The sequence below is a fragment of the Choloepus didactylus genome, chromosome 6 (genome assembly GCF_015220235.1).
Source record: "Choloepus didactylus isolate mChoDid1 chromosome 6, mChoDid1.pri, whole genome shotgun sequence".
Taxonomy (NCBI): Eukaryota; Metazoa; Chordata; class Mammalia; order Pilosa; family Megalonychidae; genus Choloepus; species Choloepus didactylus.
Window position 1 is genome coordinate 89,733,734 of NC_051312.1, and position 138,277 is coordinate 89,872,010.

Genomic DNA, 138,277 nt, shown 5'->3' on the forward strand with positions numbered 1-138,277 from the left:
AGAAGGAATAAAATCGCGGCCTTTCCGGGATCAGCCACCAGGAGCTCCAGCGAGGACTCAGCCCAGCTCCCAGGAGAGGGTCCCCTAGACGGCCCTCAGCTGGCGCCAGCCCTCACCTGCGGAGGGGTGGGGAGGTGGGACAGGGTATTGTTCACCGGGCGTGGTCCCTCCTGGGTCCCTCCCAGGTCGGAAAGCCTCTTTCGCTCACCAGCGCCCCAGGCAATGTTCTCGCCGCGGAGGGCAGCGGCTGCCCCGGTAGTTGAGCTCGGAGCCAAGGCCCGGGGAAGGTGCCCCTTAAACCGCGGCCGGGGGGCCGGGGCAGGAGGTGCGCCTCCGGGCGTGGAGGTGTGCAAGTGCACGGACGGCTGCGGGCTGGGGCAGGGCCGGAAGCCCGGGCTGTAAGATTCTGCCGAGAGCCAGGTTCGGGGGCTCGGTGGGCCGAAACACCGCGAGTCCGCCACGCCGAGTCTCGGCGACTATGGGAGCGGATTCCGCGACCGGGCCTCGGGCGCTGGCCGACTCCTGTGGAAGTGGAGCGTGCGGTTTCAGTCCTTCGCGCTTGCCCCTGGGCCGGGAGCTCTCACCCGCCAGGCGCCACCCTCCCCCTCTCCCGGCATCCTCCGCGCGGCCCCATCCCGCGCCGACGCCGCTCCGCGCAGGGCGGGGGAAGGGGCGTCTCCTCCCCTCTCTCCGGCAGCTGGAGCCGCCCTCTCCCCTCCCGCAGGCCCGCCCCGCCGTCGGTGCGCGCGAGTATGGTGCGGCCGCCTAAGTTTATCTTGATTCTCCAGGCAGCCGATGGCGGGATGGGGATTGGGAGAGGAGATGATGGATGCTGGGTAGGGGCAAGGCTATGGCTGCGGCAGGGAAGAAAGAGACCATGAATGAAGTCTGAATCTGAGAAGGCCCAAGATAGACAAATTCATTTTCTGCCTCCCCCCTGCTCCAGCCCTTGAGGGGAGGCCCTGAGAGCTGATCACCTTCCCTCTCTGGGCCTTCTTTCTCGGCAACCAAGAGCTGGACTTGATGTGGGGGTGGGGTGCGCGTGGCAGAGTGTTGGTCCGCAGCTCAGAGGACCTGAGCCTTGCAGCTCCCCCTGTGAGCGGAGGTTTCCTGCCCCAGGATCTCCTGTAATCATCAGGACCATTTTACAAATCAGGAAACCGAGGTGACTGGCATTGGGCTGGAGCCCATCTGCCGGGCTCCCGAGCGGAAGCTGCCAAGTCCATCAGCCACTCCTTAATTCTCACCTGCATCATCTTTCTCAGCTTTTGATACCGTGTCTCACTCTCTCCTGGCATCACAGGCCCCTGGTTTCCTCCTTACAGCTTTAGGCCGGCTCTTCTCTGCTTCCTTTGTGCACTTCTTTTCCTACCTCTTAAAAATCTCCAGAGCTTTGAATTGGGCCCACTTCTCTCCATTCTGTGCATTGTCCCTGAGGGAGCTCAACCTCCCCCATGTGAGGTTTTGGTGACAGTTCTCCTTCCCCTTCTCCCCACACACAAGGCAGTAGACTCCCGGACCTTGTTTGCAGCTGGCTCACTCTTCCTGGCCTCTCCCCCGGAATGTTCCGATGTCTGCAGTCAACCTCATTCTGCATCTCAGAGATGCCACCACCATCTGACTGGCCTGTGGGCACACGTGTGTCAGAGGACCAGGTGTGTGGGTCAAAGAGAGAACTGAAAGGAGGAGGGAGGTGGCTATACGTAATAATTTTTAGCCTCAGTGTGGCCTTTTCTTGTCTATAGGTCCTGATCTTTTAGAACTCAGATAGCAGCAAGCTCCAAGAAGCTGTTTCTGTGTTGGGTTGGGAAGAAACCTCAAAATGTGTGTGTGTGTATGTGTGTATGGTGGTGGTGGTGGTGGTGGTGGGGTATAGAGGTGGCTTCTGGGGGCAGAAAACCCTGGTGCTGTTTTAGTTGGGGTAAAGAGGCAAGCTTGGAGCCACTTGGATGGGGAAGACTTGCTCAGAAAAGTGGACTATTTGGAAGTCATCAGCTTTCTGTGATGATTTTGCCTTAAGAACGGGGTTAAGCTCCTTTAAAAGGGAGCCTTTAAAAGAGACTTTTAAAAGGAGTTAGCATCCACAATCGGGACCTAGCTCTTAAAGGATTGGGAATGTTCCCTGGAAGACAGCTTGGGTGGGGACAAAAAGCGAAGCCCTCCTCTCTCCCCCTAACCCCTGAGGGCTCTAGGCAGATCCCAGTGGGATCCTAGTTTGGCCCAAGGCTGAGCTTCAGCTCTGCTGGCAGCTTCTCAGTCTTCTTCCCCACCATCTGGTTGCAGTTCTCCCCAAGCCAGCCAGCTCCACTCTCATGCCCTTAGTGCTGACTCCCTGGCTCTAGTCTCTTCCCTCCCTGAAATCCCAGTTTTTGCCAGAGACCTGCCACACCGCTTGGTCAAGCCCTCATTGCAAACAAGGTTCCTTTCACTCAAGGACTTCCAGAGGGGGGCCTTACCCTGGCCCTCCAACCACACCCATGTTGCCCCCTTCCTTCCCCTGCCCAGGCTGTCCAGCATCCTGTCTGAAGTTACTGCCACTTCCTCTGGGAAGCCTTCCTGGTTGCCCCCGCTAGGTGTTCTCTCCTCACTGTCCTCTTTGAGTCAGGCCTTCCCTTCACATGTCCTAGGGCCTCATCTGGTACCAAGTTATATTGTGTCCTAAGACTGGTACTTCTTTACCACAGTGAGTCAATTAACCTTGCACAAAGTAGGTGTTATATAGAAGGCAGCTTCATGAACGAATGAATGGGGGACATCAGGCTTTTTTTTTTTTTTTTTTTTTTTTTTGAAGCACCTGTCAGAACTGTGCTGGATATTGCATGAGGATCAGCAGATGTTAGGTTCCACCCACATAAGTGTCCTGAGACTTTTACCCAGAAGTAGACGTTTTCTAGTTTTTGCAAGAAGTTTGGCCTCTAGATGAACTTAAAGACTCAGTGCTTGGGCAAACAGCCGTCACCCAGAATTACCTTGGGCCGATTGGGTCCCTGCTCCTGTTCCCTCTGCAGGCTTTAACTCTGACCCACCCAGGGCTCAGCCTGCTGGGATTTGGCACCCCTTGCTGGGTTTTCGTGGGAGCTGGCCCTGCTTTGTTTAGCCCCACTGCTTCATGATGGGGTCCTGTCCAGTCTCCTAGCCCCTCCTGCTCACTCCCATCTCGTGCTGACAACTGATAGGAGCCAGTCATTTTTCAGTCTCCTCTGTCCCAGATGGGCAAATGCAGAGCCCTATGTGCCCATTTTTGAGTGTGCATAACACTCACATGTGTGCATGTGCACACACACATACACAAACAGAACCAGAGACATGACTGAGCCAGAGTGACTATTTTTATTGGATTACAGCAAGACTATATAATACATGTTTCATGCAGGTTAAATATGTTTCTTCACTGCCCCTGGTAGGGGAGCACTTTCACTGCCAGCTCCTTCCTTGGCATGTCAAGGGGTGAGCATCAAGGGGAGCTTTCAATATACTCCACATGGGGGACAGTTGGGATCATGACCAGGGGTGGAGATGAGACAGTGGGCAGCTGTGGGCCCCGGGGACCCTGAATCTTCAGAGGGTCAGTGACCACGGAACCTTGATCTTTTGCTGGTGCTGGCACCAGAGGCTCTTGATCTTTCAGAGGCAATGGGATTGTAGGAACTCGATTCTTCAGAGGTTCAGGAACCATAGGAACCTGATTCTTTGGAGGCTCTGGGACCATGGGACCTTGATCCTTGACAGGTGCCACAACCACAGAATCATGATCCTTCAGATGCTCTGGGTCCACTAAACCTTGATTCTTTACAGCCTCAGAGTCCACAGGAACTTGATTCTTTTCGGGTGCTATCACCATGGGACTTTGAGTCTTCAGATGCTCAAGGACGATGGGGCCTTGATCCTTGGCAGGTGCTGGGAACAAGGGTCCTTGAGTCTTCACAAGCTCAGGAACCACAGGACCTTGATCCCTCGGAGGCTCTGTTTCTGTGGAACCTTGATTCTCGACTCTTGCTGGGATAATAGGAATTTGATTCTGGAGAGGCACTGGAGCTATGGGACCTTGGTCCTTGACTGGTGCTGAGCTCACAGGACCTTCATTCTTTAAAGGCTCAAGGACCACACAATCTTGATCCTTAGCTGGCGCTGGGACCACAGGACTTACATCCTTCAGAGGCCCCTTGACCACAGGACCTTGGTCCTTTGGAGGCTCCGGGACCATGGGACCTTGATCGTCTGGAGGCCCCGGGATTGCGGTGCCTTGATCCTGTGGAGGCTCTGGGAGCACAGGACCTTGATCTTTCAGAGGCCCTGGGACCATGGGACCTTGATCCTTTTCTGGCTCTGAGGCTACAGGACCTTGATTCTTAGGTGAATCAACGGTGGGTTGGACTGGGCTCCTGCAAAGGAAAGAGAGATGGTCATTGCAAAAGGCCAGAGGCCAGGCCAGGGGTAGGGCAGAGCACAGATTGCCTGATAAGTCTTGGCCTAGTAGAGTCCGGGCAGGGCACCTCTTGCTAGAGAGCTGGGAGGAGAATCCGATTTCCTTGTTCTTAGTACAGAACGTGGGGTGGGGTGAGGGGCAGGCTCGGGAATCAGTCATTCAATGTGCTTGCCAATTGATTATAACCTGCACGTGGCACAGAGGGCGGGGCCCTGGGGGTGACAGCATGACTGTAGCTGGACTCATAATCCTCCATGGGCATCCCTTCAGCCCATCTGCCCCCACTCCACCCAGACCCCTCCTTCTTCCTTCAGCATAGCCGAGCCCATCCTGGGAGCCCTTTCTTTAGCTATCTACTCAGCTGACCCCATGGGCCAGGGTGTGCTTTCCCTGTTCTCAGCACCTTCCAAGGTTCCTTCCCTTCCCCTGACTGTGGGAGGGGCAAGGAGTCCATGGCTACCAAAAGGGAGGCAGTGAGAATGTCCCCTCCCACCCCTACCCCCCACAAGGAGAGGAATATTTTATCGCTGACATTTTTGAACTGCTGGCACATGCTGACCGGCATTTAATTGGTTTTATTATTGCTTCTAAATTCTCTATGGACAATGTACCACCTTATTGCCTACCTTCGGTAGGCCACTGGCTGAGACTCCCCTTTCAGGAAGTGAAGAGGCCCTGATCCCCTCACTCCATCCCCACTTCTGGTTTTGTCCTCTGCTTCCCTCTCTCTACTCTCCTTAGGCCAAGCTGTCACTCACTCCAAGGCTCCGGTGCTTATTTCCTTGCAGCCAAGGGTCCAAGCCTCTCAATAGAATCCTCATGGGTTGCTCCATGTGCCTTGCTGTGGACACCTGCCCCATCCCCTGCCACCCACACCATGGACAGCATGTGACACCACTGACACCCAAGGGCATACAATGCCGCACTCAGACCCAGCCAGCCAGGAGCCTTCTAGTTTAGAATGCCCGCTTCTTTCCTGCAGGCCAGGCTAAAAGTCACCATTCAACAGTGGCACTGGTCAGCCAGGTCACAAGCCTTTGCACACCTACAGCGCATTCTGCTTCCAAATCACTTCTTTGCATATCTCATGTCAGCGACACAGCAACCCTGTGAAACACACAGGGAGGATCAGACTATTCCTACTTGTCAGATGAAGAAACTGAGGTCCAAGAGATGGCAGGCAGGGCAAGTGATGTGGAAAGTGAGGGGACCTGCCTGGACTGGAGTCTGGGTCTTTCCATCTCCAGCGTCTGTTACACAGCTGATTCTCAGAATGGGGCTGCTCTTGTTATTACTCTTTGACACTTTGTGGCCAACCAAGTCTTTAAAATGACTTCTGCATTTAAACAGTTCCTATTGGCTTTTAGGACTATGTCTTACCCATTTCTTAAAGCTGGCCCAATAAAACCTCTACATAGTAACACTTTCTTAGTTCATTATGGATTAATCTCTCTGGGCCCAAGTTTGTAGTCAATTGATTGGGTATAATATTTACTCAAAAATTTATGATGTTTAGCTATCATATATGTACAGCACCTTGCACCCTGGTATTATTAGGTAGTATTATGATTATTTTTCTATTCATGTAAAAGTAAAATTACACATATTTGGGCTAATTTTGTTCTCATGTGTCATCCAGATCTAGAAAGATTTTTACTGTATTTATCATCTTGGGCTACTAGAGGACTGATCTCTCAGCAGAGTACACGGTGGCACAGGCAGCCTACCTGTCCAGTCACTCTTGAGTCACTGAACTACAGTGGAGGGGAGAGGGGCCAGGGCAGCCCCGCTGGCTCAGCATGCTGCAGAGCACAGCACTCTGGTGGGACGGATGTGGCTGGCTTCCATCATTGTGACCTTGGTGCTTGAGGAGAGAGCCAGGCAGCCCCTGAGAAGCATGCAAAATCCAAGGATGGCACTAAAATACCTCCAATTGGTGGTGGTTGGCCCACGAGGGAAAATAAAAACATAATTCAGAATAAAGTCAAGCAGGAAATCAGTTAGATGACTCCTGACAGGTAGTGAAGCAACCTGGGTGGGATCACCCTGAAGGGGCGAAGAAGGTGTAAGAGGGGTCAAAAGAAGCTGATGAGGGCTTAACTGGGTATCAGAGGGCTTGGGTTGCAAAACCTACCCTGGTGGCAGGACAGGACGTGGACTTAGAGTCCCCTGATGACAAGGTGATTACAAAGGGCTTCTGCAGCCTGGGTCGCAACATTTCCTCAGATGTTTGCAGCCTTGGCCCCATGGCATGCTCCAAGTTTCTGTTTGATGAGCACTCTCAGCCAGCCACGGGGAAACCCCAACTTTGTTTGGGCATGGAACCCCATATGACTTTGGTTGGTAAACTTGTTTCCTCAGTGGGAAAGTGTCTTTAATCATAGGAAGGTTTAGAATTAAGATGCAAAATGTGAATTAAATCAAACCAAAATACTACCTTTTTTGGTATTAAGTTTAGAAAAAATCTGTCGATTTAGTCTGATAGTATTTGTAATATTTTAGATAATTTGGCATATTAGAATATCTAACAGATTAGCTTTGTGATTCCAGTATAAAATGTATAATAGAATAATTAATTTACATTTGTGATGTTAAGTGGAAAGACACAAGACAGTTTTACAAATTTTGTAAGCAATGTTGGAACTTTTATGACAACCCAGTAACCACCATATTTTTAAGCTTAATTTATTTAAACTTATTTATAATTTAAATTAGAAAATTAATTTAGAAAATGATTTATATTATAAAGTTTAATTACATATTTATAATTTGTAATATATAATTAAATTATATATTATCAATTAAATTCTGAATTTAAATTATAATTTAAATTATAAAATCCCCTTTAAAGGAGGCTTGTTAAATATCACTAGATTTTTTAATTTGCTAGTGCTATAAATTAAACATTCATTTTTAAAACCAAGGTAGTCTCGGTAGGTTTCTCTATGCACAAAAATGCCCTCAAAGGCACCAGAAAACTCTCACTGACACTTAACTGATCACTTGGTTCAGCAGTCCCCTGCCCATTTCCCTCTCTGTGTGCCCCTGCGGCCAGGTAAGGATGGCGGGAGGCCACAGCAGCACCACAGCGCCCCTGGCTGTGAGGCGGCTGGAGGAGCAGAGTCTAGCAGGGCTCAGCCCCGCTCAGCCAGAAGGCCAGCTGTGCTTGGGAATGACCCAACCTGTACAGCTGAATCTGGTGCCCTGGGCCAGCTGCAGCTCTTCACAAAACAGCACATGACACAGGCCCTGTCTCCCTCCCAGCTCTGGGTGCCTCTGAGAAACCTAAATGACTGGGTTTATCACGGCTTCTGTGCTGCTTACTGCCTGTGCACTCTTGGGCTACTCAACCACAACATACCTCAGTTTCCTTGCCTGTACAACAGGGATAACAGTACAAATGCCAGGGATTATGACTACAACAGAGGATGAGCGAACCCTGTTAGGCAGAGGTATGAAATCATAGTCATGATATCTGCAGAGGACTTGTGTATGGTACATAAATCAGTCCATTACTATAATCACTGTAATAACAGTTTACAAAATGCTCACACACTCGCTACCTCATCTCATGGTAGGCATTGCGGCAGGCAGGGAAGGTGGCGGCCAGCCATTGCGGCCTCCCCCTTCTCGTTCTGGCTGCTGGCCATTCCCTTCTATCTGACATATTCCTAATGCTGTGTCTTTGTTTCTGCTTCTGGGATTGCCATCTTTCACCCACTTTTCTCTACTGAAGTCCTGCCCGTTCTTGAAGGCTCAGCTCAGATCCCACCTCCTCACTAAGTCTCCTGTATGTGTCTCTTCAAATGGGTTTGTCTGTATCTCCCTTTCAGCACATTTTATAGTCTCTCTCTACACTCATAGATATCCCAATCAGAAGTCAGTTTCCCCCCACACGCTGTGAGCTAGGCAGGGACTGTCTTCCTCATCTGAAGCCTAAATCCTCCTCAACTGAAGCCACAGTACCAGGGACAAAGAAGGACAACGGAAAGATTTATGAATTATTGTTGTTGAAACCTGGTTCATCATCTATCCCATTGCACCAACCAGAAACCCAGTGACAAAATTCTCACCCAATCCATCAAGTTCCATCTATTCTAGCTCCTAACATTTATCTCCTGAACTTTTCCACTTCTTCCCCCCATCCCTGCTCCATGCCACCATCTCTCTGGACCACTGTAATAGCCTCCTAGCAGGTATCCCCTGCCCCTTCTATTCTTGCTCCTTTCTAATCCATTCTATCAGAATGATCTTTCCCCAAGGCAAACCAGATCACGTCCTCTCCCTACTTAAAATGCTTCAGTGGTCTCTCCTTGCACGGAGTGAAGAACAAACTGTTACAAGGCCCACCTGCTAACCAGCCTGCTCCTACTGCCTTCCCCAACCCCGTGTGCCCCAGCCTCCCCCATACCCTGACCCAGGATTTCATTCTGTTTCTTCAGCATACCCTGCCCCTTCCCACTTCATGGCTTTTGTACAATCTCTTTTCTCCTCCTGGAACATTCTCTTGCTCCCTCATCACCTGGTTAAAGCCTACTCATCCCCCAGCTCTCAGCTCACTAGAGCACTTCCCTAGAAAAGCTTTCCTTGAACCCCCAGACCAGGCCAGCTCCCCTGATACGGGCTCTGGCCCTTCCTTTTCTAGATCTTATTACAGCTAATTATTTGCATTCTTTTGGATTAATGTTTTCCCCACTAGACTGACATGTTCAGAGGTCAGGGACCATGTCAGTTTTACACATCATTGTATCCCCAGTACCTAAAACAGTACCCGACACAGGGAAGGCCCTGAATAAATATTTGTTGGTGAATGAATGAATGAGAGCCTTTTCCATGCCAGGCTCTGTATTATTTGCAAAATTTAATGTTCCAAGTTACATAAGACATCCTAAGTATTAGACACTTCATTTTCTGCCCTTCTTCTGTTTCCATGGAGACAGACAATGCCTCCTGGGTACATACACACTGATGTTAGATCCATGCTTCGTCAGAGTCTGGAAGCACGATGATTAAAGCCTACCCTCAATTATGTAGAGAAACAGCTTCATTCCCTACCACTGGTTCCTGCCCTTGTACACAATCCCAATCCAAATCCCACAATCCCTCCCCATGTTGTCTTGAGATGCACCATCAAGGCAATCCCAGAACTGGGGCAGTGCTCTGGGGGTAGGATCAGTCAGGAAACCTGTGGAAACTGTTCTTGAATTCCCTGCCTTCCATAGCTTGGAAAAACCCTGAGGAAGAAACTCATTTATTGAACAGTAACTATGTGCCGGGCTCTGGGCTGGGCATTTGAACATATACTGTTTCATGTAATTTAATGTAAAGAGCAGCCTGCTGGTGGAGAAAGTGCATTGACGGGGCTTGAGACCAGAAGATCTGGGTTCAACTGCTGACCCAACTATTTCCTAGCCATGGGGTATCATCTCAGTTTCCTTATCTGTGAAATGGGGATTACAGCACCTACATTCTACAGAGGATTCATTTATGTGAACACACATGGCATGCCCCCTGGAATACAGGTGATGTTTAGTAAATGTTAGTTCAGGTGGCAAACCAGGCCCAGAGTGGCCTAGCAACTCTCCCTCAATCACACAGCTAATGGATAGCTGGTGCAGGACTGGAACAGAGGCCTCTCAACAACTTGGTTGTTGGAGGGGAAGGGATGGAACAAAGTCACTCCAGGCAAAGATGGGCAGAGGGTGCTGAGCAGGGTCCAGGTGGGGGGTTGGGGACAAGGACAGGGCTTTTAAATGTTTTGTTCCTCTCCTGCCTGCCTCCATGGGCCCGGTACGTGTGCCCACATCTCCCAGACCCAGATTAAGCTCCTCATTACCGTGATTGGAAATGCGGCCGCCCAAGTGGGATTGTCAAGGAAACTATCTTCAGAAGGCTCATTATTTTTATGAAGAATCCGCAGGAGACAAGGTGTTCTCAAAACAAGAACCCTCACTCCTGCCTCTCTCCTGCCTTACTCCATGGTAACCTCTATTTTAGTAATTATCATGTTGTTTGGTGATTATCTGTCTTTCCTGCTGGACTGTGGGGCTGTGCTTTGTTCATCTTTGCTTCGTGAGTATCTAGCACAGTTTCTACCACATAATAGTACCTGACTGATATTTGTAGGAATTATGGATGTCTGGTGCAAGGCTTTTTCTCTTTACTTTTTTTCTCTTTTATTCATCCATTGGACAAGATCACCTGAGCCCCTGCTCTGCGTTAGGCTCTCTGCTGGGGGCACAGGGAGGAAGGAGACCTGGCTCCTGACTTGAGGAGCTCTCAGTGGGGAGCAGGAGGCAGACCTGTAAACACACACCCTGAACGCTAGCAGGTAAAGGCACCACCAGCAACAGCCCTGGCCTCTGCAGGCCCTGATCAGCTGGTGTCTCCTCAAACCAGAGAGGTGCAAAGTCCCCTTTAGGGGCAAAGGAGGCTCTGTGCTAGAGAAGCCCTCCTTCTCTGTTCCATGAAAGCATAGCTCTGTAGAGCCAAATCAAAGACCCATGGGGCTGGGAGGACAGCTTGATGGGTCATCAGGTCTCCAGAACCTGTGCTGCAATATCCCGGCCCGCTGGCCACCAGCTACTGCTCACATGTAGCAGTTGGGAGGTCAGCACGTGCCGGGGCGAGGCAGCCCACTCCTTGGTGGTCCAGCATTTAGACCCTGAGCAGAAACCTGTATTTCAGTCAGCCCCACTTCCCTCGCCTCCCTGCACTGATCCTGGTTTGTGCTCTGGGGCCACCATTTCAGGTAACACCATGCTGTCTGCCCTGGGATGGCCTTTCAGATATTAGGGACAATTGTGTCCCTAATCTTGGCTTCTCTGGGCAAGACACTCCCCACAACAGCTCAGACACTCGGTTTCCAGAGCCCTCACCATCCTGATTGCTTTCCTCACAGTGCATTTTGGTTGGCCCCCATCCTTTGGAAAGTAGGACCCCCCAGAACTGAAGGCAATATTACAGGCAGGGGCTGTAAGGAGGACCACCCTGCCTCTGCACGAGAGTCTGTCCCCCATTAGTGCAGTCCTCGGCTCCTTTAGCTTTCTCTCAGACACCTGCTGGCTGCCAGAACCCCCACCCTTCCCCATCTGCCTAGTAAACCTCCCATCAAAGATTAAAGATTCAGTTTCAAAGTCGCTTCCTCAGTGAAGCTGCCTCTGATCCTCTACCTCCAAGGAGAAGTCTTTTTTCCCACAGCGCCCCAGCAGTCCCCTCAGATCAATTGCTAATTGTACTGTAGCCACCTCACCAGACTGGGGCCCTGTGAGGGCACGGGCCACGTCTGCTTCATCTGTCTTTCCTCCCTCCCTCTTTCCCTGCCTCCCTGCCTCTCTCCTTCCCTCTCTTTTTCTCTCCTCCCCTCTCTTGTTTCCCTTCTTGTGTCCACAAACATTTCAAAAATGCCTACTATGTGCCATGTTCTTGAATATAGTGGAGAACCAGAGAGCTATAGCAGCGGGCCAGCACATAGTAGGTAGCCTACACCCTGAATGATGATTTTATAACCCACATAAGGTCAAATTCTAACAACCACACTTACATGACATACAAATGTTTCAGTATTTTGAGCTACCTTAGCACCCTTTTTGCCTCCTAAACTATGATGCCTCTGCATGGTTTTCCAAGAGGACTGGACAATGTGGCATATGATTCTCACAGCAACCTTGTCATTAAAAGACCCCATTTACCAAACATGGGAACTTAGAAAAGAAGAGTAAATTGCCAAGGTCACACAGTGAGTCAGGACCTTAACAGAGGATGACAGACTGTTAGTTTGCACTCTTTCCACTCTACAGTACCCCTCAAGGTATTTCCACTCTACAGTACAATAGAATATGGCTTCAAATGCAGAGATTCCAGACTTGTCTGCCAGTGTCTGAACTGGGTCTGCCTTAATGACCTTGCTTGGTTCTGCCTGGTACAGGAGGCTGGTGCTGATGACCTCTGCAGATCAACAGCTCAGAGCTCCCAACTGGCAGAGTTGCCCTCTGGGGGCCAGCCTCCCTGCCCCAACCAGCCCGGCCACCCCCTGCACCTCGGCTCTTCCTGTGGCATGAGCTGTGGACCCACAGGTTTACCTCCTGGCATTCGGCTGACCCTGGCAAAGAAGACAGTCCTCGAAAGCAGCACATCCTGGCCTAAGAGTGCCAGTCCACCCCACCCCGCAATCCCTACCCGTGCAGCTGCCAACTCAGCCAGCCAGCCCAGGGTCACACAGAGTCCACCTGACGACACTGTCATCACCACAGGAAAAGCAACTAGGACCACAGCTTGGAAAAATGCTGCCACCACAAGGCTTAATTCTGAGTGGGGGGTGGGGAACTGTCCTGATCAAACTCAGGATCTGTGACTTTCTGTGGCTCATTTTCCATAGATGAGAGTATTTAGAGTCATTGAAGGATTCAGAACAATGGAGGGACCGAATGAACAGACTGCTGTTTCAGGGGGATGCACATCTTTTTTACAGTTGGGATCCTAAAGGCTGTCTCAAGTCCTGGACAAAGAATGGGTTTCAGAGTCACCTGCACCTGACTCACCACTTACGAGTTGTGTGACTTTGTTACTTATCACCCAGTTTTGATTTCTTTATCTGTAAAATGGGGGTGGTACCTAGACTCTATGGCCCTACTGTGAGAATTAAAAGGGATCAAATATGTAAAGGCCAAATAAATGTTTCTTCCCTTCCTCTAGGCTCTGCCAACTCTGTTGTACAGAATTGGAGCCAGAGACCTGGTTAGATTCCTAGTGTAGAGATCTTTCTCCACCATTCAGGTTCCCTCCAGATTACATGTTCTTTTCAAGTACAGGGTAATGGTTGGACTAGTTGCTTTTCTGTCTTGTGACTTTTATTTGTTTGTTTCCTGTTGTTGAATAACTTTTCTAGATTTGACCTGCTAAGAATTAAATAAATTCCCAGCTGCATAATAAATATTTTTAGACAGCACCCTTGGTTGTTTTAATACCAAGAAGGTAAAGCCAAGGGCACAGATGGTTGTCTTAATGGGCTGCCAGGAATCTGATAATCCTGATAATGACCCTTTTGAAAATGTAAAGTGCTGGACTAAGGCAATCTGACAATAATGGCTCAGTTCTTGTCTGGCTCTGTGCTCCCGGCAACTTGCAAATCAATTTTTGTCTCCTCCCCAACATCTAAAGCAAAGGATGGGATTTTGAGCAATTAATCAAAATTGGTTTTATGTGTCCAGAGGGGATCACTTAAAATGAACATATAATTGCAGAAATGGAATCTGCAGCAGGTGATTTATAGGGTGTTGTCAGAGAGGAGGGACCAGGTGCAGGGCTGGGGGAGGGGAAGTGGGCGGCAAGAACCAGCACTAGAGGGGCTGTATCCCAGGCATTGTGGCAGAGGGAGTCGATTCACCCCCATGTAGCTAGATTTGGCCACACTGTTTGGGACCAAGGATGGTGAGTAACTGGAAAGTGGTTGTCAGTGAAACTAACCACGAAATGAACTATTGGCAAGGGCTTCCATAATGAGGACTCATGAAAACGACAGTTTGCGGAGGGCTTTCACATGCATCCTTATTGGGCCCTCACAACAGTTCTATGAATCAGAAAACAGGTTCCCTTGTTTTGGGAACTCTTACCACCTGCTATTGCAAACTCTGGAACCTAACAGGTTTGGATAACTGTGCATCCCTTGCTGGCCATACTCTTGCTTCCTGAATTTAGGGGCCAAACAGATTTGGATAATGATTGACACTGTACTATTATTTTCTCTTTGAGGCTCAATGAAATTAAGAGACTCAGCCAAGGTCACACAGCTAGTAAACAGTAGGGCTTGGATTTGGAACCCAGGCCTATCGGCTCTAATTCTGAGCCTTTCTTCCTATGACACTTCTCTGCCACCCTGGAGTTAGGGAGTTCTGCACTGGTCAGGGCGTGGGATTAGCCAACCTCTAAAATTACCCTCTACCTAAGAGTCCATGGTTTTATGAAGTCAGGACTGCTTAGAAAAAGTACAGCGGTATGCTGACCCAAACAGAGGCTCGCTCGTGACTTCTCTGGGCTCTGCTGTTGCCATGACCTCTCTCAAAACTGCAGAATAAAGGCTTGTGGAGGCAGCATCTATGGGAACACGCTAGGTGGACCTGGCGAATATCATCCTTCATTCAATCAATCATTTATTCATTCAACAAACACTAGGAGACATTTTCTGTGGTAGGCAATGGGCCAGGAGCTAGGCCTATAAAGATGAACAGAAGGACCCGGCCCTTGTCCCTGGGGAGCACAGTCTAGCGGGGGGACATACATGAGCAGATGACACAATACAGGTGATAAGTTCCATGATGAAGACACACACAGGGAGCATCTTACCCAGCCTTGGATGTGCGGGAAAGGCTTCCTGGAGCTGTCCCCTGAGCAGAGTCTCGAAGGATGAGTAGGAGTTAGCCAGGTGGAGAAGCAGGAGAAGGACATTCTGGGCAGGTGGGACGGCGTGGGCGAAAGCATGGAGGTGAGAAGCAGCATGGTGCACTGAGGGAACGCCAAGCTTCTGTAGGCCACGAGCAGCCCACGGATGGTTTTAAGCAGGTTATGACATGGTCAGATTCGCACGTTCTAAAGATCTCCCTGGCAGCTTAAACCACTAACAGTGGCAGTAATTTATTTGTCTTGGCACCTGAAGCTTCCTTGGCCCCAGATAAGATGTTTCAGTGGAAACAGTTATTTAAATACCAAATTAACAAGCAATTGAGGGCCACTTATATGAGGTCAAGAGACAGAAATTTAAGCTCGGTTCCACTGTCTGAAATAAAATGTACAAAATGGTGATCTGAACCAATAACCCCAGGTAATGGATGCCAGTTTTATCTCAGTATCTCCAGTACAAAGCACATTTATGAATGAAAAATCTGTCAGCCCATTCTGTATTCAATAACCATGCATTTCAGTCACCCATTCAGTTAATTTAGTACCCAAAGGAGGAAAACTAGATGGTTAGCTGAACTGTTTGGTCAATTCAGCCAAGATGTCGGAGCTAGTTGCATGTGAAGATCTGATCCAATTCCTGTTTCCCCCTAGTTTATATCTGGGTCCCAATATTTAAAGAAGATGGTAAGGTAAGCTTGTTGGAGGGCCTGCAATGGCCCAACCAAAGTGTGGCACTGTGGGTACAGGATTAGTTTCAGTCCAGCTTGTTTGAAACCTGATTTATTTCAGGCCAGCCCCAGACTCCTTCAGGCTAGGGGGAGAAAGAGCCCAGACTGTAGGGTCAGCAGACCTGGGCTGTCTCGGTGGTCTTGGCCGCCTCTTCTGACCCTAAGTGGGGATAGGGGTGGGGCCTGGTCCTAACCGTGGAGCGTCCACAGGGTACATCCCCAAAGCAGCTTTTTACAGCTGTGGTTCTGAAAATCTAACCTGCTTCAATGGATCTTAGCATTAAAGGGACCTTGAAACCACAATAACATTCTAAGGGCATGTCAAATGCTATAGCCTTTGTGAGATGGGACTTGACACTTCCCAAATCTGTGAGAGGCAGGTTAAACATTCTTAAACCCTTGTGAAAAAAACGAGACAAGAATTTCACTAAGAACACACAAACTGGAAGGCAGAATTAAAATACATTTATAACTAATTTAGCAGCAATGACCTGTTTTAAAACTAGAGGGCTGGTTTTAACTTTGTTTGCTGTTTTAGGGACGCAACATCAGCGACAGGTTATCTATTTGCCTCCTGGGCCCCTGGCGCCAGCATCAGGGATGCTTGGAGGAAACCTCAGGCATGTGGGGCTTTGAATGAGCCTGATCATGTGGGCAGCGAATACAAAGCCGACAGGCCTCCCCACGGTCCTGCCCTCTCTCTGATTTCCAGCGTATCTCACTGTCAGTCTTAGGCCATTCTCAGTGTTTTCATAGGTGTGATTTTCTGGGTGTCTTTTTCTTTCTGTGCCTCTATTTCTACCTGTCTGTTTCTCTCCTCTCTTTGTTTTCACCATTTCAATTCCTGTTTTGTCTCTCTCTTTTAACTGATCAAAAGACAGCTGAATCATGTACTTTTATGTATTCATTTTATTTGCTGAACAGTATTTTGTGTTTCCTGCCTCATACAAAAGCAGGCAGGTGGATGGAATGTTTTCTTTTCATCTGGAAATTAAACCTCTAGTGGTTTTTCATTAATGTGACCCTTGATAGATTCCTACCACTGCCCCTCCCCGCCCCAAACCCAGGAACCTGGGACCAGCAGTAAAAGTCCCACCCTAGAGCTCCTTGCCTGGAGCTAGGAGGCCCTGTGATGGTTGCCCCATGTGTGGGTGAGGGGAGAAGCATGACGACGGGGAGCATGCCAGGGAGTGGGGTGCAATCTGGGTGTATGGAATGGAGATCCCCGTTAGCAACTGCCCACTCACATGGCACAGGCCTTTCCACGACCAAGCTTTGCCACTGCCCAGCTTTTGCCCTGACCATCCCCCAGTGAACTACCCTGGTGTTTGAACCCTCCACAGCTCTGCTCACGTGGCTCCTTGACCACCCCTGGCCCTGTTCACCAGGTTAACACCTACCCATCCACTGAAGTCCTCCCTGATCCACAGAACCAGCTAGAACTGACTCATTCTTTCTGTCTCCCTAAGATCAGAGGCTGGGTCTCAGTCATCGTGGTTTCCCTAGAGTGCGGCATGGTGCCAGGTACATAACAGGTACGCAATCAACAGGTGCTGGATAAATGATGGAGGGATCGTGTTCAGTATAGCACCTTTTGCTGTCCACTTTAGCAGAAGGGTATCAAAGTAGGTAAAATTGGCCCTGGCTCTAAGGTTCCAACTCAGACCCCCACACTTTCCCATCCTTGCATCTGCTCTCTGGCCCATAGGCCTGTCTCTGCATGCCCTGCATATCCAGATCCCAGTCATTCTCCAAGGCCTCCTCTACCAGGAAGCCTTCTGCGCGTCCCCGCCCTCAGTGGGAAGAAAACACCATCCTTCATCTGAGCTCCCAGCCACCAATCTGTTGTTACCTTATTTGGGGGCTCTCTTATGGTTGTATCAGCACCCCCGTTAGGCGTACATGCTTGTTGCCCCCATGACCCTCACAGTGAGCCAGCCCCCAGAGGGTGGAACATCCAAAATGAATATAGATTAAGTGAGTAAGTAAAGGCATCTCTGCCACCCCTTGGGAAGAGAAAAAGCCAGAACCAACGGTGCCATTGGTCAACAGGAAGGAGGTAGAGAGTCAGAGCCCGGCCTCCCAGCATGGCAAAGGGGTGCTGGACACAGGTGGTCACTCGTCCCCAGCAACATGGGATGAAAACGTTACACTACCTTGTTGGCCAGTGGGTCTCCCGGTCCATCTTCGCCTTTCCCAACACTTAGCTCTGACTGCTTGCAATTAGTATCTGAGAGGCAATCTAAAAGAGTCAAACTGCATTATGGAGAACCCCAGGAAAACTGCAGGGCACAGCTCATCTCGTGGAGAGTGGCTCAAACGGCAAAGGTTAGCTCCTTCACCTACTCAGCTGGGCCTCACCAAGGAAATAAGATCAAGAAAGTGGTGTTCGTCTTTAGCATTTATTTATAATTGGAAAAACTGTTTGTTTGTTTCTGAGCAAGCAGAGACCACAAGCACGTCACAATCAATTGGCTATACATGAATATCTTTGTCATTCTCTAACAGCAGGAATGAGATAGCATTGAGAGAGGTGTGCTCTACACATTACATAGACAATCTGTGGTATGCAACAAAACCCAGGCCACAAAACTGTAATTAGACACTTTCTGTCTGCCTCAGAGAGGCAAAGGCATATGGACTGAATGGGAGCAGGAGACGGATAACAGAAAGCTCTGAGGGAGCCAGTCATGGTTTTATGGATTATTTTTGCAGGCAGGCAAAGCAGACAATAGAAAAGCTTCAGTCCTTGCTCTCTTGCTAGGGGAGCACAGGGAAACCATAGGGAGATGTATAAAAATTTGTGCAGAACAGGCGTTGGAAGCTTGGTCACCTTCAGAAAGGCAAAACCAAAACACTGCTTTTGAAACCAAAGTGAGTTTCAATCAGTGTTTATTTGTAAACAGTAGAAATCAAAGGGAAGTTTCTTGCCAGTGAAGTGACACTTCAAGAGTCAAATGAATTAAAAGCAGGGCTTTCTTGGGTGTGGGAGCTAGGGGGGTGTTTTTATTAAGAAGATTGGGATACTCAAGGGTTGAAAATGATATTGTACAGGCCATCTAAAGCCTCAGGTGGGGGCAGGATCTGGAACTTAGTTCTAGAGCTAAAACTTAGTCTGTCTGCAAGGTGGGTAGAAAAGCCTGTGAGGTCCTTGCAGCAAGATCTACAATGTGGGCAACACCAACTTGAATCAGTCATAGGGATGAAGCCGTCTGCCTCCTTCTGGCTGGGCTGCTGTGGAGACAGACCGACTTGTATTACCCACCATGCCGAGCACAGTGCCTGGCACAAGCATTCAGTAAGCGTCTGTTGAATGGATATTCCCCTGTGCACTGTAAACTTGGATTCACTTGATCTTTCATCTGCCAAAAAATACCTGATAATGCTATGGAGAAATCCAAATTGTGACTAACATCAACGTGTCTGACAAATGCCAAACCTTGAGAGAATGAAAATAAATTCACAGATTCTCTGGATAAAGTTAAGACCATGTCGGAAGAGATCTCTGGTTAGTGTTAAGATTAGCTAGCAAAGAGCTGGAATCAGTACTGAGATCTACTCTAGTCATTTCCACACCTATGTTCAAAATTTGTGATTCAAAAACACTGACACTCACTAACATTTTCCACCTTCAATACTTCTCCCTCCTCACAGCTCCATGTCCTGAGATAGAAAGGAAGATGGCCGCAGGGTTGACAGAGCACTGCCATTCTAGTGTTCCTGTTCTCTTAGGAAGTACGGCCCACATGGCACAACTGCATTAATCTGCAAAAGACTTCTTAGTCAGCTTCAACGTGATACACAGAATGGTGTAAATGGAGACTTTGCTGACTGAATGATCACAATAGTAGTTTGTGGAATCTTGGCTTCCTCCAAATAGGAAGGACCTAAAGGACTTTGAGGTAAGGAACTGTGAGACCTTCACCCTTCATCACTTTACCACAAAAGAAAGGGAAGCCCCAGCAGAAATTTGATGTCTTACAACAGAGTTCAGCAATTTCAGAGTGCTGGGAACAGTAAGGAATTTAAGGACACAAGAAATAAAGCATACTGAGCAATGCACACATCACAATGCTTGACATTTGCAAATATAATTTTTTCTGGTAGACATTTGGGGTCCCTCGTGTGCATTGGGGGTCTTTTCACAACAATTCTCTAATTCCTACAACACAACCCTAGCATGGCTAAAGTGGCACTGGCCACCACTGGGGGTTTTGGCCACACAGACGTACGACACACAGTACATTGAGAGCTGCATTTATTCATCAATGAGGTTAAAAATGCTTGCTAATCACGTAGGAGAAAACTCTCCTAGTCTTTATCTAAATCACAGAAATTTCCCCATGCCCTGAAGTTCAGGCATCCTTTGTCATCTCTGAGGAAAAGAGCAAGAGTTCAGAAAGGGAAGAGTAAAAATTGCCACACTTGCTACTGTGTCTACTTTCCACTTGTGTTTCTCAGAAGCAAGAAAGTCACATTATAAATACACTGTTTCTACACCTTGAACTTCATTCCTCAGTCACTTTTAACCAGTTGCTCTGCAAAACTGACAGCACTGGGTAGGGAGTCTACTGAGGGTAACAGAGGAAAACAATTTCTTCTTTTTTTGTGATCTTATAATGCCTAGAATGCACCTAAAACACCTAACCTTTTTACCACCCCTTGCCTAGTTTTAGTTATCAGGGCATATCTATGAGCTGATATTTAATTTAAAGCCCACTGACAGGAAACACAATAGTCACACATTTCTAACAGAAGATTCTATGAAAAAATCACTTAAACTTAACAGATATAACTCACTCCACTTATTGACATTGAGGCCAAGTTTTTTTTTTTTAATTTAAAAAAATTTAAAACTATGTCCATTAACTTCATCAATTGCTGAAGCCCAAGTTCAGCTTCTGTAGCATATGATAATTTTCTGAATTTGGAAGAAGGACACATTTACCTAAAGTTTCAAATTGATCTCTGAAACACCTGGGGGAAGAATGGGAGGAGGACACCCTACGGACATTTCCAAGCACTACCAGGAGATTTCCTTCGCGGCCAGCTTGGAAAGGCTCTGCGTGCCAAGGCCTGCCTGCCATCCTCAGCAGCATGCGGCCTGACGACACGGGAAGGCACAGCCAGTGAGCAGGGCTTCCTGGTGTTCCGGGGGCCCAGAGGCCTGGATGCACGGCCCCGCACAGGCCCTCCTGGTCTAGACTTGGAGAGAAGGCATGGTATGTACATGCCCAACAGATTCCTCCATTCAAAGAGACCAAACCAAAGAGCTCCTGGAACACTCAGGACCAAGGCAGATGAGAAGCCTCTAATTAATTTTGTGGCCTTTTTTTGTTTGTTGGTTTAAAAAAAGAGAGAGAGAGAAGAATAAAAGGTAAGTGCAGTGAAATTTACTCTTTAGCCTCAGCCAGTTTATTGTTCATCTCTTTACTTTGCTCCTTGTCGTCGGGCTTGACGGTACCAGAGCCCTCCGCCCCCTTTTTCTTGGTGCCTCGGCCCGACACCACCTGTTTGTCTTTGGCCTTCCTCAGGGGCTTATGGCTTGCTGAGGTCTTTTTTGGTTTGGAACTCGGAACACTAGGTTTCTCCACCTGCACGAAGAGACAGACCACAAATACAGAAACACAAAAAGGGAGGGAGCAGGAGAGAGAATTTAGAAAGAAGACATTGTTAGGTAAAGAATAATGGTAATGATAAAATTTGACATGGATGAGGCATAGTGTACAGAGTATTTTCATTGACATTAGGTAACTTGGCTTCTCCCATCTGAACTCCCTGGTCAGTGGTTTTGAACTCTCACTGGCCACCTTGGCTCCCTGGCCCTGCCAGCCCTCAACCCCGGGCCACTCCAGGTGGTGGACTATATACAACTTTGCATCATTTGTTGCCCCTTCCTGTGGGAAGGTTGTACCTCATCACTTTGCTCAACTCAGGCATAGGCAGGTTATTTGCTTTAGTCAATGAAATGTGAGCAGAGGTAAGAGGTAGAAGATCAAGAGGCAGCATGTGCTTCCCAATGCTGTCTTTTCCTTCTGCCACAGAGAAAGTCTGCCCCATCTTTTTGAGTCCCAGACTTAAGATGCCAGGTGGAGTAGAACTGCAGCTAATTTGCGCTGGACACATGTGAATAAGAAATAAACCTTTGTTGTGTGTAGAGATTCTGGAGTGGTTTATTACCGCAACACAAGCTGTCCCGCGACGTGAGTGCACATGGAGACGTCCTCCCAGAGATGCTTTGCTCCAGGAGGTCTCCAGTCTCAGCTGAGCCGTCAGCACTGCCCAGCCTCCTCTCCTCATCTCTGGCTGGCTCCCTTGACTGTTTTCCCCCAGAAGAGCCCTTCTAAGTCCACTTCACTCTCCCCAAGCTCTGTCCCCCTCATTCTCAGGAGGTGGCCTCCCCTTCTCTTTCTCAGAGAACCCTGGAGCTGCTAAAGATGTGTGCCCCACTGCTCCCCACCCACATCCATCTCTAGATCTACTTCCCCCCACCTTCCTCCTCCCCCCTCTTCAGTCCAAGGCGAACGACATGTCCTGGGTCTCATCTCATCTGTGGACCGTGGGCAGTGATGTTTGAGCCTGACAGGCTGGGTCACTCATTCACTGAGGTCCAGTGGTTGTGAGTCACCCCTGACCTGTAAATAAGGTAACCATTGTCTTGGTTTGCCTGGGACTGAGGGTGTCCTGGGACATGGGACTTTCAGTGCTAAGATTGGAAGAGTCCTAAGCAAACTGTAAACTGGTTCTGGACAAAACAGGAAACTACTTGAGTGCAAGATTGTAGGGCAAAAGCAGGAAAAAGGCTATCGAGGTTCTAGAGCAGTGGTTCTCAGACTTTTTCTGCTATTATACACAGGAGAATGGATATTTACATATTTACCAATTCCATGTGGCCTGATATCATAGAATAAGCAAGAAAGGTGGCTTGCATTTATGATTCCTGCTTCACCAGTTGTATCCAACATTTCTCTCCCTCTCATGAAAGCATCCTGGGATGCAAATAAGGCAGAGTTGTGTTATTATAGGAAAATCCCTGAATCCATTCTAATATACTTAGAAATGTAAATCATTCCCACACTGTTTATTAAAGTAACAAATTCCTTGGAGCACATCTGGCAGCTGATGCGACAGGTGTGTTGTGACTGATTCAGAACTGAGGAGGAGGAGGCAGGTATGGGACAGGAAGGAAGCCAGGCAAGGGTGCCTACAAAACCCCAGGCCCATCAGGGACAAAAACACAGTTATTTTAAGACAAAGGGATTTAGGGTGTAGGTGAGATTTTTCTGCCACTTTTTTCCTGGGTTTCTCAAAAATCAGAAGCTAATTCTCTGGAAATCTGTCATTAATCTGTTTATATTTTAGGTAATCTTCCTTTTTATTCCCTTTGAATTAAAAAAAAAAAAAGTTTAATCTTGAAGATGCCCCTCCATGGCAGAGTGCAACAGAGGAAGGAGGGATTTTAAAGGAGCCCTTGGGGTCTGGGCCAGAGGTGGCAGTGACTTCACCCCTCATGCTCTGCTACAGTTAACCCTTCCATTCTAGGCTGCACTGATGGGGTCCCCACAAGCTCTGTCTCACCTTTGGGGGTTCCTTGAAGGGTTCGCTGTAGAGGCTGCGTATTCGTCTGCGTTCAATGACTTTATTATCAGATGTGGGCTTACTGGCTTCTCCTTTGAACTCGGCACTGTAGCTTGTCTCATGAGCCATCTTATCATCTGGGGGCTTGTACTGGGGCTTGGCTTTTATGGGTTTCACAGGCTTGATATCCGTCCATGCTCTGAATTCATTTCTGTGAATCAAAGAAAGTATAAGTGAAATGATACGTCATATGCCTGGAAGCAGTGCTCCTAACACAGGCTTGCAAACATAGCAAGCTCTCAATTAGTGCTTGTAGCAATGATTGAAAGGTGGCTGAAGACTTAGTGTCACTCTGGCATCATGAATATGTTCAAGTTTTCCTTCCTGTAGTTGTGACAATAGCAGTAGCACCTTGGAAAAAGAGCTCAGGCTCCCAGCTCTATGCTACATTGCAGACAGGTAATTCTAATCTTTGGACCCTACTTTCCCAATTTGTAAAATAAGGCTGATAAAACCCAACCCAGTAAGTCATTCATGAGATCAATACTCCTGAATGCCTGCTATGTGCAAGATTAAAGAGTTGTGGAAACTAAATGAGATGATGTACTAAGCATGCTGCCTGGTATACTGTGGTCAATCGATAAATGCCAGTTCCCTTCACCCTTTTTTCATTTTGTTATCCAGAATCCTCAAGGATGATTTCTCCTTTTGAATAGCAGAGGGCATGTTTCTTATAGTGCCAGAACCTTAACAATATCAATTACTTTATATGAAAATCCTTATGAAATATCTAAATGCTTGCAGATCATAAATAAGCAACATGTACTGAATGTAATTCACAAGTAGGGTCTGTATTGGGAGATATATGTGTAGGAGAGTCTTCATGTCCTTTGGTGTGAATGGCTATTGGTCCTTACACTAAATGACCTTAGTCTGCTGCTGTTTCTGAGTCCGTGTGTCAGTTTTCTTGTCCACAACCATTCCTCTTGGGGTTCTAATCAACTGTTTCTGATCTGTTATAGGGCTGGAGAGTAAAATAACAGGGTAAAACAAAAGTAGCTTCTGATGAAGGCCACCTGGGTCTATCCTGTGTGTTAAGTGCATGAGATTCGATGCATGAGTTCTGTGGCCCCCGAGGTCTTTATCAGGTCTGCCCTCACTTGGGGCCATGTTCTTTTATGAGGGTTGAGGCTTGAGAAGCTGTGTTGTAGAAGGGAAGGAGTATATGAGTATCTGTGGAGTTAGGTTCTTCCAATGTTCTTCTTTACCTAAGTTGATAACTCCCTCCTTAGTGGAAGAGGCCAGGTCATAAGCAGAAACAAAGAAGTGTAGACTCTCATGGGAGAAAATGATGCCTCAGAGCATATGGCATGGGCAGGACTCAGGGAAGCTCAGGAAAAGGTGAACAGGTGAGAAGAGGCACGGAGCCTGGGCCAGAGGAGGGACAGGGCTTCAGTGGAAAGAACACAGGCTCTGGAATGAGCTAAGTCTGGGCTCTATCCCAGCCCCAACCCTCAGCAGCCCCTCGCCTGCTCTGAACTTCAGAGAGCTCACGAGGGTGGCATCCACATGAGGCCTACTTCACAGGATTGGCGTGGGGGTGAAATGAGAATGTTCTTTAGATGAAGAGGACCTGGGCATGCATATCAGCATTACAAAGCCCCTGGTGTATAACTGTATAATAAATATGTTTGGTTTTCATTATAGACTCATTGAAGAAAAATTATTGAATATCTTCTATGTTCTAGGCACTGAGCTTGAAATGCCGTGGTGAACAGGCAGCACAGCCTCTGCATCCGCTGACCCTGTGGTCAGGTGGGGATATAAAAACAATTAACAGACAATCAAATAACTGTTCAACTGTTGTATTTCTGAACTAGGAAGATACCATCTGACCACTGCATTAAAAATTCTGGTGCCAGAGCTGGCAAAATCTGGCCAGCAGCTTCCCTTGTCAGGCTTATTTCAGAGTGTATTTCGCATTATATTTGAACAAAGTAGCATTCAGTGAATGTCTGATTAACTGAATCGTCAATTCTGAGGATCCACTATAAACAGACGTTAGCTTTTTAAGACCTTGTGCCACTTAAGCACATTTTCTTGCAGTGATTCAAAAGGAGATCCTGAAAGAGCAATTGTAGAGGGAGAGACTGAGGACAGGCGAGAGGGGAGTGATTGATGAGCCAGGTCCCCACGGAGTGGGGCGGGCACGTCAGGAGCACAAGGAGAGGGACTGGCCTTGGAAAGAAAGTGTTATAAAACAACAGAATGTAAGCTGTTCTTTCATTTCTAATTTGAAAAAGCCCAACATTTACAAAGAACAATGAAATATAGTCACACAAAGAACAAGTTTTCCTGCTGTGAAGAATATTCACATGTTAATTCATACAAATCACTTCTTGATCAAAGTGGTGACTTAGAATGACAGATTACTGCCAACTGCGATCACATACAAATTCCATTTCTCTGCCCATAGGCCCCAGATTTCTTTATTATGTGTGTAAGTCCCTGGGAAATAAAATTCTTTCCCCATTTTCTTGACAACTAAATTTTCAGCAACCATTCCTCTACTGCTTTATGGAGGAAGAAAGCAACACTTTTACGTCTTAACAGTTGAAAATCTTCTCATAGATTTCTATAGGTAATTTTTGCTGTCATGGAACTAATTAAGTCTCCGTTCAAAATCTCATCTACATTTGTTAAATTAAAATGCTCTTGAGGAATGGAAGCAGGCTCCTTCATGAACTCTGATGGAGGCAGCTGATGAGTGCTGTCAGTTGCCAAGTTATTGTCAGGAGGTGGTTAAGGGAAGTATCATCTGTAGATTAAAAAGAAAAGTACATCCCTGAGCCTAAAAGGTCACAGGTGGCTTAGAGAGGCTTCTCTCTCCTTTTAGAGTGGAGTGGAAGATTGCTTCCTCCTGACTAGAAATGACTAGGTCGAGAGGAGCTTTATGTTCTAGGCATGTGTATATGCTTGCACCTGTGAGCTTCTTTTATGTGAAAGGCAGAAAAGTAAAACTTGTAGGAATGCCAACTTTCTAGTCATTTATGTACACTCTTTTTATCCATTAATATCCAATAAACACATGTATACCATGTATGACAGATTTCTAACATGAGGAAAGCATGCACTTAGGCAAAAAAAAAAAAATGTCAGTATATAAAGAAAAGTTTGAAGCTAGTCTAATGAGAAGAGAAAATTCCTTACATGGAAGATCTAACTTGGGTAACAGTTGGCAGTGGTGGCTGTCAGGGCTTGGGTCCTTTGTTAGGTAAGTGGCTCATTCTGCCGGCAACCACAGCCTAAGTCTAGCCATGGCTGCAGGGGGTGCACAGGCCCCTCTGCACCTGAGAAACAGTGCCTCACACAAAGAAAGCCCATGTGCACAATAAGCATAGAATCATGAGGACAGATAGTTAAAAATGAAAACTACTCAAACTAGGAGTCAACTTGATTCTTCACATATTAATTGAAATTGCAGAATTCACTAGGTACTGTGGTAGGAATTGTAAAAAGATAGCAAAATAAGAAACTTAGAGTTGGCAGAGGTGGAGGATAAGAAAGGGGGAGTGGGTTCGTGAAGACAAGTACACATATAAATATACCTTAAGGAGAAAAAGATAAGAGGTTATAAGAAAACTGACCTCCTCCCCCTGTCACTTCTCCCTCACTGTCTGGATTTATCAGCTGTAGGAATGCTGGAATGGTTGAGCTGTGAGACCACAGAGCTATGTGGTTGAGGCTGAGGAGGGAAGGCTGCACTCTTCTGGTTAGTCGAGTTCCCAAGGATCATGTCTATTAACTGGAGAAGGATGATTCTCTAGACAGGAAATGGGAGCCCTCAGGGTGAGCACTAAAAGATGGCAGGGAGTGCAGTCTCTTAGAATTCTGGGAGTGCATTCCTATGAAGGGAGTGGTCTGAGTACCCCTGTTACTTACAGACAGCTTGGTCCCTGGAGGGGATCACATACCAAAAATGAGGGCCCAACTGTTGATACCTGATTACTTGAACTCATGTGGTCAACCTGGGGCTCTGAAAGCAACCAAATCTGGTCTCAGCTGGGCCACGGGGCAGTGAGGAAAGGGTCAAGCAATGGAACCTCCCCAACCTGCAGAAATGGGAACCAGTCTCTTAATCTCTGGGGTTTCCTTTCCTGTATTAAAGATGGTGGTGTCAGTACATGTGCAGAGGTCTTAAGCCAAGATGGCATGCAGTGGAGGAGATGGCATGACTCCAGGTCTAATTTATAAACTGAGTCCCATCAGCACATTCCGTGCTTGCATGAGCTCATTTGGACTTCTGGCCCACCAGGGACCCAACCAGCCCAGTTCCCCAGACACAAAGGAGGCTGGAAAAGCCAGTACATCCATGAAAAGAGTTTGGGGCTTTGGGATTAGGCTGATGGGGTGAGATTGGGTTGACTTCACTATGCACCTAGGCAAGTTACTTATCCTCTCTGGGGCACAGTGTCCTCCTGTGTAAAACATATCTTATAGAGATGAGATGATCTCTAAAAACTACCAACTTCGCCTTGTAAAGTCCCTAATAAATTGAAGTTTCCTCATTCCTTGTTCTGTATATGAAGAGTACTTAAAGAATATTTGTTAAACAAATAAAGCTGGTGCTGAAAAATAACATCATTTTATAGTTTTGTGCACTGCATGTTAATTTACACTTTAAATATAGTTTAATCATAAGGGATTATTATGAACGACATAGCAACAGATTTGACAATATAGGTGAAATGGACAAATTCGTAGAAAGATGCAAGTTATAAAAACTGACTTCAGAAGAAAAAGGAGATCTGAATAGATACATCAAGCAAAGGAATTGAATTAGTAATTTCAGGTCTTCCCAGGCTCAGATTGCTTCACTATCAAACATCAAGGAAAAAAAAGAGACCAATCCTAACAATCTCTTTCAGAAAACAGAGGAGAAGGGAACACTTCCCAATTCATATTGAGGTTAGTATTTTCCTGATACCAAAACCAGTGAAAGACATAATAAGAAAAGTAGACTACAGACTAATATTTCTCATGCAAATCTAAAATTCAGCAATATATAAAAAGGTTTAAACACCATGTCCAAGTGAGCTTTATCTCAGGAATGAAAGGTTGGTTTAGCATACAAAAATCAATTAATGTAATATACCACATCAAGAATAAAGAACAGAAAACATATGATCATCACAATAGATGCAGGAGAAGCATTTGGAAAACATCCAATATTCTTCATGATAAAAACTCAGCAAACTAGGAATAGAAGGGAATTTAACTTAATAGAGGGCATTTATAAAAATCCTATGAATGACATCATGCTCTGTGGTGAAAGACTGAATGCTTTCCCCCTAAGATCAGAAACAAGGCACGGATGTTCACTCTCATCACCTCTATTCAATGGTGTACTGGAGATAGAGTATAGTAAAGCAAGAAAAAAAATTAAAGGGAAACTGATCAGAAAAGAAGTAAAACTGTAATTATTTGCATATGACATAATCTTGCACTTAGAAAATCCTAAGGAATCTACCATGAAAAGCTAGTTGAATGAATAAGTGAGTTTAGCAAGGTTGCTGGATACCAGATTGATCTACAAAAATAACTATATTCCTAGAAACAGACAATGGGTGACAAAATTTTTAAAAAATCATTCAGAAGTATTTTATTCATTCAAAAAGAATAAAATACTCAGGAATACAAAAGAATATAATGCCACTGCACTGAAAACTATGTAACAATGCTAAGAGAAATGAAACAAGAACTAAATAGATAAAGACACCCACCTTGTTCATAGATTGGAAGATTCAATATTGTTATCATGGCAATACTCTTGTTCTGTAAATTCAAAGTAATCTGTATCAATATCCCAGGAGGACTTTTTGCAGAAAGTGACAAGCATACCCTAAAATTTATACGGAAATGCAAAAGACCTACAATTGCCAAAACAATTTTGAGGAAGAGGGATGAAATTGAAGGATTTACCCTACCTGATTTCAAAACTTATGTTAAACTACAGTTATCAAGACAGTGTGTTTACTGGAATAAGAATAGACACAAGGATCTATGGCACAGAAGAGAGAGTTCAGAAATAGATCCTCACACAAAGTGGTTGTGCTGAAGCCAACTCATACTGGTTGAGATGGTGGGATGGTATGAATATTTCTTCCTTGTTGTTATCAGTATGTTTGTATTGGTTCATAAAGCAAGTATCTTTGTTTTCTTCTCTATCTTATCCCCTTATCATATGACATAAGTTGTATTGTTCATGTTGTAGTATTTAAGTTATAGGATATCTAGTTTAAGAGTGAATATTACCCTGACTCCCAGGGAGGAATCTAGACCCGGCATTGTGGGATGGAGAACATCTTCTTGCCCAAAAGAGGGATGTGAAAGGAAATGAAATAAGCTTCAGTGGCAGAGAGATTCCAAAAGGAGCCAAGAGGTCACTCCATTGGGCACTCTTACGCACAATATAGACAACCCTTTTTAGGTTCTAATGAATTGGAATAGCTAACAGTAAATACCTGAAAGTATCAAACTACAACCCAGAACCCATGAATCTTGAAGACAATTGTATAAAAATGTAGTTTATGATGGGTAACAATGTGATTGGGAAAGCCATATGGACCATACTCCCCTTTGTTTAGTTTATGGATGGATGAGTAGAAAAATGGGAGAAGGAAAAAAACAAACAGAAAAAAGGCATCCAGTGTTCTTTTTTACTTTAATTGCTCTTTTTCACTTTAATTTTTATTCTGATTATTTTTGTGTGTGTGGTAATGAAAATGTAAAAAATTAATTTTGGTGACAAATGCACAACTATATAATGGTACTGTAAACAACTGAATGTACACTTTGTTTTGTATGACTGCATGGTATGTGAATATATCTCAATAAAATGAAAAAAAAAAAACAGAAAAAAAAAAAAGAGTGAATATTACCCAAGGACTTGCACCATATTCTGGAGAGATTTAGTGCATTTCCAGTTATACATAAGACAGCTGAGTATTGTTAGGTGAAACATATGTCTGTTATTGTGTTCTATTTAGAGATTAAGTGTGGTTTAAGGTGATGTGTATAGATGCCAAGTTGACAAGGGGTGGACTGTGACAGTTGGGTTCATGTGTCAACTTGGCCAAGTGATGGTGCCCAGTTGTCTGGTCAAGCAAACACTGGCCTAACCATTACTGCAAGGACATTTTGTGGCTGGTTAATAAACCAGAAGGCTGGTTTATTAAATCATCAGTCAATTGATTGCATCTGTGACTGATTACATCTACAATCAACTAAGGGAGTGCCTTCTGCAATGAGAGAATACAATTAGCTGGATTTAATCCAATCAGTTGAAGCCTTTTAAGGGAGAAGAGAGAATTTCACTTCTTCTTCAGCCAGCCAGCCTCTCCCGAGGAGTTCATCGAAGAACTTCATCGGAGTTGCCGGCTTGCAACCTGCCCTGTGGAATTTGGACTTGTGCATCTCCACAGTTGCATGAGACACTTTTACAAATCTCATATTTACAGAAACCTCCTGTTGGTTCTGTTTCCCTAGAGAACCCTAATAAAGATGGGCTGATTGTTAAATTTTCAGGAATTTGGTGGGCTGATTATTAAAACTATTGGTAGCTTGTAATTGGCCCTGTGGAAGTATTCATACTTCAGAAATCAGCAAAAACTGCCTATGAGGCCCTCTTTTTTTCCAGAGAGTTGGTTGTGAAACATTTACTGTCACGCCACTGCTCACACATATGGTCAATTTACTTTTGTTAAAGGTGCTAAGATATTTCAAGGGGAAAGGAAAGTCTTTTGAACAAATAATGCTGGGAAAACTGGATATCCATATTTTTTTTAAAAAAAGAACATCAACCCCTACCTTACACCATACACAAAAATTAAATAGAAATGGACTATAGACCTAAATGTAAATCTAAAACCATAAAATTCCTAGAACATATAAAAGAAAATCTTTGTAAACTTGGGGTAGGCAAAGATTTCTTAGATATGTCACAAAAAGCATGAACCATTAAAGAAAAAAATGAAACATTCTAGTTATAAAATTAAACATATTTATTCTTCAAAAGACCCTATTAAGACAATGAAAAGACAAGTGACAGTCTTAGAGAAAATACTTGCAAAACATATATCTGATTTGTATCCAGGATATATAAAGACTTCTTAAAGCTCAATAATAAGACAAAAACCCAATGTAAAAATGAGTAAAATGCTTGAATAGACATTTCACCAAAGAAGATAAACAAATGTCAAATAAACACATGAAATGATACTTGACATCATAAGTTATGAGGAAATACATATTGAAACCAAAGTGAGATATTACCATACACCCACTAAAATGGCTAAAAAAAACACAAAAAACTGACAATACTTCAGCTGATGAGGATGTGGAACAACTGAATCTTTCATATCTTGCTGATGGGAATGTAAAATGGTACAGCCACTTTGGAAAATATATTTTTAAAAACATTAAACATATATTTATCAAATGTGACCCACCAATTCCACTCCTGGGTATCTAAGAGAAATGAAAACATGTCTACACAACATCTTGCACACAAATATTAATAACATTCATGGTAGCCAAAAAGCTGAAAACAACCCAAAAGTCCAACACCTGGTAAAAGAGTAAAAAGGAATAAAAAGCAATAAAAAAGAATGCAACAACATGGATGAATCTCAAGAACATTGCGCTAAATGAAAGAAGCCAGACAGAAAATACTACATAAAGTATGATTCCATTTATATGAAATTTCTAGAAAAGGGAAACTGTAGAGACAGAAAGCAGACCAGTGGTTGCCTCTGCATGGGAGTGCAGGGAGGACTGCCTGCAAACAAACATGAGGGAACTTTTCAGGGTGATGGAAGTATTTTAAAAGTGGATTGTGGTAATAGTTGCACAATTGTATAAATCTACTAAAGCTCATCAAACTTTACAATTAAAAGGGATGAATTTTATTTTACATAAATGATACCTCAATAAAACTGTTAAAAAATCCAACTGGAATACCATCTTCCCCAACACCCATTCCATTTCAGGGAGGTGATCCCTGCCTCCTGATGCCCTAGGACTTCCTTGTACCAGCTTCTTTTTCTTTACATTGTATTACTAGTTCTTTGTTTCCGAGTCCTTCCCCCCTACTGAACTGTGAAGTCCAGGAGAGAAATGGTAGCTTCTGGTCCATCTCTGTGTCCCTGGTGCCTAGTTTGGAGGCTGGCACATTTCAGCATGCACTCAGTGTTGCTCACAAAATAAATAAACTATCTTTTGTCTTTCTTCTTTAATTATAAAAGTAACATATAACAATTACATTTGTTCGTTTTTCTTTTTCTTATTAATTGTAAGGATTCTCTGTAAGTATTAAAAATAAAAAATAAAAGATAACTCTTTGCAACTATGTTTCCCAGTTTGTCTTTTGGCTTATATCTCTGTATATGAGATCTATATACTTTAAATTTGTATGTGGCAAAATCTATCGATCTTTACCATGTCTGCTCTTGAGGTTATACTGTAGGGATGCTACTTCACAATAATATATCCATATTTTCTTCTTTGCACATATATGTATTCACTTTATACATTTAAATCGTTAAGCCATTGGTAATATATGACTACTTTCACATACGCTGGCAAAGTGGAAAAAGCATAACAGCTCCCCCCATAGGAAGCAATGTGGGAGAAAGTATAATGTGGTCCAACACATCGGGGCACCACTGTAACTGCAGGCTCAGCAGAGTGTCTGGCACATAATAGGTAGCCAATGAATATTTGTTAAATACATGAATTAATGAATGAAGCCTTTAAAATTGCTGTCCTTTGATCTAGCAATTCCACTTCTAGGAACTTATCATAAAGAGATAACTGGACAAGAATGTATTTTCTCACGTTATTACAAACTTTTTACCATCATTATTTGTAAAAGCTGCAAATCATTCCTTTTTTAGAAATATGAATGAATTCTAAGTCTGACAGTGCTGGGGCATGACTAAATCCCAGAAATTATTAAATAAAATTTGAGTGTAAAAATGTTAAATAGGTAATTCCCATGATGCCATTTTTTGTTGCATTTAATGTCACTTTTGTTTCTTGTTGCTAATGATTCATTGGAAGAGACGCCCTTTAAATTCTACCTTATGCTCCTGGAGTTCTTTCTTATCTGAGGCATGGGAGTTTTGGGGGTGTCAGAGGCAGGCAGTCTGGTGAGTGGATTATGGGCTTCTTTTACTCAGGCACAACTAACCTCTCATGGTTTCAATATCCTTCTTCTTTACATTATAATTTTATCCCCAGCAAGTCTTTCAGCAACTGACTGCCCTAAGAGTAGTAGACATACTTTGAGGTGTCAGAGTCTGACAAAATGTGAGACTATTTTTTATATCATGAAATCCCTAGGGGTTTCTTCTTAAACGAGATCTAGAATCCTTCCTGAAGTTTCAGCATAAAACGTGGTCAGATTAGTTACTTGCCTGGGCCAGCAACCAGAGTGACAGTGATTTGGTACGACTGACACTTCTAGAGGCCAATTGTTAAGGACAATAGAAGGGCCATCCTGCATTGCTTCCTCATTTCCTCTCTGTTCACAGGGATTAGGAGGCACTCAAATGCATTCACTCTATAACCCACACTGCAGCTCCACAAGGCTGGAGGTCCCCTGAGGCCCAAAGACTTGGTAAGTCTCTGTCAGTCAGTGGCAGGGCCAGACTTAAACCCAGGTCTATTCAACTCTGCATTTCAAGCTCCATAAGCTGCCCTGTCAAAACTTGAAGCACTTTCATTGATCTGTATCTTGCATGGGCCTGTCTTTTTATTGAACCTTTTTTTTTTCTTTCCCTTTTCCACTGGGGAAACTGCTATTTACTTCACAACACAACTCAAATATAGGCAAAGAAGGCAGTAGAGAGACAAAGGTTAAAGACACAAGCCAGAATAATCTATGGGGCCGTCAGGAAAAGGCATGTATCACCCTCCATGTCAGATCCCTGCCCAACTCTCCCAGTTCTCATTCATCAGTCAGCAAATACTTACTGAACACAACACATGCACATAGTAGAAGCGCAATCAATAATTTAAAAATTGTTTCATGCCTCTGTGCTTCTGAGTGTTTATTCTGTTCAATAAACACCTGTAAAGCATCCTGGAGTTACACAAAGACACGAACTTGCCTTTGAGACACTTTCAGCTGAGTGGGCGCAGTAAGCCATGTGCCCCCCTCCCCCCGAAAACAAAGGTGAACAAGGGCCTGAAGAGATCATGTGCTTGGGGAGCGCAAAGGCATCATAAAGGAATCCAAGGGGGATTTTAGATGAGTGGAGGTTTTCAAGCAGAGAAGAGGGGTACTGAAATTCTTGCAATCCTTCCCTCCTCTGAGCTCCCCAGGAAGAAGAGTGACCCCATAAACTGAGGAGTGTGGCCTCAGTGCTTGGAGTCAGCTTTGGCAGCATTCCTCCAGCAGCCTGGAATGGCAGGCACAAGCTGGTCAGGTCATGAGCTCTGGGTCTATAAACTTGAGCTTCCAGATGAGCAAACAAAACACTTCAAACACCTAGTCTTTGGGGGAAACAATTAATATGTCACAGGACGCCTCCTTCAGATTGGCGCACCTGCATTCTTTATCTGTCACCCTGTCCAGGTCATCAGGCTGGTGTTCTGGTAACTGAAAATCCAGCAACAGGGTAGAGAAGGGGAAGTGGGGGACGTGTCAGCAGCACTGCTTCACAAAAACAAGCTCTTGCCTTTAATCCCCATGGCAAGCAGAAAGACCAGAAATAAAATTCGGGAGTGAATGAAGAACTACAAGTCAGACATTTTCCTATTATTCTACATTAATTAGCTTATGTATATAAAACAACCACCACCACAAAACCCCACCTTTGTCCTCTTATTTAAATATTAAAATAAGATTGGTGACCAATCACATGTGTAGTTTACACTACCAGAGGGGAGGCACAGTTTGGGTCATGGTTGCAGAGATGCTATGGCCTGATTAAAGGAACTCTGCTAACTCTATGTCTGGGGCTCCCCAACAAGGCCTCCGTTTGCAGTCCAGCCACAGTCCTCCTTTCCAGGCCCATTGCCTTCCACTCTTGTCCCCTGAGTGTCTCAGATACTGAAACCCATACCCCCAACTTGCCCTTGGTGTTTGCTTATACTGCTCCCTCTTTCAACAGTGCTCTCCCCTTCCCTCCCACCCTCTCTGCTTGACCCCACTCAAATGTCACCTCTGTGAGGCCATCACCAGTCCCAGAGAAGCTGAGGACTCTCACCCCTGCTCCCATAGTACCTCCTATTCTGCTGCAACATGTCTCTTGATAAGACTATATCCTCCTCTGGACTGGAGGATCCTTGAGGACAAGAGCTGTATCTGAGTCCACAGGCTTTGTTAAGTGAGCATGACTGCAAGAGAATCACAGAGCAGCATAGCTAGCACCTGAGGACTTTCTCACCTTATTTTACAGCTAAGGACTACCATGAAGGACAAAAGAAGGAAATATAGAGGAGAGGTGAGGTGGGGCCAAGTACTGGGGTCTTGGATGCCAAGGTGGGGGAGCTCAGACTTGACTGTGGAGGAGCAGAGGAGTGATGTGATGATGTGGCCTACGCTTTGATGATGGAATGTACTTTGGTGGGGTGACTCAGGCCACTTGGAGATGATGGGAGTAGGGAGAGAACGGAAACTGCTGATTCATGTATCTTTTATCTAATGATGACTTCAATGACACATTTAGTGTCAGCTCTCTGCTATCCAATTATTTAATTCATTTATTGAGTGTCTACAACAATTATAAGATGGTTACCATTTACTGAGGACCTATGAGGTGCCAGGTGCTTTATACTCATTTAATTTAATCCTCAAAAAGGAAGCAGCTCAGAGAGGTGAAGGTACTAAGACCTCAGAGACTATAAGCCAGGACTGTCAGCAACTGGGGATAACAGGTAAGTGAGGGGCAGAGAAGAGAACTCACCAGTCATATGGGCTGAGAGGTGCTATGACAGAGAGAAACACAGGAGGCTGAAAAGGGGCAACATAAAATCTTATTGTGATAGGTAATAGAAAAAATGCTTCACAAGTTGAAAACAGCCTCACCACTTTATTATCTATCTTTTCTCTTTTTGGAGCAAAGTCAGACTATGCAAAGCCTAAGAAGAAACAACTGAAAACAGAAGGAAAATAACACAGAGCATCACTGCATGAGATTCAAAAATCATCTTCGTGCTTATAATCATTTAACAAAGAAGACCCTGCATGTGATTTTCCAACAATGAGATTTGCCATTCTGCCTGGGGAAACTCTGTGGTCATTAGGGAAGCCCCAGGGACACTTGGAGAGAGATGGCTACTGTCCAGCAGCAGATGGGCCCACCCAGGCCCACAGCCTAATTAGGTTGCTGTGAGGAACAGTGTAAAGAGATAAACCAATTAGTGGGGGGGGGGGGCAGGGGCACCAACGGTGCTGGCTGTGGGAGAGCCAGCATCGAAGGGAGTCAGGAACTGAGACACTCCCGAACAGCCACTACCAGACATGTGTGGCTATATTTGTATGTGTGTGTATGTATGTGTATGTGTGTCTATGAGCATGTGTGCTCTGGCCAAACAGAGGAGGGAGGGTTGGTAACTGAGGGACATGACATTAAGGGAAGGGGTGATTTACTTTGAGATTAATCATGATAATGGCAAGGACAGTGAAAGCAGCTGACGTTTTAGGGAAGCTTCTAGGTGCTAGGAATTGTATGGAATACATTCTGAAATTATCTCTTTTAATCTTCACAGAGATCCTATGAGGTAGGCTCTATTATTGCTATTCCCATTTCACAGATGAGGAAACAAGAGCTGAGCGCGGTTAAGTGACTTGATCTTGGACAGCCATAAATGGGATTAAACAAGAATTCTACAATCAGTAGTGTGTCCCATGACGGAAATGGAAGAGTCAGCTGAGGTTCTGAGACAGTATCATTTTCCAAGGTGAGGCACAAGATCATGATTCAGGATATTCAATGGAAAGGCTGCGAACCAGTCTCTTGGCTCTGAAACTCCTCTCACCACATGGAGGGTATTTATAAAAGGCCAGGAGTTGGAGATTGTAGTGGAAGGAGGGAGAGGGTGTTGGTGAGAACTCTGTGTGCTGTGTAGGGGCTGCTTCTCCCCTCACCTGAAATCAAGGGAGGCTCAAGGACACCTGGATCTCGGAGAGCACCGTGGACTTCTACCTGAACTGAGTCATACCTGAAAAATGTAAAGGATGGCTCAGGACTGGCTAGTCGGTCCAGGAGAGGAGTGAAGGAGACAGCTGTGTCAGGGTGACCTGCACTCTCTGTTGGAGCAAAAAACACACAGTGCACTTTCCCCTGTAGCAGATGGGGACAAGGGGTCTCAGCAGAAAGAAGCTGGGTGGACTGTGGGATGCCCAGGGCTGAGGAAGAAGTGTAGGACCAGCCAGGGGGATTCACATTTATCAAGGGACCTGCGGGGTGAGAGCCACAGTGATGGAGGGGGATCTCCAAAGAACGCAGCAAACTGCCCACAAAAGAAAGCGTCCACAGTGCAGAGAGCACTGATCCGTGACCATACCAGTCCAACCCAGAGCTCTCCTTCTCCCCGACTCCTTGCCCTCTCTCGCCCCCCGTACACCAACCCTGGAAATGTAAGAAGCTGAGGGAGGGGAGGTGGGGTAGAGAGAAGTCCCCTTCAAACCCTTCCCCCCACTGCAGGGTTCTCCTCTGGAGCAGGCCAGAGCTGCAGTACTGCAAAGCATTAACTTTAAATAAACTTGTTATGTGGCATGGACATTTTAATGACTGACCAGAGGGCTTTTATTTACTGAAAATTGCCATACAAGTTATGGGACTTGCCCAACATTTCATGCAAGGAAGAACATGCCCCACAAAGTAAGTTTAAAGGAATAGTGGGAAACAAAAATAAAATTATGTCCTGAGTTGTGTTTATTGAATGTAGAAGTTGAAAATTTACTGTGTAAGAAAAGCTTTAAGAATTGCTTTACATGCTTGATCTTATTTAATCTCAAACCATCCCTTCAAGAGAGAAGTTGTTATTCCTATTTTACTGATCAGCACATAGAGACTTAGACAGGTACAGTGACCTGCCTAAAGTCATAGGGCTGGTAAGTGGCAATGACGGGATCCAAACTCACAAGGATTCCAAGCCTGGCTCTTTCTATGGCATCTTTGCCTGGGTTCCCAGGGTGGGAGTTGGCTTGGCATTCTGTGTCAGAAGCACAATTATTCTGAATTAAACTGCTCTCATGCATTCAATAGAGATTTCACTGCAAAGAATAAAAGCCTTTGCTCTAAATACTGAGCCAAATTTATTCTTTTACTTTGAGACCAAAGGGATTGAAAAGAAGACAATTTTTTTCCATATCTGCCATCACTTGACTGTTTATCAAAGGCTCAAGATAAACCACAGTCGTCATCACCCAATGAAACAATGAGAGAGGCTAGATCAAGAGCTAAGTTAAAGTTTGTAAAACAAGGCTGCCAATATACAGGCAGAGGGCAAGGGTGATGTTATCTGCAGGGAGTTGCTCTTGAAGAACAGTAAGGGAATAAGGGGGAGGGGACATCAGCTGACAGGAGAAGAAAGGGGAGAATAGAAGATACAGAGGCAGTAAGAGTAAATCCTGTTAACAGGGAGCAGAAGTCCCATTTTTATTCATGAGATACATACTGAATTTTTAATATATTCTGTTAATACATTTTAAATATCCATTGCAATAAGATATTCAGAATAAGGAAAACCAGAGCCTACCTTGGAGAAGAATGCTTGACAAAAGCACACTGTTGGATTTCAAATCTGTATTGTGTGTGTTTGTGCTGCTGTTACAATAATCACCACCACCACCACTATCATTATCATTACCTTCCTCATGGTGCATTAACTGATCTGTCTTCACCCTCTCCCTGAAATCCACCTGCCAGTGACACACCACCAGCATGTGACTCCTGGGCTTAAATACTTCCTCTGGTCCCCCCACCTCCGCCTGCAGGATAAAGCAACAACCACTAGCATGGCCCACAAGGCCCTTTACATATTAACCCTAACCTCCCTCTGTCTCCTTTACTTGTTCAACTATTTTCTGAGACCCCACTATGTGCCAGGCACCATGCCAGGCGCCTCTTCAAGCCCCTTCTCTTTGGGAACCCTGTCCAATGGCCACCGTTCCTCAATGGCCTCACCCTCTCTGCATCCTCTCCTTCACTCAGAATGCCCTTGTCTGCCATGATCCCCCACAGCCTCTCTCAGAAGTTATCTCCCTTCTGTGCCATTCATTCATTCTGCCAGAATGAATAACTGACTTTCTTATTTGTGTTTCCAAACTGGGAAACATGGCACTTCTTGGAAACCTGCTATAATATTTGTAGTAACATTATTACTTTACATAGTTGTTTCTCCACTAAACTGTGGGGCAGGAAGTGACGGGATGAAATGGGAGAGTCTGACTTGTTTTTTTCAGAAAATGTACAATTCAGTGGCATTCAGTTCATTCATAATGTTGTGCAACTATTACCTCTATCCACTTCTAAAACATTTTCATCACCCCATTAAGCATTCACTCACCGTTTCCTCCTCCCACTGGCTCCTGGCAACTAGTGTGCTTTCTGTCTCCAAGGATTTCCCTATTCTGCATGTTTCATATAAATGGGATCATACAGTATGTGTCCTTTTGTGTCTGGTTTCTTTCACTTAGCATGTTTTCAAGGTTCATCTATGTTGTAGCATGTATCAGTACTTCATTCCTTTTTATGACTGAATAATATTTCATTATACAGATATACCACATTTCATTTAATATAATATTTCATATAAGTGAAATCATACAATATTTGTCCTTTTGTGTTTGGCTTATTTCAGTTATCATAATGTTTTCAAAGTTCATTCATGTTGTAGCATGTACCAACACTTCATTGCTTTTCAAAGCTGAGTACTATTCCATTGCATGAATATACCACACTTGATCTACGCATCTGTTGATGGATACCTGGGTTGTTTCCACCTTTTGGCTATTGTGATAATACTGCTTTGAATATTCATATAGAAGAAGAAACTATTTGAGTCCCTGTTTTCAAATCTAGGAGTAGAATTGCTGGGTCATGTGTAATTCTACACTTAACTTTTTGAGGGACTGCCAAACCATTTCCATAGCAGCTGTATCATTTTACATACCCACTAGCAATGTATAAGGGTTCTAATGTCTCCACATTCTCATCTATACTTGATATTGTCTTTCATTTTGACTTCAGCCATCCTAGTGGGGTGAAGTGGCAGCTCACTGTGATTTTGATTTATATTTGATTGCTAATGATACTGGGCATCTTTTCATGTGCTTATTGGCTGCTTGTATTTCTTCTTTGAAGAAATGCCTATTTAGGTTTTTACCCATTTTTAAATTGGGTTATTTCTCTTTTTATTAATAAGTTATGAGTTCTTTTTATATTCTGGATACAAGTTCATTATCAGATATAAGATTTGCATATATTTTCTCCCATCCCATGGGTGTTGTCTCACTTTCTTGATGGTATGCTCTGCAGCACAACATATTTTTAATTTTGATCTCTTTTTTTCTTTTGTTTCTTGTGCTTTGATGTTGTATCCAAGAAACCATTGCCTAACCCAAAGTCATAAAGATTTACTCCTGTGTTTTAATATAAGAGTTTTATAGTGTTAGCTTTTACATTTAGGTCTTTGGTGCATTTTGAGTTAATTTTTGTGTATGGTGTGATGTAGCCATCCAACCGCATTTTTTTGCATGTGGATATCCAGTTGTCCCAGCACCATTTGTTGAAAAGACGTCTTTCTCCATTGAAATGTCTTGGCCCTTTTGTTGAGGAGTGTGGATATAACTTATCATACATGATATATCATGTAATATATCATAAAATATTACAACTATGTACACCAGAGACAAATTTACATCAGAACTTGAGTTGTATAGTTGTGACCTACTACCCAGTCGTAATGATAAATTCCCCCAAATTCCTCTGGGTACTGGTTAAATTCACCTAATTCACCTAATGCAGCCCTGCACTGAGTTCCAGTTTTCTACCTGTACCCTTCTTAAGCTCATTACTCATTAAAACCAAAACTAAATTAAAAAATCCATAACTGCATTTTAAATTACAAAATCCTTAACTTAAAAAGGCTCAAAAAACAGTAGTGATTTTGAGTGTTTCATTAATAATAAGGATTTATCACTTTTTAAGAACAACTGTTCTCAAACTTGAGTGCCAAACATTATCTGGGAATTTGTTAACAATGAAAAGTCCTCCAGTTCCACCCCTTCCTTTTTTTAGATTACAGAAGTTGTGGGATTACAGAAAAATCATAAATAAAATACAGGATTCCCATATACCACCCCACCACCAATATCTTGCATTAATGTGGAACATTTGTTACAATTTATGATAGCACATTTTTATAATTGTACTATTATTCTGTTTCCATATTACAATCTAACATTCCCCTTTTAATCATATTCAGATATATAGTTCAGTGCTGTTAATTGTGTTTACAATGTTGTGCTACCATCACCACCATCCATTATCAAAAAATTTCCATCATTCCAAATAGGAGCCCTGTGTATTTTAAGTCTTAACTTCCCATTCCCTGTCCCCAAACAGCCCCCTGGTAATCTATATTCTAGATTCTGACTCAGTGAGTTTGCTTATTCGAATTGTTTCAAAACAATGAGATCATACAATATTTTTCCTTTGAGTCTGGCTTATTTCACTCAACATGATGTCTTCAAGGTTCACCCATGTTGTTGCATTTATTAGGACTTCATTCCTTTTCACAGCTGAATAATATTTCATTGTGTGTATATACCACATTTTGTTTTTCTATGCATTGGCTGATGGACATTTGGATTGCTTCCATCTTTTGGCAATTTGAATAATACCACGATGAATATCAGAGTGAAAATATCCATTCAACTCCCTGCTTTCAATTCTTTGGTGGTACATGCCTAGTAGTGGGATTGCTGGATCATATGGTAGTTCTATACTTAGCCTCCTGAGGAGTCACCAAACTGTCTTCCACAGTGGTTGCACTATTTTACACAGCCACCAGCAATGAATGAGGTTCCTATTTCTCTGCATACTCTCCAACACTTGTTTTTTTTTTCCAATTTTTTTAAAAGCAGCCATTCTAATGAGTGTTAAATGGTATCTCATTGTAGTTCTGATTTGCATTTCCCTGATGGCTAATGATGTTGAGCATCATTTCATGTGCTTTTTTTTTTTTTTTTTTTTTTTTACTATTTATGTATCTTCTTTAGAGAGCTGTCTGTTGAAATTTTTGCCCTTTTTTTAATTGGATTTTTTGCCTTTTTGTTGTTAAGTTGAAGGCTTTCTTTATATATTCTGAATATTAATCCTTTATCAGATATGTGGTTTCCAAATATTTTCTTTCATTGTGTAGGTTATTTTACTTTCATGATAAAGTCCTTTAAGGAACAAAAGTTTTTAATTTTTTGATGAGGTCCCAGTTACCTATTTTACCTTTTGTTGGTTGTGCTTTGGGTGTAAAGTCTAAGAAACCATTGCCTAACGCAAGGTTCTGAAGATGCTTCCCTACATTTTCTTCCAGGAGTTTGATAGTTCAAGCTCTTATATTAAGATCTTTGATCCATTTTGAGTTGAGTTTTGAATATGGTGTGAGGTAGGGGTCCTCCTTTGTTTTGCAAATGGAAATCCAGTTTTTCCAGAACCATTTTTTGAAGAGACTATTGTTTCCCAATTGAGTGGTCTTTACCATTTTGTCAAAAATCAGTTGGCCATAAATGTGAGGGTTGATTTCTGAGCTCTCAATTCTATTCCATTGGTCTGTATGTCTGTCCTTGTGCCAGTAACATGATTTTTTTTTTACTTTTGTTTTAATTTATTTAAAAATTTACAAACCCTGTATGCCCAACCATAAAATAGCTCCCTCTACTTCCTTTCTCCCCCATTGCCTAGTAACCTCAAATCTACTTTCTGGCTGTATGAGTTTGCTATTTCTAAATATTTCATATAAGTGAAATCATGCAGTATTTTTCCTCAGGTTTGTTGGTCAATTACACCTTAAAACTTCAAAAATTTGTTTTAAATAAAAATTGAATTCTCCTACTCTTTGGAAAAATCAGGTTTAGCAACTTTTAGTTTAAGTTGACTCCACCATCTTCCTCCTCATAGCCTGAGAAGGACAGACTTGCCTCAGTAGCAGCAAATACTGGTGAGCAAAGAAGGCTGTTTCCACCTGAGTCAACAAGAATGCTGGCTGGTTCACAGAAGCCATATCCCTGGACTACGGGATCTCCCTTCTTTCTGTCCTCATTTTCCTGTCTGTGCAGCAATGGTCTAGAGGTGAACAGCCCAGAGAGGCTATATGAATTCTCAAAACCTTTATTTTCTCTGACAATGACCTCTGCAACACAACACCCGTTAGTGTGGAGGAGCAGTGTGCACACTGATCCTGCACAGCCTCAGTCACTGGAACCTTTGTCTGTGCACTTTTAGAAGAGGCACATTCCATCTAGCTTACTGTAGTCCCCACCACTCCCTATTATTCAGTGTTTCTGTACCAATTACGGTTCCCCCTGTGCACTGTAGTTTTACAACCAGCGATAAGAGCCTACTTAATTCTGGACATCAGCACACATGGCTCCTTTGCAGGACTTGGGGAAGAGATTTCCCTCAATAGTAGTAGGCGTTACATGATATCCCTGTGACCAAGGAAAATAATCCACATTATTCTCAGAAGCACTGGAGGTTGTCACAATTAACTCCTCCTCAGGTAACCTCTGTGACCACAAAAAAATCCTGGTATCCTTGCCACAAATCAGGACCACAGAGACCAGTAGTCTTTCTTAGGGCACCTTGAGCAGTAAAGCAAACAAGGGCAAAAGTGGATAGAGAGCTATTTTCTGTCATCATACTGCCACCTCTGAAGCACACAAGGTTTGAGGTCCCCACAAAAATTGCTCACTTTATACTGGCAGAGCCCAATTTTGTTTTCAAGCCACTCCCACTCTGTGAATACAACTCTGAAGATTAAAGGTGCTTTAAGAATAAGGCCATAATTATTGCACAAACCAGAGCAATGTGCTGAAAGCATTTCCTGGGATGGTGACACTGAGGCTGGAAAAATTGTAAACGTCACGTTAAAACAAAAATGTCCATGAAACAGGCAATCCTTCTCTGTAAGTCACCAGCAGAACTCAGATTGAGTCCTCTGGGACCAAACAGTGTCAGATCCATGCCCTAACTAGTCAGAGAAAAGGGACTGAGAATTCCTTAAGAGTGCAGGCTACTCATGATTTTCTCCAGGATATGGGAGAGTACAGAGAGGTCTGCTTTCTTGAGCATGTTGGGGTGGTGACAGAAGGATACTATGTGGACCTACCAAGTGGTAGCGGTAAAGTGGCTCCACAGAAACTGGCAGTGACATAACTCTTACAAGGGCCCTGGGCAGGTTAGAAGGTACAATGCAGCTCCTTAAAACTTCCCACATACCTGGAACCTGGGAAATTTCCCAACTGCAATATGGATTTATGAGGTTCATTTCAGATAGATAGCCCCTCACAAAGGGTCTCCTCCATCGTAGTTATCCTGAAAGGAAACAGCACATTTCCCACACATTTAAGCACTTCTTCCAGTACGAACTCTCCAGTGTTGAATGAGGTAAGATTTACGGCCAAAGGCTTTCCCACATTCACGGCATTCATGAGGCTCTCCTCCAGTGTGAACTCTCTGGTATTGACAGAGTTTGTATTTGCAAGGCAAAGGATTTCCCACATTCACTGCATCCATAATGCCTTGCTCCAGTATAAATTCTCAGGTGTTGAATGAACCTGGAGTTGTGGATAAAGAATTGTCCACATTTGTTGGATTCATAATGCTTTTCTCCAGTGTGGGCTCTCTAATGCTGAACAAATGGGGATTCTTAGCTGAAGATGTTCTTGCATTCTTCATAGTCGTAATGACTTTTTTCACCATGAAAGGTCACATCACACTTGGTGCCTTTGTTTGGTTTTGTCCAATGTGAGTATCATGTTGCTGAAGAAGTCTCAAGCAGGCCAGAAAGTCCTTCCCAAGATCACTGCAGGTAAAGGAAACTTCAAGGCCCTGCCCACATTGCTCCTGAAGGGTTTCTCTCCAACATGCTGCTTCTGGTGCTGTTGAAGTTTCCCACTGAAACAGAGCTGCTTGCCACATGTCACACTCATACAGTTTTTACCTGAGATATGTTCCCTGGTGCTCAGTTGTGTGCAGAATGTCTTTCAAGAACAAGTCACACATGCTCAGGGGTGGGCCTTCTGTAGAGACTGATCTGCCTAGGGAGATGTGACCTGTAACACTCCTACAGAAACACTTTTCAGAAGGTGCCTACTCTTCCTCCACTCCACGTCAACAACCCAGCAAGGTCACAAGAGAAAAGTTCTCCAGCATCACATCGTGGTGCAGGTGTTTTGGAACCTCATCAAGGAGACCCCATTCCTCCCAGGAGAAGTATACAGCCACATCTGCAAAGACCACACTGCCCTGTGTAGGTTCCAAAAGGACTTCTGCACCACAAGAACCCATGGAAAGATGCAGGCCATGGAGGCAAGCAACCACAGTAGCACTCCATGGGCTCAGACCTGCTCTGAATACCTGACTGGTCCCAGAGCCAGGTGACCTCTCTGGCTGACCATCCAACCTCTGTGCTTCAGTCCTCAGCTGCCTCTTACCAGCCAAGCAGCCATGGGAAAATACTCAATCTCCTTCTGCCTCAATGTCCTCATCACTCTATACAGTCTGTGCTTCCTCTGAATGGTTTTGGGGAACTTTAAAAACTAAGTCAGATGGTGTCGCTTCTTTGTTCAAAACTCTTCATGGCTTTCAAGGCCCTAAGAATTAGGATATAACTCCTCAGCCTGCCATTCGAGACACGACTCTGATTCAAAAGATCTGTCCCCTGAGCCAGAGCCTGTGGGTGGAGTGGGCCAGGAGCGGCGGGCAACCTGGGCAGGGAGGAGGGCCTTGGCACTGCCACAGCAGGGACACCTCCTTTCCTGTCTTTTCAGTTCTGTTACCTTGGTCTTGCCAAAGCACACTGGGGACTATGATCCACTGAACAGACTTGAGACCAGCCAAAATGACCACCATGAGGAAGACTCTGGAAGTCCCCATACCATGCTGTTTTGAATACTGTGGCTTTGTAATAAGTTTTAAGATCAGGAAGTGTGAGTCCTTCAATTTCATTCTTCTTTTTTCAAGATGGCTCTAGATATTTGGGGCCCCTTACCCTTCCATATAAATTTGATGATTGGCTTTTCCATTTCTGCAAAGAAGGTTGTTGGAATTTTGATTGGGATTGCATTGAATCTAGAAATTGTTTTGGGTAGTGTGATGGTTAGGTTCATGCGTCAACTTGGCCAGGTGATGGTATCCAGGTGTCTGGTCAAGCAAGCACTGGCCTAACCGTTACTGCAAGGACATTTGTGACTGGTTAATAAACCAGAAGGCTGGTTTATTAAATCATCAGTCAATTGGCTGCAGCTGTGACTGATTATATCAACGAAGGGAGTGTCTTCCACAATGAGAGAATGCAATCAGCTGGATTTAATCCAATCAGTTGAAGACTTTCAAGTGAGACAGACAGAGGACCTTTGCTTCTTCTTCAGCTAGCCAGTGAAGTGTTTCCTGAGGAGTTCATTGAACACCTTCATTGGAGTTGCTAGTTTGGTGCCTGCCCTACAGAATTCAGACTTGTGCATCCCCACAGTTCTGTGAGATACTTTTATAAAATCTTATATTTAGATATCTCTTGTTGATGCTATTTCCCTAGAGAACCCTAACTAATACAGGTAGTACTGACATCTTAACAATATTTAATCTTTCAATCCATGAACACAGAATATCTGTCCATTTATTTGGGACTTTAGCTTCTTTTAGCAATGTTTTGTAGTTTTCTGTATATAAGTCCTTGGTTAGATTTATTACTAAATATTTGATTCTTTTAGTTGCTGTTGTGAATGGAATTTTTTCCTTGATTTCTTCTTCTGATTGTTCATTGGTTGTGTATGGAAACATTACTGATTTGTGGTGCTGATCTTGTACCCCACCACTTTGCTGAATTCATTTATTAGCTCTAGGAACTTTGTTGTAGATTTTTCAGGGTTTTCTGCACATAGGATAATATCATCTGCAAATAAGGAAAATTTTACATCTTCCTTTTCAATGTGGATGCCATTTTATCTTTGTCTTGCTTAACTACTTGGGCAAAAACTCCCAGTAGTATGTTGAATAACAGGTCATGACAGTGAGCATCCTTGTCTTGTTCCTGATCTCAGAGGGAAAGCTTTCAGTCTTTCACCATTAAGTAGGATATTAGATGTGGGCCTTTCATATATGCACTTTATCACGTTGAGGAAGTTTCCTTCTATTCCTAGTGTTGTCTGTTTTTATCAAGAAATGGTGCTGTATTTTGTCAAATGCCTTTTCTGCATCAAAAGAGACGATCGTGTGTGTGTGTGTGTGTGTGTGTGTTTTGCTTCATTCTGTTAACGTACTACATTAATTGATTTTTTGTGTTTAACAAACCTTGCATACCAAGGATAAATCCCACTTGATCATGGTGTGTAATTCTTTTAATATGCTGTTGGATTTGGTTCACTATTAATTTCTTAACGATTTTTGCATCTATATTCATAAGACATATTGGTCTGTAGTTTTCTGTTTTAGTATCTTTAGCTGGTTTTGGTATGCGGGTGATGTTGACCTTGCAGAATGAGTTAGGGGGTGTTCCCTCCTCTTCAGTTTTTTGGAAGAATTTGAGAAGAATTGGAGTAAGCCTTCTTGGAATGTTTGGTAGAAATCCCCTGTGAAGCCATCTGGTCCTGGGCTTTTTTGTTGTTGTTGGGAGGTTTTTGATGACTAATTCAATCTCTTTACTAGTAATTGGTTTGCTGAGATCCTTTGTTTCTTCTTGAGTCATTGTAGGTATTTTGTGTGTTTCTAAGAATTTGTCCACTTCATCTAGGTTATCTAATTTACTCGCATACAGTTGTTCATAGTATCCTCTTATAGTCCTTTTACTTCAGTGAGGTCAGTAGTAATGTCCCCCTTTTCATTTCTGATTTTCATTATTTCTATCTTCTCTCTTTTTTCCTTTGTCAGTCTGGCTAAATGTTTGTCGATTTTATTGATATTTTCAAAGAACCAACTTTGGGTTTTGCTGATTCTCTGTATTTTTTTTTTTTCTTTCTTTCATTTATCTCGGCACTAATCTTTGTTATTTCTTTCCTTCTACTCACATTGGTTTAATTTGCTCTTTTTTTTTTTTTTTTTCTAGTTCTTCCAGTTTGGGGGTTAGATCTCTGACTTGAAGTCTTTTTTTTTTAAATATAAGCTTTTAAAGCTATAAAGTTTCCTCTTAGTACTGCCTTCACTGCATCCCATAAGTTTTAGTATGTTATATTTTCATTTTCATTCACTCTATAATATTCCCTAATTTTGCTTCTGATTTCCTCCTTAATGCACTGGTTGTTTAAGAGTATGATTTTTAATTTCCACATAGTGAATTATCCATTTCTCCCTCTGTTGTTGTTTTCTAGCTTCAATCCGTTGGGGTGAAGAACATACATTGTATGATTTCAATATGTTTGAATTTATTGAGACTTGTTTTGGACCCATTATATGGTTTATCCTGGAGAATAATCCATGTGCACTTGAGAAGAATGTGTATTCTGTTTTTGCTGGGTGCAGTGTTACATGTGTTTGTAAAGTCTAGTTGGTTTAGTGCATATTTCAAGTCCTGTACTTCCATACTGATCTTATGACTAGATGTTGTATCTATTATTGAGAGTGTGAGTAAAAGTTTCCTGCTATCAATGTAGAACCATCATTTGCTCCCTTCAAATCTGTCAGAATTTGCTTCATATATTTTGGGGCTCTGCTGTTAGGTGCATATATTTTTTTAATTGTTACATCTTCCTGTTGAATTGTCCCCTTTATCAGTATATAATGACCATCTTTGTACATCACAACTATATTATCTGATGTTAGTATAGCCACCCCAGCTCTCTTTTGGTTACTACTTGCATAGTATATTTTTTTTCCAACCTATTTTTCACTTTAAGGTGAGTCTCTTGCAGACAGCATTTGGATGGATCATGCTTTTTTTTATTTATCCATTCTGCCAATCTCTGCCTTTTGACTGGGGAGTTCAATCCATTCGCATTTCAAGTCACTACTGATAATACAGGACTTTCTTCTGCCATTTTTCTATTTAGCCTTTGTAAGTCATATACCTTTCTCACTTCCATAAAAGCCTACTTTTATATTTATTTGCTTTTTGTGTTATACTTTTGAGTGCCTTCTATTTCTATCTGGGTATACTTTTCATCTATTTTCCTTTTGGTTACATTGGGGTTAAAATTTAACATTCTAAATATATAATAATAATATTTGGTTTGATACCAACTTAATGTCAATAGCATACACATATATTTTTTCTATACTCTATATTTTTTCTATACTCTTCCATCCTCCCCACCATTTTTTTTGTACTTGTTACCATTTATATCTTCGTACACTGTATGTCAAAAAACCTAGATTTATCACTAATTTTTATTCATTTTCATTTTAGCACCTGTAGGAAGTAAGAAGCAGCATTACATATGAAACAATACAATGTAATAACACTGGCATTTATGAACCCAAATGGCTACCTTTACCACAGGTCTTTATTTCTTTATTCTGCTTTGAACCCTGTCTAGTGTTCTTTTTTTTTCAGTCTGAAGAACTCCCTTTAACATTGCTTGTAAGGCTGGTTTAGAAGTGATGAACTCCCTCAGCTTTTGTTTATCTGGGAATGTCTTAATTTCCCCTCATTTTTCAAACAAAGTCTCTCTGGATATGAAATTCTTGGCTGGCAGTTGTTTTCCTTCAGCACTTTAAGTATTTGAACACATTGCCTTCTTGCCTCCATGGTTTCTGATTAGAAATCAGCACTCAATCGAATTGGAATTCCCTTGTACATAACGTTGCTTTTAATTCTTGCAGCTTTCAGAACTCTCTCCTTGTCCTTTGAATTTGATACTAGAATCAGTATATGATGTGGTCTATTTCTCTTCATGTTTATCCTGTTTGGTGTTCTCTGAGCTTCTTGGATGTGCATATTCACATCTTTTGCTAAGTTTGGGAAGTTCTCTGTCATTATTTCTTTGACTACTCCCTCTGCCTCTTTCTCTCTTCTCCTCCTGGGACTCCAATAATGTATATATTGGTACACTTGATGGTGTCCCACTACTGTCTTAGGCTATTTTTGCTTTTACTATTTCTTTTTTCTTTCTGCTCCTCAGCCTGACTCATTTCAAGTGCCTTGTTTTCAAGTTCACTGATTCTTCCTTCTGCCAGCTCCAATCTGCCCTTGAAACCCTCCAGGGCATTCTTCCTTTCAGTTATTGGGGTTTTCAACTCCAGTAGTTCTGTTTGGCTCCTTTTTAAAATCTCTATCTCTTTACTTAGACTCTCATATTGTTCATTCATTGTTTTCCTGATGTCCTTTAGTTCTTCTCTGTACTTTTCTTCCTCTCTCTGCTCATTTTTAAGATCATTTTTTTAAAGGCTTTGTTAACTATGTCCACATTCTTGTCTTCCTCATTGGTGTTTTCTGTATTTTTATCCTCTCCCTTTGAATGGGGCGTCATTTCCTATTTCTTTGCTTGTATTGTACTCTGTTGTACACCGTACATTTTAATATTTTAAAACGTTAACTCTGGGATTTACTCCCTGGGATGTCTGTTTCCTCATTTTGTAACCAGCTGGTGATAAGACAGAAATTTTCTTGAGCTTCAGTCCTCCCATCAGGAAGGTCTGCCCAAGGCAAATGCATTGTGTAGGGTTTTCTGTCTTTCTGAGCCTCTGTCTTGTTCTGCACTTTTGCTTGTTAGTTGTTTTGGAGTTTCCCTGTTTCCAGGAGTTTGGTTGTCCCCTGTTTCCCGGAAGACAGAATACCCTCTTCCAGGTATTTGATGCTGGCAGGCCTTTGTCCACGACTATCTACTTCTCTAGTTTTTTACACTCCTTTCCTTGTCTCCTACCACTTTTGCCTGGAGGGTACATTCTGGGAGGAAAGTCACCCTGGAAAGAACTTTCCCAGGTTCATCTTTCCCAGCCAAAATAGGGCCAGGGACCTAAGAAGGGGGCGTAGATAGGCTCCAAAGTGCCCTGGGGAGGGGGTCAGGAAGGGCACCAAAATCTCCTCCAACAACTCCCCAAAGCCGAGATTTCCTGACCGGCCTAGCAAATGCAGCCCTTCCACTAACTGTCCTCTGCAGCCCTGAGGAAGTGCTGCATCTTTAAATCTCTGCCACCTCTGCCCCTGCCTGGGGAGGGTTGAAACAATGGCTGCCCTCAGAGCTGGGAACGGCAATCCAAATCCACTAACCAAAAGCTGTGATCAGTGATCAGTTATGCCCACCCCTGTTCTTGGGGAAGAAGATTTTTATATTCCTTTCTGTCACCAGTAGCCAGCAGGGACTAGATCCTGTAGCAGCCTGCTGTAAGAGTGAGGAAGAGCAATTTACAGTTCTTTACAGTATTTATCTGCCTCTTCCTCCCACTCTTCCCTGGATACTGTATAGTGTTCTTCTGGCCTCTGGAGTTTCAAAATAGTTGTTGCAGACAGTTCCTGCCTGTTTAATATGTTTTGGTGTGAGGAGTGGGTCTTGGAGTTCCCTACTCCACCATCTTCCCTGGAAGTCTCCCATCTCTGCATTGTAACAGGTTTCTCGAATGATTCTAATGCCAGAGGAACATCATTTTAGAGTTATTATGACAGTGTGAATAAAAAGTGATAAGTAAAGGAAACAGTGTCTATAAAAGGCCTGCCATAATACCTGGGTCAAGGCAGCATGCAGCGGTGCCAATGTGATGATTTTAAGAAGTGTAATATTTCAAGACCTGTTTAAATTGTTTTAAAGATGGTAACAGCTGTGTTGGTAAGATTGCAGGCAATATATAAACATTTTTGGTAACTCTTCTGTGATCTCCATTCATTCTCAACAATAACAAAGCCAGGTCTATCAGAAAGAGCTCGTGTTTGGAATCCTAGTTATGTCATTTATCAGCTGTGTAACTTCAAGCAAGTCACCTGACCTTTTGAAGCCTCAGCTTCCTCACCTGCAAAATAAGGATAATGCCACCTACTTTACCAAGTTGTGGTGAGGATTTAACTAAATATAGTAGAAGCATTCTTCTTAACTGACCTTTGCCTTTTACCTAACCCCTAGCAAGCCCCCTACTCCAGATGGGATAATTTAACACAAAGCCAGCAGAACATAGTACATGCAGGGCATACACTTTCACAACCAGAGTGATGGATGGCTATCAGGTGGCTATCTTAGCTAACAAAACTCAAACATAAAAAGGGAACAAAAGAGGTGGAATAAAAGGCTGGTGATTAGAAGATCACAGGCTTGCTTCTGAACACAAATCTCAACATGGGACCAATGAAATTCAATTGCAGGAGAAAACACTTTTACCCTTGGGTGCTTTGATATATTTAGGAGGAGACAGGAGGAAATATAAAGGTCAAGTCTGAAAGGAGATCAAAGAAAAGCGATAGTTTCTGCTGTCCCAGGAGATAGGCACTGAATGTCCAATTATGTTACTCGGATGGAGTGATCCAATTCCCTCCAGCAAATTCCACCCATGAAGTTATTTTTGGCATATTTTGCTGCAATGGACACCAAGGGTGTGAGTGAGTGAATCCCTAGCAACAGTAAAATTACCTCTAGGAGCACCACATAAACATCTCTTACTTCAGGTCCATTAATTTAATGGACAGGGAATTTAAAATTATGAGTATTTTTTTATTCCCTTTATATTCATTTCCTACATTCAAATAATTAGATCTGTGACCTTGGGGACAAGTTATTTTACCTCACTGAGCCTTCTTATTTAATCCTCACTTCAACCCTATTGACTCTATTTTATCCCAGGAAAATGAGGTGTAGAGGGTGTCTTACCCAAAGTCACCTAGCTAGTAAGTGGTAGACTGAATCCAGGGCAGGCTTCCTCTGTGTTCTCATCCATTCCAACTCTGGAGACTTGCCCAAGGACACCGAGTTAGGTGGGCAAGATCTCTTTTTCAGTTGTACTGTGTCTGTCCTTGCCCAACCATTTGAGATAACAATCAATCAGAGGGAAGATTCCATGTCTCAGAAATTCTCTGTAATTCTTGTGCAAAAGTGTGCAAAAGACAGAGAGTCACGGGCAAAGCAGGCTGTGTGAGCTTCTTTATATGCTCCCTCGATTCTTAGATGAAAGTCAACATATCCCTCTTCATCCTTCCTTCCTTCAAGAATAAATATCCTTGAATTTCCACCACTTCTGCTTTTTATGATCCTATAATCTACTGATTTCTAACTGTCCATTACTCAAAGAAGAGAAAAAGACCTTAGGGGTGTATATAACAAATTTTCAGATAAAGGGTAGGGCTCTTCTGGGTATTCTATTTGTAAGAGAGTGGTAAGAAGAGACTAAAATCAACCAGGAGAATCACAACTGGGGAAATATTGTGGAAATCTGAGTCAACTATTCATTCATCCATCTGTCCATCTGCCCAACAATTCTCAGAGCCCTGAATTTTAGAACTGGTAGTCATCCCTGAGACAATTTAACCCAATATGTTAACTTTACAGATTGGGAAAACGAGGCAGAGAGACAGGGAATAAAGTTACATAGTAAATTAGTGACAGAGCTGGAACCAGGACTCAGGCCTCTCATTTCCTAGTCCCATTTTTTCTTTTGCACCAGTATAGATGGATTGTTTTAAAGTAGCCAGTATTATATTGTTATCAAAACAATAGATATCTGCAAAAAATAAAAAATAAAATAAAAAAAAAAACAAACCCTAACAGTTTATAATACCTTTACATAAGTATTTCATTTACTTTTCCATTTACAGGGCATTAGAAATTATTCCATTAAGTGTGTTCTCCAAGTTTCCTGATGTTGGATCATAAATTCCATCCCATGGGATCTTTGAAGGCAAATGATCATTCTGACAGGTCCACTTGCCTTTTATTCTTTAGGCAAAACCTCAGATAACTTGAAATTAAATCTCCCTCCGTTAGCAGATATCCTGAGAAAACCATTATTTTCCATCATGAAGTATTATTGAGGGATTGCTAAAAGAGTAACTGATGTTCATTAATTCACTCATTCATTTATTCAACATATATTAACCTACTGTAGATAGGAGATTGGGATATAATAGGGAACAAAATACACAGAATCCCTGCTCGCTTGGAGAGCAGTGACTTCCAGGGAGGGGAAACAGACAATAAATAAGCAGTTGTGTAATGTGTCAGGTGGTGGTAAGTTTTAACAAGAATGGAAAAGGTGACAGAGAGGCACATAGGCTTGCACGTGCGATATGGGTGCTGTGTAAACTGGGATCAAGGACAGCCTGTCTGATAGAGTGACATTTGAGCAAAGACCAGAACAAAGTGACATCTTGTGAAGAGTGCCCCAGGCAGAGCGCAAAGACCCTGACGCAGGAGGAGTGTTTGAGGAATACCACGGAAGGCCAGCGTTTTGGATTGAAGCCAACAAGAGAGAGTAGGAAATGAGATCAGAGGAAGGAGGGCAAGTCCTGGAGGGCCTGTACATCATAGTAAGGGATTTTATTTTATTTTATGGTATGGAAAGCTCCTGGAACACAGTGAGCAGACCTGATCTAACTCTCAGTGGCATGACTTAGCCTTCTTTTTAGGTTTGCCCTCGCTGCTGCATTAAGGATAAACACTACAGGGCAAGGAGGAAGCAGGGAACCAGCTGGAGGCTACTTCAATAGTCCAGACGAGAGATGAGAGTGGAGTGGGCCAGAAGAGCTGTGTCCTAGCATCAGGCCTGGCCGAAAGGTTCTGAGTAAAGGTACTTGCTGAATGAAGGAATAATACTATACAGGAGGCATCTGAAAAGTGCTAAGGGCACATCAATAAGAGAATTTATTCTGCCTTATGGAAGGGGGCAGTGGCAAAATGTCAAAGAGGACACGAGTTGAATCCTGATGATTATGAGGCTACCAAAGATGGGAGGCCTAGGGCTTTTCATGGCCAAGGAAAGGGTGAAAGCAAATTAAACAAAGACCCCAAGGTGTGTGCTGTGCTCGGGGCACTGGAGGGTAAGGAGCATGGGGTGACAGTCAGTGAAGCCAGACTGTGAGGAGCCACATCTGCTGCCCGGAGGGGCCCGGACTTGCATTTCTGGGTTCAGGGACACATCGTGCCGAGTGGACCAGAGCAGGACAGGGCTCTGCACACAAGGCTGCAGACCTGGTTTCAGTGAAAGGGACTTGGCGATGCTGACGCTGGGGACCGACCATCCAGATGCTAACTTGTTTACCAGAGCCTGGGTCTTTACCAATTTTTATTAAATGAATCCCCCAGCCCCACACCTCCACCAAGACCAGAAGAGGGGTGGGGGGATGTGAGGCTGCTCAGGATTGTTACTGCTGCTCTTCTTTACCAGAACTTTCAGAACACCTTCACTTACTTAGAAATGGGCTCTTCAGACAATAAGAAAAACTTGGAATCTTCAGAGAAACATGTTAAGAGATATGCTCAAAGAGTGAACCCTAATGTAAACTATGCACTTTAGTTTATATTATATTAATAATTATAATAATATTGGTTCATCAGTTGTAACAAATGTACCACTCTAATGCAAAACATTAATAACAGGTAAAACTGTGTGTGTGTGTGTGTGTATGTTCTGGGTGGTGTTAAATGGGAACGCTGTACTTTCTAGTAAATTTTCTGTAAACCTATAACTGTTCTAAAAGATAAAGTCTCAAAAAAGAGAGAGATGCTGACATTTTAAAAAATATTGTGCAGAAAAATTTCCCCTTTTTCTTTTAATGGGTGTTTAAGGGCTATTAAAACTATTTGTCATTTGTAATCATGTAGCTATAAAGAGATGCCCTTTTATTTTTCTTTCATTGAGCCTCCTCACACCAAATTACTAATGAGGTAATTACCAACATAATAATTACTCTATAATTACTAGGGGAGTGGGAAGGAAAATGCAGAGCAAACTAAGCAGTCAGGATTTGAGTTCTGTGAGAGATCACAAGAATTATCTCCGAGAAAGTCAATAAACTGGAAGTTCATCAGTCTATAAAACGGGAGACATACACCAGGGTATTGTAAAAGTAATTAATGAAGAGGTAAAGGAGCCTGTCTTTTTAACTCCCCCTGGGTATTCAGTATCTTTTTGGAGGCAGTGTGGCTGGGAAAGCAAAGAGCCTCTATAACCAAACAGAACGGGACTGAAATTCTCATCCCCTCATCCTACCCGTGAAGCCTCGCATCAATGATTTCATGTATCTGAGCCTCACTTACTAAAGTCAAAAGGGAAAAATGTACCTCACAGGTCTGCTATGAGAATTAAAAACATCAACCCCAAGGTAAAACAAGTGGCATTAGGTACATACTAAATGTTATCTCCTTAACCCCCACTGGTTCATACATCCCTGCTAAAAGCCCAATTAGGTAAGGTCAACTAAATAAGACTTAGCAATTATTCAATAATTTTAATCCATATATCTTTCTTTGAAAGTGCCAAAATCACTTTCAGTTAGTCTGCCAGTTCATTTTTTAAAAGCATTTTAGGCAAAAATAGAAACCTATGGGGAAAAGTAAGGAATTTGGAATCACACAGCTGCATTCAGAGGCCAGACTGTGATTTGAGTTTTCTCAAAGTCTGAGGACTTGTTTCGTTGGCTTCATTCCTTCCCGAGTCATATCAGAAGATCTGTAACGTTAGCCTCTCCTAGCAGCTTGCCCAAGACAGCTAGAGAGCTTTGGGGCCAGTATCTCTGTCATCATCCATGTATATCTCACTCAGCAGAGGCTACATGGGGCAGGATCCCAAACATAATTCTTGTTTAAGGCACATGAAAAAGATACTCAAATATGGTAAAGGCTACAGTTGTACTAAGTACATAAAAATCTCTTTACATATGTATAGCATTTTACCCTTTAGATTCTAGAACATGCCTCGCATTGTTTTCTCTAGGCTGGTCTCCAACTTTGGGTTTCTGGAAATCACCTAGGATGGGAGTGAGAGGCTTGTTAACATGAAGGCTCCTGGACCCCTTCCTGATACTCTGATTCTAGATCCCAGGAAGCTACATTTTAAATAAGCACTCCAGGCAATTCTGATGCAAGTCCATGGACTGTGCATATTGACAGAGATACTGAGGTATTTTACTTGATCTGCAGAACAACCTTGGGATATGAACAGGATAAACATTTTTCATAGGTTTTAAGTAATTTGCACAAGGTCAACAACTTTCCAACAAACCATGGGATCTGGGATTCTTTCTCCTGGCCCCACCCTGCTGAAAAGGCATTTCTTCCATTAAGTCTTTGCCAGGCAATATTTGTGAAAATATCTCTTCCTCTTAATATTCAATTAATATTATCTTTTGTTACTATAGCTTTCCATCTTACACAATATTACAGTTAAGCGCTTGCTTTGGCTCCCACACTAAACTGTAAGCAACTTGAGGACAAACTCTTTCTGCCCTTTGAACAGCTATTAGATTAACACAGTGTCTTATTCACCATGGTGTTCAAAGAATATTTGTTGGATTAATATTTTTGGATTAATTTTTAAAAATCAAGGAGACAGGACAAGATGGTGGCATAGGGAGGTGTGGAATTTAGTCAGTCCCCTAGAACAACTAGCAAATAGCTAGGAACAACTAACCAGTAAATAGTCTGGAAAAATGTTAGGGGGACTTCTGTGACTGGACAACATTGTACACCAGTCTAGAATGGGTAGAACTGCTGAGCTCTCAGCATAAGAACTGTAAGTAAAGCTCCCCAAAATGCAGAGCAGGCACCCCTCCCCCACTGGCATGGCAGGCTGAGCTGAAACACTTCACTGTGGGAAAAAGAAGCAGTCTTCTAGGAGTAAGGGAAAGTAAATCATCAAGCCCCAATTGTGGTTTTAATTAACAAATATGGACTACTGAATACATCCTATGAGCACAGATAAACCTGGAGCAAGCAGGAAAGGAATCTTGAGGTCTCTCCTGGCAGAGAAGAGGTAGGGCTGACAGAAATAAAAAAATACCTAAATAAATAAAAACAGAGGCTTTTGGAGTTGGCTGAGCTCAGAATACTTGAAAAGGGCTGCGTCCCAAGAAAAGGGGCACACAGAACCGGGTACCAACACCGGTTCTCAGCTGTTGACTGGTGAACTGGAGGCTGGGGACTGGATCTGAAAAGAGGACTTCTTTCTTTTTTCCTTTTTATCTCTCATTCTAAGTAGCTCATTAGAGAAAGACAAAAAAAAAAATTCTTTTCTAGATAAAGCACCATTTGAATGGTGGACTCCCATTTTATACAGGTGATATTTTCTCAATCTCGCCTGGTTGGCTGACACCGGCCAGCCCCAAATCGCCATGTCAGCTGCAGTCATTCACCAGCCATTGTCCCCACCAACAATGCTGGGAAAGAAGCCACCACTGACCACAGCCCCCTCCCACACAGCCCAGCAGCAGTGGGGTGACAACAAGCCAGCTCAGCAGGTACCAGCATTGGGAGCCAGTAAAAAAAAAAATTCCTTTCTAGATAAAGCACCATTTGAATGTCAGCACTGACCCAGGTAAGCAATTGTAGGACATAATTCCCTAAAGGGCTTATCTTCCCTAAGAAAAAGGGCGGGAGGCAGCTCAAGAAGCTACCATCCCTCAAAGAACTCAGACCCCAGCACCTGGGGGAAAAAAATAAAAGAAACAGCTTAAGCTTGGTTTCTGACACCCTTGGCCCCTGGCACGGACACGGCCCACTGAAATTTAAAGGCACTGCACCTTTTTTACAACAGTGGGGAGCTGCGGGCTGACAAGCGACACCTGCTGGGCAGAGATAGGAAAAGCACAGCATCTAGACGCCTCACAGGAAAGTCTGACAATCTGCTGGGTCTCACTCTTAGGGAAAGCCTGATACTGATTACAACCTCCTCCTGAGGCTTGGGCCCATCTGGTCTGGGAAAATCTGATTGGAGTAATCAAGGAAACCAGATGCCTAGACAACAAAAAATTACTAATCACACTAGGAAAAACAAACGTATGGCCCAGTCAAAGGAACAAACTTACACTTCAAATGAGATACAGGAGTTGAAACAACTAATTAAAGATCTTCAAACAAATATGCTAAATCAATTAAAAAATCAAACCAATGAGTTGAGGGAAGATATGGCAACAGAGATGAAGGATATAAAGGAGACATTGGGAGAACATAAGGAAGAATTGGAAAGTTTAAAAAAACAATTGGCAGAACTTAGGGGAATGAAAGGCACAATAGGAAAGATGAAAAACACAATGGAGACATACAACAGCAGATTTAAAGAGGCAGAAGAAAGGATTCATGAACTAGAGGACAGGACATCTGAAATCCCACACACAAAAGAACAGATAGGGAAAAGAATGGATAAATATGAGCAGGGCCTCAGGGAGTTGAATGACAACATGAAACACATGAATACGTGTCATGGGTGTCCCAGAAGGAGAAGACAAAGGAAAAGGGGCAGAAAGAATAATGGAGGAAATAATCATTGAAAATTTCCCATCTCTTATGAAAGACATAAAATTATAGATCCAAGAAGCCCAGCATACTCCAAACAGAATAGATCTGAGTAGACTGACTCTAAGATACTTAATAAACATATTATCAAATGTCAAAGACAAAGAGACAATTCTGAAAGCAGCAAGAGAAAGCATTCCATCACACACAAAGGAAGCTCAATAAGACTATGTATGGATTTCTCAGTAGAAACTATGGAGGCAAGAAGGCAGTGGTATGATATATTTAAGATAATGAAAGAGAAAAACTGTCAACAAAGAATTATATATCCGGCAAAACTGTCCTTCAAAAATGAGGGACAGGGACTCAGGCAAGATGGCGGCATAGAGAGGAGTGGAAGCTAAGTAGTCCCCCTGGAACAACTACAAAAAACCAGAAACAACTAGTAAATAATCCAGAATAACTGCGGGGGGACAAACGAGACCATTCATTCATCATACACCAACCTGAATTGGGAGGAATGCCCGAGAACACAGCATAAAATCTGTAAGTAAAACCTGCGGAACCAGGTCGGGAGACCCCCTCCCCCATAGCCCAAGCTGCAAAGCCTCGTGGTGCCACAGAGAAGCTCTCTCCCAGCAAGCAAATACAGCTCAGCTGGGCTCCAACTGGGGTTTTAAGTAGCGAGTGTGAACTGCTCACTACAGGTACGCAGCCCCAAAAAACAGACAGAGGCTTTGGGTGACGACTGACCTGGGAGAGCCGGAGGGTCGCCTTGGACTGGGTCTGAAGGGGACTATCTGGTTCTTTTTTGGCTCAGTGGAGAAAGCCCCAGTCATTTTCAGTTTCCAGGGCTGTGACTCTGGGAAGGGTGGAGACACCACAAGCAGAGAGCGAGACCATTGAAATGCTAATGACCTCCACCTGGGGGGTCTGTCTTCTCTAGGAGGAAAGGGGTGGGGCCCTTTCCATTCAGAACCAGACCCCAGAGCCTGGGGGAACATGGCCATACCTCCTCACACCAGTCAAGAATTATAGGCTAACAGGCATCACCTGCTGGGCAGAAAAGCACAGTGACCTGAGGCATCAAAGGGTGGAGCAATTTTCTAAGACACACCCACAGGGAAACCAGATACTGACTATTTCTTCCCTCTGGGACCTGAGCCTGTTCTGGTGTGGGAAAACCTGATTTGGATAACCAAGGAAACCATGCCTAGACAACAGAAAATTACAACCTACACTAAGAAAAACAAAGTTATGGCCCAGTCAAAGGAACAAACGTACACTTCAACTGAGATACAGGAATTTAAACAACTAATGCTAAATCAATTCAAAAAGTTTAGAGAAGATATTGCAAAAGAGATAGAGGCCGTAAAGGAAGCACTGGACATGTATACAGCAGAAATCAAAAGTTCAAAAAACCTAGTAGTAGACTCTATGGAAATGAAAGGCACAACACAAGAGATGAAAGACACAATGGAAACATACAACAGCAGATCTCAAGAGGCAGAAGAAAACACTCAGGAACTGGAAAACAAAACACCTGAAAGCCTACACGCAAAGGAGCAGATGGAGAAAAGAATGAAAAAATATGAGCAATGTCACCGGGAACTCAAGGATGAAACAAAGTACAATAATGTACATATCATTGGTGTCCCAGAAGGAGAAGAGAAGGGAAAGGGGGCAGAAGCAATAATAGAGGAAATAATTAATGAAAATTTCCCATCTCTTATGAAAGACATAAAATTACAGATCCAAGAAGCGCAGAGTACTCCAAACAGAAGAGATATGAATAGGCCTACGCCAAGACACTTAATAATCAGATTATCAAATGTCAAAGACAAAGAGAGAATCCTGAAAGCAGCAAGAGAAAAGCAATCCATTACATACAAAGGAAGCTTCATAAGACTATGTGCAGATCTCTCAGCAGAAACCATGGAGGCAAGAAGGAAGTGGTGTGATATATTTAAGATACTGAAAGAGAAAAACCACCAACCAAGAATCCTGTATCCAGCAAAGCTGTCCTTCAAATATGAGGGAGAGCTCAAAATATTTTCTGACAAACAGACAATGAGAGACTTTGTGAACAAGACACCTGCCCTACAGGAAATACTAAAGGGAGCACTACAGGGTGATAGAAGACAGGAGTGTGTGGTTTGGAACACAATTTTGGGAGATGGTAGCACAACAATGTAAGTACACTGAACAAAGGTAACTATGAATACGGTTGAGAGAGGAAGATGGGGAGGATGTGAGACACCACAAGAAAGGAGGAAAGATAACGACTGGGACTGTGTAACTTGGTGAAATCTGGAGTATTCAACAATTGTGATAAAATGTACAAATATGTTCTTTTACGAGGGAGAACAAGCAAATGTCAACCTTGCAAGGTGTTAAAAATGGGGAGGCATTGGGGGAGGGATGCAATCAGCATAAACTAGAGACTGTAACTAATAGAATCATTGTATTATGCTTCCTTTAATGTAACAAAGGTGATATACCAAGGTAAATGCAGATAAGAGGGGGGGATAGGGGAGGCATGTTAGACACTTGACATTGGTGGTATTGTCTGATTCTTTATTCTACTTTGATTTAAGGTTATTTTTCCTTTTGCTGCTTCCTAGCTGTCATTTTTTTTTTCCTCTTTCTTTTGCCTCACTACCTTCTTTGACTCCCCCTCCTGCCTTGTGGAAGAAATGTAGATGCTCTTATATAGATAGTGGTGAAGGTGGTGAACACATAAATGTATGACCACGCAGAAAACCATCGATTATTTACTTGGGATGGAATGTATGGTGAGTGAACAAAACCATATTAAAAAAAATGGGTTGATAACAAAACCTCGAGGGCAATATACTGAGTGAAATAAGCCAGACACATTAGGACAATTATTGCAGGGTCTCACTGATAGGAACTAATTACAATATGTAAACTCATAGACATGAAATATAAGGTACCAAGATGTAGGACGAGGCTTAAGAATGGGGAGTGGTTGCTTAGTATGAGCAGAATGTTCAATTAGGATGAACTTAAATGTTTGGAAATGAACAGGGGTGTTGGTAGCAAGACGTGAGAATAACTAACAGCGCCAAATGGTGTGTGAATGAGGTGGAAAGGGGAAGCTCAGAGTCATATATGTCACCAGAAGGAAAGTTGGAGGTCAAAAGATGGAAATGTATAAAACTGAATCCTATGGTGGGCAATATCCATGATCAACTGTACAAATACTAGAAATCACTTCATGAACCAGAACAAAGGTATGACAATACAATTAGAAGTTAATAATAGAGGGACATATAGGGAAGAACTATATCCCTATTACAAACTATATACTACAGTTAGTAGTATTTCAACATTTTTTCATAAACAGTAACAAATGTACTATAGCAATACTAGGAGTCAACAATTTAGGGGGGTTGGTTAGGGATAGGAGAGGATTAGCATTTCCTTTTCTTTTTTTCTTTTTTCATCTTTCACTTTATTTCTTGTCTGGAGTAATGAAAAGTTTCTAAAAATTGAACAAAAATTAAGTGTGATGGATGCACAGCTGTATGAGGGTACCCAGGGGCAAGTGATTGTACACTTTGGATCTTTGGATAATTGTATGGTATCTGAACAATCTCAATAAAAATGAAAAAAAAAATGAGGGACAGTTTAAAATATTCTCAGACAAACAGACACTGAGAGAGTTTGTGAACAAGATATCTGCTCTACAAGAAATACTAAAGGGAGCACTATAGGCAGATAAGAGAAGGCGGGAGAGAGAGGTTTGGAGAAGAATGTAGAAATGAAGACTATCAGTAAGGGTAAAGAGAGACAGAGAGGGAAAGAAATTAAAAAGATACGACATACAAAGTCTAAAAGACAAAATGGTAGCCAGCAGACATTACATTAACTGAAATTAGCCAGAAACAAAAGTACAGATACTGGATAGTCTCACTAATATGAACTAACATTGATGAGAAAAATTTGAGAGTAGAGAACACAGTTATCAGAAGCTAGAAAGAGGTTAGAGATCAGGCATTTGATGCTGATGGAGTACAGAAGGTTCAACAGGATTGCTTGTGCAGATCCAGAAATGGAATGGATAGCTTGATACTGTGTGATGGTAGCACAACAGTGTAAGTACTCTGAACAAAAGTGAGTGTGAGTACGGTTGAAAAAGGAAGGCTACAGGCATGTATGACACCAGAAGGAAAGACAGAAGATAAACACCGGGATTGTATAACTTAGCGAAACCTAGAGTGGTCAATGATGGTGATTAAATGTACAAATGTAAGAATGTTTTTAAATGAGGGAGAACAAAGAATGTCAATATTGCAAGGTACTGAAAATTGAATGGTATAGGGGAAAAATACAGTCAATGCAATCTACAGTCTAAAGTTAACAGTAACATTGTAATACACTTCCATTAATTGTACCAAAGGCAATACACCAAAGCTAAATGTCTATAAGAGACGGATATAAGGGAATGATATGGAATTCTTTGTGGTGGTGGTGGTGTCTGAGCTTTTCATTGTATTTTATTTGTTCTTATTTTCTTCTATCTGTTGTATTTTTATTCTTCATTTTTTTCTCCTTTTCTTCTTCCTTTGAAGAAAAAATAGAAATATCCTCATATAGACTGTGGTGGTGAATGCATAATTAAGTAATTTCACCATGAATAATTGATTGTTTACTTAGGATGGATTGTATGGTGTATGAATAAAACTGTTTAAAAAATAGAGAGAGATACAAGTGCTAGAGAAAATGTGGAGAGAGAGATGTACCTATTCCCTGTTGGTGGGGAAGTAGAATGGTACAGCCCAGCTGGAGGGCAGTGTGGTGGTTCCACAGAAAACTAACTATGGGGTTGCCATATGGTCCTGCAACTCCGTTATTAGATATATTCTTGGAATAACTGAGGACAGGGACACGAGTAGACATAGCACACTGATGTTTATGGCGGCAGTATTCACAATTTGCAATGGATGGAGGTGTCCTAAGGGTACATCAACTGATAAACGGAATGGTGAACTGTGGTGTATGCATACAATGGAATACTCAGCAGCAGCAAGAAGAAATGAAGTTGTGAGGTTATGCAACTAAGTGAACGGACCTTGAGGACAGTATGTTGAGTGAAATAAGCCAGAATTGAAAAGACAGACATTTTAATGCCTCACTAATAAGGACTAACTATAATATGCAAACTCTGAGAATTGAATCTGAGAGCACAGATTATCAGGGGAAGGCTTATGGTAAAGGTTCCTAGACTGTAAGCTCTTAGAGTGGTCACTTCTATTCCTGAGTTGTAATGGTTATCTCTAAATTCTGAGATGCTGAGCTGTTTGTGTATAACCTAGTTGGTTCCTGGAACTTCGGGTATCTGTGACACCTGAGACTCAGAGCCAGAGTTCAGCAGCTACGAATGCCAGCATTATCCCATACAGAAATGTTAAAGAAGCTGAAAAAGAGATCAGATTTCAATTAAAGATATGAACAAAATGGATTTGATTAGGACTAAGGTAAACCAGACTAAAGGGAAAAGGATTATATTGACTATGTTTTAGAACCCCAACTTCTGTGTGAGACCAAAAGAAGAGATGTTTATTTGGGCAAAATCTATATTTTCCATAGCACACTATATAATTTAACATGTATGGTCAGTTTATTCAAACCCTATAATTACATGGAACCTTGAATAGGGGGTGAGATCTGGGTGGTTTGTACAGGTTAGTGTGAAACCCTGATACATCCCTGAGTAATTTGGGCAGAGAATAAAAAGTATTTGCAAAGCCCCCTCGAGGGACTGGGGGAAAATGTGGAAATATTAAAGTTCCCTACCTGGGGAATTTCTGATACCCTCGCAAGTATTGGGGACTACCATTGTAGTAGGCCAAGCCCTTGATCTTGGGGCTTGCCCTTATGAAGCTTGTTACTGCACAGGTGAGGCTAAGCCCACACAAAACTGTGCCTACACCAATGTTCATAGTGGCATTATTCACAATTGCCAAGAAATGGAAACACTCCAAATGCCCTTCAACAGATGAGTGGATAAACAAAATGTGGTATATACACAATGGAATACTATGCGGCAGTAAGAAGGAACGAGGTCGTGAAACATATGACAACATGGATGAACCTTGAAGACATACTGCTGAGTAAAATAAGCCAGGCACAAAAGGAGAGGTATTGTATGTTACCACTAATGTGAACTCTGTGAAAAATGTAAAATAAATATTTTGTATTGTGGAATGTAGGGCACCTAGAGATAGACAGCAACCAGTACAGGGGGAACGATAATCTAACAAGAACAGATAAGCTATTGAGGGTAACCTCAATGTTATGGGAATGCTCAGGAATGATTGTTTTGCAAACTTTCTTGGGTATGGTAGGATCATGTTGGAAGCAATGTAGTTATTTTTGGTTATTTGATTTTCTTATTCCTTTGTTTTGTTAGGGCTTGTCAATTTTCTTGGAGTATAGTAGGGACATGTTGGAAGCAATACAATTACTTTAGGTTATTTGTTTTTATTATTCCTTTGTTCTGTTTTGTTTGAATTGTTTCTTTTTTCAATGTTTTGATAAAGTTAAAAAAAGCTATTGCATTAAAAATTACCTCAATATAGTTATTTTAGATTATTTGGTTTTTCTTATACCTTTGATTATGGTTTATTTTCTTGGGGTATGGTAGGAACATGTTGGAAACAATGTAGTTATTTTAGATTCTTTGTTTTTCTTAGTCCTTTGTTTTGTTAGGGTTTGTTAATTTTCTTGGGGTATGGTGGGGGCATGTTAGAAGCAATATAGTTATTTTAGGTAGTTTTTCCTTATTCCTCTGTTTTGTTTGAATTGTTTTTTTATTTTTTGATAAAGTAAAAAAAAGCTATTGCATTAAAAACATTAGCTTCAAAGTAGTTATTTTAGGTTATTTGGTTTTTCTTATGCCTTTGTTTGATTATGGTTTGTTAATTTTCTTGGGGTATGGTAGGAACATGTTGAAAGCAATATAGGTATTTTAGGTTATTTGTTTTTCTTAACCTTTTGTTTTGTTTGAAATGTTGTGGGGGTTTTTTGTTGTTTAATTTTTTGATAAAGTTAAAAAAATTTTAAAAGAAATATGATTTAGAGTCACCCCCAGAGAACCTTGTTTGTTGCTCATCTGTGGCCTTTCTCCCTAAGCCCACTCTGCAGGTAAACTCACTGCCCTTCCCACTCCGTGCGACATGACTCCCAGGGATGAGCATGGTCCTGGCATTGAGGGATTGAGAAAGCCTTCTTGACCAAAAGGGGAAGAGAAAGGAAACAAAATAAAGTTTCAGTGGCTGAGAGATCTCAAACGGAGTTGAGAGGTCATTCTGGAGGTTATTCTTATGCATTGTATAGATATCCCTTTTTTAATGTATTAGAGTAGCTAGAATGAAATACCTGAGACTGTTGAACTGCAACCCAGTACCTTGATTCCGGAAGATGATTGTACAACTATATAGCTTATATGGTATAACTGTGTGGTTGTGAAAACCTTGTGGTTCACACTCCCTTTATCAAGTACATGGACAGATGAGTAGAAAAAAGGAGGACAAAAAGTAAATGAATAATGGGGGTGGGGAAAGGAGTAGGAGATGTTTTAGGTATTCTTTTATATTATTAATTTTTGTTTTTTGGAGTAATGAAAATGTTAAAAAAACTGATTGTGGTGATGAATGCACAAACTATATGATGATATGTGAACAACTGATTGTACACTTTGGAAGACTGTATGGTATGTGAATATTTCTCAAAATTGCATTAAAAAAAAAGTCAAGGCTTAAATGAAGTCTTCTATCAGTGACTTTGTTCACTTTTGGTGGTGGAATTTAAATCAATTTTCAGGCTGCTCCCCAGCTTGTGTTTTTTTTTTTTTTCTCAAGTGAAAGTATAAAGGTGAAGGGTAGACCATATGGAATGGTTGGTTATCACAGGCTCCTTTCAATCAAGCAAGTTCCTGCTTTCTACTTTGCCATGAAAATGAACAGCATTGACATACATAAACATTTAAAAAGACAGAAATATTTAAAAGGGCAGAAACACATCCATTAAAATAAACCAGCTATCTATAGTCTCTTGAAAGAGTTACCTTTGGAGTAACCATTTTTGTGTGATGGAATGTAAACTATCTGAGCAGATAAAGCAAACAGATGGAGCTGGAGGTTGCTTGTAGACAGAGAAGAGAGCACTGAACCAGGAGTTCAAAAGGACTTAGATTCAATTCCTTACTCTGAAGGCCACCTCTGTGTGCCATGGGGCAAGTCACAAACCCAGGTGTCAGTCTCGGCTCTCACATCTGTGAAATGTGAGGGCAAGAAAGATTACTTCTAAAACTCCTCTGGTGACCAAACTGCCAGTGTATTAAAATTATGTTTTTGAAATGGAGCTGTTTCAGAGAAATGGAGGAATGAAGGGAGGGAGGAAGAGAGGGAGAAAGAAAATGACTTTCATCATGTTTTGAATTGACAGCAGTGAAAAACTGAAAACCAAAGTGGAATGTCTGGTAATAGGGGTATGGTTAAATAAAATGTGTTATAGCCACGTGATGGAATAGTATGCTGTCATTACAGTGATGTAAATAAAGAGTTTGTAATGTCTTGGGAAAATTCACAGGTACTAAAATGCCCTTCCCACATCCTTATCTGCCCAGCACTCTGCTAAGCTGTCCTCACACATCCCCTCTAACCCTCACCTTACTACAGCTCTCGCGGTTCCTGTCATCATCCCGTGACATGTCCTGCTCAAGATAATACAGGACTGGGTAAAATGATCAGAAAATAAACTGGTCTAAACAACGAATCAATCTGAGAATCACTTTGACCAAAATGGTATCCTGGGCTCACCAGCAGCTTTGCACGTTTCAGCTGGAGAGGCCGACTCACCACAACTGGCTACTGTGAGAGCACAGCACCCACCATGGCCAGTGGGTGCTCTTGGGGTAATAGAACGACTGGCCTCTGGTTCTGGATTGCTATATAAAGAGAAATGATCCAGGTATACACTTCTCACCCCATTATCTCACATTCCAGGGAAATGCAGCATTTAAAATCTTAGTGCTCTTTCCAGATATATCTGAACAAAACATTCTCCATTCTTTTCTCCCTGTTGGAAGCTCCCCCCTCCCTCCTTTTATGCATGAGGCTTTATAAAAGCTGTTTAAAGATACACGAAATGCACAATTTAAAAACCGGTGACACACTACTGAAATGGGCACTGCTGGCTATGATGTTACAATAGCATTTAGGTATATCCATTTGGGACCAATTTGTCATTTGGGCCTTAGCCATCAATTTTTGACCAGGCAAACCTGGAAGGCAAATTCAGGGCCATTTCACTACAAATCCCATACTTTGTCCTCAAAGCTAGTTTCCTGACTCAAAAGAATGTTTTAAAAAGCATGATATGGAATTAGAAATGTTATGTAAGTCCTATTGTTTGAAAAATGCTTAGAAGAAAAGATGAACTGTTTCGGTTTGCTAAAGCTGCTGGAATGCAATATACCAGAAATGGATTGGCTTTTACAATGGGGATTTATTAACTTAAACTTTACAGTTTTAAGGCCATGAAAATGTCCCAATTAAGGCATACCTGGACTGTGAAAGAAACCTGCAGGTATCTGGGGTTCCTTTGTCAGATAGCAAGGCAAATGGCCGGTGTCTGCGGGTCCTTTGCTCCTGGGTCTCATTGCTTTCAGCTTCTGGTTCCACTGACCTCCTCTCTTAGCTTCTGTGGGTCCTCTCTCAGCAACAACCCCAGGGCTTTTCTCTCTAAGCTCTCCGGGTGTTTCTCTCTCTGCTCTTTGGGCTTTTTCTGTCTTTTATCCTCCTAAAGGACTCCAGTAAAGGATTAAGACCCACCTTGAATTGGGTGGGTCACAACATCTCAGTTGAAACAACCTAACCAAAAGGTGCAATAGGTCTGCACCCACAGGAATGGATTAAAAGAACATGGCATTTTCTGGGGTGCATAACAGCTTCAAACCAGCACATGAACCAACACACAAATTAAGGCTCCTGCTTCTGAGTGGTGGGATTTGGTGTGATCATTCGTTTCTTACTTTTCTGTATTTACTTAATTTCCTATCAAAGGAAGAAGGGAGGGAAGGAAGGAAAGAGGAAATGAGGGTGAGAAATGGAGAGGGAGAAAAAAAAAATATTTCTGTTCAAACTGCCTAAAGTGATGCTTGCCTAAGATGGCCTGAATTGCAGGAGAAAAGCCCAGCTCTTGCCCAGTCAGAGCCCTCAGAGTCACTCATGTCTGTCTGGCAGTTTCCTCTGGGTTTCTAGGTGCCAGACTGGCTGTGTTCACGCCCACCCTTTCTCACACAGTTGACCGCCTCCCACTCCTTTGAGCACATGAGTCTGCCACTTTCAGTTCCACTTGATTTCCACTCTCCCCTCTGGCTGACGGCCATGCAGTCTTCTTGGCAACCTCCACAATGGTTCCCATGGATACCCCCGACTCCCAGACAGGCGGCTGCTTGAAGCAGATGGTCACTGGCACCGTGCTATCAGAGTGAGGGCACATCTGAGTTATCAGACACCCTGCATCCTTCTGTTTACCCCTCTACCCAACACACACACACACACACACACACACACACACACACACACACACTTATCTTTGGCTTGCTCCTGCTTGGTTCTGGCCTTGACTCAGATTTCTTGATGTTTCAAATCTAGCAAATAGCATAACAACAATTGCAAACATGTTTTGAGCACCTACTATCTGTCAGACAATTACCTACATGCTTTACATAAAAGAGAAGGAAACAATTTACCAGAACAGTTTAAGGCATTCAATTTTTCTGACCCAATTCAAACATGATGGTTAGGGCCACATCTGTTATGAATTAGTGAGGAAGACTGATGTTCATAAAAATAATTTCAGAAGCATATTAAAATTTCAGGTTCCTGGACTCCACCATAGAAATAGAAGGTTTGGGATGGGGTCCAGGAAATCTGCATTGTAAACAAGCATTCCACGTGATTCCAAGGCAGGAGGTCTGGACCCCTTGAGAGAAAGCCTGCTCTAATTCAGGGATTGTCAGACTTTAGAGTGCCATTGAATCACCTGGGGGATCTTATTAAAATGCAGATTTTGATTCAGTATGTCTGGGATAGGACCTGAGATTCTGCATGTCTCCCAGGTGAGGCTGATGCTGCAGGTCCATGGACCACACCTTGAGAAGCAAGAACCTAGATGGTCAGTCTCCCAGAGGATGGTTCATATGGTACCCACCTGCCAAAAGCCCAGCTGGGTAAGGCCAAAGGAAGTTGCAAATTTCAATATTTGGTTCAGAGAGAATGCAGAACCCTGGCCCCACTTCCTGCCAGCATGTCCAACAAGCAGAACAGTTTCCAACACAGGAGTCCTTGACACTGTGCGGACAGTGCCCAGATTCCTGGTCATAGCCTTGCCATTCCCTGGCAGGAGGTCTATGCCCAGCCATCCCACACTATCCCATTTCCTCTGCTTGGCTTCTCACAGCTCCATGCCTTTGCACATGCTGTTTGGAGTGTCTGGTATGCACTCCCTTCTTCTCTCCACCTCCATTACCTGGCACCTAGATGACTGTACCACAGCATCACTGGATGTCGTGCTTCCAGCCTTGGCCCTCTCCAAACCTCTCATGGCACAGCTCACAGTCAGTTCTATCTAGATTGCAAATCCAATCAGTCATTCTCTTAATATCCTTCGATGGTTCCCCAGAGCTTTCAGGATAAAGGGGTCCACAAGGCCCTTCATAATCTAGGCCCTGGCCTTCTCCTCTGGCCTCCTCTTCTACCTTCCCGCCATGTTCCTTGGAGGTCATGGAATGTACCTTCCCTCATTCTGAGATGCCTCCCTCCACTTTACCCAAGATTCAATCCTCAGAGCCTTGCTTAAAAACATCAGTCCTTCAGGAAGCTCTCTCTGGTCTCCATGTCTATTCAGATGTTAGTGGTATGCTGAAGCCATCTCACAGTGCCTTGGGAAAGCCAATAAGCCAAATTTTCTGGCATTTTTGTGAGCCGGTTGCTAAGCACAGCCATTAGCAAAAATTAAATTATATAAACGTATAATTAAACTATATTAAAAACAAAGGTAATAAGTGCTCAAAACTCATCACTTCCTAATTATTTTATTACATTTTTCTATTATCTATGCTCTTGAGGTAATTTATTCCCTTAAACCTGTAGGGTGGAAATGCTAGACAATGCTGTGCTATGGGCAGCTCTTCCCAACTCTGGGTGGGTAATGTCACATCGGCAGCTTGGAATTGCCATAGTGGGAGTATTGATGCCATGGAAATCAGCAAATGCTACAAATCAGCAAATGCTACAAACCAGGTTTGCTAACTGTGGCAAATGCTACAAAACAGGCTTACTGTTTTATTCACTGTCTAAACTTAAGAAAGTAATGGTGTAGATGTTAATAAAAAGATTCAACTTAAAAGTGCGTTGTATCTGAAGCATTTACATTGTGAATAGCACACACACACTGAAGAGATATTTTTCCAGTATTCAAAACTATTATCTAACTGAGCAAAGAAGGCCACAACATTGACTTATGGTGAACTTCTGACGTAAGTCTTCATACATCTCCGTTGCTTCCCTGTTGTTTACTTCTAATATACACAAAAATGTCAGCTAACATCTATGTCAGAACTATACTTATTTGTCAATGATGCAAGCGACTTCTGAATCAGATAATAATCAAGCATTTATTTGTAGTCTGATTTGTGGCATTATTGTTGGCAATAGAATTATAAAAACTGATGGTGAATTTTGCAAGAAATAGAAATTCATACTGAAGTTATAGGTTTTTGGAATTTTTAATAAAGAATATTGTGTATTTTTTTTTTATTAAATTCAGTTTTATTGAAATACATTCACACACCATACAATCATCCATGATATACAATCCACTGTCCACAGTATGATAACATAGTTATGCGTTCATCACCACAGTCTATCTCTGAACATTTTCCTTACATCAGAAAGAACCAGAACAAGAATAAAAAATAAAAGTGAAAAAAACACCCAAATCATCCCCCCATTCCACCCCATTTGTCCTTTAGTTTTTATCCCCATTCCTCCACTTATCCATACACTAGATAAAGGGGGTGTGATCCACAAGGTCTTCACAATCACACTGTCACCCCTTGTAATCTACATTATTATATAATTGTCTTCAGGAGTCCAGACTGCTGGGTTGGAGTTTGGTAGTTTCAGGTATTTACTTCTAGCTATTCCAATACATTAAAGCCTAAGAGGTGTTATCTATATAGTGCATAAGAATGTCCACCAGGGTGACCTCTCGACTCCATTTGGAATCTCTCAGCCACTGAAACTATTTCATCTCATTTTGCATCCCCCTTTTGGTCAAGAAGATACTCTCAGTCCCACGATGCCAGGTCTACATTCATCCCCGGGAGTCAAGAATATTGTGTATTTTATTATTATTTGTAAATTACATGCTCACATCAGTAATATATATATATATATTTGCACTTAGAGGTGGTTAAGCATTTACAGTCACACCACTGCAGATGCTTCCCTTTGTCGTCTTACAGTACCCCAACTGTGCATTTTTTCATGTACTTGTGAGCCTGTACTATAAATCCCTGATTTACCTATTTGTCTCTTCCTCCAGAGTAAGGGCTCCTTGCAGCAGATGTTCCAAACTTTCTATTTTCTTCACATCCTCAATGATTAGTATGGTGCTTGGCATAAAGACAGACCCTTGCAAGTGTTGAAGGCAAACCTTGCTTCCTCTATGAAATCTTTCCTGATACCCACAATTGACAGAACCAGCCATGTCTGTGCACCCACAGTAATTTCCACATATCTCAATAAATCCATTCTGGCAGTCCCAGAAATGGAGCTCAGAGGAGGACATTCTTGTTCTTTTGAGGCTAACAGCTATGAAATTATTTTTTTTTCCTTAGAGGTCCTTCTCAAGCCTTGAGACATGACAGAGTTCTGCCTTGTCTAGAACTTTCCTCCCAGCTTGCTCTGGAAATGCTGTGCATCTGTACTGGGGCCTCTGTCCTCCAATTTTCCACTGATGGCCTTGGCAAAAATCCTCCCAGGACCTGAATGTGCAACACTGTACAAACCACTATTATAATAAGGGCAGCATACTATAGGGAGAGGAAGATACGGGCTTCAGAGTACATGTACCAGAGGTGTAAATTATGCCTTCAGAAATTAGCCATGTAAGGCTGGGCAAGGTACCTAATATTTCTGAGCCTCAGATAACAATATCTATCTGACAGTGTAAGATAAAACATACACAAAGTTATCATTATACTACTATCACAATAACTACGACTGCTAATAGTTAATATTTGTGGTAATTTTATTATATGTCAGGCACTAATCCAAGCAGTTTATATGTAGTAAAATTTAATCCTAGAAATAATTCTTCAGGGTAAATACTATGATCACTATTTTATAAGTGAGAAAACCAGGCTCAAAAAAGTTAACAGCCCACACAAAACCAAAGGATTCAATCCAGACTTGCCTGACATCAGAGCTAACCACTGTATTATACATCCTCTTCCCACATTAGTTTGTTGTGCTCAGGGAGTCTAGGAAAAGAGCTTCGCTACTGGTGTTCCGCTACAGTGAAATAAGAGAAAATTCAAGGAATGAGAGACAAAAAGGCTATAAAGGCAGAGAAAACATTGTCATTATTTGCAGATAATATGATTATTTATATAGAAAATCCCTCTCTCCCCCAAAACACAAAGAAATACTGGATAAAATATAGTAAAATCTGATAAAAATCTTTATTACATTGAGAGATAAGCTCAAATGAAAAAAAAAAGGGAGCCAACCGTCAAAACAAAGGCATCCCTGGGTCAAAGAAGCAAGTCTTGGAAATGACTTCATGTGGCCAAGAGGGAATGTTGGGCCCCAGTGTTGGCTCCAATGGCCAGGCACAGGGATAAGACCAGGCCTTGGCTTCTGCAGGTTGGGGAGTGGGAACTGAGACTTCTGCATGAAGCAGCGCTCCCCAAAAGGCTGCCTACTGTGTAAGGAAGCCAGAAAATCTGTCTGCTGGCCCAGAGAAGTGATAAGAAAGTTTGTTTCTGTTTAGGGCTGTGGGTGGGTTGGAGCATGGTTGGGGAAATCCACAACAATCAGTCAACACCCTAAGCATGAGAAACACATGGGTGTGGAGTCCTTATCAGCAATATCCATGTAATGCAGAGTTTCCAAGCTGAGGAACTGAGGTAAAAATTGACCCAGACTAGTGAAAGGCTGAGGCACCTCTTGGGAACATAAGCTCGACTGATCCAGAGGGACTTTAACAACTCACAATTAAAAATTAAAACCACATGAGGAAATAATCTGCCATGAGGATTAGCATCCTAAGAACTTGAGGTAACATAATGACCCAAAAGAGATATAAAATAAATTTGATTAAAGACATAGTGAAAAGGAAATCATAATGAAAGAACGGGACACTACGAAAAAAGAAATAAAAAACTCAGTGACTGAAATAAACAGCATAGCAGAGAAAATTAAAGAGAATTAGAATGAGGTACAAAGAGATAAGCAATATGAAAAATAAGAAAGAGTGGTTAAAAGACAGGGAAGATGTGATGAAAAGAAAGAGCATATGTCTAAAATAAGTTCAGGGGAGATAATAGAGAAAATAAGAGAGGAATTATTCAGAGATACTGGACAAGATATTCCTGAAATTGAAAAACTAATAAACCTTCAAATTCAGGAAAAAATGAGCCTCAAGCATAATACATAGAAATAAATCCATGCCTAGATGCATTAAACTGAACTGCAGAGCACCAAAGACAAAGAGAGAGAAAGATCTTAAAACAAAACAAAGAGAAACATTATGTAGAAAGGAATGACAGACTGATAGAAGACTTCTCATAGGCAACAACAGAAACCAGAGCACAACAGAATATCTTCAAAGTTCTAAGAGAAAACTATTGCCTACCTAGAATTCTTCACTCAGCTAAACTATCACTAAAGAGTCCAAGGTGAGATAAAGATATTTTCAGACAAAGGACATACTTTCAAAAGTATTTCAAGAAGAAATGGTGACTTGAAAAAACAAATGGCACAACTTATGGGAATGAAAGGCAAAACAGAAGAGATGAAAAACACAATGGAGACATACAACAGCAGATTTGAAGAGGCAGAAGAAAGGATTCATGAACTAGAGGACAGGACATCAGAAATTCTACACACAAAAGAACAGGTAGGGAAAAGAATGGAAAAATATGAGCAGGGTCTCAGGGAACTGAAGGATAAGAAGAAGAAATGGTATGCAAAAAAAATTATTAAATATGGGGGCAAATCTAAATAAGTATTGGGTATAAAAATTTTATTGCTATTAGTTCTAATTTGGAGCATTTATAAAGCAAAGATGAGCTAAAATATAAGACAACAAAAACATGAAGGTTGGGAGAGGTGATCAGAGGTAGAGCTTGATTAACTGGAAACTATGTTAAGTCACATACACAGATTAAAATATAAGGATAGGCCCTGCCCTAATCAAGATGCAGAGTGAGATGTGTCAGGGCTCCATGCCACCACAGACACTTTGAACAATCAGCAAGAACTGGTGGAAACATCTTTCTCAAAGCTCCAGAAAATAGGTAAAGGACTAAAATAACAGGGCAGGTGACAAATTAAGAAAAAGGCTACTTAAAAGCTTTAGGCTCTCATGGCACCCGGCTGGATCCCCCCCACTCCTCACTGGCTCAGCATGGAACTGGCCTGTGTACACAGCACAGAACCCTGGTCCCAGTTCTGGAGAGATTAGTGTAACCCTCATGCACAAACTGGGAGAATGGATGTCTGGCCGAATCTGTCTGGTGGTGGCCTGAGGGACTCACTGACCCAGAAGGTGCCCTGCATGTAGAAGGCGGCTCATCGAGCTGTTCTACACGCTATGGGAGAGCAGTCAAGTGGCTTCCTAGGGTAAGGGATTGCTGTCTGTAGGAAAATACAGTGCACAATGCAGTGTCTGGGTCATGCAGAAACTGTTTCCTAGAGAAGAGGTAACATTTGTTATCCATATAAATAGGGGAATTCCTAGCGTTACAAGAATATGCCCCAAACAAGATGCTTGTGCAGAAAGAACCAGGGAGGCCCATATTCTGGCCTGGAGCTATTCTATAAATTCATTGTATGGATAAGCTCTGAAGGAGAGCACTTTTATGGGTCAATCAACAAAAACCAGTTAACGTCTTATAGTGGCTTGGAGCTACATACACCAGAAAACATGTTCTTAATCTTAGTCCATTTCTGTGGGTGTGAGCCTACTGTAAACAAGGGCTTTTTGATGATGTTACTTTAGTTAAGGGGTGACCCAAATGAATCAGGATGTGTCTTAATACTATTACTAAAGGCCTGAAAGAGAAGTCCACAAAGAGACAGAGAGAAAGCAAGGGATCTGCCAGGAGCTGAACATCAAAGGAACCTGGAAGAGGAGGGAGAAGCTAGGAGTGGCCACCATGTGCACTGCCACGTGACAGAACAGCCAATCACCAATGATCACCAGCTGCCAGCCCCAGACCACTACAGCCTTCCGGGAGAAAGCATAACCTTGATGACGCCTTGATTTTATAGTACTCCTAGCCTTAAAACCATGAACCAATAAATTCCCGTTGTTTAAATTAACCCATCACATGGTATTTGGTTTAGCAGTCAAGAAACAAAACAGTTTTTGGTATTAGAAAGTGGGGTCCTGCTATTGCAACTATCCAAAAATGTGGAAACAGCTTTGGAATTGAGTAATGAATAGAGGTTGGAAGACTTATGAGGTGCTTGGTAGAAAAGGTCTAGACTGCTTTGAAGAGACTGTTAGTGGAAATATATATGCTAAAGGTACTTCCAATGAGGCCATAGAGGGAAATGAATGTTTTCTCAGAAATTGGAGGAAAGGCAATCTTTGTTTTAAAGTGGTAGAGAATTTGGCAAAATTGAGTTCTGGTGTTGAACAGAAGGCAGAACCTGAAAGCAATGAACTTGGATATTTAGCTGAGGAGATTTCCAAGCTAAGATTAGAAGGTGCAGTCTGGTTTCTCCTTGCAGTTTATGGTGAAATCAGAGAGAAAAGGGATAAGCTGAGAACTGAACTCTTTTTTTTTATTATTATTCATTTTATTGAGATATATTCACATACCACGCAGTCATACAAAACAAATCATACATTTGATTGTTCAAAGTACCATTACGTAGTTGTACATTCATTACCAAAATCAATCCCCGACACCCTCATTACCACACACACAAAAATAACCAGAATAATAATTAAAGTGAAAAGGAGCAACTAAAGTAAAAAAGAACACTGGGCACCCTTGTCTGTTTGTTTGTTTCCTTCCCCCACCATTCCACTCATTCATCCACAAAATAGACAAACGGGAGTGTGATCCCTATGGCCCCCCCCAATCCCACTGTCCCCCATCATAAGCCACATTTTTATACAATTGTCTTCAAGATTCATGGGTTCTGGGTTGTAGTTTGATAGTTTCAGGTATTTACTGCTAGCTATTCCAATTCATTAGAACCTAAAGTTGTCTATATTGTGCATAAGGGTGCCCACCAGAGTGACCTCTCGGCTCCTTTTGGAATCTCTCTGCCACTGAAGCTTATTTCATTTCCTTTCACATCCCCCTTGTGGTCAAGAAGATGGAGAACTGAACTCTTAAGCACAAAGAAACCACATTTGACTATTTGGAAAATTCTGAGCCTATCCAGATAGTGTGTTCTGAGACTAGGGCTAGAGCGACTCTATTAGAGACCTCCCTGAGCTTCCAGAAAGCAAGTCTCCAGAGAATAGCATTCCATGTGAAGGTCTAACTGAACATGGAACCCGTCAGCCATTTCAGTGGAAGACAAGATTGGAAATGCAGTTATGCAGAAAGGATCTTTGGAAAGATCTATTTTCCGATGGTTTTAACTCCTGTGAACTACATGCAAAGCTAACAAGGTTTTTACAAAATCTGTACAAGCAGAACCACTGTCAGCCTGGACTGAAAAGGACAGAGAAGAGATGAATTGAAGGAAGAATGACTTCAAGGGCAGAACCATGGAAGCCATGGTCTGGACTGAAGAGATCGCCTCGGACCAAGAGAGTGGGCCCATTCTTTTCTGTGGAAAGGGCAGGTTTACCCCTGTGTTTCGAGGAGCAGGCCATCTGCCCAGGTGCTTGGAGGGGGCGGGCCTTGCATCCTGTTGTTCAGGGAGAGTACTGTCACCTCAATGCTCAGAGATGGTGGGGCGTGTGCCCTGCATATCTGGAGAGCCTGGCCACCATCCAGATGCTCAGAGAGGGTAGGGCCTGTGTCCCAGTGTTTGCAGAGAGATTAGCCACCATCCAGATGCTTGGAGAGGCAGGGAGGCCTGCGCCACAGTGTTCAGAGAGAGAGCATGGCCACTGTATAAGCCCTTGGAAGGGGTAGGGTTGCTGCTCCATCAGGCCCAGAAGACAACACATCAATCTACAGATGATTCTCAGACTTTGAAATTTAATGGAGTTTGCCTTACTTAGGTAATGTAATTGTTGGGGACTCAAGACCCTGTTTTTCCTTTCCATGTCTCCCCTCTGGAATGGGAATGTTTATTCTATGCATGTCCTACCATTGTATACTGGAAGCATGTATCTTGCTTTCTAGGTTTAACAGGTCCACAGATAGGAATTTTAGCATTGTTACTGAAATGAATTAAGGCTCTGGGGATCTTGTGACGGAAAGGATGTATTTTGCGTATGGAAAGAACATGTCTTTTTTTTTTTTTTCCAGTATGCTTTGCTTATATTTTTTCCCCAATACCATCCCCTTTCCAACACTGTGCATGGTTGACGTTCATTTGTTCTTCCACATGCAAGAACAGTTTTATATTTCTACATTTAGTCACATGCAAGAACAGTTTTATATTTCTACATTTAGTCACAATCATTGACCACTCCAGTTTTTGCTAAGTTAAACAAACAGTCCCAGTCTTTATCTTCTATCTTTACCTCAGGTGTCATTCATGCCCCTACCCCACCTCTTTCAGCTTTACTCACAGACATCTTTGTTCAGTGTAGTTACAATATTGTGCTACTATCACATAGTATTATGCTACCTATTTCTGGATTTATACAATCAATCCTGCTGAACATTCTGTAGTCTTTCAGCATCAAATGCCTGATTTCTACCCTCTTTCTATCTCCTGGTAGCCTGTGTTATCAGCTTTTCACTCTCAAAGTTTGCTCATTAATGTTAGATCATATTAGTGAGATCATACAGCATTTGTCCCTTTGTTTCTGGTTAACTTCACTCAACATAATGTCCTTAAGGTTCATCCACGTTATTGTATGTTCCATGTCTTTGTTCTGTCTTACAGCTGTGTAATATTCCATCATGTGTATGTACCACAGTTTGTTTATCCACTCATCCATTGATGGACACTTGGACTGTTTCCATCTCTTGGCTATTGTGAATAATGCCACGATAAACATTGGTTTACAAATGTCCATTTGTGTCTTAACTTTCGGGAAAGAACATGTCTTTCTGGGGTCAAGAGGATGGACTGTGATGGCTTGGAGCTATGTACCTCAGAAAAACATGTTCTCTAAAGAGACAAAGACAATTAATTGCAATACATGATCCTGGATGGGATCTATCAAGGGAGGAGAAAAGGCTCAAAAGGACAGTATCGGGACATGTGAAAAAATTGGAATATGGACTCTAAGCTTTATATCAATGTCAAATTTCTTGAACTTGATAATTTCACTTAACATGGTTACATAACTGAATATCCATATTCTGAGGAAATGTACATGGTAGTATTAAGTATTCAAGGAATAACATACCTTCAAATGTTTAGAAAATGGATTGACAGACAGATAACAGATGGATGATGGATTGATGGATGGATAGAATGATACAGCAAATGTGGCAAAATGTTAGAATTGGTGATGTCAGTATTCACCTGGTACAGAGTACACTGGTGTTCTCTGTGTGGGGTTGTATTACTTTTGTAACTGTCCAACTGTCCTGTAAGTTGAAAATATTTCAAAATAAGAAGTTTAAGAAAAGAAAGAAAGAAAGAAAGAAGGAAGGAAAGGATAGTCACTAAAAACAAACCACCCACCCAAAAAGAAAAATAGAATGTTTAACTTCTACACAGAATGGAAGACAGAAAAATTTAATCAATTCAATAAAAGCAGGGATGGATCAAAAAAGGACCAAAGGATAATCATGGTAAATAGAAAATCTAAGAGAATCAGAGGAGAAAAATATTAGAAATACTATGTGAATTCGCAAGTTAAGGCATAAGATCAATATACAGCAATCAACATCATTCCTGTACACTACCACCAATTAGAAAAAATAGAGAAAAACCCATTCCAATAGCAACAAAATCCAGAAAACATTTAAGAAAACAAACAAACAAAAAATCCCATAAACCTTTTAAAATGATATAAAAGACCTGAATAAATGGAGCGACCTATCTTGTTTATGCATAAACTCAATATTATAGTCAATTCTCAAATTAATATACCAACTTAACCCGAGTCCAATCAAAATCGCAACAGTACTTTTCACGGTACTTGAAAATGGATTCCAAAATAAATATGGAAGGGTAAATGTCTAAGAAAGACGAAGACAATTCTGAAAACCAACAACCCTTTAGAGGGAGACCTGCTCTGCTAAAATTAAAAACCTATTACAAGGTTATAATAATTAGCTAAGTGTGGTACTTGCTTAGGAGTAGATAAGCAGATCAATACAACAACAAAAAAGAGCCCAGAGGAGACTGAGGGAACTAAGGGAGGAACATGCTATAAAATAGAGGGAGCTTTTTAAATTGGAGGAAAAGAATTACCTGTCAAACAAATGGATTTGAGATGATTGCCCTTCCACATAGAAGAACATGAAACTGTAATCCTACCTCATACTACATGCAAAAAAAAAAAAATCCAGATGTATTAAAAACCTAGATATGAAAACGAACCATAAAACCAATGTTCATAGTGGCATTGTTCACAACAGCAAAAAGATGGAAGCAACCCCAGTGTCCATCAACAGATGGATAAACCAAATGTGGTATATACATACAAGGAACATCAATCAACCATAAAAAGGAATGAAATGCTGACACATGCGACAACCTGGATGAACCCTGAAGACATCATGTTGAGTAAAATAAACCAGACATAAAGGAACAAATATTGTATGATCTCACTGATATGAAATAATTAGAATAAGAATATTCATAGGTTACCAGGGGCCAGGGTGGGGGTAGGGAATGGGGAGTTAATGAATAATTGGTTGAGTTTCTTTTTGGGCCAATGGAAAAGTTTTAGTAATGGATGGGTGGTGATGGTAGAACAACACTGTGAATGTAATTCATACCAATGAATATGGTGTGAATTATATTTGAAAGAATATCTGAATGTGGTTAAAAGGGAAAAATTTAGGTTGAATATATGTTACTAGAATAAAATTAAAAAAAAAAAAAACTACACATATGTTCTAGTTTGCTAATGCTGCTGGAATGCAAAACACCAGAAATGGATGGGCTTTTATAAAAGGGGGTTTATTTGGTTACACAGTTACAGTCTTAAGGCCATAAAGTGTCCAAGGTAACACATCAGCAATCGGTTACTTTCACTGGAGGATGGCCAGTGGCGTCTGGAAAACCTGTTAGCTGGGAAGGCACGTGGCTGGCGTCTGCTCTAAAGTTCTGGTTTCAAAATGGCTTTCTCCCAGGACGTTCCTCTCTAGGCTGCAGTTCCTCAAAAATGTCACTGTTAGTTGCACTTGGGATATTTGTCCTCTCTCAGCTTCTCCGGAGCAAGAGTCTGCTTTCAACAACCGTCTTCAAACTGTCTCTCATCTGCAGCTCCTGTGCTTTCTTCAAAGTGTCCCTCTTAGCTGTAGCTCCTTTTCAAAACATTACTCACAGCTGCACTGAGCTCCTTCTCTTTGAGTCAGCTCATTTATATGGCTCCACTGATCAAGGCCCACCCTGAATGGGTGGGGCCATGCCTCCATGGGAATATCCAATCAGAGTCATCACCCACAGCTGGGTGGGGCACATTCCAAACAAACCTAATCAGCACCCAAATGTCTGCCCCACAAGACTACATCAAAGATAAGGGCGTTTGGGGGACACAATACATTCAAACTGGCACAACATAGGACTGTACAACAGAATGAACCCTATGAACTATAGTTAATAATTACACTATAATACTATTATTTCATCAGTTGTAGCAAAGACACTCCACTAATACAAAGTGTTAATAATAGGGAGAACTATTATTAAGGGGGGTTTAGGGGGGTGTTTGCAGGAACTCTATTTTCTGCATGATTTTTCTGTAAACCTACAATTTCCCTAAAAAAAAAAAAGAAAAATGACTGGGGGGAAAAAAAGAAAGACTAAAGAACTGTTAGATTAAAGGGGACTAAGAAGACATAACTACTAAATGTATTGTGTGATATTAGATGCATCCTGAACCAGAAAAAAGGACATTAGTAGGACAATTGGCAACATTCAAATAAAGTCTATAGATTAGATAGTACTCTTGTATTAATATTAATTTCCTGCCCTTGATAGTTGTGTTGTGTTTATATAAGATGTTAACATTTGGGGAAATCTGGATGAAGGGTACATAGGAATTCTTTTTACCATTTTTGCAACTTTTTTTGTAAAAATTATTTCAAAATGAGAAGCTAACCAAATAAGAAAATTTTACCCAAATGTGAAAAATAAACCTTAAAATAATCAGAAAAAAAATATTGAAAGATACATTTATCATTTGGGGATAATAAAATATTTCTTACATTAGTCATAAAAACATAAACCATAAAGGGAAGGACTAAACACACTATATATCTTAAAGCGAAAAATTTCTGCATGACACAAGACACCATGAACAAAGATATATGACAAGCCACAGAAAAAAAGATTAGTAATCAGAATCAATAGATCAGTAGATAGATCAGTAAGATAAAGATAACACCCTCACAGAACAATGGGAATAGGGTATGAATATGCACTTCACAGAAAAGGAAATGCAAATTGTCAATAAATACATAAAAAGATTCTTCATTTTGCTGAAGATCAGTGAAATATGAAATACCATTTATACCCTATGAGAGGGGCAAAAAATTTTAAGTCTGACAATATAAGAAAAAAGGAATACTTTCACACATCGTTAGTGGAATTATAAATGGATATAGTCAGTAAAAAAAAGCAATTTTCAAATAATTAGTAAAACATAAAAGGTGTATAACCTAAGACCCAACAATTTCACATTTAAAAATCTCAAATACATTCACAGGGAGACCCATGTACAAGGATATCAATTGCAGCATTATTTGTGATAGTAAAAAAATTAGGAAAACCTAAATATAAATAAAGAATTAGATAAATTTGTGATTAGTCATATGATGGAAGATCATACAGCCATTACAAATGAACTGCAAATGAATGGGCATTTGTGTGTGAAAAATAAAGCCGCAGATTGATATATAATAGGGTGCCATGTAAGTAAACCCAAAACACACATCCAGCAATGCCTTACATAGCTTATGGATAAAGACGTATGCATGCCAAAGTCGTGACAGTGGTGGCTTCCCAGGAATAAAGCAGAACTTTATCTAAAAAAACACAATTTTGTTTCAGGACAACAAAAGATTGGGAACAAATATAAAACGCCTAGCTTTAAAAATTCTGGATTATGGGAATATATGCGTTTGTTATCTCATTCTTTATAGTGTATTTTTTTAAGCGCTAAAAAATAAAAAAAGAAGAAAGAAAATGCTTTGAAGATTTCTTGTAACGTGCCATTCGATATTTATAAGTGAATGAGAATGGTGTCCAATGGATGAAACCGAATCCTTGGCCATGTGCTCCCCTTCAATGTCATCGGACTTTACAATCACAGTCGTGCACCCTCCAGCTCTCTGTGTTCGCTACTTCAAGCCACAGGAGGTGGGGGTGTCTGGCTTCACACACTGCGGGCTTCAGGGCAAATCTCTGGGTGAAAAATGTTAGCACTGCAGGGAAGGACTTTAGAGGGGAGAGGAGGAGACTTAAGCAGAGAGGAGGAGAGTCACACAATGCACAGGAGGAAGAGCTGGACCAAGGCTCTCCTTCCATCTGCAGGGCTTGGCTCCAGCGCGGCTTCCTCGGAGGACACTCCCACTCCTGGTCTGGTTGAGCATGTTAGCGCCCATCAAATGCTTTGTCAGCACCCTGTACCCCCCTACCCCCAGCCTAAAGTTATCACGGCTGTATTTAATAATTATTTGTTGGACTGCATGCTTAAGCATGTACCTACCATTACACTACTCACTCGATGGTGGACTGTGTTTGTCTTGTTCTTAGCTAAAATCCCAGAACTTAGTTCAGAGCCTGTTCTCCGAGTGACTGCTCTCCCTGGCTTCTAGACTGGTGTGATTCTGATTTTACACTCATTTCCAAATATTAGTGTTTAGAAACCACAACTGCAAGAACCCCAAAATTTACAAAACATGCTCACATCCATTATCTCATAAGCAACTGATGATATGTGTAATACTGTCCCATTTTCTGGAGGAAGAAATTGAAGCTTGGAAACTTGAAATGACTTCACCAAGGTCACACCAAATAGTAAACAGCCACGCTGGGATTTGAACTGAGGCTTTCAGATGCCAAGATATTTGGGTGATCTGCTGCACCACGGCTACCAGGTCACTAGCTGGGATTACTAATTTCCCTTGTGTTGCTCACTTTTTCTCCAGGATTCTTCCTTCCTCCATCAACCCTCAGCCCTCTACATCCTTTTTATTTTAAGGCACTCACACTTCTGCTGTTGGGTTTTCTTCTCCTCCTCAAGCATCATCACTATCATCATCATCATCATCATATTTCTCCCTAGTATATTGAAGGAGTAGCTGGCACAGAGTAAATCAGAATGTCCCAAACCCTGCCCTTACAGTTGTATCCCCAGAGCCTAGCTCAGTGTTTTCTTGTTCATAGGAAGTGCTCTATAAATGTGAAACAAATTGAATGAATGAATAAAATAATATTCTCTACAAAAATTCCTCCATCTAGATAGACATTACGGCAGCATTTTAAGGTATCACCTTCTCACAAATGCAGTTCGGAGTAGGACTATTGTGACGTGCTAAAAGGCTCTCCAGAGAATGGTGGTTTTAGATTAGATTCTTAGGAGCTAGAATCACCAAGCCTCTGTCCAATTCACAGCCTGTCTTCGCAGACTCTGGGGAAATTCTGGATCAGGGCTTCTCTGAAGAGTCATGACAATCCTCTCTCAGTAGAGCTCTCCTCTGTGCTCTTCTTGGGTGCTGGATCCTAGGCAAGCTATATCCCTGTGTACCTTTGTGAGAATGAGATTAAGTTTAGCTTTCACACAGGACAGGTGTGCCAAGCAGGGTGGGGCAGTTAAGGAATTGGTAGAAAGTTAAAAAGACAAACTGTAATCCACAGTCAGTCCCCCTGCTTATCCGCCCACTATCTACTATCCTTGCAGGGTGGGGCCTTGGAATAGAGGTTCTCAAAATAGCCTCATAACTTGTTACCAAACTAGCCCCCACTGGCTCTAAAGAGGCCTGGGCATAACCATTATAGTCAGGGGTGGGGATTTGTTTCAACGGTTCCTAATGCTGCAAATTTGTGAGGGAAAGGTATTTCAAATGTTTCCAATTTGGGCGGGCTGCATGTTTCAAATTTGGGCGGGCTAGTTAGGCTTGTCGAATAGAATGCAACCTCTGGAGTATCCAGCCAATGGAGAAACAGGGGAGGGACTTGCGGTTAGGTTTAGCTAAATCTATTGTTCTGCACGCCAACCCCCACATTTTGGTTGGGCGTCCCTTCTTGCAAGACCGCGAATAAATTCTTTTCTTCTCCACAATCGGGTGAGCGTTTATTCCTTTTTAGGAATAGTGCTTGTTTCTCACACCTTTTAATACCATTTACTCCTTGTCTATTTTTTTTCCCTTAAAATTTTTTATTTTGAAATAATTTCAAACTTACAGGACAGTTGCAAAAATAATCCAAAACTCATACAGAGAACTCCAACGTAGTCCTTCCCCTTCCATATATCCAGATCCATCAATTTTAACATTTTGCCACATTTACCATATCCTAGCTATTCATCTGTTCGTCCATCCATCTATCCACCCATCATCTATATCGATAGCTGTCTATTTTCTAAATATTGGAGAATAGGTTTTATACAACATGCTCCTTGAATCCTTAATATTTCCATATATTATTTCCTAAGAAAAAGGATATTCACTTATGTAACCATCTCAAGTACAGTTATCAAGTTGAAGAAATTTAACATTGATATGAAGCTTATAGTCTATATTCTGAGTTTTCATATATCCCAATAATATTCTTTTGAGCCTTTTTTCCTCCATTATTTAGTTTCAGTCCAGGATCTAATTGCATTTAATTGTCATGTCTCTTTAATTACTCTTTTAAAAAAAACTGTGAAAACATATACACAACATAAACTTCCCCTTCTCAACATTTCCAAGAATCCCATTCAGTGGGATTAATCACATTCACAATACTGCACTACCTTCACCACCATTCATTACCAGAATTTTCCTATCACCCAAAACGAAACCCTATACCCATTTTGTGTTAACTCCCCATTCCCCTGGTAACCTGAACTTTACTTTCTGTTTCTGTGACTTTGCACATTTCAGGTTTATTTTTTGTGTGGGGGTCATCATGGGTATGCTTACAACACACTGAGACTTTCTTCTGCTGTCATCAAAACAGGGAAAGAAATTAGGAAAGGGAATCTTTCCCATGACATGTTTTCATGTTATTTAATGCTCTGTTTGTGTTTACCCAAAACCCATACCACCAAGAGTATTTGATCTATACTTTGGGAAACACTGGAATGTAACTGCCCAAGTACATACTTAATATCTTTTATAAATGCCTTGTTTTGGCTCCCAGAGGAACCCTATGCAAAATGGACACAGCATCCAAAAACTAATATTATTTCACAGTGGTGACTCCCCTATCTTGTATTCTTGGTTGCTATGGGAGATGGATTGGTTATCCATTACATATGAAGACAAAGAGATTCTCACAAGTACATTAGCCTCCTGTTGCTTTTCAGTTGTAAGGAAACAAGAGACGACTGTCACTTGGGAAGAATAAGTGATGAGCTTAACAAGGCATGGCCAAACCAAGTATTCTCTGGCATCTGCTCAGGCAGTCGCTACTTGACTACAGAGTCTGAAACTTGGTAATACAGTATTCTGTCCTCGATAACGTAGATCGAGGATGGGCAAACTACAGCCTGTGAGCCAAATCTGGCCCTCTACCTCAGCTATAAACTAAGAATGATTTTTATAGATGAATATTTGCAATTGACTTGATGAAAGAGAACCCTAACTTTGGCCCAGAATTGAGCAAAATATTATTCTCAAAAAATTCCATTCTTCTCATTAGTAAACCTGTATTACAAAAGATTATATTGAATTATTATTAGATTTTGAATTTTGGCAATACAATTTTTCTTGTAATTTGTTTTCTTTCTTGCCATATGTAAGTACCTACATCATATCCTCAATTTTGCCTCTTGGTCATTGAAACCTAAAATATGTACTATCTGTCCCTTTATTAAAAAAAGTTTGCTAGCTACTGGTCCAGACTGAAGCTACCTTTCCAGACCAGTCTCCCACCATATCACTCCTCAGACTTGGAACACGTGTCTTCTCTCAGTGTGCTTCCCCAAATGCACATCTAACTCTCCACACTCCAGCTGAAATGTGCTGCCTCCCAGCCTGCCTGATTGTTTTGCCTACTGAAATCTGATCTTTCAAGGTTGAGCTCAGATGCTACTCTCCCCTCCAAAAGCTTCCCTGATCCTTCAAACCAGGACTGATAATGGTCCTCTGTTCAAAAACCATATGGCATCCTTTAGAACTTAATTCACTTTGTCAGAATTAGGAGTTCACATCCACAGCTGTCTTCCCTACTAGACTGCAAATGTCCCACATTTAATGGATGAAGAATTGACCGATGCACAGACGGGAACAGAAAGAACGAAAAATGAAAAGCTAACCTGATTCTTGTTGGCAGGTGATCTAAATTCTAAATTGATCGTCTGGCTTTTATTCCTGCCAGTGACTTAAGCATGTGCCTGCCCAAGGGAGGGAGTGTCCTTTTCACAGCAAGTTTGCAGTAGGTGAAAAGACGGAGAATTATATATTGAAGCACATAATATAGTAGTAAGTATTATTTAGAAATAATACTGCAAACTCATCCTTAGAAACTTTGACCTATTCTCTTCTTGAGTCATTTGCTGGATGTGGACAAAAATGCTCTTATTTCCACTCCCAACCCTTATCCCTCACATTTCTCTTCCACTGGTCTTACATCCATGATTCCTCATTTTCCTTCTCCCAGTGGCTTCTAAATGGGATCTCTGCATCTGAATTACTTACTTAATCCAGAAGCTCACTAAAGACACTAGGAGAAATTGGTTACCAGGATGCTCTGTAAAGAGTGGTAACAAACCTGTTCACATGCTGAGAGAGTCATTCTGCAAACAACGATGTGCTGGTTTGGATGTATTATATCCCCCAAAACGCCATGTTCATTGGTGCAATCTTGTGGGGGCAGAGGTATTAGTGTTGATTAGGTTGGAATCCTTTGATTGAGTGTGTCCATGGAGATGTGACTCAATCAACTGTGGGCAAGACCTTTGATTGGATAATTTCCATGCAGGTGTTACCCCACCCATTCAGGGTGAGTCTTAATTGAACCACTGGAGCCCTATAAAAGTGTTCACAGACAGAAGGAGGTGCTGCAGCCAAGAGGGACACTTTGAAGAATGCACAGAAGCTGAGAGTGGAGCTGGAACACAACCTGGGATCAGCAGATGCCAGACACATGCCTTCCCAGCTAACAGAGGTTTTCCAGATGCCATTGGCCTTCCTTCGGTAAAGGTATACTTGTGTTGATGCCTTCATCTGGACACTTTATGGCCTTAAGCCTGTAACTTTGTAACCAAATAAACCCCCTTGATAAAATCCAATCCATTTCTGGTGTTTTGCAAAATGGCAGCATTAGCAAACCAGAACAATTGATTAAGCTGCCCTCTGGGCCAGGCCTAGAGAAAGGGATAAAAGCACAAGGCCCAAGCTCTGCCCACAGGGAACTCGGGCTAAACAGACTTTCCTGTACAAGACAGCCATGCAAAGTTACAAGAAATTTAGCAAATCTTTGGGAGGAGTCATTGGGGTGCCCTGGGCTGTTAGGGAGATGTTGGCATAATGCTGACAGAGGGGCACAGGGACTTGGCTAAGAAGTCATTACAGCCCAAGAGGGAAAATTCTATCCAGAGTTTGTACACAGTCAACCCATTCTCCGACTGGTGGCACCTTGATTCATGCAAGTACAGAGCTTGGTAACATTTAGGTAACATCACTTTACTAAGCATAGAAACATCTCTAAATTCATTTTCAGAGAAAATTTAAATTTGTTAATAATCATTCTTTTCTAATTGCTTTCATTAAGATTTAAATTTCATGTTTCTCATTTCATGCATGCAATGTTTTTGTGAATACAAAGTGGCAGGAACCTGACCTCTCCACTCAATTCATATTTGCACAAATAGATTATAATACAGTGACTCAGAGATGCTTGGGGCTTCCACACGTAGAGGACCTTTTATCTGAGCATTTTATGGCTTTCTTCCCAGAAATTCAGAATGTGTACATACAGAAGGCCAAAAGTATCTCTTTATATGAGCCAAGTTGTATTCATTAGCCATTGGGGATAACAATGAGAATAGCTGCTGTTTATTGTGTGCTTACTATGGGCTATGCACTATGCATAGTCCTGTACATATATCATTCATTCATTTGTTCAATTAATGCCTATTAAATATCTACCAAGTACCAGGCACTAAGCTAGGTGTTGGGGGCACAAAGGTAAATCAGGCAGGTAAGAGGGTTCCTCACTTCATGAAATGTTGTCTTTTAACAACCTTGCAAAGTAGGTATTACCGGTATTATTTTACCAGAGAAGAGAGGTTAAGTAACTTACTCAAAGTCACATAGTTAATAAATGGTGAGCAGGACTTAAATCCAAAGCCCCCAATAAAGCTAAACATCTGAGAACTGGAATTACAAGTAAGTACCATTCTCTTAAAAGGGCTACAGCATCCTTAATTCGTTGTTAAAGACCTCTGGGAAGAAATACACAGTTCCTAATCTTTTCTCTTTCCAATGGAACTGATCCTGTGCTTTGGACACACTGTACAGGTACACCTCCTCCAGGAAGTGGTTTCTGACCATCCCTCCAAAGGCTGAGTCAGACTGCCCTTTCCTTGGCATCCCCTCAATACTTTGTGTATATTTCTCTTATTGTACTTACTACTGTTACTATAATTTTCTTAATATGTTTCTCTCTCTAGACCAGGAGCTCCTTCAGGGCAGGTACTATGTCTAATTTATTTCTGTACCCCAGGTCCTAGCATAGTGCCTGATTCAAGATGTGATTGATGTGTCCTGAATGAATACATGACTTTCACTAGTAACTTATTCTATTCGATTCTGTCAATGATAACAGTAAAAGTAGCCAGCCCTTACCATGACAGGCATATACTGTATACAAGTACTATCTCCCTCCATCTTCATCATGACTCTGTGAAGTAATTACTATGTAATTATCCCCATTTTACTGATGGAAAAAATCAAGTCTTTCTCAAGGTTACTGAGATTTTAAGTTAGAGACATGATTCAAACCCAATTTTCATGGTCACCAAGGCCTTGCTCTTCTTAGAACACCAGGCCACCTCCCAGGACCCATACAGCCATCCCTTTCACAAATCTTCTACCAGAATTAACCAGCCCCTTCTGTGTCCCTAGAAAACTCTGGCCGCTAATTTTAACCTTCTCCAGGACTACCTGGTACTTTAGATACATGCATCCATGTCATATCTCTCACGAAACAGTAATCTGCAAGAAAGGATCATGTCCTCTTCATCTTGCATCTTCATAGCCCATGACCAATAGCCCCAACCTTTGCATACTCTTAAGATGCTGCACTGAAGTTGGAATAAAAATAATATTAAGCCCAATGCATTATTATTATTATTATATGATGATCAAATAAATCCAACCTAATTTCCCGCTTTTATAGGATAAGCTCTTTAACAATGACTACACATCCTGAAAGATAGGAAGGATTTAGAAAGATGAAAGGAGGCAGGAGAGAAAACTGTGCACAAAGTCCAGCAATGGTTAACTGTGGGGTCTGTCAGGGCCTGGCTTAGGGTGTGATGTGGCTGGAGCACCTGGAGAGTCTTTAAAATATTCTGTTTGGCTGGGCCCCTATTGGGGACCCCGTGATCTTAATGTGCAGCCAGAGCTGAAAACCTTGGGAGAAAGCATCAGGTGTGTGCAGGAAGCACACAGATAGGTCAGACCTAGTAAGTCTTGACCGTAGGACCAGGTGTCTGGCCCTTGCCCTGGAGGGGAAGGGGATCCTTGGAGAGTTCAGGGCAAGGAGTGGGGAGACCACCCACCCCTTCTCCTCTGCAGAAACAGCGTTGATGAAGGAGGGCATGAAGTGAGGGGGCAGCAGCCCTCCCAGGGGCTGGCATGTCAAGCTGGGAGGACGTGGCAGGGGTCTACAAGAGCTCCACAAGCAAGACAGAGCTGTGAGCTAGAATGAGAACCAGGTTCCTGAGCCAGTTTGGCTATACACTGGTTGTACGACCTCAGTCCCCAAACCTTCCTGAATCCATTTTCATCTTTAAACATATGGATATTTACCTCAAAAGGTCATTATGCAGTCTAAGTAAAAAGACACATGAAAGCAATTGGCACAGGGTAAGTAAACTTATACAAATGAGGTTGAAACTCAATTATGTCTCTGTCCTCTCTAATTCTGCTGTTTTGCATTCTGCCATTGTCTACCTTTTGCCTAATTATTATGGTTTAATACTGAACAATCCTTAGGGGCTAGGATGATTGCAAAAATGCACTCTTTGCTATACCACAATGTAGGCCAACTTTTTAAAGTCACTGCATGAAATGGACCATGGCCACAAGGGAACAGCACAGTGGAAAAGGCAGTTTCAGGGACGCATTTGTGGTAGGTTTTGTGGCTTGAGGCCTGGGCACAATTTTCCCACCAAAAGAGATTATACCAGGCTTGTTCTTGCCAAGGCCTCTTCATTCAGTCTGAAAACAAAATACCCAGTGACAGTAGACTATGCTAGGATAAGGGAGGGATAGAGAGAAGTATAACTTATGAACCCACATGGGGGGAGCTCCTGTATGTAACACACAAGGCCAGAGGCAGAGAGGTGGGAAGCTGACACAATGGAGGGGCCCAACCCTTGCTGGCGGACGGGGGAGCAGACACAGGCACTAACAGGCAATCCTTACTGACCCTTCCTCCACCCATCCCTGAGACATTGGTGCTACCTGGGCTCTGGCCTCAGAATTCTTTTTTTCTCACCTTCTTTATTCCCCACCCACCCTGACACCTGTTGGTTTGACTTTCACTGACAGGCTGATATGGTCCAGATTTCTCTTTTCTGTTCTGCCCTTTTTCCTGAGCATCAAACCTATGTCTCCATTTAGTTAGTGTGTATTTTGTTTTTATATTTTTATTGAGGTATAACACACCTAGACTAAAGTATATAAATCTTAATTGTTTGTATGCAAACATCCACAAAACCACCACCCAGTTCATGACATATAACATTTCCGATACCACAGAAGGTTTCCTTGTGCTCCTTCTCAGCCAATTTACCCACCCCGTCCCCAGGGATCACCACTATTCTGACTTCCTTCACTATCAGTTACTTTTGCCAATCCTTGAACTTCATATAAATTCAGTTAATATCCAGTTTCTTTCACTAATCTTTATGTCTGTGAGATAACTATATTGTTGAGTGTCACAGTAATTCACTCTTTTTCATTGCTATATAACAGGGACTCTTAACTGACAGTAAGCCCCTCCAGGGGGCATTTGGCAATGTCTGGAGACATTTTTAATCATCAGGACTAGGGAAAGGGGCATGGGTAGAGGCCAGGGATGCTGCTAAACATCCTACAATGCACAGGACAGCCCCTTACAATAAAGAATTGTCCAGTCCGAATGTCAATAGTGCTAAAATTGAGAAAACCTGTGTATTAGTTTCCTACTGCTGCTGTAATAAATTCCCACAAGTTTAATGGCTTAAAACACAAATTTATTTTCTTACATTTCTGTAATTCAGAAGTCTGAAATTCATCTCACTGCTAAAACCAAGATGTCATCAGGGATGTGTTCTAGAGGCTCTAGGGGAGCATCTCTTTCCTTGCCTTTTCCAGCTTCTTAGAAGCTACCTGCATTCCTTGGTTCATGGCCCTCTTCCACCTTCCAAGTCAGCAATGGCCACTTGGGTCTTTCTCACACTGCATCACTCTGGCATTGATTCTTCTGCTTTCATTCACTTATAAGGACACTTCTGATCACACTGGGCCCACTTGGATAATATAAGATAATCTCTCCATCTCGAGATCCTTAACTTAATCACATCTGCAAAGTCCCTTTTGCCAAGTTAATTAACATATTCACAGGTTCCAATTTTTGAAGTCCTTTTCTGCCTACCACACCTGCTATATAATATCTTTGTAGGAATATACCATAATTTATCTATCCTATTGTTGATGAACATTTGGGCTGTTTTTAGTTTTTAGCTATTATGAATAAAACTACTATAAACATTCTTGAAAATGTGTTTTGCATTCATTTCTGTTAGGTATGTACTTAAGGGTGGAACTGCTAGGTGGATAATGCTAGAAAGTTTTATAAAGTGATTGTACCACTTTACAGCCTTACCAAGAATGTGAGTTTCTATTTTCATTCTCTACTGAACATCTCCATGTAGATCTTCCAAAGACACCTTAAACTCAGCTTGTCCAAAACTGTGCTTTCTAGTTCAACAAATGACACCTTTGTTCTCCCAGCCATCCAAAGCATGCAATCTGGGAAACATCCTAGAGTCTTCCCTCTCCGTTTCTGCCTACTCCTAATCAGCTACTACATTATTTTATTCCACCCATCAGCATTTGTTTACATTCTTTCCTTTCCAGAGGTCTTCATCATCTCTCACCTAGAATACAGCTTCCTCTCCAGACTCCTTGCTCCCAGCCTAATGCCTTCCAACACATCCTTCCCACTGCTGCCAAAGTCCAATATCCAAAACCTATTTTCTAAAATCCAAAACCTAATCCTGCTTCATCCTTTGCGTATAGGATAAAGAAGCTGACTCGAGCTACCTACTCAATCTACCTTTCACCATTCTACCCATACCCAATGAGATCTCTAAGTTCTGCCTGCGCAGAATTATTTACAATTTTTCTTCCTGTATTTTTACACAAATTGATCCCTTCCCCATTTATTGCCTACTCAACTTTCAAGACTCAGCCTATGAGTTAGCTTCTCTACTGAACCTTTCCTGATAAGCCTCAGATCAGGTAGAATGGACTCCTCTCTCCTCTCCTCTGTGCCCTACCATACCCTGCATAGACCTTTCTATTAGAGCACACGTAACTTTTCAGCACATTTATTTATTTACCCAATTGTCTCTGCCTAGTAAACATAAGCAAGTGGTCACTTCATAATCCCCAGACTTGGTTCAGGGCCTGACATTTAGTAGGCACTTGTAAATGTTTACTGAATGGAAACTGAGTTGAGACAGTACATGTTAGTAAATGGAGGAGATACTGAGAAAGTGCCCAGGGTAGAGAAAGGCTAGCATTAGACAAAGTCTCTGCCTTTTAGTATTAAAACTTGAAGGTAAACAAGAGGTCTTGTGGTTCCTACGCTCTCACAGGAAGTAATATTATCATTCTTACAGGACAACTACCATGATTACAGGAGAAAATGCATCTAAGGTTTCTAGCAGACAGCCAGGCACATAGCAGGTACTCAGCCACTATTATTATTATTTCTAATGGTAAAATGTAGCCTCTTCAGTAACCATCAAAGAGTTTTTAGTTTGCTGATTCGGACCCATCTTGGGAATGTCTACATTTGTCAGAAATGTAGACACTCCACTGTTTACATTCATAGAACTGACACAATTTATAAAGCCAAAGCTGCACTGATTACAGAGAGGGCCCTGTAATGCTAATGGATATTTGATGGATTATTTTAGGTTTTGGGTCTGGGGTACTGAGTGATTCTTAGGGATCACAGATTTAGAACTATCACTGCTTGTCTTTTTTTTTTTTTTTTTTTTTTAAGTTCACATATGCATTAGATGTGCTTTTTTCCCTGGGAGAGCAACCAAGAATTAATAGTGTGTGCCTGATCTTTTCTCCTCTTTGGGGGTTAGTCACAGATACCATTTTATCTCAGAGTTAACTGCACAGGGTAAACCAATGATCTAGCAAAATGCCTTACACAAGTAGGTCATCAGTACAAATTTCTAACTAGGAAGAAAGCATTGCTGAGTTAGGTACTCAATGTGGTTTCCATGACAAATTGTTCTCTTGATTTTCTTTCCTCCTCTCTGGTCACTTATTCATCTTTTTCATGGGCATGCCTTCTGCTGCCAGTACCAAATACTCCTATCATCCAGGGATCCATTCTCTGATGGCTAATTTTCTCTACTCCTTCTCCAGGAATGAATTCACCTCCTCCCATGGTTTTAATAACACTCATAAGCTAATGGTATCGAATGCATATTTCCAACCCAGACCTCTCTTCTCACCTTCAGGTGTATTTACTCAACTGACCCTTGAATACTCTTCTTGGATATATCTCATAGGCAATTCAAATTCTAGGAATTAAAAATAAGCCCAACCTCTACCCCTAACTTCCTTTCTCCTTTATATTCCCTGCTCCAATGACTAGCACCACCAACAGTTATCCAAACCCAAAACATGAGTGTCATCATGGATTATATTCTCTTCCTTGCACCTCAATTGGTCATTAAGATCTGTTCTGTTTTATTTACAATACGTCATGAACCTCCAATCCTACAGCCACTGCCACAGTTCAGGTTTCATCATTCTTTCTGGATTATTTCAATAGCCTACTAACTGGCCTTACTTTCTCCAACCTCCCCAGGATTTGAACCTATGTTACTTTCTAAGGCCAGCCAGTGGGAGCTTTATAAAATTTAATTATTTTCTCCCTGCCTAGATTGTTTTAGTGACACATAATTGTCTTTCGAAGAAAATCAAAACTCCTTAGCCAGGGATACAATGCTGTCCATAACCTGCCTTATGCATACCTACCTCTAAGATCGTAATAAGAAAGGGAATAGTAAAAGTAAGACTAAAGTTTACTGGAAAAAAAAGAGAGATGATCACTAAAACTAAAATTTGAGTCCCTGAAAAGACTAAATAACTAAACACAGAGAAGGCATTTGACAAAATTCAAAACCCTATCATGATTGAAACATGAAGGAAACTAGTAATAGACGGGAACCACCTCATCATAATAAAACCATTTATGAAAAACCCACAGCTAACATCATCCTTAATGGTGAAAGACTGATAGTTTTCCCTCTAAGATCAGGAACAAGACAAGCATGCCCTCTGTGCTGGTTTGGATGTACTATGTCCTCCAAAACGCCACTATCTTTGATGCAGTCTTGTGTGGGCAGGAAACATATCGGTGTTGTTTGGGTTGGAGACTTTTGATTGGATGTTTCTGTGAAGATGTGATCACTTAACTGTGAGTGAGATCTTTCACTGGATAATTTCCACGGAGGTGTGACCCCACCCATTCAGGGTGGGTCTGAATTACTGGGGCACTATATAAGCTCAGACAGAAGGAGCAAGCTTGCTACAGCCAAGAGGGACACTTTGAAGAACGCACAGGAATGGAGAGAGGGGCTTCAGCTTACAGAGACATTTTGGAGATGGCCTTTGAAAGCAGACTTTTGCTCCAGAGAAGCTAAGAGAGGACAAACACCTCAAGAGCAACTAAGAGTGACATTTTGAAGAGAAGCTGAAGCCTAGGGAGGAATGTCCTGGGAGAAAGCCATTTTGAAACCAGAACTTGGAGCAGACACCAGCCACATGCCTTCCCAGCTAACAGAGATTTTCCAGATGCCATTGACCATCCTCCAGTGAAGGTAGCCAATTGTTGAGAGACACTTTATGGCCTTAAGACTGTAACTGTGTAAACAAATAAACCCCCTTTATAAAAGCCAATCCACTTCTGGTGTTTTACATTCCGGCAGCATTAGCAAACTGGAACACCCTCCTTCACTACTGTTATTCAATATTGTAATAGAATTTCTAGTCAAGGCAATTAGTCAAGAAAAAGAAATTAAAAGTATCCAAATTGGAAAGGAAGAGGCAAAATGATCTCCATCTGCAGATCTTATATATAGAAAATCCAAAGGAATCCACAAGAAAACTATTAGAACTAATAAGTAAGTTTAGAAAAGTGGCAGGGTACAAGTGCAGCATGCAAAAATCAATTGTGTTTCTATATACTAGCAATGAACAATCTGAAGAGTAAATTAAAAAAAATGATTACATTTATAATAGCACCTAAAAAATAAAACACCTAGAAATAAATTTAATAAATGAGGTGAAAGACTTGTACACTGAAAACTACAAAATACTGTTGTAAGAAATTAAAGAAGACCTAAATAAATGGAAAGACATACCATCTTCTTGGATCGGAAGAGTTAATATTGCTAAGATGTCAATACTGTCCAACATAGTCTATGGATTCAATTCAATACCTATGAAAATTTCAGCAGCCTTTTGGTAGAAATGGAAAAGCTAATCATCAAATTCATCAAATTCCTATGGAAGGACATGGGGCCCTGAATAGCCAAAACAATTTTGAAAATGAAGAACAAAGATGGAGGATTCACACTCCCTAGATTTCAAAGCTTACTATAGAGCTACAGCAATCAAAACAGTATGGTACTGGCATAAGGATAGACATACAGACTTATGGAATAGAACTGAAAATACAGAAATAGACCCACATATCTATGGCCAACTGATTTTTGACAAGGGTGCCAAGTCCGTGCAACTGGGCAAGAATATTCTCTTCAACAAACAGTGCCGGGAAAATTGTATATCCACAAGCAAAATAATGAAGTTGGACCCCTACCTCATAACATAGACAAAAATGAACTCAAAATGAACAAAAGACCTAAATATATAAAACTATAAAACTCTTAGAAGGTAACATAGGGACAAATATTTATGACCTCGGATTTGGCAATGGTGTCTTAGATATCATATCAACAGCACAAGCAACCAAAGAAACCATAGATAAATCCAACTTCATCAAAATTTAAAACTTCTGTGCCTCAAAGGTAATTATCAAGAAAATGAAAAGAAACCCACAGAAAGGGAGAAGACAGTTACAAGTCATGTGTCTGATAAGGGTTTAATATCCAGAATATATAAAGAATTCCAACAACTCAACAAAAAAAGACCAACAACCTAATTTAAAAATGGGCAAAGGACTTGACAATTTCCCAAAGAAGATATACAAATGGCAGATAAATGCATGCAAAGATGCTCAACATCATTAACCATTAAGGAAGTGCAAATCAAAACCACAATGAAATACCACTTCATACCCACAAGGATGGCTATTATTAAAAAAACAAAAACAAAAACAAAAAGCAGAAAATAACAAGTGTTGGAGAGGATGAGGAGCAACTGGAACCATTATGCTGGAAAGAATATTAAATGCTGTATCCACTATGGAAATCAGTATGACAATTCCTCAAAAAATTATAGAACTACCATATGATCTGGCAATTGCACTCCTAAGTATATACCCAAAGAAACTGAAAATAGGTACTCAACAGGTACTTGTTCATAAATGTTCATCGTAGCATTATTCACAACAGCCAAAAGATGGAAACAACCTCAAATGCTCATCAACAGATGAATAGATAAACAAATTGTAATACACACACACACACACACACACACACACACACACACAGGAATATTATTTTGTTGCCTAGGAATGGTTGGGAATGGTTGAGATGGGAAATTTTATTTGCATATATGTTACCACAATTTAAAAAATAGAGACTAAAGAGATAATGGCAATTAAATGCAATACATGATCCTGGATTCGACTTAATAATGGAGGAGAAAGTGCCCAAAAGGACATTATTGAGGCAACTGAAAAAACTGGAATGTAGACTTTCTGCTTTATATCAATGTTAAATTTCTTAAACGTGATAATTACATTTAATCTAGTTACATAAGTGAATATCCTTGTTCTTAGGAAACATACATGGAATTATTAAGTGGTAAAGGAGCATGATGTATGCAACCTACTCTCAAATTTATAGAAAACTGATAGATAGGAAAATAGATAGAAAGATATAACAAATGTGGCAAAATGTTAAAAGTTGGTAAATCTGGGTATCTTGGTAGGGGGTACACAGAAGTTTTCTGTATTATTTTTGCAACTTTCCTGTAAGTTTGTAATGTTGCAAAATAAAAATATTTTTTAAATTAATGTATCAGGTTGGACCCAGGGCTGAGGCAGGCATCCCCCTCCCTCCTGCCTCAGTGGATTATGCCCAGGGCAGCAGCAGCTGGGGTTGTGGGGGGTGGGGTAGGGGGGTGAGGTGGGGGTGTTGGGGGTGGTGTTAGTGACTGGGAGGTGCCCATGCCGGAGACGATGCCATTTCCAGTCACAACGCAGGGATCACAACCAACACAGCCGCCACAGAAGCACTATGGCATTACCTCTCCTATCAGCTTAGCAGCCCCCAAGGAGACTGACTGCATACTTACACAGAAACTGATTGAGACTCTGAAGCCTTTTGGGGTTTTTGAAGAGGGAGAGGAACGGCAGTGCAGGATTTTAATTTTGGGAAAATTAAATAACCTGGTAAAAGAGTGGATACGAGAAATCAGTGAAAGCAAGAACCTCCCACAATCTGTAATTGAAAATGTTGGAGGAAAAATTTTTACATTTGGATCTTACAGATTCGGAGTACACACAAAAGGTGCCAATATTGATGTGTTGTGTGTTGCACCAAGACATGTTGATTGAAGTGACTTTTTCACCTCATTCTATGATAAATTGAAATTACAGGAAGAAGTAAAAGATTTAAGAGCTGTTGAAGAGGCATTTGTACCAGTTATCAAACGGTGTTTTGATGGGATAGAGATTGATATTTTGTTTGCAAGATTAGGACTGCAGACTATTCCAGAAGATTTGGACCTACGAGATGACAGTCTGCTTAAAAATTTAGATATAAGATGCATAAGAAGTCTCAATGGTTGCAAGGTCACCAATGAAATTTTACATCTAGTACCAAACATTGACAACTTCAGGTTAACTCTGAGAGCTATTAAACTGTGGGCCAAACACCACAACATCTATTCCAATATATTAGGTTTCCTCGGTGGTGTTTCCTGGGCTGTGCTAGTAGCAAAAACTTGCCAGCTTTACCCAAATGCAATAGCATCAACTCTTGTACATAAATTTTTCTTGGTATTTGCTAAATGGTGTGTGTTTAGATTATATTAAAATAAAACTGACTGTAGATACTGCAAAAAATTAATGTATCCGCAATAACAAATTTGAAAATGTAATAAAATATACTCTTCACCACAGGAACAACAATTATAAGATACTTAGAAAAAAGGAAAAGCAGATAGTGTTGCTCAGTTCAGTGGAATAGAACAGAAAGTCCAGACATATACTCAGGAATATACAAGATCTTTATACGATAGAGGAGATATTATAAATTAGTAGGGAAAAGTTGAATTTTTCTAAAAGGGTATTGAGATAAATGGCTTTCCTTATGGGAAAAAAGAAAATTAGGTTCCCACCTCAGTCTGAACCATAAAGATCAAATCTATTTAGATTATTAAAGGGTTAAATACAGAAAACAAAACTGGAAAAGGACTAGAGATATAAAAGACTTTTATGGAGAAAATTACAAAGCCTACGCGAAGGACAAAAAAGATTTAACTAAATGACAAGCTGTACCATGTTTGCATACAGAAAAACTCAGCATCTTAAAATGGCAAATCTCTCTGAGAGGTGCGGTTCCTAGTGAAGCCTGGAGTTTACCCACATCATAATTACTTAGAGCACTTGTTAAAATGTAGATTCTTAGGTTCCATTTTAAACTTAGTGAATCAGCATGTCTGAGGATGTGGCTTAAGAATCTGCATTTTGGAAGCTCTCCAGGTAATTCTTTTGTGTCCTAAAATTTGAGAACCTTTAGGTTAGAGAAGTAGGTCTTAACCTGAGTTGCACATCAGAATCAGCTGGGACAGCTTTTAAAAATCCAGTTGCCCAGACCACACCCCAGACCAATTAAACCAGATTTTCTGGGCTTTTAATCTATGCATTAGCATTTTTAAAGCTCTCCAGTGATTCCAATGTGCAGCCAAGGTTAAGGACCGCTGCTCTAGGGGAAGGTGCAGCTAGAATCAGGTCTGCAAGTTTCTGCTACCCTTCCCCATTTGAACATTTACTTCTAGTCCTAACCTTGAGGATTTGGGCTTATTTTGATTAAGGAAGACACTATTTCCTTTTATAAGGGTTATAACACACTCATTTGGCATCCCTAGAATCCTGTCTGGAATATTACAGGGATTCATTTTCTGAAATAAATTCAAATGAATGAAACTGAATGAAATGATTAAATAGGTAGATGACTAAAGCTTTCACCAAATTAAAAAAATTCCACTGGACTCAACAAACCTATGTGGCACCTTGGCACACTGTTGGCTGTGAGAAGTACAGAAATGAACAAAATACAGCCTCTGTTCTTCAAGTGTTTGTGATCTGGTGTCGGGAGAAGCTATGGACTGTGGTGGATTGAACTGTGTCCCCCAAAAAGATACATTCAAATCCTAACCCCTGGTATCTGTCAATATGACCTTATTTGGAAATAGGGTCTTAGTAGATGTAATTTGTTAAGCTAAAATGAGGTCATACTGGATTAGGGTGGGCCCTAAATCCAAAGACTAGTGTCCTTCTAAGGAGGGGGGACAATTGGTGACACACAACCCATAGAGAAGAAGGCCATGAAGATGGAGGCAGAGATTGGAGAGATGGAGCCACAGGCCAAGAAACACCAAGGATTGTCTGCAACCGCAAGAAGCTGGGAGAGAGGCATGGAACATATTCCCCCTTGAAACCCCCAAAGGAACCAACCCTGTGACACAGTGAATTTCGGACTTCTAGCCTCCAAAACCATGAAATAATAACCTGCTGTTGTTTGAAGCCACCCAGTTTGTGGTAATTTGTTACGGCAGCCTTGGAAACTAAAACATGGACAAAAGTATTTTATAATCAAGCAGAAAATGATAAGAGTACAAATGTAAAAGGGGAATAGAAGAAAGTAAATCTGAATGGCAGAACCTAGGAAGGCGTCGCTGAAGACTGAGTTGCCAACAGGGGTCTTGAAGTATTGTTAGCACTTGCCTGAGAAGAAATTCAGGGAATGGAGGGGGCGGTTCTGCACAGAATAAGCACTGTCAGAAGAGCCTTCCTCTAACCTTTGTGAAAGGTCGTAGGGCAGACAGGCTCCTTTTCTTTGATTTCTTTGTCACTGCTTTCATTTTTCAAGTATTTTGCCCCTGCTTTATTAATTCTACCACCTGGTGCCTCAGCTGATTTTTTTCAGGAAAAGTTTATCATTAGCATGTCTATGGGGAGCACCTGCTACCCTATCTATCTCTTATTAACTGATGGCCAGGGCAATGGGGTTGCCTGGGAGGGGAATATTAATCCCCACCCCTCATTACTCATCCATTTTCTAATTGAGAAGGCCAGGTCTAAGCTGCAAATGGCTGCCCAGCGAAATCCATCCTTAACATTGAAAAATGGTAACAAAGACAGGCTTTTCAATTTTATATCATCTATGTAAATTTAATGTATTAAAAATTAATCAGTCTTATTATTATGAATAATTCCAAAGATGCCAAACCATAGTGTCAAAGGACATTTAACGTCGTCTACCGACTATATATTGTAGGAGAAAACAAATTAGCATGTATATGACCCTAGATACTGAATGTATATTTTACATTATGAACCAGTGTATTTGTCCTTTCTCTATTTAAGTGAACTGCTCACATTGATGTTATGTGACAGATGTTATTTGTAAAGCCCGTGAGATGAACAACTCACTGTGGTGTAAACATACCATGATTTTTGTAAAGCAGAATAAGAGACGGGTTTGTAAAACAAATTATTGAAATATTGGCTCCTCAGGTAATATAAGGATCATCTACAGAAGGCATGAATCATACTCAAATCAAGGAACTGTCCAGAATCGTAGTGAGGGAAAGGGTGTGACAATAGGGAAGAGAAATCAATGTAATAGATGAGTCTATAATTTCCAAGCATCTTTTCTTGTGTAGTACATTTAATTTATAGAACATCTGATTTCTTCATATCTACTTTCACCCAAAGTGCGTTTCTCTATTATCAGTTAATTTTTCTTCTGGAACAAAAAAAATGTTAAATTTCACACCAAATTTGTTACATACTTTGTCCATTAAAGAAACTGATGTCTCTTGGCAGCACTCATTCTGTTGATGTTTTAAAACCTCCTGATTATACAGCAAAATGGGATCTCTGGCCCCAAAGTCATATGCATAATTAAATTTTACAGAAGACCAAATAAAAAGACTTTTTTTTGAGGCACATCAGAGATTTTTCTTGCCAGGTTGATGGAATTCTAATGGCCACTGAAAATAAAATAATCATTCTCACCAGCTGTGGGAGCATAGTATTACCACCACCACCACCCTCCCACACACACACTATCCAATCACTTCCAGTATGTGTGTAATTCCTAGCTGTGAAGCTCTGGCATGCTTACTGCACTGTTAAAATGTTGTGTTAAAGTGTTGTTTGGGGGTGGGAGGTGGGGCAGGCTACACAGAACAAAGGTACAACCCCAAATATTTGGAATGGATTGCATCAGAAGGGTGTGGTTGTTCCCTGATTGTCTGGACAATCACCCATGGACAAAGGAAGCTCTGCCAACTTGGAAACATAAACTGAGTAGGAACACTAAAGGATGCTTGAAAATCTGTGGTCTTCCTTGATTGGCATTGACCATACGGAGGTGAGGAGAGGGTGGTAAGCTACAGCCTGCCACAGGGAGGTAGAATGGAAGCAGGAAGAGGAAGCAGCCAAGCCAGGGATCTGCAATGTTGGACCAGACTTAGGGTTCTCAGGGAATGAAGATCAGGGAATGAAGTAAGGCCCTATAAACAAGAAAGCTGTGTCAGAATCAGAAAACCACCTCTTGGCTTTGTTTTTTATGCCCCTTGCTTTTTTTTCTTTTTGATCCTGCCTTGATAACAATATAAAGACATTGTAAAAAAAACAAAACAAAACAAAACAAAACAAAAAAACAAAGAAACTCCACCGCCTCCTCATGACTATGAGCCAAGAATATATATCCTTGCTTGACCCAGAGCTTTAAAAGGAAGTGGTATACTCTTGGGGAACCAGTGTGGTTGTGATAGCAATAAACCAGGAGAGAGATGCCAAGTGGGAATTTCAGGAAGATGGATAGGGACCAATTGATTAGCTGCCTCTACTTACTAAGAAATGCTTTCCAGGGTTAATACCAGGGAGACTATAGGAAGATTTTATCTTAACAACAGAGGATGTGTGTGTATATGCTAGTCTTTCCTCAGCATATGAGGGAGTGTTTGTCATGTTCACTGCAAATAACATCAGTATGACATGAGGCTGCATATAGGATTTTGGCAAAGGACACTAGCTCTGCAGTGCTTCCCGCCGCACCCTCCTGCAAGAAGGAGGCAACTGGCCTTGACAATGATGGAGGACCTCATAAAACACATTTTGAACCTCTCTCTTGATTATACATCATGCTTATCTGCCTCCTCAGAGACCCCAAAGCCCAATGTTACAGATGTTCAGAGACAACTGTGATCTGTAATTGATTTGCGTTGAAACATAAGAGCAGAATTGAACACTAAATATTCAGAAATAGACATTGGATGGAGGAAGAGGGAGAAAGCAAGCTAGAAGGGCTGAGGTTGCAGCAGAGGAGAATTCTAGAAGACTGGAAAGAGAGAAAGAAGACATTTCATATTTGAAGGCATTCATTTACAAGGGAACTGAATATACTAAAGAAAGGGTTTTTGGTGGTAAGAGAATGAGAAAGACATCTGGAGAACATGAAAAGAAAGGAGATGCATCAATAGGGGAGAATGCTCAGAGGTATCTAAGAAGCAGAAAGTAGAATAAGAAGGCATTATATAGAACGTCAAACGGAACCAAAACATACTAAGCACCTACTACGTTCCAGGAACAAACTCTTCTCCTAAATCAATCTATTTAATCCCACAAAGTCCAGCACAGTGCCTGGCATATAGGAGGTGCTCAAAAATGTTGAATATTTAATGTCAAAACAATAAATAAGTAAGGAATCCTTGGAGATATCTATTACCAATTGCATCTTACAGATACAAACCCAAGGCCCAGAAAGGTTAAGCAACTTGTCCAAAGCATTACAGCTGGTAAGGCGCAGGACAAATCTGACCTCAAAGCCCTAGTGTTAGTAGGAGGAGGGTGATCTGTCAGGGCCCTGCAGGAAATCTAGTAAAGGGTGTGGTGCTTGGCTGTTGTCCAGTATCTGAGAGAGAGGAGGGAAGAATGAAGGGCCCAGTGAAGTGGGCTAGGAAGGAAGGGGAGAAGTTACTGGGAAAGAACTCTTCTTCTGGGAAGATGGGGACCCTGGGGGAAAGCACCAAGGGGGATGGGCAGCAGCTAAGTCAACAAGGCGCAGCAGCATCCAGGCTAATGCAGCAGGTGAGTGGGGTGGGGCTGGAAGGAAACGTAGTCTGTGAAGAAACTGGACAAGGTTGGGCAAGCAGGGATCTAAGGTGAGGTAGGGATGGGGGGAAAAGGTGGCTAAAGTGGTAAAGCGAACGCAGCTTGCACACAGAAAGGGCAGAAGAGAAGCCTGCAGTGGGAGGATACTTGGTGTGGGGATGGGGAGAGGTTGTGGTCTGAGAGCAGAGACTGAAAGTGAGGCTTGCAACGGGGAGAATGAGCCCTGGAAAGTCGTTAGGAGAGGGTAAGAATGACCAGCCACGTTGCGTGTGCGGCGCCCGCGTCTCACCTGTAGGAGCTGCTCACCGCACTCGCCACCTCTTCGCGGATTTGCCTGTTGAGGGCATCCGCCGCCGCCCGCCCGTTGCCACCTTCGGTGCCCGCGGCCTGGACCAAAGCCTGGGCCGCGGGCAGTGGCGTCTGCTCGAGCCCCTGTCCTTCCGCGCGACGCACCATCCAGGCGGCCCCGGCCTTCTTGCGTGCGTCGCGCTCGTCCGCACCGGACGCCTTTCCGGCCGCAGGGACACCCGCTCCGCCAGGGGCCGCCTCCTGCTCCGAGCTCTCAGTGGCGGCCAGCACTGTCCCACTCTCTTGGCTCTGCGGGCGGCTCTGGGGGGCCCCGAGGATGGGTGTTCCCTGCCCCTCGGCGCGACGCACCATCCAGGTGGGCCCGGCCTTCTTGCGCGTGTCGCGTTCGTCCGCCCCGGACTCCTTTCCGGCTGCAGGGACAGCTGCTGCCCTAGGGGTCCCCTCCTGCTCCGAGGCCTCAGCGGCGGCCTGCACCGGCCAGCTCTCTTGGCTCAGCGGGCGGCGCTTGGGAGCCCCGATAATGGGTGCCGGGGCCTGGGAGGACGGGGGGATCTGCGCGGGCTTGGGGATCCACGGGTGGTCCCCGCGGCGCGGCAGCGGCCAGGCGCGGAAGTCCTTCTGGTACTGGGTCTCGCGCTCGAAGGGCGCGTCGGATGGCTGGTACTCGCTGCGCGGCCGGCAGCTCGGCTCGGGCCGCTGCACCTTCCAGGCGCGATAGTCCTGCCGCATCACCGAGTCCGCAGGGCCCACGCCAGAGCCCGGGACCGGGCTGGGGCCGCTCCGGCCTGGGGCAGCCGAGGCCCGGCGTTCGCTGCTAGGCCCGGGAGCCGGCCCTGTTGCCCGGGCAACTGCATCCAACTCGCCCTGCGCCGGCTGCGTCTCTATGGCGCCCGCGTGCGCCGAGGGGGGCGCGTACGCCGGCTGGGCCGGCTGCTGTTGCGATTGTGGCGGCTGCGGCGGGGCGCCCGGGTGCTCGGTGGCCTCCGAATACTTGGTGAAAACAAGCGGCACGGCGATGTCCGCCTTGTCCAGCTGATTCCAGAAGCGGGCGATGCAGCAGGCCCTAGTGATGCACGGCCACGCCATGATGCTGGCTGCCAAGCTGGCTCTCCCTCCTTTTTTCTCTCGTTCTAAAGCAAGTCTCTAATCTTCCTTCAGCCCCTTAGCTCCCGACCATCCAGTCTGGTCTACACTGTTTTTTTCCCGTGGTCAGCCTGAGCTACCTTGCTTTCCTCCCTCGGAGGGGACCTAGAGAGAGAGCTCAACCCCCAAGGTCGAGCCGGCAAAGCTATCGCTGAGAGTCTGTAAAATCCCTCGATTACCTGCTGCAGGCACCTCCAGGAGCCCCCCGCAAAGGTCTCGGGAGCGCAGTCTGCCGCGGGAGCTGAAGGGCAGGAGACACCGCGTTCCCGAGAACCCGGCTAGGGCGTCTAGGACGCGCCCCTCCCTGCGGCTGCGGCGGAGCGCAGACCCCGGCAGAGCGAGGCGACGCGAGGCGAGGTGGCTGCGGGCCTAAGCCATGGCGCAGAGGAGGGCTCGGACGGTGTGGCCGTAACGCCTGCGGAACGGACTCTGTTCTCCTTCCCGCCGGCGTCCGGGAGCAGTCGGCCGCCTAGCAGGGCTCAGGCGCGGTCAACTCCAGTCGAGACCCAGCATTGCTGCCGCCGCTGCTGCCCTCAGTGATGCTGCAAGCTGCTGCCGCTGCCGCCGCCAGCTCTGCTGCAGGGAAGCGGCCCCACCCTTTTCTGCCGCTTAGCGGGGGAAAAAAAAAAATCCAGAAAAGATGCTGAGAGAATGCGCGCTGCAGAAAAAAAAAAAAAATCACCTTCTGTAGTAAGCGCTAGCTGCTGAGAGCGGATCCTCTATCTTTCCACTCCTCGCTCCGCCCCTAATAGCTCCTCCTTCCTCCGCTCCTAGGCAACAACAGGATCTGAGGCCTTAGTGGGTTCAAATCCCAGGCTGGTTTAGGTTTGCTGTTCTCGCGCTTCTCCTCCGGGAGCTTCAGGCTCCTTTTTTGTAAAATAGGGCCAATCGTTGGGGGGATTAAATGCACGAATATGGAGGAAACCGCTAGTGAAATGCCTGTCCCAAAATAGATTTTTTTTAAAAGGGAACTGCTATAATTGGCCAAAGTCATAGGCCTGCATTTGAACCCAGTTTGGCTGGTTCCTGATACAATTGCTTCACAGTTCTATGCACAGGTGCTGCTTGGAATGTGTGGTGTCCTGGATGCATCTTTTCTTGGGAAATCTTGGGGGAAGGAGCATCTTAGGCCATTCCAAGATCACTCCCATTCAGCCCAGGGACCACCATGGGGAAGAGGTGGGGAAAACAAGATTCTTGAAAGGAGCCCAAGCTGGAGGTTGGGGTGGGTGGGAAACAGGGGGAGAGTGCCCTGGGACACTTTGAGCCCTGACCTGCAGGGGTTCCCTGGCATTCCTGCCTCTTGGCTTTGCTCTCCCTCTGCCTGGGAGGCGGAATACAGTTTGGAGTCAAACAGACTTAGTGTCTCCTCTGGCTTTGGCACTTATTGTCTGTGTCACTTGGGCAAATTGGCTCATCCCCAGGTCCCAGTCTCCTCATCTGTAAAATGGAGGAAATAATAGCTACCTCAGAGTGGTTTGAGGAGGAAAGCAGAAGCTTTTGAGTCAAAGAAAATCCACAGGGATTCAAATGCTGGCTTTTGTACTCACTCCTTAGCTATAGCTAATGAGCCATGAGCAAATCACCACAACTTTCTGACCTTTAGTTTCCAATTCTCAACTTGCAAGATTGTTCTGAAAATTAAAATGAGGTAATTCATACAAAGTGCTTAGCACAATATTTGGCACATAGTAATGGTTCAACAAAGGATAGCTATTATTATTCCAAGGACCCACCCAGGGGACCCATAGTTGGAGTTTCCCAAGCAAGCCACATAGACACCTTTTCCAGGAAGCCCTCCTGCTTCTCTAAGTACCTCTTAGCCTCACCTTGACGTCCCTCCATTTAAGGCTCCTGCACTGTCCTCCACCTTTTACTCCCAGCTACATCCACTGGGCTTACCTCTGTTTCTCTCCATCAAAGGCAGAGTTTTCAGCATTAATTAAGCTGGGGGTGTTGGTGTTTCTGGGGGAGAAAGTCATTTATGTATTTAGATTGGAAATTAATTACAAAACATAGCTTTTTTGTTCAGACCTGGCATCAGACAGGATCAGAAGACAGCTTTCAGTCAATTAACTGCTGAACTTCCTCTGACTTTGGTCTTTGCATCTTGGTAATTTGATTTGAGTTCCATAAATAAAATAATGTCTGGCTCTGTTTTTCAGTTGTTAGGAGAGACATTTATATAAACTATATAATTTCTGATCTGACCCCCAGTCTTGCAGAACTCCCTGGGCTTTGGCTAATGTCTTTTCAATAATGATTTCCAAAGATAAAAAGAGACTAGAAATTGGAGGGGGGATGTCTATACTGAGAATCAGTGAGGCTACACTCTTTGTTCCAGTTTGCTAATGCTGCCATTATGCAAAATACCAGAAATGAATTGGCTTTTATAAAGAGGGGTTTATTTGGTTACAAAGTTACAGTCCTAAGGCTATAAAAGTGTCCAAACTAAGGCATCAACAGTAGGGTAGCTTCACTGAAGAACAGCTGATGGCATCCGGAAAACCTGTGTTAGCTGGAAGGCATGTGGCTGGCATCTGCTTTCTCTTGCTCCTGGGTTCCGGTTTCAAAATGCCTTTCTCCAGAATGTCTCTGGGTTTGTCTCTCTTCACTTCTCCAGAGCAAACACTGGGCTAGCATATCCAAACTTCTCTAAGCATCTCTAACCGTTAGCTCCCAAGCATCTGTCCAAAAGTCCTCAGCTGCAGCATGAGCTCCTTCTGTCTGTGCACTCTTATAGGACTCCAGTAATTTAATTAAGACCCACACTGAATGGGCAGGGTAGCACCTCCATGGAAATAATATAATCAAAGGTATTACCCACAGTTGGGTGAGTCACATCTCCATGGAAACAATCAAAAGTTTCCACCCAACAAATTTGGGTTAAAAGATCATGGCTCTTTTGGGGGGACATATTATATCCAAACCAGCACATTCTTCTTTCACTTAGCAAGTCTAGTCTCCTGATGCCCCTTCTGTGCCTTAGGTACTGCAGGACACAGATGGATTCTAGCTCTGGAGGAACCCTGAACTGGAGGGGTGGTGTAGGAGGACTGGGAGACAGTCACATAAACAAATAATTTCCAAACAGTATGGTCAGCAGGAAAGTTAACATTACATACTGAATGGATGACTAATTTCCTTAAGAAGTCATGAAAAGCTTCATGGAAGAGGTGACATTAAATGTGGACTTAAGAGATGAGTAGAAGTTCTCCTGGCAAGAGAGGGTAAAAGGGAGAGTCTTCTTCATCAGCATCACCTTTCACATTTGTTCATTTGGGATTTTTAAGCACATTGTACAGTCTCCTTGGACCATCCAGTGGCTCTATAAGAAAGACAAGTCTAATGGTCAGCTGTTGTGTGGCTTGCTCAGCATCCATTCTGGTGATAACAGCACCTCACTATTTTACTTTTGGGGACCACCACTTTCCTACTTTTAGTCCATGTGGGTTGGGGGGTTGTTGATCCCACCCCACCCACCAAGGGGTGACTGTTACTGACACCTGGTTTACCAGGACACTGCATCCCACTAGCCAAAGCAACTAGGTTAGGGATGGGCATGTGATCCACATTGGCTCAATTAGAAGAAATCTCAGACTTTTGCCAGAACCATCCATAAAGAGCCATTTTCTTTTTTACTGGCATTGCTAAACCCGGAGACCATAAGTTATCATTGTTAGTGACCATCTTTCCCATCAATGGGAGAGACCGGCCTGAGGATGAAACAAACACAGGGAAAAGCAAGAGGGCACAGAATCTGGATGGTGTCTGTGGAAGATGGCAATTTGTTTCCCAATATTCATTCTCCCCTTCCTTTTAGTAACAGAAGCCCCCCAGTTTTAGCTGGGCTCTTGGTCACTCAGCCAGAGACTACATTTCCCAATCTCCCTTGCAACAAGGAGTAACCATATGCACTTCCAGGTCAATTCCTTAAAAGAAGTTGCTTGTGTTCAACTTCATCTTTCTCTCTTCCCACAGGGAAGAATGTGGACGTGGTAGCGTTGAGCTATCATCTGGGTGGTTAAGATGTAGTAACAGAGTAACAGAACTAGAAAGAAGAAACCTATCTTGGATGACCCCAAGGGACAGAGCTCTCTATCAGCCTTGGGCCATCTACTTCTGGAATGTTGCAAGTGAAAGAAACATTTTTCTCTCTTGTTTGAGCCATTGCTGTGTGTGGGGGGGAGATCTCTGTTTCAGTACGTCGGTCATTTGAATATATGATTTGGGCCATGCCTGAATTAATTTGAGTAGTATAAGAATAGGGTGGAACTAAAATAATGGAAAAGAATATCATGTAAGATAGGAGGGAGTGATCCACATTAAAGTATTCTAAAGTCCTTATATTGTTTGTGAGGAGAGTATAGAGATATTGATTAGCTTTAGACTTTATTAACCTAAGCATGCACATAGAAAAGGAAATACAGAAAATTTCACTAAGGACAGAAAGGGACAGAAATAAGCAAAGAAAAAGCATACAAATAGCAATACAAAATAAGATGGTAGAAATATTTCCAATTATGTTAGGGATTGGGGTAAACAAAAATGATTACATTTGAAAGTCAGAGAATCTCAGTTTTGAAAAAAAGACAAAATAAAACAAAATGCAGCTATACATATTTTGCAAGAGGCATATTTAAAACATAATGATAGGGAGAACCTAAGATGGTGGCTAGGTGAGACAGGGCAAAAAAACACCTCCATGAAAAATACTAGATAAAAACCAGAAAGTAACCCAGAACACCACTGCCAGTGATACACCAGCTGGATAAGGTCTGCTAAATCCACAGGGAATGTGCATTTGGTGAAACCAGGAGCCTGCATTCTGAAATGAGTGAGTGAGTCGGCTAAAAGTCCCGTGGCCACGCTGAGGTGTGGGGAAACAGTGGGCTGGCATTTGGAGACGGACTAGTTCTTAAAAAAAAAAAAAGCTTGGGAGTGGCTGCAGTTATGAAGGGGAGAGCCGTGCAGTGAAGCACTACGGGAGCAGGCTGGGCTAACGCCTCGGTGTCTGGTGTGGAAGATACCCCTTCCCACACCCGCAATGGGGCAATGGGGAGTTAAGAAATGAGTGTAGGGTTTCTGTTTGGGGTGAAGGGAAACTTCTAGAAAGGGATGGTGGGAAGGTGTTAGCATTACAACATTCTAAATGTGATTAATCCCACTAATGGAATGCTAGGGAGGGGGTGGAATGGGAAGATTTAGGCTGTATATATGCTTCCACAATTGGAAAAAAAAAAAAAAAAGACGGTCTAAGTAGATGACAATTAAATGCCAAGGATGATCCTGGATGAGATCTGAGGATGGAGGAGAGGAGGCTCAAAGGGCCACAGATGGGACATAAGGAAAAAAAAAAAAAAAAGGAAATATAGAATGTAAGCTTTGTATCAATGTTGAATTTCTTGAACTTCTTAGCTGCATTTAATGGGATTGCATAAAAGAATGTTCTTGTTCATGGGAAATGTATATGTGAATCATATTGTTTTTTCAAGGATGTGTGCAGCTTGCTCTCATATGTTCAGAAGACAGAGCAATAGATGATGGATGACAGGGAGGGAGAGAGAGAGGGAGGGAGGGAGGGAAAGAAATGGTGCTGTGACAGGATGTTAAAGGTGGTGGATCGGGGTATCGGGGGAGGGGGGTCGGGGTATGCTGGAGTTCTATGTATGAGGTCTGTACTGTTTTTGCAACTGTTCCTGTACGTTTGAATGTATCTCAAAATAAAATTTCTTATAAAAAAAAAGTCATATATTCGAAACCAAAAAAAAAAAAAAACACAGTGATATATAAATATTGAAAATAGGTGATGGAAAAAGATGTAGTAGAGGTATACTAACCGAAAGAAAACTGGTGCCACTATATTAATGTCAGACAAAATTGGTCTTAAAACAAAAAGGATTATTAAAGATAAAGAGATTCATCATGTAAAAATAGAAGAAACAATTCACTAGAAACACATAACATGGTTTGCATCTAACAATATAACTTCGAAATATACAAAACAAAATTGGTAGAATTTTCAGAAGAAAAGCACAAACCCATGATCATCGTCATCATCATCATCATCAGAGATGGATTTTTTGCACATCTAAGTAACTGATAAACACATAAAATGTTGTTAGGGATGTGAACATTTGAACAACCAACAAATCTGATCTAATGAACCCTGCATCCAACAGTTAGATAATACACATTCTTTTCAAACCCACATGGAATATATAAAAATTGACCATATTTTAGGCCACAAAACAAATATAAACAAGTACCAACGACTCGTACAAATAGCATTTTTATGACAGTACAATAAAATTAGAAATCAATAACAAAATATAGCCACAAACCCCCATATGTTTAGAAATTAAACAAAAGAAAAAAACATACTTATAAATAAATTCATGGGTTTAAAAATAAATTTTAGTAGATATTAGAAAATATTTAGAACTGAAATAAAATGAAAAGACTACATATCATAGCATGTGGAATGCAGCTAAAATAGGATTTACAGAGAAATTTATAGTCAAATTACATTCTGGAGAAACAAAGAAAGGTTCAAAATATTCTAATGATTGGACTCTAATGATTAGAAGTTGGGAAAAATAGTACAGAGAAAACCCAAAAACAGTAGGAGAGAAAAAATAAATAAAAGAGCAAGAATTAACTAAATATAAAACAACCATATAATAGAGACTGTCAAAAAATCCAAAATCTTCTTTTTTGAAATAGATGAATTTCTGACAAGTTCATCCAGGAAAAAAAAAGGAAAGAAATCCCACATCAACAATTTTAGGATTATAAATAGAAGTGATTGTAGCTTTAGCAGAGATTTAAAATATCATTAGCAAATACAAGAATTATTTTTGGTTGATAAACTTGAAAGCCTTGTGTGGTAGCCACCTTCAAAGATGGCCCCAACGTCCTCACTTCCTGGTGTGCCCAATCTGTGTAGGCGTCTCCTGTGGTGATTAGACCCGACCGGTGTAACGAACAGGGTATCGTGAAAATGATGGCGTGTGACTTTCAAACCTAGTTGTAGAAGATGTCCTGGCTTCCATATTGCTCTCTCTTGGATCACTCGCTCTGGACAAAGCCAGCCACCACATTGGGAGGATACTCAAGTAGCCCCACAGAGAGAGCCACATGTTTAGGAACGAAGGTGCAGCCTCCTTTCATCAGCCATGTGAGTGAATCAGATTCAAAGTGGATTCTCTAGACCCAGGCAGATTTTCCGGTGACTGCAGCCCTGGCTGCCATCTGAATAGCAATCTCATGTGAGACCTTGAACCAGACCCACCTGGCTAAGCAATTCCTGAATTCTTGACCCACAGAAACCATGTGAGATTATAAATGTTTATTGTTGTTGGAAGCTGCTAAGTTTGGGGGTAAATTTTTATGCAGCAACAGGTAACTAATACACCTAGGGGAAATAGACAATATTCTGGGGGGAGAGAGGAAAAAAATCTTACTAAAACTGATTTAAGAAGGAATAGAAAATCCTAATAGTTCAATAAATTGAATGAGTAACTACAAACTACCCACAAAGGAAAACAAAACAAGAAAAAATAAAACACCTGGTTCATTTGACTGTACATGAGTCCCATAAAACTTTAAAGGAACAGACAATCTATTATGCAAATTATTCCATCAAACAGAAAAAAAGAGAAAACATCCTATCTCAATTTATTAAACTGATATAACAGTTGTATCCAAAGTAGATAAGGATCATATGAGGATGAAAAAATTATATGCCAATCATAGATATAAAAATCCTAAATGAAATGTCAGAGACTAGAATCCAGAAATGTGCATAAAAATAGCAGTACTATTATTGTAATTATAATTACTATAAGTAAAAATTAGTATAAATACCAAATAGTATGTATTCCAGGAATGAACAATAATTAGTAATAGAAAGTCTATAATTATGATCCTATATGCTAACAGATTAAAAAGAAACATCATAAGATCATCTCAAAGAGATGCATTTCAAAAAATATGATAAAAGTGAACATCCATTAATTAATAAAAAACAAAAAAAATCTTTTAGAAAACTAAAACCTCCCTATTATGTCAAAGGGTATCTACCAAAAACCTACCAGAAATATCTGTATTTGATGGGGTGAAATGCTAAAAGCCTTCCCTCTATTGCCAGGAACAAAACAAGGGAGAGTTGATCCCAGTCCTAAGGGCTGGGTAGTAGGGTTTGTTGGATTTTATTCTAAATTATGAAACTGGGTGAGGAATCGAGTCGAATACTTATAGTGTTTTTCTATAACTGGTAAGGTGCAGAAACAGGATACATAGGAAAACCATGAAATCTTGGAATCTTGGAATCATAGAAGAAAAGAATGGTAGAATCTAGAATCATATTTATTTGGAGTCCTAGGATCTCAGACTAATAGAATGGTAGCCTTAAAATTCTAGAATAAATGAATGTTAAAATTCCGAGAATCTGGGAATAACTGAATATTTTCCTTAACCATTTTTTGTTGTTTTATCATTGTTGTAGGAAAAAAAAAATTCTTGAGGCTGCCATATGACAGCAATTAAAATATTTAAAAACAATTATTAATCCCTCTTTGTTGTTCAGATGTGGCCCTCTCTCTCTAGCTAGGCCAACTTGGCAGGTGAAATCACTGCCCTATGTGGGAGCTCACACCCAGAGGAGTAAATCTCCCTGGCAATGCGGAATATGACTCCCAGGGAGGAATCTAGACCTGGCATCATGGGATGGAGAACATCTTCTTGACCAAAAGGGGGATGTGAAATGAAATGAAATTAAGGTTTCAGTGGCTGAGAGATTCCAAATGGAGTTGAGAGGTCACTCTGGTGGGCACTCTTATGCACAATATAGATGACTCTTTTTAGGTTTTAATGAATTGGGATATCTAGTAGTAAATACCTAAAACTATCAAACTACAACGCAGTAGCCTTAAATCTTGAAGATGATTGTACAACAATGTAGTTTACAAAGGGTGACAATGTGGTTGTGAAAGCCATGTGGATCACACCCCCCCCTTTCTCCAGTGTATGGATGGATTAGTAGAAAAATGGGGGCAAAAACTAAAGGAAAAATAGGGTGGGGGGGGGATGATTTGGGTGTTCTTTTTTTACTATTATTTTTTTCTTATTTCCACTTTTTCTGGTACAAGGAAAATGTTCAAAAAATAGATTGGGGTGAGGAATGAACAACTATATGATGGTAATGTGAGCTATTGATTGTATACTTTGGATGATTGTATGGTGTGTGAATAAATCTTAATAAAAAACAAAAACAAAAACAAAACAACTATTATGTCCCCTGCTTGTCTATTCATCAGCTACATCTTCCCAATTCTTCCATTTAGTATAACATCCAAATATTATACTAAAGCTAGACACTTCACGACTCTGTGACTCATCAAACTCATCCACATATTTTAGGAACTATTGATGGCTCTTGCCTGGAACCATTATTACTCTTATTTATAGTATCTTTTGACATAAAGAAGTTTAAAATTTTAATGTCATATTTATCTACCTGTTACTTTGTGTACTTTTTGCATACTTAAGAAATCTTCCCTACTCTGATATCATCAACATATTCTCCTATGTTATCTTTTAAAGCATTTTGCCTTTAGATTTTTAATGTATGTGAGGTAACATGGGAGACTACCCTTCTTGCCAACAGCATCCCAAGTTATTTCAACTCAGCTCGGCAGTCCACTTACCTTCCTGGAGTCCCTGGGAGCCATGGGTGGTCAATGATATGGTTCCAACCAATGACAGGGAAGCAGAAGACTGCTAGGGATTTCTGAGGAAGTGTTGGCTTTCCTGAAAAAGGTGTTTTCCCTTCCACCTTCCTTCTTTCCTTCTACTTCTTCTTTTCTGAAAAATGGACATGAGGATGGAGGTGAATCTCTTTTGTCACCATGAGGTGTCGAGCCTGAAGACAGAAGCTGCAAGTTAAGGATTGTGGAGGGACAGACAGAAAGAACCTGGAACATTGGTGATATTCTGGCACCACTGCACCAGCCTAACTTTGGACTTCTTTTTTGTTTATTTTTAATGTGTGTACTTCTTTTTCTTTTGTTCATTTTTGGAATTATTTTTATGTGAAAAAATAAATCCATTTTTAGTTAGGCCACTTTATGTGGCTTGTAGATAAATGCAAACCTGAACTTTTAGAGGTAAGGATCTAATTTTTCACATATAAATAGCCCGTACTTCAAGCACGGTTATTTGAATAGTCTGTCCTTTTCCCACTGATTGATAATGCTTTCTCTAATATAGATAAAGTTTCCATATACAGATCTCTTTCCAAACTCTGTATTCTGTTTTACTGGTCTATTTATTTATGCCTGTGCCGATACTAATCTGTAAAATTATTGTAGGTCTTAATGTTTGGTAGAGTAAATCTCTCCTCCTCCTCCTCTTCTTCTTCTTCTAAGTTGTCATTCATTTGTTTACCAATATTTTTTGAGCACCTACTAGGTGCAAGGCACTGTTCCAAACTCTGAGTTACAGAATTGAACAAAAGAGACAAACATCCCTGCCTCCATGCTGCTTGCTTGCATTGCATTGGAAGTCTTGCCCTTAATCCTTCCATATTAATTTTAGTATAAATTTGTGAAATTCTTTTGACAATTTTTATGAAAACAAAAAGTTCTATGAAACTTTTCATGGAATTGCATTGAATTATTGGATATTTAAGAAGACTTTCAATTTTATAATTTAGAGCCTAGCTATTCATAAACATGATAACACTGTTTATTCAGGTCTTTTGTGTTCTTCTGTAATGTGTTTTGTTGTAGTTGGAGATGGCATATTTTTAAACTTTATTTTGAAATAATTATGAACTCACATAAAAATAATTCCATGCTTGTTCCATGGTAAGTGTATGTTTTAACTTTCTGAGAAACTGTCAAACTTATTTCCAGAGTGACTCTACCATTTTACATTTTCCACTAGCAATGAATGAGTGATACAGTTTTTCTACATCCTTGACAGCATTTGGTACTGTCATTTTTTAAAATTGGGGTAACATAAGTATAACACAAAATTTCCCACTTCAATAATTTTTAACTGTACAATTCAGTGCTGTTAATTACGCTCACAATGTTGTGCTACCATCACCACCATCCATTACCAAACCTTTTCATCATGGCAAACAGAAATCTGTACACCTTAAGCAGTAAGTCCCCTTTCCCCCTCCCCTCAGCTGCTGGTAACCTCTAATCTACTCTCCGTCTCTAGGAATTTGCTCACTCTAGATGTTTCCTATAAGTGTAATCAGACATTATTTGTCTTTTTGTGTTTGGCTTATTTCACTCAAAATAATGATTTCAATGTTGATGTTGTAGCATGTATAAGAACTTCATTCCTTTTTTTTAAAATTAAATTTTATTTTTTTCTTTAAACATTTTATTTTGCAATAATTTCAAACTTACAGGACAGTTACAAAAATAATACAAAACCCATACAGAGAATGCCAATGTACCCCTTCCTCGATACCCACATCTACCAACTTTTTTGACATTTTGTCACATTTGCTGTATCTTCTTTTTTTTAAATAAGAAATAATACTTTAATACAATTTAAATGACAAGTTTTACCACCAATTGGATACAGCTAAATTGTTGTATATAAGCTTCCTTTCATTTTTCTTCAAATATACATAAATATTTTCTAACAAAAATAGGTGCATATAATAATGCTCTTTTGTACCCTGATTTTTCTTTTATCACCACATCAAGACCACATTCCAATCCCAATTAATAAACATCAATGTCATCATTTAAATGGTTAAAGATTATATATAGACATAACAAAATTTGTTTAACTGATTTCTTGTAATAACCATGGTTCAAGTTCATTTCGTTGTTCAACAAAGAGGCCACATGACCTGGACTCAACCCCACAGGGCCAGTGCTGGTTCCACCTTGGGCAAGATGCCATCTTCTCTGGGCCTCACCTTTCCCATCTTTAAAACAAGAATTAAATCCTCCATCTTTCCAGGCTATTATGTGGATCCAATGAACCAATATAGTCACAATGTGTTTTATAAACAGTGAAGTATTACATGCTTGTTTATGTTCATCAAGGAAAGTGCTAAACAGATGTTCTCCTCCATTGTAGCAGAACAAGAAGAAATTTGATTAACATGCTCGTGATCAAATTAGTTTGAATCAGTAAAAGTACATCCCTGCTGCAGGCTGGAATTCAGTACGGCAGCAGCTTGGAGGTTTCTTCCTTCAGCTGCCTTGGCTTCTGTCTCTTCTCTCTCTCCTGCCTTCCTCCTCCAAGCAATCCAGCTTGCTCATTTATAAGAAAAGTGAAAGAGCAAATGATATTTTATCAGCAGGGTCAGTCAATAGCATGAAAATAAGGAACTTTAGTCAGTGCAGCCTCTCTGCTTGGCAGGGTTCAGGGCTGGCTTCCTTCTCTAGGAAGTTTGAGACTATCTATGAAACTTGGATTAGGCCCACCTTTCACAACAGATCAAGGGGATATGATAGGCTAGGGTGGCGGTTTTACGTGGCATTTTGTTCTTGCAAATGGTTTCTACTTCCATAGCAAAGTAACGTCAACACCACCTTACAAGGACAGCACTTTAGAGTTTGCAGACTTCTTCCAGAATCCACTTGCTTTTCAACTTTTGTACTCAGGCTCTGGCCCTACCACTCTGTGGAAAATGCTCTGCTGAAGATCACCAATGACCTCTTCATTGCTCATTTGGAAGGTCTTTTCTGGATGATAGTTTTAGTTTCCTAGGCTGATAAAGCAAATACCATGCAATGGTTGGATTTATACAATAGGAATTTATTAGCTCACAGTTTGAGGCTAAAAGAAAGTCCAAATCAAGGTGTCATCAAGGCAATGCGTTCTCTCTGAAGACTGCCTGCTGGCTGCAGGCGATCCTTGACTCCTCTACCACATGGCTAGGCACATGGTGGCATCTCCTGGCCTTTCCCTTCTCTTCTGGGTTCCGTTGATGTATGTTCTTGCTTCCTGTGGCTTTCTCTCCTTGCTGTATCTTCTTTACCTCCTTCCTTTCTTCCTCCTCCTTTTATCGATCTAGCTATATCTATCTATCATCACTTTTCAGTTTAAATTAATTAGTTACTTGTAAAATGAAAATTAATTTTTTAAATTGCATTACCAAGTGCTAGGTAACAGTGGCTTTTAAAATGTGAGTTAAATAGTGCATTATAGTTTGAGAAGGCCACATAAACTACAGAATATCTTTTAACAAGGAGTTGGATTGCTTGCTTCAAAACCTGGCTCCACTTCTTACTAGCCACATGCCCTTGGGTAAGTTACTTACCTTCTGGGTGCATTAGTATCCTTATGTGTAAATTAGAAATAATAATAGTTCCACTTCATAGGGCAGTTTGAGGGAGAATTAAATAAGGAAATATATGTAAACAACTTGGGGGCAGTGCATAATACAGACTTCTCATTAAATGTTAGCTATCCTTAAATCATAAATATATTTTTCCAGGTCTTTAGACTCTCTGGGGAGGAACATTAAGAAACAGCAATTTGAAATACTTCAGTAGGAATTGTTTTATATGTATGCAACATTTAGAAATCATTAGTTGATAAACAGTGATTATTTGCTGGGGTGAACTGAGCTGAAATATGTTAGTTGTAAAACATAAAAACACCCAGTGGATGCTAGCCTAGTCAGATCTGATGACTCAAAACCTCCTGTGCTATGGCCTTTTGATAACAGGGTCAGGAAAAGTCCAGTCAAGTTCACAGATCTGGAATGAGGGAAGGTCAGGAATTGCAGGGCTCCCTCAGGTGTCCCTTGCTACAGATCCTTGGCATCATGTAGAGTCATTTAGACAGAGAGATTGGGCCTTCAGCCCTAGGCTACTCTTGAATAACTTGGGAAGAAAAGGTTTGCAGACCCTACAGAAAACAGGATGCTGTAGGCTGATAATTGTATGATATGAATTTGTGATATTATTTGAGAAGATTGTAAGGAGAACTATTTAAGAAAATAAACTCTTTAAAAAGGATATTCTACCCAGGAACATACTAATTAGTGTGCAAATAAGGACTAATCATTTGGCCTTCATATCAGTTATCTCTCTTAGACAGTGTTTGTTATAGTTGCAGTTACTGAGTATGTTGCTAAGTAATAACCACATTACTTTAAAAATATCCTATAATTTAATCAGCCTCCAATTAGTCCAGATTAGTGAAGGCTTTTATCAGGTTAATTCAAAAATATTACTTTAAATTCTTTTGTATTGTATAGTCTTACTTATGTTTTATGCTAGTCATCATTATATGTGACAGAGAAAAGGCAATTTATATTCTTCAAAAGCTGATATAATGACCATAGAGTTGTATTAAGATAATAGAATCTTTAGCCTCTGTTAACAGTAACATATGTCATGGCAGTTACTATTCTGGTTTGCTGAAGCTGCCGTTATACAAAATACCAGAAATGGGTTGACTTTTATAAAGAAATGGGTTGACTTTTATAAAGGGGATTTATTTGGCTACAAATTTATAGTCCTAAGGCCATAAAAGTTTCCAAACTAAGACATCAACAAGAGGTTACCTTCACTGAAGTACAGCCAATGGCATCTGGGACACTTCTGTCAGCTGGGAAGGCACGTGACTGGCGTCTGCTGGTCCTTTGCTCCCGGGTTGTGTTTCAAAATGGCTTTCTCCAAATGTGTCAGGGCTTTTGCCATAGCTCCTTTCTCTCAGCTCCAGTGCGTCCTTGCTTCTTTCTCTCAGGGTGTTTCTCTCTAAGCATCTGGGAGTCCTCTTTTAGCTTCTCCGGGGCAAACTCGGGGCTTCATCTCTTAGCTTAGCATCTCCAAACGTCTTTCTGTCCGCATCTCCAAGCATCTCCAAGTGTCAGCAAGTGGTCTGTGTCAGCTGTTGAGTTCTCTTAAATCATCCAGTGAAATAATCAAGACCCACCCTGAGTGGGCAGGGTCCACACCTCCATGGAAATAATTCAATCAAAGGTATCACCAGTTGGGTGAATCACATCTGCATGGGAACACTTAATCAAGAGGTTCCAGCCAACAAGATTGAGTTTCAAGATGATGATGTTTGTGGGGGCTATAATATATTGAAACCAGCACAGTTACCAAAACATTTCTGGTCTTTATGTCCATCAGATATTAACAAAAAAACTTGAAGACCCTTAATTTGGAACACAAAAGATGATGTGGGCTCCATGGAAATGTGTTGCTCAGATCTGCTCCTGCAGAAGAAGAGTTGATGGGAACCCCAGCTGCTGCCCTTTGGCATCCATTACTGTGTTCTTACTGAGGCCGTGCATCCTCCACTAATGACTGAGCATGTAGAGGCTATCAATGCCAGCTCATTCCTCTGACGGATGAATTTGGTTCAACAACTTCCCACAGGCCTGCCCAAAACTTTTTAAAGACTATGCTGCAATCCAAGACTTCCTACCCAATTCTCCTTTTCTTTCCTCACCTTCACAGTTGTTAGACCCTACCTGTTCCTCCCTTTTACCATTCACAGATATCTTCCCCAATAAATCTCTTTCATAGTTAAAAAAATAAAAAAGAATAGATGGTGAATTTAACAAATGTCTTTTCAGTTTCTTCAAAGATCATGTCTTTCCCATTTTGATCTGTCAACAGATTTAATTATATTAATAGGTTATTAATATTAAACCATTCTTGCCTTCTTTTGGTATAATACCATTTTGCTTATGGTGTATTGTCCTTTTAACATGCACCTGAATTTACCTCTTAAAATTTTGAGAATTTTTGTACTACTATTATAAATAAGCTTGGACTGTAGTTTTCTTTTTGCTGTACCTTTTTGTCAGGGTGGCCAGCAGTGTTATGATGACTTTACAAAAAGAACGTGTGTGCTTTCCTTATCTGTGCTCTGGGACAGTTTAAATGGAATCAGACTTACCCCTTCCCTGATGACTTGAGATAACTAGCCTGTGAGTCAGTCCTCTCCTGGGGCTTTTGCGGGTGGCTCTGTGTCTACCTGCCAGAGGGACCATGCGGTTCCCCCTGCCTAAAACCCTTCAATGGCTTTCCACTGCCGTTAGAATAAAATCTGGTCTGCATACCCTGCCCTGCAAGGCCCTGTGTGACCTGGCTCAGGGCTATTAGCACCTCTTCTCATATAGTCCCCCACCGTTCACTGCCCTCCAGCCATACTGGTCCCTTCTGTTCCTGAAACACGTCAGGCTCTTTCTAGCCCTGGGGCCTTGGCACATGCGCCCGTCCTGGTCCCTGAGCAGAGAATGGTCTTCTTTGAGCAGTTTACTTCACTGGCCTATTCTCATCCTCCAGGTCTTGCATAATATCATATCTTCAAACAAGCCCTCTTTGACTATCTTATCTAGTGTAAGGTCCTTTAGCTCCCTTTCATCATTCTGTTTATTTCCTTAACAAATCACTCATTATGCTCTGTAGTTATCTTAATTTTTGGTTATTATTTGGCTCCCCACCTTCTGCTCTGCCATTGATTGTGAACCCCTTTGAGGGCCCCAGGACCTTGTCTGTCTTATTTACTCTGTCTCTAGTCCCTAGGACTGCTTTTGCCACATAGAAGATAGCGAAACTCATTGTTGAACTGAATGAGTCAATCAGTACCAGTGAAGGGGACACTGGGAGGAAAAGCCATATCATTGTCAGGAAAGAGATCAGAAAGAATCAGCTAGGGTGGAATTCAGATTTGTACAGGTTTAGTTTTAGATGACAGCAAAGGAGTCAAGTGGAAAGTTTGGTTGGCATTTGGAGATGTGAGAATGGAGGGAAGTGGAGAGCTCAGAATTAGGAACACAGGTTCAAGAGTCATCCTTAACCATCTATTAGTGTACCCACCCACTCATCTGTCCATCAAACTGTCGGTCTCTCTGTCTCTCTCTTCATCCAGCCATCCATTCATACATGAGTTAACCATGAGCCAAGCCCTGTGCTGGGTCTGGGGATATATTGGCCAGTCTCTGCCTTCAAGGACTATAAGTCTGGAGGAGATAGGAGGGGAGTGGACAAAAGTTACAGTAGACTAGGATATGAGTGCATAATATAGATCTTAGTTGAAAATATGTGGGCAAAAATAAGAGGATTTGATCTTTAGGGAGCACTGGAGAAAAGGAGCTGGCAAGCAAAGGAAGAAGTGGTCAGAACAATTGAAGGTGAAGCAGGAGAGAAACTGTGTCACAGTAGAAAAAACCTGGAGTCTAGAGCTACAGCAACCACACTTTGGATCCCAGTTCGCTTCTCACCAGCCAGGTGACTTTGGAGAAATGCTTGATCCTCTCTGTGCCTCAGTTTTCTCCTCTGAAAATAGAGAACCTCACAGCAGTGTTGTGGGTTAGGTCCTGTCTGATGCATAGCAAGTGCTCGTAGATGGCGGTTGGATGGTGGTGATGATGGTGGTGGTGACAGGAAGGCACTTGAGAGACCCTACTCCCTGCTGTTGAGCACTGTTCAATTCTGGGATTTCCTGAGGGTTGCTCCTGGATATGAGAACAGCATATGAAGATTTGGTGGAGAGGAGAAGGGAGGGCTAAGTTTGTTCTTCCGTCTCTTGCAGGATGACTGCAGTTTGGATGGAAGCTGGACAATAACCATCCAATTTCTGCAAGGGAAAAGCGTTAGCTGCAATCCATCATACTGGTTTGCTGACTCAGAACCTTTAATGATGAGTGCTGCAATTACATTTTTTTCTATTTCAAAATAGATGCCTTCCTACTGGGCTTAAATAGTAGGGTCAAGTGCAATGGTTAGACTCAATTTGCTTTTCATGAATATGGGGACTGTGGCTTGGAACTTAGCCAAGAGGTTCTCATTCTGCCTTCTGTTCCTCTGCAGAGCGGCGGGGCACTAGGGATTCTGGGGGTGGGGAAGGTGGGAGAAGGGCCTGTGGAGAAAATATTTCTGTCACATGGGCCTTAAGGAATGTCACCTCTCCACACCCTGTGTGCTGTGCCCACACATATCAGCTACCAGGCAAATAGACCTCACATTGTTTTTCTCATATAGGTTTAGGATGATGCATTCATGGAGCTCTGGTGGAAAAGACCATCAAAGAGGGAGAAAGAGAGAGAGAGAGAAGACAGGAGGACAGAGTTCACCAAACTTGATGACTGATGAGATTGTGGGGCCAGAAATGGCTGGAGGGAAGGAAAACACTCTTTATCAAGTGCCTATTGACTGCCAGGCATTGTGCTAAGTGGCTTCATATTTGATCCTTACAATAACCCAGGAGTTGCTGTGATTCACCTCATTTTGCAGATGAGGAAATTGAGGCTCAGAAAAGGGAAGTGACTTGCCCCAAATCATGGAACTGATTCATGGTCAAGCCAGCCTATGAATCTAAGCCTTTCTGACCCCAAAGCCTCCATTTTTTTTTATTATGCATCCCTGTGAAGTTGAAATGTTGGAGAAACAGGCCATTGAAAATGAGACCGAGGTGTGGGAGAGCAAATGGCTCTGATCTCTGTCCACTCAGATAGCTCTGGGCCTTAAGTTCTTTGAGGAACCAAACCTTAAGAGAGGCAGGTCTGAGCCAACAGGGGTAGGGACGGGGTAGCTAAAAGAGGCTGAGGGAGGGTACAGGTGGAGGTGTGTTCAGAATATTCTGGGGGAATGGTGCTCTGGATTTCCCTGGAACAGGGATCTCCTCCCCACCCCAAGACTATCTCCCCCCTTTTTTCCACCCCAGACCCTCTATGACACAGCAGGTGTGGCCTTGATGCCTGTGGATGTGAGGAGCTGGCAACCATCCCTCACCCCCACTCCAGCCACTCAGCTTTGGTCTGAACTCAGCTCTTGGCTATTTAGGGGACCAAGCCTTTTTGCAGAGACCCAGGGACCTTTAAATAGTTTTGTGGCATAGGGCCAATGAAGTTCTCAAACATTTAAGCCCTGAGAAGAAATATGTTTTGACTCCAAAATGCAAGCAAAAAACTACATCAAAACTAATAGATGTTTGCCCAGAAGAGTAGAGAGACTGGCAGTTGCCACCATGTGCCTTGTCATGTGGCAGAGGAGTCAACGACCACCAGTAGCTGGTCTTCAGGAAAAAAGCATCACCTTGATGATGCCTTGATTTGGACATTTTCCCAGCCTCAACCCTTGTGCTCCACACGTGCTCAATAGAGCTCACCAGGCTGTGTGTGATTCTCACATTTGAGGATATATAATGTTTGCACATCATGGCCAGCAAACTTGTTCCAAATATTTTATCTGGTGCTCAAAAAACAAGTGATCTTTTTCATTATTCGGGGAAAACTGAGGTATATCTGAAACAGTACTATGTTGGTCTCCAACATGACACCTTCCTAAGATATTTTCAGTGGTTAATTTTGATTTGACCCAAATTTCATCATATGTGATGACTTTAAAACCTCATTCAGCGTTATCAATGAACCCTGCTTCCTGGGACAGACCAAACTCTAGATTATACACTTGACATTCATGGATCAGAGCATTCAAATTGGCATACATAGAAAACTAAAATACTTAGGGGCTACCCCAAAGGATATTAGATCCTTGGGGAAAAGATGCTTATTTTTCACTGGGCTCTGAAGTTCTCTGAAACTTGAGGTTGAGTCATTGATCCAGTATAGAAAGTCAATATTTCAGAAGTAACTCATAGACCTCACCCAGCAAACTGTGTGGATTAACAGGGGAAAAAAATTAGACGCAAAGAGTGACAGCAAGCTTTTGTGTTACAGCCTAAATCATGTGAAATACAATTTACAAAATGAGTATTTTGATAGACAAAGCAGAATTCTTTTTTTTTACTTCCACTTTTTTAATGCATTTTTTAAATTGTGAACTTTAATATATACACATAACAGTGATAACTTTCAAAGTATGATTTAACAAGCAATTAGCAAATTTCAAAGAATGTCATGGGTCAAGTTCTACAACTTTGGCTATTTCCATTATTGTAAAATATAACACACATACAGAAAGGTGTTAACTTTCGATGTACAGCTCAAAAAGCAGTTATACAGGTAATTTCAAAAATTGTTATGGGTTACAGTCCCACAGTTTCAGTTCTTTCCTTATTATGAAATATAGGGCATTTGCAGAAAGGTGAGGACTTTCAAAGCACAATTCAACAAGTAGCTATAGAGTAAATTTCAAAGAATGCTATAGGTTACAGTTCCATCATGCCATTTACCTCCTTCCAGCTATTCCAAGACCCCAACATCTAATGTGTATATATGTGTGTGTGTGTGTGTGTGTGTGTGTGTGTGTATAAACATATGTATATTTATATAAAGTTTCAGTGTTCATAGACCTTTGTTAAATCTTATCTGATTTGCTGCTACTCCTTCCTCTCACTTAATCTCTTTCTCCATCTTCAGGGGTGTCTAGGCAGTGAGCACCCTTACTTGTTCATATTGAAAGGGGGTGTCAACAGTATGGGGAAGGGGGCTGCATCTGATTGTTGTTCTTAAAGAGGCTGTCACCTCTGGGTTTTAGGACTTGTCTGGTGGATTGAAGTTTCTAAGAGATAAGACTTAATGAGTGAATCTTTTATAGAATCTCATGTAGGGACCTAGGTATTTGGGGACTACTTTTGGTAAAGGCATGGCATACTGTGGCCAAAAGCAGAATTCTTTTACTAGTTAAAAAATGCTGCAAAATGTTGGCAACAATAGTTTGCATCCACATAGTCAAACCTAATGGTGAAGGCAACATAATTGAGCCTTCATTGTAAGAGCTTTAAGAAAACCAAATAATACATGAGCTTTTATGACATTAAAAATAAATAATTTGTGCAGAATTATTATGTTTGGAGACACATACCTACCAAATCATTAGATTTCATAAGAGAGTGACAAAGCGTTAAATGTTTTGTTTTGTTTCTGCTATGAATTTCACAAAAGATAAAACTCATTTCTTTGGAACATTTTCTATTCTACTTCCTTAGGAATAAGGTTCCAAAGTATGCATTAAAATAAAGCCACACACAGATATGAATGTCAGTATTAGTGCATATAGCAACTATTAAAAAAAAGCTGAAAAAGAGCCCAGACTTCAATTAGTGATATGAATGAAGCAGATCTGGTTAAGACCAGGGCAAACCAGGCCAAAGGGTAAAGGTCAAAACTGACTGTGTTTTAAAACTTCAACTTCCATATGAGACCAAGGGAAGAGATGTCTATTTGGTGCAGGATCTATATTTTCTAAACAGTATAACTCTACAGTCAGTTTGTTCAAACACCACGAGTGCATGGAGCTTTGAATAGGAAGTGAGATACGGTGGGTTGGTAAAAGTTAGAGTGAAATAGTGACAAATCCCAAAGTAATTTGGGCAGAGAATAAAAAATATATTAACAGCCCCCCACCCCCACCCCAAGGAGCTGGGGAAAGGTGCAGAAGTGTTGGACTTCCTCACCTGGACTGGTGTTGATGTTGCCACAAACATTGGGACTGGCAGTTTGATGTGCTGAGCCCTCTATCATGGAACTTGCCCTTGTGGGGCTTGTAGCTGCAAAGGAGAGGCTAAACTTGCATATAATTGTTTCTAAGAGTCTCCCTCTGAGTACCTCTTTGTTGCTCAGATGTGGCCCTCTCTCTCTAACTGAGCCACCTCAGCAGGTAAACTCACTGCCCTCCCCCCTATGTGGGACCTGACTCCCAGGGGTGTAAATCTCCCTGGCAATGCAGAGTATGACTCCCAGGGATGAATGCGGACCCGGCATCGTGAGACTGAGAGTATCTTCTTGACCAAAAGGGGGATGCAAAATGAGGCGAAATAGTTTCAGTGGCTGAGAGATTTCAAATGGAGTCGAGAGGTCACTCTGGTGGACATTCTTATGCACTATATAGATAACACCTCTTAGGTTTTAATGTATTGGAATAGCTAGAAGTAAATACCTGAAACTACCAAACTCCAACCTAGTAGTCTGGACTCCTAAAGACGATTGTATAGTAATGTAGATTACAAGGGGTGACAGTGTGATTGTGAAGGCCTTGTGGCTCACACTTCCTTTGTCTAGTGTGTGGATGGATGGGTAGAAAAGTAGGGACAAAAACTAAATGACAAATAGGGTGGGATGGGGGGGATGGTTTGGGTGTTCTTTTTTTACTTTTATTTTTTATTCTGATTCTGATTCTTTCTGATGTAAGGAAAATGTTCAGAAATAGATGGTGGTGATGAATGCTTAACTATATGATCGTACTGTGAACAGTTGATTGTATACCATGGATGATTGAATGGTATGTGAATATATTCCAATAAAATGGAATTTAAAAAATAAATAAAGCCACACAAAGTAAACATGGCACTCATAATTCCCGTAGCATTAATTGTATTAACTTTCAACGATACTGCCATGATCTCAACCATTGAAAGCAATGTCCAACAAATACTTTGAGAAATTGAGACTCATTGATGTTAAGTGCAACTTATATTATTGATGAGAATATTTGCTCTGTCAAGAAGCAAAAGAGTGGTTAATAATAACCTAGCCTAGAGCAAAAAGCAGATAACAAAGGAAAATAAGATAAAATAAATAATTTTTAAGTGACTTTAAAGAACTTTAAAATGATTCCCAGCTTCTGCCTTTTTTTCAACCTTATTGCACACATAACTTTGAAATAAGAAAGAATTAAACAGAGAAGCAAGTTATGGATCACACAGTATAGTGTAACCGAGTTACAGCAGGAACAAAATGTCACATCCAACTAACTGCCTTATTGAATTCTCCAAGTCTGTGACCTACAAGATAGCCATATTAATTTTTGCATGTGCAGAGCCTCAGGAATAAAGGAAATAAGACAGAGACAAAATGAAATGCAAGATATTCTCAGCTTTAAAAATATGCACAAAATCATTTGATCATGATGAGCAACTTGTCCAGTTTGCCTGTGACTTTCCTGGTTTTAGAGCTAAAAATCTTGTGTCTTAGAAAACCTCTCAGTTCCAGGCAAACTGGGATAATTGTTTTTGGGATTGAATCATGACCCTACAAAAGGCATGTTTAGGTCTCAAACCCTGGTCCTGTGGGTGTGAACCCAATTGTCAATAGGTCATTTGAAGCTGTTACTTGTGCTGGTTTGTATATATTATGCCTCCCAGAAAAAAAAGCCATATTCTTTGATGCAATCTTGTGGGGGGTGATGTATTAGTGTTGATTGGGTTGGAGCCTATTGATTGAGTGTTTCCATGGAGATGTGACTCAATCAACTGTGGACAAGACTTTGACTGGATAATTTCCATGAAGGTGTTACCCCACCCATTCAGGGTGAGTCTGAATTAATCACTGGAGCCATATAAAAAGCTCAGACAGAAGGAGCTCACTGCTTGCTGCAGCTGAGAGACACATTTTAAAGATGGCCTTTGAAAGCTGACATTTTGGAGAACACCATTTTGACATGCAACCTGGGGGCAAGCAGACACCAGCCACATGCCTTCAGAGCTAACAGAGGTTTCTGTACGCTGTTGGCCATCCTTCAATGAAGGTACCCTATCGTTGATGCCTTACCCTGGACACTTTATGACTTTAAGATTGTAACCTTGTAACCAAGTAAACCCCCTTTATAAAAGCCAACCCATTTCTGGTATTTTGTATTCTGGCAGCATTAGCAAACCAGAATATTATTAGTTAAGATATGATCAAATTGAATAGGGATGGGCCTTAATCTAATATGGCTGAATTCCTTGTAAGTAAAGGATATTAGCCACAGAGAAAGAGAAGCCACAGGGAACAGCCAGAAGCTGGAAGTCAGTGGAGCCCAGAGGAGAAAGGAGAAGACATTGCCAGGGGACAGAAAAGCCAAGGACCCAGGATCACAAGCAGCCAGCCCCGGAATGCCACAGTCTTTGGGGAGAAAGCAAATGCCTTACTGACACCCTCATTTTGGACTTCATCTGGCCCCCAAACCATGAGCCAATAAATTCCTTGTGTTTAAGCCAAACAAACAAACACAAAAGAAACTTATAAATGTTTAATTAAATGCCTACAAATGCAGAATTATGCCAACAAGTCAAGGGCCACCCACATCAAGTCTGATTTCATTGTAAAGAATGTAGTTAAGTTCCAGTTACAAAACAAAATGAATAATTTACTCATCACAAAACTCAAACTTATTAAAAATCCTTTAAAAACTTCTACTGCAGTAAATAATATTTAATGCAGGAGGAGTTTATGATACTCTTAATGATGGTGAGCCTTGGGCCTGTGCAGCTCTTAGAAGCACTCTGCAGCCTTGCAGTGTGGCGTTCCTCGGGTCTCAGTGGTGGCAGCAGAGGAAGGAGGCTGTGGCTGGTTTCCTGGTGGAACAGGGTATCACAGTTCAGTAGGGAGGGATGTGGCTGGCAGCTACTTGCCCTCCGTAGCTGTGGTCTCTTAGGAAACATGGGGGAAGGGCAAGGGGCAAGGCAGCCCCCTGGCCACACAGAGGGGACCAGCTACCCCTCTATCATCTGCCCTGCCTGTGCAAGGAGAACAACGTGTTCAGAGGCAGGTTTTAGGTGCTCCCCCTTGGCTGCTGCTGTGAGGGACCAGCCTGGAGGCAGAGCAGCCAGGGAGGAGGCTGTGGCAGGGCCTGGATAAGAGGCTATGGTAGCCTGGATTGGAGTAGCGGTAGTAGAGATAGAGGAAAGAAGGTGGACTTGAGAGGTGTGTCCAAGGTAAAAATGGCAGAACTTTCCAAATAACCAAATATGGAAGGTGAAAGAGAAGGAAAAAATCCTGGATGATTCCAGAGACCTGGATATGGGGATGGGGTGGGAGTGGGGCCTGCAGGATCCAGGGCATGAGGAGGAGCCAGTGTTTGCTATACAAGGCGGTCAGCTGGGGCCACAGGAGGCTTGAAGGGACTGTGGGATTTCCAAAAGGAACTGTTCCAGATGCAAACTGACATGCTGACTTTACAAGTGGGCCCAAGGGGAAGGCACAGGTGAGGGTGCCCACCCAGCATGGACGGAGCAGTGTCTATTTTACTGGAGGCCCATAGGGCAGAGTCTTCCACTTTGGGCTTTCACATTATGCACCATTTATTTATTTCATCCACAAAACCTCTTTCAGCATTCTGGCTGTTCCCAGTCTGGTGGGGAATGAGACGTGAACGTGGGCAGCTGTGCTGGGATGTCTCCCCCCTTACCTGGTGGGGTGTGGTGGAATCATAGCGGGCCTCATGAAGGTGGTGTTGGAGCTGGGTCTTGAAGGTGGGGCTGAGGGGCACACATGGGAGAGGGTAATTCTCGGCAGAAAGAGAGGAAGAGGTTAGCTCATGGAGCACGGGTTATTGGTTAAGGATTTTGCCATGGCTGTATGGGAGAGTAAGAGGGAAAAAACCCTCAGAACCGAGACTTACTAGCCCTATGAAGTGCTCTGTTAGTTTTCTACGGCTGCTGCACAACCTTAGTGGCTTAAAACACAAATTTATTCTCTTTCAGTTCTGGAGGTCAGAAGGCTGAAATCATTTTCACTGGGCCAAGCAAGGTTGGTTTCTTCTGGAGACTCTGAGGGGTGAATCTGTTTCCTGGCATTTTTCAGCTTCTGTAATCTTCAGCCTGAGACCCCTTCCTCCGAGCACATTGCTCGAATCTCTGCTTCCTTCATCACATCCCCTTCTCCTGTGGCTCTGACTCTCCTTTGAAGGACTGTTGTGATTCCACTCGGCCCATTGTGTAATGCAGAGTAATCTCCCCATCTCAAGACCCTTAACTTAATCACACCTGCAAGGTCCCCTTTGCTGTATAAGATAACATTCATGGACTCTGGGGATTAGGACAGGGACGTATTTTGGGGGCCATTTTTCAGCTACCGCAGGCACCCAGCACACACCAGCTGTGGAAGCCACACTCAGCCCCTGTGGGCTGTTTGGTCTGAGGCCCAGACTTTCAAACACCACTCCAAGTGACTCTTTAGGGACTCCTGGGTAGAATCCAGCCACTGCCCCTAAGCTTAGGGATTGTCTAGTTTACCATTAATTGTATTTTAATAATCAGGCAAAGTTGATGGTGCGATTTGCTAAAGCTGCTGGAATGCAATGTACCCAAAATAGATTGGCTTTTACAGTGGTGGTTTATTTGTTCACATATTTACAGTTCTAAGGCCATAAAAGTGTCAAAATTAAGGCATCAACAGGATGATACCTTCTATGAAGAAAGGCCTTTGGCATCTGGGGTTCCTCTAACACATGGGAAGGCACATGGCTGGCTCTGCTAATCTTTCCCTGGTTTAGCTTCTGGTTTCAGTGGCTTTCTCCAGAATGTCTCTGCCTCTTATCCTCTCATAAAGGCCTCCAGCAAAGGGATTAAGACCCACCTTGAATGGGTGGGGTCACACCTCCATGGAAACAACCTAATCAGAAGGTCCCACCCACAATAGGTCTGCCCCCACAAGAGTGGATTGAAAGAACATAGGCTTTTCTGGGGCATATAACAGCTCCAAACCAGCACAATTGTTTGGGAATGGCTGGGTTAAACAGAGCCAAATGGGCTCTTTACAGCGGGACTTCTCAGAGTATGCTGTATACTATGATTCTCCAAACTTAATTCATCATGGAACCCTTTTGAGGTAGCAGTGTTCTACAGAACACAGATCAGACTGCATCGATCAGGTTGCTGCATGGGATTTTTAGCTGGAAGAAAAGAAACCTGCAAGGAATAGGCACTTCCTTTAGCTCTCAGGTCACTGAGGAAGAAATAGCCTTTGTCCCACATTCCTTTATTAAACAAATGCACCTCCAAGGAGCTGGGTGCTGTGTAACTGGGGAATGAAATAATCATGCTGAAAGGAACTTACCATCTACTCTAATTGATGTAGGTAAGAAAGTATTGATTTCAACACTTGCCGGTCGAGATGAGGGTTGCATGGAGGGGGAATAACAGAGGAATCAGAGAAGTCTCTCTGAGACGGTGTCTTCTGAACTAAGACCTAAAGGGGGAGGAGTCGGCAGTACAAAGGCGGGGAAAGGACACTCAATGCAGGGGCACCCGCATGAGCAAGGGCCCCAAGGCACGAGGGGGTGCGGTATGGAGAGTTGAGGAACTGCGAGGAGGGCAGTGCAGCTAAAGCACAGGGAACAGGGAGACGCTGCTGGAGAGACCAGGTCCTTGAGGGCTGCGGTAAGGAGTTCAGAAGTCGTCATGTACATGTTAAGCAAAGAAGTTTTGTGATTTAAAGAATAACAAAAAGAGCAGAACACACACACACACACACACACACACACACACACACACACACATTGGAGAATAGACTGTAAGAAGCCACAGGGGAAGTCTTGCTCTTATGATAGCACCAGAGCTGTGCTGTTAAACAGTACATGCTTATCTGACAAATATTTGTTGGAAGAGTAAATCAACAAAAGAAGTAGGAACACTAGTATAGAGGCTATTTGCAGTAGTCGTTGCAGGAGATGGGAAATGGAGATGGGGAGAAGGGGATGCGGTCAAGATGAATTTGGGGACTAGAAGCAACAGGACTTGCTGATGGGTGAAGGTTCAGGCAAGGAAGGAATCGAGATTGTCTCCTGGGTTTCTGCCTCAAACAAGTGGGTGGATGATAGTGCCATTTCCTGGGAAGGGGAAATTTGGGAGAGGCTAGAGAATACAGTATCGGGGGTGGAGATGGGAGAGAGAATCGAGAGCCAGCTCTTGGACATGTCATGTTAGGATTGAGATGCCTTTGAGATATCCTCCAGCAGACATGAGAGATAAAGGCTGGAAGTCATTGTATGCAGGTAGTTTTAAAAACCACATCAGGAGCAAAATCGCCCAAGGAGAGGGTGTGAAGAGAGAAGAGGGCCAGGACTTAGGTGGGTTCAAAATGGTCTTGCTACTGTGGTGAGCTTGGGAAATTTAACATCTCTGAGTTTGTTTCCTCCACTGTAAAATGAGGTAGCTCCTCTTCATTGGCCCCTACTCCAAAGCAATCAGCCAAGCTCCTGGCACGCAGATGACATCAACAGATGACAGAGTCCTAGGGAGGCTCAGATTTTTCCATCCTGACTCAGCTGGGTGATGGACAGACTTAGCTCTTCTCCAGCCAAAGCCAGCAGAAATAGATCCTTTAGTCAACTCTGTGAGTGAGTCTCCTTCAAGTCTCTGCCCATTTTCCAGCCTTGTCCTGGGCCCTTGCCAGCCCGACGCTGAGAAAGCAGCCCATCTTGCCTGCAGCTTCTCAGGATGACCACCAGAGGGAGCGTCTCCTCAAGGCTGGTGCTTGCTGGTTCTCTCCTCACCCTTCTCTCCACCCGCCTCTTCTCCCCTCCCCTCCCCACTCCCTCTCCTCCCCTCCCCTTTCCCTCTTCTTCTATCTCTTACTTCAAAATTTAACTCTTCTAAAGAGACTTCTGCTGTTGAAAGGAAAGAACACTAGACAATAGATTGAAGTCTCATGAAAAAATAAAGATCTCTGGAAAGGGTAATCATATGGGTAAATATAAATGCCAGCACTTTTGTATTTTTGGTTTGCATCTCCACTTTTTACTTCCTACAGGAGCTAAAAGGCAAATGCATAACATGCAATAATAAATCAGTAATTGGACGCATAATATATGAACATGTAATTTATGATAAGTACTACATGAAGGTGGGGGGGGGACAGAGAGTTATAGGAACACAGTTTGTGTATACCATTGAAGTTAAGTTAGTATCTCAGCAAACAAGAGTGTTACAGATTTAGAATGTTAAATTTAAGGTTGTCGGAGAATGTGCAACCTTATAGAGACAGAAATTAGAGTACAGATTGCCAGGGGCAGGGTGGGGTGGGAAGGGGGAATGGGGAATTAATGCATAATGAGTGTAAACTTTCTGTTTGGGAACATGGGAAGCTTTTAGTAATGGAAGATGGTGAGGGTACTACAACATTGTAAATATGAGTAATCCTGCTTAATTGTATTCTTAGGAGAGGTTGAGGTGGGAAAGTTTATGTTGTACATTTGTTCCCACAATTAAAAAAAAAAAGAAATAGCAACTAAAGAGACATGACAATTAAATGCAATACATGATCCTGGACAGGATCTAACAAGGGAGAAGAAAAGACTCACAAAAGGACATTATTGGGAATATGAAAAAACTGGAATAAGCTTCATCTCAAGTTAAGTTTCTTGAACTTGACAACTGCACTTAAAGTGGCTACGTAAGTGAATATTCTTGTTTTTAGGCAATGTGTATAGCAGTATTAAAGTGTTCAAGAAGCATGATGCATACCAGCTACACTGCAGTGTTCAGAAAATGGATTGATAGATAGATGGATAGATAGAATGATAATACCAAATGTGGCAAAATTTTCAAATTGATGGATCTAGGTGTCTGGGGAGTTGGAGTTCTCTGGGTGGGGTTTGTATTATCTTTGTAACTGTCCTGTAAGCTTGAAATTATTTCAAAATTAAAAGTTTAAAAAAAAATGAAAACAAAAGAATGATGAATTCCAGATTCAGAATGCTGCCTCCTTGGTGTGTGTGTGTGGGTGTGGGTGTGTGTGTGTGTGTTTGTGGGGGCGGGGGGTAGGGCATCAATATGGAAGAGAACTCTAATACTATCAAGATCTGTTCTTTGTGTTGAGTGGTTTGTTCACAGGGCTTCTTATATTGGCAAAAATGACTATCTAGATGAAAAATTAGAAAAAGCAGGTCGTTCACGGATAATGATAAAAATATGCCATAAACTAAGGATTCCAATTAATCCAATTTTGTTCGTCTCATCTGAGTCCCAAATAGGGCAGGTGGGAGGATATCAAGTTCAGTTTTAGACATGCTAGGATGGAGGTGCCTACCAGGCATCCAAGTGACGATGTCAGGCAGATACTTAGATTCTCAAGTCTGGAGCCCCAGGGGGAAGTCAGAGTTGCAGATGCTGATCTGGGAGTCCTCACTGTGCAGATAGAACACATGGCTGTCAGACTGGATGAGAGCTACACGAGCGTGGTATGGAAAGAAGAGGGGAGGTCCAAGGACTGAGGGAGGGGAGGGGCTAGTGAAGCACAAGAGCCAGCAAAGGAGACCAAGAAGGAGACACCCAGAGGTAGGAAGGAAACCAGGAGAGTGCGGTGTCCAGAGGCCTAATGGTCTCAAGGAAGAGGAAGTGATCAACCATGTCTAAGGCTGCTGATAGACTGAGACGAGGTCTGAGAGTCGGCCATTGAATTTAGCAACATGGAGGCCATTGGGAACTTGTGAGGGGCAGTTTCTTAGAATGGCAGGTTCAAAAGTGTGGAGCAGGGAAGGATAGAATAGGAGGCAAAGGCGGGAAGATGCGAAATACAGACAGCTCTTTTCAAGAGTTTTCCTGTGCAAGGAAGCAGAGAAATGGGACAAAAGGTGGAGGACATGGTGGGGTCAAGGGATTTTAGATG

At 42.0% G+C, this 138,277-nt stretch overlaps 1 protein-coding gene and 1 pseudogene across 2 annotated transcripts; one reads left to right on the plus strand and one right to left on the minus strand.

The window, feature by feature from the left end:
- Positions 1–3,311: 3,311 nt before the first annotated feature.
- MAP6 (microtubule associated protein 6) lies at positions 3,312–108,593 on the minus strand. 2 transcript variants are annotated; one of them, XM_037840695.1, is made up of 4 exons: positions 106,829–108,593; positions 23,128–23,338; positions 20,947–21,143; positions 3,312–4,382 (listed from the first exon to the last, which is right to left on the minus strand). In XM_037840695.1, the coding sequence occupies exons 1-4, from the start codon at positions 107,932–107,934 to the stop codon at positions 3,455–3,457; spliced, it is 2,442 nt and encodes an 813-aa protein (XP_037696623.1). In that variant the 5' UTR covers positions 107,935–108,593; the 3' UTR covers positions 3,312–3,454. The 2 variants fall into 2 exon arrangements, with proteins under 2 accessions (XP_037696623.1, XP_037696625.1); XM_037840697.1 differs by lacking the exon at positions 20,947–21,143 and having other exon boundaries at positions 4,214–4,382.
- Positions 100,369–101,226, plus strand: LOC119538013 (annotated as a pseudogene).
- Positions 108,594–138,277: the final 29,684 nt, after the last annotated feature.

What these genes read in the sequence shown, in the direction of transcription:
- MAP6 (XM_037840695.1), bottom strand. Translation starts at nt 107,934, where the DNA reads ATGGCGTGGCCGTGCATCACTAGGGCCTGCTGCATCGCCCGCTTCTGG. An exon ending in CCTTCAAGGAACCCCCAAAG is followed by an intron (nt 21,144 to 23,127) that starts GTGAGACAGAGC and finishes CTCTTCGTGCAG; the next exon opens with GTGGAGAAACCTAGTGTTCC. An exon ending in AAACTGGCTGAGGCTAAAGA is followed by an intron (nt 4,383 to 20,946) that starts GTAAATTTCACT and finishes TTTCCTTTGCAG; the next exon opens with GAGCCCAGTCCAACCCACCG.